Genomic DNA, 108,931 nt, shown 5'->3' on the forward strand with positions numbered 1-108,931 from the left:
CAACGTCTGGAGGCACAGGCACACATCGAAGCTGCGCCATAGTTTGCACGTCACGGAACCGAAGTACCATTCTCCCTGCATCTTGCGGGCGATACTAAACGGCAGAACAAGTAAACCGAGCAATAAATCCGTGACAGCAAGGTTCAGAATGAGAAAATCCGATGATTTGTCTCGTAATGACGAGAACACTACAAACGAAACGATGGCCAAACTATTGAGCGCCACAGTCAGGATCGCTAATGCAACAGTTACTAGTCCTACTCCCGCTTTCGCTTCATCGGTGAACCCCGTCAGTTCGGTTGCGTTACCCTCCATGTTGCAACGGTTGGAAAAATGACTTCCCCAACTTCCGATTAGCAGACTACTCACGCAAATTAAACTGTAGTGAATGGCGCAACCACGTTAAGTTGGGCGATAGCCTTCGAAACATGCCAACCAATGGGGAACCCATCCATCTTCCATACGCTTTCTCGTAATGACTTTTCAATATTCGTTACCATGGCGATATATGTATCAATCTCACTCTTGCATCCTAGCGCTCGTGGCTGAATGTTATGTTTGAGAAACCACGCGTCAGACGTGACTCGCAAGTGTTTTTAAAGTATCCTCGAGCCGAAAATTAACTGTGATTATATTTCTCGAATGCTGAAACCTTTAAGGCTGAATTAGCATATCGTATCTTTTGTCTGCGTGGATAAAAAAGAGATATGCGCACAATAGTAAATTATATTGTAATAATGAAAGGCTTGTTAGAGAATTGGCTGAGAATAAAGGTAAGGGTCGCCACGCTTAATTTATATAAATACGACTCTTTGATTTTAAGCTTTGTAGAATTTGGCAAGGTTCTTTAAACCATCAAACGTGCTACACAGCATATCCTGATCTAGGTCACGTGATTATCTGTATTGATTAGTCTAGTAATCGTACTGAATACAAATACAACCTACCACAGTGACTTCATTTTATTCCACTACCTCGACGCCTATGTGTCCTACTAGCTGGCGCTTAGATATTATTATTCTTTTACAATGGACACGGGCGGAATACAACCACCATCCTACGTGTCACCGCTCGCGGCGGTCATCCCTGACGTGGATAATACCACTAGGGTACTCGTGTGCCACTGCGTGGACGCGTATACGCATTCGCGCCCGTCGGGGAAAATAATCTCAGCATATTATATTTGTTATCAATGCGAGTTAGTTTGGTCATTTAGAATTTCACTGGATTTCACTGGTTGCCATGACGCCCCATGGTCGGTGAACGAACGAGGGAATATTAATTTCTATATTATGTTGCCACCGGAGTTTTCACTCACTATGGGTCTTGGCGTCCTTCATTTCGGCTTTCCTAATTAGACATCCACATTGGACTTGAAAACGATTGCAATTTCACCCCGGATTATTCCGTGCTCGTTACTTAACTACCGCGTTAACAAAGTATGGTCGCCATGGCAATGGTCGTTGCCGCAAACTTTTACTGTAAAGACGTGACAGTTGACAAGATGCCTCGTGTCAGATGTTTTCAAATCACAGAAATCAGCAGCTATGCTAAATTTCCAAATATTTCGAGTCACAATTATAGAAGGTGCCTCGCTATTAATCAAATATTTGAGAAAAACAAACAATTCAATGTGCGTGTGTTTGTTCGACAGCCAGGAAAGTACTGGTGTAGCGCCCCCAGTCGTTGAATATTAAGCATTGGTGGCGCAATTCGCGAGAGTACGCTTAATATGGAATACTAGTAATTTATTGTATCAATCGATCTTTATTATCTTGCCACGATGACCCATTCTAAATAAAGACTGACGCATGCTGGAGTGTGGTACGATAAAACAACTTACAATACACTAAACATCTTCTTTATAGCGCTATATCTAATTAAATACACACCAAACGAAAGGCGAGAATCTCAGCTAAATAACTTCTTGACACACACAGATAAACTACCCGAGTGCAACAAGTCACAGCAATTTAAAAAAAAACAAGTTCACAACTAATCACTAAAAATTGACGTCATCTATATATAAATATGCAGGAAGTTGACGACCTCAATATTTCTATAGAGGGTGTCCCCGCAGTCAAAATTAAAAATTATATAATACATTACTGCGAAATGAATAATAACCAAATTCTTCAGTGTATGTGTTACATTCTCCATGGCCAATCATTCTCTACTATTTCCCTCTCCATATGATCTCATAACTGGTCTCATATAGTTTATCACCAGTCAATCATCTACAGTGACCATCCATATCCGAATCTTCGTTCGTCAGTTGTCTATGTTCCATCATGACACAACCCAGTGACTCGTAAGTTAATTACAATATTTCGGATTGATAGTTAAGGCTCGTGTGTCCTGACGATAAGCATAATAAATAATACTTCACACTCAGTATAGACAGAAGTACATGTGTAACATGAACGTGTATTCAACTGAATTATTGCTAGTTTCCACACGGAACTCAAAGAAAACTACATGTATGTTTACTGTAACGGCAAACACTTTATACAATAAAAAGAAAAGAACCCCAAAAGATTGGGAGGAATAATTATTTCATCCATCACTAACCTGACGTTTAAGTTATTGTTCGTCTTCATCATTTCTAATATCGCCAAATCTCTGGGTTGGTTGGTTGTATCTGATAAACAAAATTTTGAATGATTAGAATAAGAGTCATGCACAACTGCAAGACACTTACATATTTACTTGGATTTTGATGGGGTATGAGCTGTGGTTACTGTAGGATTTGAGTACGAACGAAATGCAACCAGACGCCACCTATTTATTTCACCTATGACTGATACATGATATTCGAATTCAAGTACATTTGAGTTATAGAGGGCGCTATGTCATCATGACACTGCTGAGTATATAAACATTAGTTACCAGTCCCTGCATCTTAAAGCGGGGGAGTCGTCACCTACGCATGCGTCATGTGGCCATAGCGTGTCATTGTTTACAAACAAGCGTCTACCCATGAGCCTTTGCGTTCTTGGCGTGTGTTATCATCGCTTGGGACTCAATTCCCGCGCGTGCGCAGATGACGACCCTCCCGCTTTAACTGACAATAGCTCAACCGAAGTGTAGCACATTTACAAGGCTGATTTATGAACAGTGTGAAGTTACCAAGATTGTTTTGTACTGAGAATAGCATGTAAAATATTTTTTTTTATAAATTGTAGCGGCTTACTAATCTGAACACACAAGTTGCGGACCGTAGGGTATGAAGACTTCACAAAAAAATCACCGATTGTCTGTTAAACAATATCCAGAATATCCACCCGGAATATCAACGATATTACACTGACAAATCGACATTACAGAGGCATTGCAACAAGCAGCACAGCTGACAATTTTTGTTCATGATTATCAAAGAAAGAAATACTAACTATGTAAAAGATAATAATCAAGCTGGCTTCAGAAAAATGGCGCAGAACGACTGTCCACATTCTGATAAATAATACCAAGCATTCATTACTGTGGCTGCAGATTGGCAACTGGGAAATTACCATTAATCACTAAAGCTCCGAGTCAATATTTAAAATAATGGTCCAACCAACTACACATAATACGATGTCAAAGAACTTGAACGTCACTGTCTGACGATGAAAATTTGATTAACATACTAAAACTAAAAGATAGACAAATATTGAAAGAGATAAATATATTCATTTACCAGTGTTTTACTGTGAGGGAAGATACTAGTAGTTTTACAAAAGGATTACCAGTTGCGTCATAAAAAAAAAAAAACACTATTTTTATTATACGTTTTTTATTAATTATCTTTTTTTCTTTCTTTCTTTCTTAAATGTTTTAGTTATTTTTGTAACTTTTTTTTTTCTCTGTCATTATTTTATATACATATTACCTTTATTGTACTGATCAATACCCCCATTGTGAATACGATTTCAATAAAGTTATTACATATTTTTCAGATAATCATTGCATACGTGTTGTCAATTTCGGAAAACACCGCCCTCTCCCAAGCCTTCTCTTCCGTCTCGTCATTTTGTCTGACATGTTCGCCTTTTCCGTGACGAGTGGATATCGTCCACTCGCGATAGAGGGCGATAGTATGATATACTAGTAATGGGGTGATGAACGCGTCCTTCAATGACCTTGTGCATAACTATATACTAATGATCCCATTCTATGTAAATGAGGTCGTGACGTCGTCCGTCATGGTGAGTCCCCTCTTTTGTCAGCATCAGCATTTAGTGCTTTGTAGCGACGAAACGAGAAGTATTCTACAGGCGTCTTTAAAAAAAAGTTACTTTCCTGTGGTAAGATATTATTTTATTATATGTATATGCCAAGTTCAATCGTATGTGTAGATAGTACACTTTTAAGCACGGTTCTGAAGTGCCTAGTGAAAAATACTGGTTCAGTGTTCGTGATTGTTTTCGATACCCTGGTGTGTCATTGCTTCGCCCGCAATAAACATCGGGTGAATTGTATTGTTACTTTTGTATATAAGCGCGCATTTTCTTAAAACTTAGCAATAGCATAAGTATAAATTAATTCACTACGTTTTTTAAGTACAGCGAGTAAAAAGTCTGCGGTTACGTTACATATTAAGTACCAATGACCGGACCAAAACCAACTGATTTATTACTTGTTACGCGCACTGATATTTTAGAGCTGTTATCAGGCATTTACGCTTGATGGTACCTAATAACAAGTTATCCAAATGGGAGACATCGTTGAATACACTCATGGAATATTTCAAAAAGTTCAAGTTGATATTACCAGAAGACTCCCCCCCCCCGTGATTTTAAATGTCTAACCCTTAAACGACCCTGTCTTGATTTACATACAATGAGGTTGTGATCAAGTCTGACCTTTAAGTGGAAAGCAAAAAGAGAGTCTCGGAGTCTACTTGGTAAACATGTTTTCAACTTTCCTTCCACACGTTATCGTAAACATATCCGGACTTCATATTCGTCAACTGGGTGGTTGAAGTGCTCCGTCGTATATATTTTATCACTGATTGCGTCTATTTGTGGAACTGCAGAACATCATTTTTCAAGTGCAAGGGATTATAATCAAGGCCGTCTCTGTATAATTTGCATACATTAAAGCAAGAAACCGTTTGCGGGTTTCTTTAGTCGAAGAGAAAGACGTTGTGTAAATTTCATGCATTGGTGTTCACGTGACTGAGAGTCCCCATTTCACACGCTGGACAGTTCGGTGGCCTCTCATATGTGCGTGCACACCGTTATCAGTGGCACCACTATGTTTATTGCCCTTCGCCCATAAACTATTGTTCGCGTATCGATCAGATACTGCCACCAATAAATCCAGTTTTTTGTTCTACTGATAAGATTTGGGTTTGTCTCACCTCACAGTCTGAATGCGCAGCGGTGCCTCGACACCGACGCGTCAACTTCGGGTGCATCTGTCCGTGTTAAATTCTTGAAAAAAATGGAGGGTGATTAAAACCGGAAATATAATGTGTAAGAAGGTGTTCATACTACAGGGGTATGACAAATTGGCGATTTTTCTTGTTTACATTATTATTATTATTATTTTATTATTTTAACATTGGAGATTCATGAACAGACTCTCAGCGAGACGAAGGCATTTCCATCATCTTTGTAAATATTAATAAATGTCCATGGCAGTTCAATCCAACCAGTCAATCAATGATCACAGTGCGCAATGACGTCATTTAAAAACGTTATTCAATCAGCCAACGGAAACCCCTCGTTTCAGTTTAAATTGTGAAATTTATAAATATTAAGAAAATGAAGGGAATGCCTTTGTTGCGCTGACAGTATATTGAAGAAAACTGCCCTGGTTATATTGTTACTCGACAGTTAAAATATTACGGCGTCTCACTGCTAATACTAGGCGTTGTATTTAAAATGTGGTAGCTTTGGTAAAGCACGTCCTGTATAGCGTATATCTGTGAAGTGAATGATCTCCATAAATATGTATGGTTAATCTAAAGCACAGATAAGAATAAATCTCAAGTTGGTTTTATTTATTGGACAATTGGTTCATTCAGAGGTTGATAATTTGATAATGCGAGAGAGGAAAAAAAACTTTGCAAATTGCTTTTCAGTTTTCTTCAATTAAAATTATATAGATATTTTTTTATACATATTTGTTCAGTCATTTTGCAAATTTCTTTCCGAATTCGAACTCGTAATAAATATATATGTATATATACGTCGTTCCCATGGTGATATTTTTTTTAGCTCCGCTGTCGACTTTGTCGAGGGGAGCTTATCATATTAGTGATTGTCCGTGTCAACTTTTTACTTCTTCAACTTCTTCTTGAAGACTACAATTCTTATTGCTTTGATACTTGGTGTATATGTACCTTGAGTAGACGTCTCTTAGATTTGTTCATTCCGTGATGACATTTTCGACTTATTTTTTTTTAAAAAAAACGCAAGTCTGATTGCTTTGATACTATACATATAGGTACCTCAGATAGACCTCTCTCAGATTTATTCACTTCGTGATGATATTTTCAATTACCTAATTTTAGTGAATATTTGTGCCATTTTTGGTAAAAAGTGACACTTTCCAACTCTTGTTGAAAACAGCAAGTCCGATTGCTTTGACACTACATACTGTATTGTTATTTTTCTAATGAAATGCGCATTGCTAACAGCGGAGTTATCTCAGTCGACAGACTGCTTGTATAATCTATTTATTTGTTTTTTTATTTCAGACCGCCAATGGGTCACCAAGGCATGCTTTTGGCTGCCTTGCTTTCCCTGGCAACATTGGTATGCAGCGCCCCCATTAGTCCGGAGTGTCCGGATGGGGTGCTGTGGAGCGTCAATGAAGAGACGCCAATGTTAGCCAATAGGGGCAAGGTAGTGGTGGTGGCGTTGTTGCAAGCTAGCTGACATTTCTGTCTCTCGCAAGCTGAAGCGTAAGTTTATTATGAATTAATGAATGCAACAAATGTAATATAATCTACACGGCCGTTCTGAAGTGTGTTTGCATGTATGGGCAGTCTGGCGTAACAATATGTGAAATGTACATTGTATATACTAATTTAATTTCATTGTTTGCTGAGAGAGTGAATTACGTTTTGTAAATTGAGTTTACGTATTTGAACATATGAGTATACACTGACTGTTGTCGATAGTGTTGTTTTCCGTTCATCTACCACATCGTTTTGTTCATTCAAGTTATTTTCACTAATAATTAATTTATATTTATAATAATTTATAAATAAAATAATCTATTTGAGCCATGAAGTACTATTGACACAAAACCCCATTCCTGAACTAAAACATGTAAGACACACTGATTTCTATATTTTGATGTTTCAGCTCCCTGTTTAGACCGATCATGTATAAGGGCCGCAGACGTGTAAGCGACACAAGTGAACTCTTTACCTTACATGCAGTTGGTGAATATCCCGTTCACCGCGAGATCTCGCATAATACGTGAAAAGCGTGAAATGAACATCTGCTACAAAAATCGAATGATTTGGTTTGGAACATACATTTCTTACTTTAAAGTTCGATGTCAAGCTTCCGGGCAAAATATGGCGCTCAGATACAATAAGTACAGCACATTATTAAGCGCGAAAATAATAAAAAATAATCGAATCCCTATTGACGTTTTGACGTCACTACGGCGCTATGAATTGTGTTTGTACTGTCTTTACGATCGATTTCACGGATAACGCAGGATTAACTAACATCAAGCAACATTAAAAAAAATGTAAAACAAATCATAAGCCAAACCATAACAACAAGATACTACGTCTTCCCAGTAAGCCGCATTTTTGAGACAAGGTCATTTTAAATCTTCAACAAATATAATTGTTTACGATGACCGCAGATCAAAACAATATCAGTAATTTACACAACCTGACATGGTCGGTTATTTATAGCGCCCTCGCTGACGAGTCAATTGGAACTGTGAATCCATCGGCGAGGGCGCTACAACTATATCAGGCTACAATTTACGAAAAAAGGAAAATAACGGAGTTTTCAGTTACGGGGCTTCTTAACAACACCATTTCCATTTGCTTATAAAACAAGTCTTGATGAGTCTTCTGATTTTATTATTAAGTCAATCACTATTACAACTAAATAAATGTGTTCTCATTGCTTTCTACAGACTTGAAGTTTTGCGAGAAAAATTCCTATCCCAAGGCATGGACGAGATCAGTTTTTTGGTGGTCAATTCCAAGAAACTGCACTCTCAGTTCCTGATTGGGCATCTGCACCAACGTGTTAGTTTTCCCGTGTACCAAGCACGGTATGAGAACGACATTTGGAGCCAGCTAGATGGAGCAAAAGATGACATTATAGTATACGATAGGTAAGGGGTATATACTATTTCATATGGGGAGGGCCATATCAATTAACATGGGGAGGGCCACTCCCGGGGGGGGCTACTTCCACATTAAATTGGTAAGGGTGTGAAGCCCACCTCTCGTAAACCATACTCACTTCTAAACCATTTTTTTTCTATTTATATACCCACTTCTAAACAAAAGTGTTTTTAGCGAAAAAAACACCCAGCTCACAACTTTCGCAACCAGTGAGCGCATCCGGCCGATGCAATTTATTCAGCCTTTTCCGGTATTTGGCCTTGAATATAAGGACCTGTGAAAAATCGAATAAATGCTACACACTTCTAAACCAAACCATTGATAAATGACTACCCACTTCTAAACAAAATAACGTGAAATGACACCCCAGTCGGGCGGCACATACCCGTATTGCACTTCTATGCAAGTAGCCCCCCCGGGGGGCCACTATGAGAATGACAATTTGAGCAAACTGGATAGAACAAAAGATATAGTATATGACAAGTAAAGGGTGTATCATTTCATTTATGGAAGAGGTTTTGACGATGATAGTCATGTAGACCCATAAATACATTGTACTCGCAACTTATTTTCAGATGTGGTAAACTTGTAGATCATATTAGAATGCCATACAGTTTCCTTGAAAATGACAATGTAGAAAGGGCCATTGTCAGTGCATATTATGAAAATCCATGTGGCCGATGTGAGGTCGTTGAACCTCAGGTGAGCGAAGATCTAGTGACGTACGAAGTAAACACCTCATATGAGGGGTCTGGCGATATCATCGATGGTGATCCGGTAAGTTTGAGAAATACCGGTATTCCACACATTTCCTTGACTGCATTTCTCCTTCAGATAGGCGTTTTCCACACCTTGTGAAAATAAATTTCCAGAAGAGAAGATTGTCAAAGATCGATTTTACAATCACTTGTTTTGTCATGTCCAATATGCTCAATCACCATAAAACGGGTTTTCACATTTTTTTTTATTTTCATTGGAAAAGTTTAAGGAAATATATCTATATACATAACTGGGTCTCTCGTGCGAGGGGAATCAAAATTTTCAGAACTTGAATTCTAAAAAAGGGATTGTCGTTATAACCACAATGATTGGTAAACATAATATTGTGCAACTGACCCTCCCTCAACAACTCTCACAACAAAAATGTACCTCTCAGTTTAGAATATTCACTTTATATTGCCTGGCCATGAGGGGCTGTAAACCACCCTCAAAGCAAACATTTGCCAAAGGTTATCAAGAATGATGTCTGTTTCCGGCTGATCTCTGATGAATATTCATATTTATTGCTTTGATATTTGGCAGGACCTCATTCAGATTTGTCAATTTAGATTTTTTTGTTATTGCTATTTTTGATAACATGTATCAACAGACAGCTTGCTTGTTTTTTTAATTTACTTTTGTTTTTCGATTGCACAGCTGGTCTATTTGATTGAACTTGAGCATGAAGTCGAAGATCTTGAAAAACAAGCACTGGAAAGACAGCGAGTAAGAAACCATAGCCAAACGAACAGCAGTGATGAGTCACAGATGGTTGGTCAGGATGAGAAAAATAGTGAGAGCATGGAGAGCAGGGAAGATAAATCAGGCTCTGCGTCATCAGAGGAGAGCAAGAAATATGGCAGCACGGAGAGTAAATCAGGATCTTTCTCATCAGAGGAGAGCAAGCAAGATGGCAGCAGGCAGTCCGGCTCATCAGAGGAGAGCAAGCAAGATGGCAGCAGGCAGTCCGGCTCATCAGAGGAGAGCAAGCAAGATGGCAGCAGGCAGTTCGGCTCATCAGAGGAGAGCAAGCAAGATGGCAGCAGGCAGTCCGGCTCATCAGAAGAGAAGAAAAAAGACGATGACTGGTGGAAGGTAGAGAAATGGTCATCAGAAGATAAACACAGCAAAGAAGAATCACATGACAAGAAAAGTAAGGATAAAGACTCTCTTGAGGCGACAAGAAAAGATTGGTCGAGCGAGAGTGATGAAGATTCTTTTGAAATGAAAAGAAAAGATGACAGGCCAACTGAAACTAATGAAGACAACGGGCAAGATGCTGACTGGTGGAAAGTCAAAGGGTGGTCAGAAGAGATGAGCACAAAGAAAGATCAGTTGAGGGATAAAGATGAAGATTTAAAAGAAAGGCGGCCCAACAATACAAAAGATTCAAAGTCATCATCATCATATGATAAACAGGATGAAGATCTGCTACTTGAGCATGTTGATCACGATGACAAATTTGAATCAGAAAGATGACAGGAGCTTCACAATCACAACGAGGTCACCTGACAACGGCTTCATCAGCTGGGCTTTAAAGACAGCTGATGCGAGTGATGTTGATGTTAGATTGGATGCAGTGAATTAGGAGTAGACTTGTCTGCTCTTAATCCTCTCGCCCACTCATGTTGCCATGGTGATGATCATAATGTCATCAGTCGCATGATCATCATGTGATTATTAGATCCATCTTGTCACATGATTAATTAAATCATGTGACTGGCATGATGTCATCACCAGACTGTCATGTGATCAGCCCAGCTATGACATCATCCACGAATGAAGGTTTTAAGCAAAACCTCAACAGGGGGTCCTTGAAACTGGATAATACCGGATGATACTGGTTGCAGCTGCGGTGATCACCAATGACATACATGAGCATATTACTATTCTCTGCACACGTTAATGACGTACAGAGATGAGCTATTTTTATATAATTTACATTGAACTGTCCAACATCAGTGAATGATGTTTAATTTCATATATTTCACAGAAGCAATATTAATACTGTAAATCCTCATCTGTAGCTTTCTGTATACAAGTCTAGAATTTAAATTAATATTGACGAGCTCACTTTTATAAAATTCCTGTATATCACATATATTATCTGATTTGAAGTGCCATTATCTATTATCTATCTATATAATGCCAACTAATACTTTATTATTTTTCCCAGATTTGAAATAAGATTTGTTATATAATTTAAAAAATATATGATGTTAACCAAATCTGATCTTAAAATATTTGTATTTTATTTCATATATTTGAGTTAGATTATGCTAAAAGGAGTTGGTCTTTGCGGTCATGTGCATTCACAATATTGGTGAATGAATATAAGTGCATACATTGCCGTGAATAGTACAGAACCAACATCAAACACACACGACTGTGACATACGTCCTTTGACAAATTTACAAACTGGGTACAAATCACCTAACTTTATACCGGTATCATACTACTAATGATAATGTTGAAATTATTAAATAATATATCTAGGTTTTAGAAAGTTACTTGAATGCATGAAATATTTGTGGATTATGGACTTGTGGGGTCCTTGTACACAAATATGTAGCTGTAAGGGGCAGACCAGTACAAACAGGGGGTAAATGTGGTTTTTGTACCATCTCCCCACCTAGAGTTTGTACTGGTCTACCCTTTACAGTTCATCTGCAGGTAGTAGTCATTGTTGATTATTTAAAGATTTTGTTATTGTTATTTTACAATACATTTGTTTTTATGAATGATTTTATCTTTATTATATATTTTTTATTATCCGGAGCAAAAATATGTTTTATTTTGTCTGCAATATGACCATGTAGGTGGTACCAGAGGTTGATGAAACAAACAGTTAAAAAAGTATAAAAAAATTTAATTGAGAAGTTTGTAATAGAATTAATTCCAGTGATCTGTAATTTGTTATAAAATAAATTATGCATCTCTTTGTGTTAGCAGTAACTGATTTCTGCTCAACAAAAAAACTTGTTTTTGTAGTTTTCTATATGACGTCTTTCTGAAAATCTGTTTCATGAAATGGACCGGGAAGGCAGAAAACCTGAAAACTACAGAAAAGTTGTATTTGCGAGTTTGTTTTCTTTGCTACCAACACAAAGCTAAGCATAACAGTTTTAAACATGTGGAGACTAAAATAAATAAATAAATAAAAATAAAATTGCGTTTTTTTTATTACAACCAAGAAATCAGACTTCTGCATTACTCAGAAAACTAAATATCCCTCTTATGTGAATATCGTTGTTATAAATGCATTCTAATGAGCTCTTGAAAAATGATTTATTTTAAGGAGATGGTAGGTCAGAACTACATATCAGACTTGATTCAACTTTGTCAACTTGGTAGAACTCTTCGTTCAAGTAATACATCTACACTTACAGTGCCCAGAGCCAGACTCAAGACACATGGCGATCGCTCATTCTCACATGCTTCTCCGCCATTATGGAATCAGTTACCAACAGACATTCGTTCTGCAGCCAGTTTAAACATTTTCAAATCTAAACCCAAAATTTGTATGTTTCAGAGAGCATTTCTGTGAACTGACAGCATCATTGGGCATCATCGTGATGGATATGAGGCGCTATACAAACTCTTAATTATTATTATAGGACTTAATCAGGGCCAGATTAAAATAAAAAACAAAACAAAAACATAAATTGGAGGAATAAAGTATCTAGTAAAAACTAAACAGATCCTATTTTGATTGTTCTCTTGGAAAATAGAATGTCAATCACCTATCCTATAAATACCGTCCTCTAGAGAACCTATCCTATAAATACCGCCCTCTAGAGAACCTATCATATAAATACCGCCCTCTGGAGATGAAATGTTAACATAAACGAGTGAAAGGGACAAATACTTATATATGCAATACCTAGTGATTCTCCTATAGCATTATGCCACAACAGCAGCCATTTTGAATTCAAACACAAGACTTGGTATCCATCTATGAAAACAGCACCGTCTAGAGGTTGATAGATGCAAATATGCCTTCAAAAATAATTTCCATGCAAAAACCTTATTACTCCAATTGTTAATTGTCATTTTTTTCCTCAGTATAGTCCCAAATTAAAATTGGTTTTTATCTTTTGAAACAACATTGAATCTTGTAGTAATTAACATCAAATTTTGCATGCGAAGAGAACGCAGGTGAGAAAGTTTGAGAATGTACGTCTTTGATCTTTGCGTAATTTAGAATGGGAAATTCCAGGAAAAAAAATTAAAAAAAAGATTATTTCAAATGTCTATAAATCGAATACGACAAATATTATTTTACTATACATCATCTGATGACTCAAGGGTTTCATTTGTCCCAAAATTTGACATTTTGTTCAAAAACGCAACTAGCGTTATGGGACATTTCTGAGTATTTGCCATATTTTGGATGTAAAACAGTAAATTGAACAGAAAATACTTAGGCCCTTTATCTGAAATGATTGAACAAAATGAAGTTCATTTTAAAAAAAAATATCAGCACATTGCTACCAGTGAGTATCTAAAACACTGCCCTCTATGTCATTAAACACTCGTATAATTATAACTGTAATTCCAATGAATGCCTTCGACGTTTAATTTTCCATAAAGCTTGAAACAGCACCCTATAAATAAACGTCTGTAATAGTATGATGAAGAAAAGTAAGAATATACAATATAGATGAAATGCAAAATTGAACCAAGAATACATACATATACTGTAAAATAATTTATTTTAGCTGGAATTAATTTTCACTGAAAAGTTTTTTTGGACGTTTTGTATGGAATTTATTTTCACTGATTTTTTACAAGTTGAATGTAAAATATAGGAAAAAAGGTATATTCACTGGATTTTATTTTCGCTGAATCATTCCTTCAGCAAAAATAGCGAAAATAAATTCCAAGTGAAAATAAAGTATTATACAGTATTTGATTTTCTGTTACTATGGTTTTATTCAGTTTTCAATTGACTACCTTCAATAAGTTGACATGTGTTTTTCTTGTATCTTCACTTTCCACAATCCCTAATGCCAATGACAGCTGGATAACATGATTTAGGTTTTAACAGCATCTGTCATTACGCATAATCCTTTGAGATTGGTGACAAACAGTTCTTGTTCAACAAAAATCTGGCAAATGTCACTTGTCTACATCAGTACGTGGCAGGATTTCATAAATCCAGGAAATGTACATTTTGTTTTTCTTGATTTTTGTTTATTCCCCAAATAGTTGAAAATTTTAATGCTTTTTTGAAGTAATAGTATATGAACAATTTCTAACTATGTTAGAGTTGCATTCTGGGATATTCCTTTTAGAGTTATTGGTATTTCTGGACTACTACTGTAAAATACTTTATTTTAGCTGGAATTAATTTTCTCTGAAAAGACTTTTTGGACGTTTTGTATGGAATTAATTTTCACTGATTTTTTTAATGTAAAATATAGGAAAGAAGGTATATTTGCTGGATTTTATTTTCGCTGAATCATTCCTTCAGCAAGAGAAATTCGGATAAATATTTTTTATTTTTTTAATATGACATAATTCTTTAACGTAATACAAATTCCTGTAGAAATTGTTCCAAAAATGTAAAGCCTTACAAAGCCTTACATTTTTTCAGACAGTTTTCTTAATACTTCTGAACTAAAAATAAATTATGACCAATTTTTCTCTCAATTTTATTAATTTTAATATTGGCAGTAGGTCTTATAATTGTCAAAAAACAAATAAATAAATCTAAAATTATCAACTTCAAGTGCAAGCTAACATATATATTAAATAATATTCAGCTGAATGAACCATTGAATACCATATATGTATTTGCATGTCAGTAAATATTGGTGCAATGTGTCTTTTTCATAATTTCTTTGTTAATTTTGGGCCAAATGAAAATAATTTTTCATTGCATACAGGGCTTGACCAAAATCAACAGAAAAAAAATGTGATAAGGGTTTAATTTCTGAATGGTGAAATATACTTCACTGCACATACAGATCAACAGGAAATATTATGTTGAGCACTCCTGCACCTAAAGGAGTTTAGCTTACACTGAACTGTCAGCAACAAAAAATAACACGTGGAACACATACTGCAAAACATTACTTTCGAAGAACAAATATAGAACACTAATTGGGACTTCATCCAAAATAAGTCATTCATAAATCCAGGTAAATTATGGTCTGAAATATACAATACTGTCCGGTATATCCAGCAGGACCAGTTCTTAGTTCAGAATAAATGATGCAATAACGATACAAAAATGCATTACTGTACGATAAATATAATGATTTCTGCACAATGATGGCCGAATAACTGCAAAGACTGATGGGAGATATCCAGCAGAAGGTGCTATCTGGAATCTAAAGATTTATCACGCGTTATCACAGACTCTTCAAACTTGATCATTAAAGTGGTTCCTTTGTGCCAGTGAGCGGTGACTTTAGCAGGCTACAGGAGAAAAACAAATAAACACACCTGATTGGTTGACAAAAGAGATCAAATCTATCTTTTCATAAAGCGTCAATCTCTTTTAAAAATGTTTGTCAAACGATGGCATTCCACACGCCACTGATTGTACACAATAGCATCACAGACGCTTATCAGTTATCACGAAAGCACTCGACTTACAAGTTCACAGTCTCAAAAACTTTGGAGACATGTTGAAGCAAATAGTATATGTTTGTAACAGAGGTAGAATAAAAAAGTTTGAGAAAAAAACAATATTTGTCATTTTCATCCCCCCCCCCCCCACCCAGTATCAAGATCTGTTCAATTCTTAATCTCAAGGTGTGTAACTTTGTAACATTTCCATTGTTGTGCATTGCATCATGGGAAGTTATGAAGACAAAGGTAACATTTGCCTCCATCAAACTTTTAAATTGCTAAATTAAATGTGAAAAAACCAGTGAAAAGACTCAAACATTAAAATAGTCAAATTAAATGGTTTTACAGTATACGAAATGTCAGAATTATGTATTATGGCCATTTATTGTCTTTCCTGCATTTTCACAATTCCTTTCCAACGCAACAAGTAGCACTTTGTATTGTAGAGTACCACTGTGACCACTGCTGATTCAAACAGAGGTGCATGCTGTATGCAAATATATCAAGAACTATCAAAACCTATTAGATACCAATAATAGTGTTATTGCAGCCTGGCCTAACATTGGACACCAATTTTAATGTAATATCCTACCCTTGTGGGAAGTCAAGTCCCAATGCAGACTAATAAGACAACCCACTAGTCATTGTCACGATGGAAGTTTAAATATAAAAAAACACAACCATTATTATTGTTGTAAAGTACTCACAAAATTACAGCCATTCAGGACAGCTTCCACTATACCAGCAGTAAACGCTGCACAGTTTAATCCCCCTGTAACATAAACACACGGCATAATTTAGAACATTTAGCACATGAATCAAAAACATAATGAACATGAATGTTATGAGACATTAATAGCATGGTATACATAACAAGACCAATATGGCATATGTATTAACAACATAATGAACATGAATAACATGATACATGTATCAAGAACATGATGAACATGAATAACATGATACATGTACCAAGAACATAATGAACATGAATAACATGACACATGTATCAAGAACATAACCAAAATGAACAACATGGCACATGTACCAAGAACATAATGAACATGAATAACATAATGCATGTATCAAGAACATAACCAACATGAATAACATGGTACATGCATGAAGAACATAATCAACATGGTACATGTATCATAAACATAACCAATAATTTTGTGTGATAGAACACTAACTGTGGAAGTTGGAAAGTTAATTGATCACTGCTGAATCAGATGTATTGTATTCAAAACACTAAGAATAGAAAAAATATGGCATACTCTTGTAGGTCTGGGACACCAGTAATTAAAATCTAATCCATATAACATATAAGTTATAAAGTTGACCGAAGCAGCAAACGAGCCATCAAAAATTTGAAAATAAAATGTTTATAAACAGCAATGCATAAAATGCAGAAGAAAAGAAATACGGGTACATGTACATTAAGTCATAAAAAACAGGAAGACCACAAAGTAGCAAGATAAACACTCAGCTCTGCATGTCCTTGACAAGTTGTAAACACTCAGTAATTATTTCTACTACCCTGGACAAGGTTTTCAATTCAACCACCATCAGTGTACACACACGTATACTTGATGAGTTTTGATCACAGTTGTTTTTGAGCAATCAGATGACAGTGATTTCCACCATGGCCCAAGACACTGTACACAAGCAATAAAGGCAGACAAATTCAAAAGAAAAACAAAATCAGTCTGCTTTAAAGTTTTATTGAATAATGTTGTTTTCTGAACAATATGCTCCATCCAATCACAGATGATTGATTTCCAGTAGTTCTTGAAATCCAGTATTATATTTCGTTAAGAAATTATTGAAAAATGAATAATCGTATGCAAAAATAAAACAGTTACGTGCTCTGTATTATTATTGCAAGTGGTACCAGTAACTTAATCGACGCATATTGGTATGTCGATATGGACTCTATGCAACATTTGTAACATAAAAATTTGAATGTTGACTACCCAATGACTGCATCACTTAAAATAGTAACAATATACACGACATCATTGCTACCAAGATTAAATAAATTGTATTCAGTGAACATAGTTTACCAATTCATATTTTCTTTATGGAGTATCATCGGTATACCATCTTTTCTCTGGATACGCATGATATTGTAATTTAATGACCAGTCCTTGAAACTCAATGGTAATATAGTAGTAACCATGGCGATTGTATAATTAATGTCAAATATTATTGACAGGATAATTTGACAAGAATTAGCGATTCCACTTAGGACACTTAGATTGTTATCTATTTACTGAGATAGCGGTGTTTACTGTTCATCGATTCATGATCGATACATGTACGGTTACGTCTGAAGTACATGCGACACCAGACTCTGAAGCATCTGACAATTAATAAGAAAGTATTTATTTATAGGGAGACAGGGTAGCTGCACAGCCGTCTTGAGCAATGGTTCTGTCCACTCATTGATAATATTACAGGCTACTAAAATGTCAAAACTGTGAGGTAAAAAGGTCACTAGGGTCATATATTCTATCTTCGTGAATCAATTTTAAACTTTTGACCGAAGTTTGATCGGGCTGTAAGACAGATAGTGCAACAACAGATAACCCTACTAAGGATGCCAGGTAAATAATATGGTGTTGCTATGGTGACAGACATTATTGGTTAGAAGTAAACAAACTAGGGAGGGAATATTTATGACAAAGATGAAAAATAATGCAAGGTTGTAAACCGAGACAGTTTACAGTGAGTAAGCAATCTGTCAGATTGGGGCATGATATGATTGCTTGTTTTTGCCACACTGGAAATAGCAAAGTATTGGCTTCTGTTTTTCTTTCATATATCAGTTTTTACTATGACAACAGCACCTCATTCAAATCCAGACCAGTAGAAGCATTTTAATTGGTTAATGTGACCATATAAAGTTGCTCAAATTCTGTCAAAAAATAAGTCTTCAAGAAACTTTGGGGGGGGGGAACAATCCCAGTCACACATACATGAACCTGAGAGACTCAAAAGGACTATTATTACACAGTTGTAGTCAGAATGTATGTGACATACAGACGATTGTTAACAGGGCCAACCCAATAGTATACATATGGGCATTACCTTAATACGATGTGATAGCGGTTGTCTAGACCTTGGGTCATTGGTACTCGTGTTGAATTACAACAAATCAAACACATGCAGCAATACTCAAACCTGCTATCTGTACACCCAGCCACAGAGGTTGTTTCTTACTTTATTTTCACTGACTGACTGTTGGAAAAACCAGTGTCAAGGTCGGTGATGTGTAAAAGCATTTTTCCCTGGCATTTATAAATATACTACTTATTTTGATATCTTGATTTAAACTATGCAATTTGCCAGTAATACATAGTTTTCAAGAGTTATTTTAAACGTTCACATTTAGCAGAATTAATACATGTATATCCAGAAAAATAGCAAAATTAAAACTAAATAATTATAATACGTTTACAGCATATTCTATATATAAGTCTAACATAGAAACAGTTCCTCCTCATAGCATGGGGGCGCTATTTACACTGGATGGTCAGGGAGGGGAATGCCTCGCATGTTACATTGAAGGTATGGATGACGTTGTTAGATGCCTTTCCACAACATTGTTCACATTCCCATGCATTTTATCTTGTTCGTCATTTTGGACCCAATAATTTCCCCTTAGCTGAAATTCTTGATCAACATTTTTGAAAAAGTATGAAAAAATAATTGACTTGTGTGTTCCAATGGTGAAAGGGAAATCGCTATATATACAGTTACTTTTAAATCCAAGACTGGGGTACATCTACTTGTGAGTGAAATATGCAAGAATTACTATCAAGTGTCATGCTGTAGACAAGTGAACCATTCACTAACAGACACTCATCCTAGTAATTGATGTCTTGCACTTTGACATTTAAACTAAAAATATTAATTCCTACGAACCATTTCTTGTACAATGCACATAAAAAGTGAAAACAAAATACTTGATAGGAAATTAAGTAACACCTGTAATTAACATAGTTAACAATTATGTAAATTAAGTAAATTAATATGTGTGCAAACGTTTATGAACACTTTGGTAGCATCTCTGTGTAATAGAAACCTTGTTCGGTCATTTAATTTGTGGAAACACAAGAGAAAAATAATTTGATAATTTATTTATATTTATTTTTCCATTGTCACACTCGTATCATTAATTGTACATTTGAACTTCTGAAATAAATCAATAATAATAATATGCACAGTTTGCATGAACAAATTTGATCCAACTTATCTCGTAACTAATTAGTATTATAATAATAAAATTAACTAGATCGTGCTTAATTCGACCAATCAAATCATCCTAAACCGAAATGATTAACAAATATGTAAATAAGGACAATTAATATGCATGGTTGGCTCCACAAATTTTATCAAATATTGCCTTGTCCTACAATTCATTTGTGTAGCAAACAACTACAGATTAAAACGACACAGTTTTACGAATACTAGTACTGTGAAAAGGATTAATTATTCACTGGGTTTTAATTTTGCTTATTTGCTGACTGGAAAATGCTCTAAATTAAAACCCAGTGAATATGTAAAATTTAGCATAGAATACATTATCGAAATGATAAAACCGTGAATTTAAAACCCACTGAATATGCCTGAAATGGTAAATCAGTGAAATTTAAACCCAGTGAAAATTAGTAATTTTACAGTATACTGATATGTTAAAAGTGAAAACGTTTCTTTGAAAATTTGAATTATTATTTTGCAGTTTTTTTCACATTATTTTTTACCGGGGTATACATTTTTTAAAATTGTATTCCTAATTTTCCAGATAAATTGACTTGTGTATTATCATCAATCTTTTTTAAATGCCATAATTTTGACAAAAATCAAGTTGCAATATTTTGGTCATTTCATGAATTTAACTAAAATTGACATAATTTTTCCACTCCTTACAGGTCTTGATGAAAAATTTTGCAAAAAAAAAATTGTGAAAAGTATTTAAATACGGCACATAGACATCCATATGTTGTAGATATAGTGAAGTAATTATTGTGCTCCAACGTTGATCTACTAGTCGGCCAGAATTCAAACGATTCTTAAATGAACACACCACACACTATTGATAAGAATGTGCAAATTTATTGCAATAAAATACAATCACCTTCCAACTTTGTTGGATCATTGCATCGAACAAATTTATTATTAATTAATTTTGTTTCAATCATTATCGCGTTTAATTTGAAAACGAACAGTAAGACCCCCTAAAGTATATTGCTGGTCATTCCCTGATTTATGCATGATATACATGTATATTGCATCATTTTTTTTTCACTCATAACACACCATATTTGTTTGTTTTATTCAATTCAATATCTATTTGACGTGACAAGGTGACAAGACAATGTGACACGTATCATGTAGGAATACTGAATAACACATGGTTTAGAACTTTGATCAACTCCCACTTAAAAATGTCATTTACAATTTTTTTTTTTTTTTTACAATTTCATGAATTTCATCACAGATTAACTAGTTTTCCTGTTCATTTTCCACATCATTGAGTATTTTTTTTGTCAGTTTTACATCAATTTCTTATTGCCTATCAGCCTTAATCAAATACATTTGCGAAATGTGACAACAAAAGTTGATGAATTTGGTATTTAAAGGTTAAATATGTTATTACTTTGGTGTTTTTTTAATATAATAATGCGTTTAACAGTGATGGAGAGTGGTACCCGTTCACCAAACACCAGTTTCTGCAACTCACATCATCTGAAAGACAAAATACGCCTTTCTTTCATCTGAAAATGATTAAATTTTAGAGATTTTTATTCTGGTAAAAAAAATTTAAAAATCATGAGTTTGTCCACATTTCATGATTTTGTATTCTGAGCAAAATATTGATAAGAAAAATTGGGTCATTAAACTATATGCCATACAGGAATACAAAGATGGCTGCCAATTTTGCCATAATAATTCTTCATTCTTCTTTTAAAACTTTTAAAAGTTTTAAAAACAGGGTAAAAATAAAATAATAAAATTATCATAAGGCACATATTTTTGTTTCACACAGCAGAATTTACAGAATGTTAAGTTACGCTTGGTATATTAATTCATACATTTAATATATTGCCAAGCCATTTTACCAATTCATCAATCAATTTTGATAACTATCCCATTTTTCCCCACTAGGGTTTGATAAATTACATGCCAAGACCGCCAAGAATGATGGGTGGTAGACACCTGTGAAACTTATTTCTTGAGTACCTCCCCAAGGACCAGCTACAGCCAACATAAATCATAACGATATTATTTACAACAGACATATATAACTAATTTCCCTGCCAAGCAACAAACACTTTTGCAATCATAGTAACTGAAGTTGGGATTTTTCTGGAAGAAGAAACTCATCAAAAAGAAATTAATCGGGAAAGAAATAGTTGCAGAATTCATCAACAGTGTCGCTCACAAAACTTTCAATGCATTCCTTCTGTCAATGTTATTGCATTGGGTGTATCCCATGTGCTTGTTTTTCAGTGCAATGTTTACTCCACAATGTACTGTACACTATTGCCAAAGATTCTTCTTGTTATTGTTGACATTATAAATTCATTCACACAGCTCTGTTTGCGTGCCTGTTCTGATTTAAAAAACATCATCATAACACTGCTACAGTAAATCTCACAGGATCCTTCTTTATACCTGAATACCCCGGGGTGGAAAAAATAAGAGAAGAGAAAGAAAATCGTGCAAAAAATAAAAAAAAACGGCTAGTATAACTTTCTCGACTGTATTCAACTCACTACTCACATTTCAAGATGGAGCAGCGAGGCTGGCAACGCAATCCTAGGCGAAGAATGCAACCATAAATGTTAAATACATGCAAAAAAAAAATAAAAGGTGCTTTTTTTTTTTTGAATGTTTAAGTGCAATATTTTCCTCATAAAGCTTTCTGAACTTTAATCTGACTAACCTTAGATGGTAGGCAGAAAATGAATTTCAATCAATCGCCATATTGGAATGAGCTGGTAGTAAGATTTTCTGACCTCAAGTTGAAAAGCAGGGAATAAAAAGGAAGTTTAAATTCAAGGTCGGCAACAAGTAGATGTGAGGAAATTAAAAGTCCACAAACATTCCAGTTTCTTTTTGAAGAGATTACTGCATGGTACTAAAGTGTGAAAAAGTACATCACACACGTACATGTTAGGGGAGAGAGAAAAAAAAAAAAAAAAAGTTTGTATTGCAGAGTTGGTTCGTATTATCCAGAGGTCATCGGTGTTGTGCCTTAAAGTGTATACCCCCAGAGACCGATACAAATTCACCAGAACTAATGTACTGTTTGTGCTAAGCTTTTGACGACCTGCGTCCTCAGAGAGAGGCAGTAATGCTAGACACAGTCCCACACCAACAATACAGGTAAGTGCATCTCTTAATGGCTCTTCAGTAGTAAACCAAAATCCTTTTAACACAAAATTATCCCAATCTCTTTTCACTGGCAGTTTTCCCACGATAGTATATTATCACTATTTTTTAATCATCACCAACAGCGAGGGGAGGGGATATTTTGGTACGCGTAGATATCTTATCAATTTTATCAGTGACATACTTAGTGATGATGGCAAATTAGAACTCGCTCCACACCTGTAACACTAAACAGTCCCACCGACCTAAGGTCATTCATACCACTGATGATTTGACTTGAAATAAAACAGACTAGTCTAATTTCATTATGTTAAATGTGACGATGCCCTACTGTTACTACAGTACTATTAATAAATGCTGTCAACGAAGCGGTTGATACTCTGATCACGACAGGATGACAGTTATGAGAATATGATATTTATTACGTACATGGCAATCGTAACACCTGCTGTGTTCCACCACAGTCAGTCAAATATATTATTTGTGTCTGAGTAGCCTCAAACCAGGTGATTGTGAGGAACACATTTTTTTTTCAAGGCAATGGCATGAAATTCCTCTCCGCATTACTTTTAGGTTCTATCATTAAATTAGTTATGTGATCAAGAAAATAAATAATAATTTAAAACTGAAAAAAGCTTGTAATACTAACCACATCAATTCTTACATACACTCTGTGAGGTATAAGTGCAACATTGTGGTACAACTTTCTAAAATTTGTCTTGCAAGCTAGAATTAGTCGGTACCTTGAGTAGATATTCCCAATGAACTCAGACAGGTGGCCGAGTTCTTACATGAACAATTCAAGTACGTGTTCAAAAACTTTTATTTGACCACCAAACCAATAATTCTAACTAGTTTATGACAGTAATTACATCAAAAGTAATAATTTTTAATAAAAGGGAGTGCGGTGATAGGAATTTACCACTTTTCACACCGAAATTAAAAAAAATGTCACCTAGTCACAAATAGCAAATATGACCTGCAACACACAAGCATTAATCAAACGCCAACTTTCAAAGTATGTAATATCACAGCGTATTCAATCAATCATTGGCCCTGATAAAAATTTACATTCAAACAAAACTATTTTGGTACTATGGTTACCAGCAGTATTTAGTAATAGCTCTCAATCTCCACCCCATCTGTTTAAACCACTAGTAGCTTAATATACACTAACGTTCGTTATACACAAAAAAACACAGAGCTTAGCAGGTTATTTACGGTGACAATAAAATCATGATGGAATGCAAGATGCTCATATAACAACAATACTAGCAACAACAGTATAAAGGTATCGCTCAATACTAAATCCAAATACGACCAAAATGGCTGTGCACAGGGGGGATACATAATCCAAAACGACTGCCAATGGATAGATGCTGATTGGTAGCAGTACATACCGGTAATCAAAGATGGCCATCAATGTTGGAACATCATAACATGAAGCAAAATTCAAGATGGAGTAAACAGTGCAAAATCTAAGATGGGAGAACAATGATAGATTGCGTAAAATTCACCATAGCTGCCAATGAGAAAACAACATTGATGGATTGTGCAAAATCCAAGTTGGCTGCCATTGGGAGAACATTTATGCTTCTGCAAAATCCAAGATGGCTGCCAATGGGAGAACATTTGTACTTGTGCAAAATACAAGATGGCCACCAATGGAAGAACAGTTATGGCTTGTGCAAAATCCAATATATTTTTTTTACCAAAAATTAGTTGTCAAATATAATAAAAATAGAGAAATGAAGATTAAAAATTAACAAATCTGATAGAGATCCATAAAATGTACCTGCATCAAAGCAATTGAGTTGGTAGAAGCCATTGAAAAACTACGACAACTACAATAGACAACTAACAGCTTTACCTATAATCTTCGATGACAGTGGAGCTAAAAATAGAATATTGAAGATATTGTCACAAAATTTGAGAAATCTGACAGAAGTCAACCCAACATCATATGAAGTATCAATGCACTTGGCCTGGTAATTTTTAAGAAGAAGTCAAAAATAGCATTTTTTACCAAAAATTACAAAAATTATTTGCTAAAAATAGAGAATTAACGATATCGTCACAAAATGAATAAATCTGACAAAGATCTATCCAAGGTGCCTACATACTGTATACAGTATTACAACAATAAGACTGATGGTTTTCAAGAAGATGTTGAGAAAAACATTTTTTATGAAAATTGTCAAAAAGTATTCATTAAAAATGAAAACCTGAAGATGTTGGCATAAAATAAACAAATCTTATAGAGGGCGCACCTACATATCAAGTACCTGTACCAGAGCAATCGGGCTGAAGGTTTTCAAAAAAATGTCATATCAAAAGTGAGTGCGAGACGTATACACGAGTCATGGGCCAATGAGACAGGACAGGTGACGACAAACAATCATTTAAATGAACAGCTCCGCTCTGTTAAAAATGCCATGAAAGAATACGTCTACATTAAATTTACCTTTATCCTTTGGTACTGATATAAATTTATTGACTAACGATTCTTTTTCTATGATGTAATCTGTGATGTAAGCATTAAGGACAGAAAACACATACAAACTTATATAAGAACAAGCATTATAAGCCAACTCCTATCCAACAAGTTTAACGAACTTGATCAAATTTCAGCTATGACTTGGTCCTTTGTTTACAATGCTAACCACTGTACTTAATTGTGAGCACCACAATTCAAGTTCAGTTACATTCAGAAATAACTCATCCACCATGTCTGTGAATATAACTATGGTGTACATGCAATAACATATTCTATAATAGAATAGGTAGTAATAATTTGCGCAGGTAAGGTGACGCAAGTTGATGTCTTTTTGGTCGAATCGTGCATAGAAAACATCTTATTTAATAAGATAAAACCATTATAGGTGTGCATATATTCTACAACAGTCTATAGTGATTATTTCCACAGTGAGGAAGCATGTACGAACAAGCCTATATGTCAACATACGCATTAGATATCAATTACTTCAATAAAATATGGAAATCAAGTCTCTGCAACTGTATACAAACAACAATTGAAATGCCACTGTCATCAAGTAGCACACTTCAAATTTGAGCAAAGAAACATGGGACCCATTTGAAACAACATACAACTATGGTACTTTAATCTCTGAAAAGAATATTAGGGAGTTTAGCAATTTCATTAAGTTATATAGTCTGCGAATATTTACATCAACAAAACTTTGTTTTAACAGTTCACAAATTGGTATCAATTAGGTTTTACTTCTCTTAAGAAAGCTTAGCCAGACTTGTATCAATTGCTCAAACAATGGTCAGTTTGTACATAACTGGGTCAAAATGTTACCCAAGAAGCTCTAGTTTCAAATCAAGACTGGTGACCCCTTTTTCATAAAGGGTCATTGTTCACATTACACATTTGAAGAGACTTCTAGGTCAGCTTACACTTCCATCCCTCCTTGTTTGGTTTCAATAATGAAATAAACAAAAACCAAAAAAAAAAAGGATACAAGTTTTTTCATCGTCATTAGCATGTTCCAACTTGTCAGCTTCTTTACCAAATAATGTCTGCAAAAGAAATAAAAATATTTAACAAAGACACATTCTGTAATTCTTAGAAATATTTGTTTTTTCTTCCCAAAATAAAAAGTCATAAAGAAATAGATATAATTGGATCTAATTTTTATGGCCATAAACTAAAAACCAAACTGATCATATGCAATGGTGATGTACACTGTGCTAATTATACAAATTTTTACACAATGTAGCGTATACACGGTAAAGTGACAAGGTAAATACGATGGAATGACTTCACTATGATGCACATCACATATGACGAGGAACAATGATGTCAACAAGTTGAACAGTCGTTAGCTAGTCAGCACATTAGCTCGCTGGCACATACTTGTCACAAAGTAACCAGTGTGGGAGTGGGAGTTCTCATGCTCCAAATGGTAGACAATAACCACGTACATGAAAACGTACATTGATTAATATTAACTTCGCTGCAAATGATGAGTATTTTGAGTGACATTTGACAATTTATCCACCTTCACAATAGCGTCATGGTTGAAACTTGATATCGGGAACCACGTACGAAGTCAGCGCTCCATCGATTTCATTTACTAGTTATAATTGAATCTCTGTGGTTTGTCATTGTACAACTGATCTGAGTACAGTGGCGATATTGTCACACACCAAACCACTCATGCATGCTACATCCATGCCAGAGGCAAATTTTCAGAATTGAACAGTGTCTATTTTGCTGATGGATGCCACGACAACCAATTCACCAAAGTTGGGTGCCATAAAAATCTGAAAACACAGTCTGTTTTCAGATGTGGTATATTCTCAACTGCGATAGAAGATCAAATCTGATTGGTTCTTAAAGACCGCAGAAAGTTGCGCAATGATTAGTTTAATTGTACTCTTACCTTCCACAGTGTAGTTTTAATAAAAAGCAGCATATTGAGGAGTTTTGTTTCTCTTTTGAAATTCCTTTCTCTGATAAACAGTACATCTAATATCCGAAAACCGACGTGCTGACCCAGTTCAGATAATCTAAAATGAAGTAAGGAATAGGTTTGACATACCATCGATGCGACAATACAGGCTCTCAATATACGCACACTGTGTTCATTGCTAGTTTGACCTCATAAGAAACTGCACTGGAGATTTCTCAACAATATATTTATGCATTGTTAGCAGGCAGGGATAAGTAGAAGCACAGGTAGTAGATTTATGATCAATCTATTATATTACATCACAAAGCCTCCAGTAAGATATTTTACACACAAAGTGTATGCAAAAAATCTAAAGTCAGCCTCCGTAAGAAATAACGCTTGAAATGAAATAGGAGAATGATCTCTTTACAACCAATACTTGGGATTGTCTCTACATCTCTACATGTACATGCAGTTCTGATGATAGTCTAGCAGTAAATACTGCATTGAAATTTCCCTGGCTTTATCTCTCACAAGAAATTAAAAGTGAATTACAATTATCCAGAGCACTGTCACTTACTTAGTCTGTAGCTCTGGCACTGTGTATACACGATTCTGACAATACTGAACCATTTCGGAAAAGAGCAAAGCAAAAGTACTGATATTCACCTGCAGACATAAAAAAAAATTAAAGAAAAACAATTATTCAGCATTCAAAAGTATATGAAGAAAAACAAAACAAAAGTATGTCTCAGCTGTAAGAACGGTTGATGACTATATGCGTTTGCTTGTATGTAGTTTATATATAATATTTCTGGAAAGTTTACATCGGTGTCGTCACACACTGTATGTGAATGTGAGGGTACATGTGTGCGTTGTGGTCCGGTGTCATAACCAACACACCCCTTGGGCATATACTGTCCCGAATTATGACACTCGGGGTGATAACATAAACGGGAAGAGGGGTAACTCGGCTGAAGCTGGCAGACACTCCCAGCAGACAGTGGAAGCTAGCAGACACACTAGCAGCCACAGTCTATCAGGCATAATAATGCTTTGAATCAAAGTTTATCACATCTTTTTGAATCACGTAATCATAGTTTGACATCAATATATTAATGTAAATGGCTAATATTCATTTAAACAGAGAAATTCTAACAAATGTACTCACTCCCCCTGAAAGTGTATTTCTATCTGCATGAAATATTGAGTGTGCACCTTATCTACTTATATGGTATGAAACATACATGTATTGATTACAATTTGTGATAGGTGATATTTAATAATTAGCAGACATTTTTAAAATATAGAAATCATAATTATGGTAGAACTGCTCTTTTTGCTAGCAGACACTAATTAAGTCACAAATTACAGTAAAAATATTGAGTGTGCACCTTAACCAATTATGTGGCATGAAACATACATGTATGGACTACAATTTGTGATAGGTGAAATTTAATAATTAGCAGAGAATTTTAAAATATGGATATCATAATTATGGTAGAACTGCCCTATCTATTTGCTAGCAGACACTAATTAAGTCACTAATTACAGTAAAAATATTGAGTGTGCACCTTAACCACTTATGTGGTATGAAACATACATGTATGGACTACAATTTGTGATAGGTGTCTGCTAGCAAATAGATAGGGCAGTTCTACCACAATTATGATTTCCATATTTTAAAATTGTCTGCTAATTATTAAATTAAAACTGTAATTTGTGATTTAATTAGTGTCTGCTAGCAAAAAGAGCAGTTCTACCATAATTATGATTTCCATATTTTAAAATTGTCTGCTAATTATTAAATGTCACCTATTACAAATTGTAGTCAATACATGTATGTTTCATACCATATAAGTCGATAAGGTGCACACTCAATATTTCCCAAAAAATATTGGGAATAGTGTTTATATACACGCACATAGAGATACACTTTCAGGGGGAGTGAGTACATTTGTTAGAATTTCTCTGTTTAAATGAATATTAGCCATTTACATTAATATATTGATGTCAAACTATGATTACGTGATGCAAAAAGATGTGATAAACTTTGATTCAAAGCATTATTATGCCTCATAGACTGTGGCTGCTAGTATGTCTGCTAGCTTCCACTGTCTGCTGGGAGTGTCTGCTAGCTTCAGCCGAGTAGAGGGGTAGGCGTGTCTCTTTGTACGTACAAGTCATTTTGTTGATAAAAAAAAGGCCACGTAATTGCGTGTTATGACCGTGTTGCGTGTTTTTTCAGTAGTTCGCAAATTACAAGGAATCAATCGAAGGCCAGTGGAATTACAAGTCATGTAAAACAGTACTGGACTGGACTAACTAAACTAGCTTACATCTAACATCTAGGTTGCTGTCGAATAGAGGTCGTTAGCTGCTCATGTTTCAATAAATCAATGTATTTGATTCACTAATTCTCGTACCAACGATAGACTAATAATAGACACGATTACCTCGGCTTTGCCTTTACTCAACTGACGATCCAAAATGCTACTTTTTCCCGAAGATCTGTTTCCTCTGTCCGCCATGTTTTTTTTTTTTTGTGCGCATGCTCCTGCTGGGCTCATACCACTAATTGAATTTCCATAGACGACAATGTTAACATATGACGAGATTGCTATATGAAAATGACGAAGAAAGTTGAAAATATGGCTCAAAAATGGGAAATCAACATGCCAGTAATCAACCATATGAAAAAAAACTAACATGTTGACCAGCTCAAACTCTTGCAAATCTCAGGTAAACAAGACACACCTACTGTATTTGGATTGCACCATGAGAAATCACTGGAAAAACACCAAGATTAGAACAAACCCACAGATACACAGCCGCTAAGTAGTAAACAAAAGACCACAAGTTGGTCTCACCTCTGACCCAGGTGATTACGCCCTCAAACAGCCATTGGTTAATTAGTGGCATAGACCTGGTTCACGCGTCACACGTTCTAGTCGATAGTCCGCCAGATGAAACGTACAGTATACTGCTGAGTGCATGTTTCTATCACACACATAGACGGCCGTCAATATACAGTAAGTTGTAACAGTTGTTTTTACTTACTTTACCTATCGTAGCTTTGTTCAGCGTACACGGGTGGTCGAAGGGGGACGTTCCAATTCTAGTACACTGAAGTTCACTAATTGAAATACACTTTGTGGTTGATCCGAACTCATGTACATTTCATAGCGGGCGATCACCAAGCAAATGTCCAACTGGTAATAGGGTGAATTTACCATATTTTGTGTAACCTATGTGATAATTCAGCGCTCGTATTTACATCGCAATGGCCTTGATACGATTGCTGGTCTAGGGGAATTACTAGTATTAACACATCTCCAACAATACACACAGTGATAATGCGACCAGACGCGATTACTACTTGTTTAGACTTTGATGTTATGTTTTCTCGCATTGAGGGTGGGAAATTTGAACGTTTTTATGTACGCTACAAATAACAGATCACCTGGTCGATCGGACAGAGCTTGTTCGCGAATAAAACATCAAAACGAGGAGTTGTCCGATTTGTTAACAACGCAGTACGCAGTGGTAGACATAGTACACATATTTAGTGTGTAGGCGGTTTGACGATATGGAATTTAATATTTATTTACAATATAATATCGACCTCGTGACGCACATGGCGACAGTGAATGTGATTATAGTAAATCGACATAGTTGAATGGCATGAATGGGACATTTGTATTTCACGTGATGCCCATTTTTTTGTTTTTCGCTCACCACTCTACGTCACGGCATTCCAACCAATCCGGTGAATGAAACGAACATGGACACGTGTTGAACGAATCATTGTGTAGCAATTAGATTATGTCACAAGTGACATAAAATGATGCAATTTAAACTTCTGTACCCATCTATACGTAATATGGGACGTTTGAATAAAAAAAAATGGGTGATACAATGCCATCGAAACTATTTAAAGAATGATTTTTATTAATTAACCATTTCGGACACAGAGAACATTAACCTGAATCATTGGCTCTTGAATTGAACACAGACAGTATACTGAACAGAGTATATATACACTGTTACTTTTAACTACTGAAAATACCTCTTTATTGTAGAAATAAATGTACAGCATGTGTATGTACTCTTAAACCTTCTATCTCATATTATAAAATAAACTATATTAAGCTACAGTCAAATAAGTATAAAAACATTGTTTCAGATTACAGTGAATTTCATAAAAGCATGAATGTTTTTAATGAAATTTTAGAAAGCATCGATCCTAGGAGAACCTATCTTTATTGCGATACAAAAAAAAAAAAAAAAAATTCACTCTTTCATTATCCGTAGAAGCTATTTGGTAACGTCCATTACCTATTTGTGTGTTTCCGAACGTTCTATGTTGCTAAGACGCATACCACTGTACCACGTATTTCTACGGGCTTTGCGCAAGCTGCAGTTGAGAAAACAACTCAAGCTCAACTATGAAGCAATCCTGAGTCCGGGTAATCAAATTGATATATGTTGCACCTGTAGGAGTAATCTTGTTACACTGTTCAGGAAACTCTAAAACAACTATCCCAAAGCACAGTTTTCTGAGAGTTGCCTTTGTTTTCAACATGATGGATGTCCCCGAGAATAGATTAGAAGAATCCCAATGAAAAGCTGTAATTAACTAGTAACAAAAAACACTATTTGGTAAATTAAAAACATTACTTTACAGGAATATGAGAATAATATGCTAAAGATAGATTTTCATAGATCCAGGTCACCCCCACCCCACCTCTACCTCCTGATCTTATTTTGACCAAAGACATACTCTGTTATTTTCTTAAATGCATGCACCACTGAAAAAGCAAATATAGTATTTTCATTAAAGTTGGACCACCAGGAATTGTATCAAAATTATTTGCTTCCTTGCATATTTACTGACGGGTAATGGCTACCATTATTACAGCGTTTAAGATCATCAATATTACTATCAAACTATTCTTTTTGCACATCCTGGGTAATTGTCTGTATTCTGTCTGCAGTCATTAGCTCCGATACAAATGTTTCACTGTCCTGTCTTGTTTAAAGCGGGGGAGTCGTCACCTGCGTATGCATCAGATGGCCATAGCGTGTCATTGTGTACAAACAAGCGTCTACCCATGAGCCTTTGCATTTTAGCGTGTGTTGTTATCGTCGCTTGAGACTCGATTCCCGCGCGTGTGCAGGTGACGACCCTCCCGCTTTAACTATTTAACATTTTACACATTATATTTACCACCAAAATGTTGATTCATCATTTGCGCATTATTATGTACTGTAAAATACTACATTTTAGCTTGAATTCATTTTCGCTGAAAAGGCATTTTTGGTGCTTTGTATGGAATTTATTTTCACTGATTTTTGACAAGTTGAATGTAAAATATAGGAAAAAAGGTATATTTGCTGGATTTTATTTTCACTGAATCATTCCTTCAGCGAAAATAGCGAAAATTAAATCAAATCGAAAATAAAGTATTCTACAGTATTTTTCTATAAATTATACCTTAATTTTGAAACAATTAAACATACAGGACTTGATCATCATTTTTGTGATTATTTTTTTTTTAAAGAAGTGACAAAGATCAACTTTACCATCTAAGGGTCAATAGTCCCAGGGGTTTGTCTCATCATGTAGGTATATTATTTTTGTGCATAGTTACAATCTTCCCATAGAAGATTCCGTGCAGATTCACAATATTGTAATTCACCCACAATGCAGTCTGTTTACCTGAGAACATTTGACAAGTGAAATTAAGGTGACAATTATTTATGAATAACGAGTCTATAATGTCAATAATTGAATAATTGAGAACCAAAAATTCATCATTTCTCATATGTGTAGATGCTCTAATAGTAGCCACATTCCCTCTGTTGCATTGTACCATTTTAATAGAAGCTGCGGCTTTTAATACAGATTTTACAGTAGTCTTGTCGGTTTACAATTAGCATAAAGAAGTGTGAATTTACAAAACTAAATCACTTCCCTTAACAACGGGTCACATGACCAAAAGTGGTATAAGTACACACAAGTATCAGGTTAGTAAAAATAAGAATGGTGGGTTTTTAGCACACAGCAAAAAAAATTACAAACTTGCAAGTTTCACAAATCAAGTACATAGTATATACTCAAGTATGAAGTTGACAGATTCGTACAGTTCATATGCGGTTTATACAAACTATAGTCTATGAGGAGACTCTAAATTTGAAGACAATGGTAGGTAGATCCTGATAATGAGACAATCACTCAATACAGAGAAATTTTTTGACCATCCAAGGATGTGCAATTTATGATGTCAAGTTCGTATTTTGCCTTTTCACAACCAGACTTTCACACCCAAATTTTTCTGCACTTTCTTCTCTTCTTCTTCAGTATTTCTGGAAATGAAGCCTAATTTTGAAGCCAACAGACAAAATTTGACTATTTTTGTCTGAATTTTCTGAAGGAAAGTGCAAGAATATAAATGGGACTATTTTGTGATGAAAAGGAGAAACTTGAGTGGTGAAAAGGTTAGAACAGCCCAACTGCATATGTACATTCTGAGAGTTGGTTAGCAATATTGAAAAAAAAAATCACCTTTGAACAGAATAAAAATCTTCTGATTAGGAGATTTTCTTTCAATATTTAGACTTGATTTGCTGACAGAAAATTGATTGGTAGATTTGTCAGGAATGTTGTCATTGATACTCGTACTATAAAATTTGTATTAAAAGCCGCGGTTTCTATTAAAATGGTACAATGCAACAGAGGGGATGCGGCGTCTATTAGAGCATCTACACATATGAGAAATAATGAATTTTTGGGTCTCAATTATTCAAAAAGAATTGGTGCGGCTTCTATTAGGGATGCGGCTTCTAATACAGATTTTACGGTAACAGGAGTTTCTTGTTAGTTTTGAAATAATCCCTATTTTTAGGAATACTGCTTTGCTGGTTGTTAGCCATACTATTTTATTTTATTATTAATAAAAGTAAAAATTTATATGTATTATAAAAATTCTTGTCTCAACGGCTTCCCAGCAACTGTGTGCATACCTGACAATCTGGAGAACAGAAATTAATCTTGTACATATGTCAGATCTTTAGTTTTACTTTTATTTGAGTCATAAAACTATATATTTGAAGGTTGTTTTTTTTTTTTATAAAAGGCCACACTGATTTAATTTTATGGATGACATCCTCTGGAGTCCCCAAAACTAATGCGAGAGGGCGAAAAAAAAAAAAAACCTGCCAAAAAAAAAAAAAATGCTGCTAAAACCACAGGACTGCAGAGCTGGTATTACGAATTGAACCACAGAACACAGTGTATCAAAAAAACAACAACAAGTCTTTATTTGTAGGAGGCACATGTTGATATACACATCTCGTACTGTATTACTGTCACAGGTATAACCATTTCAGACAAGCTCTAGTACATGTAGTCATGAAGTACCTTCAGTCAGAAACACTGCATTCAAGGTACAGCATGAACACCATTTTCAGTACAAGTCAAGGCGGAATGTACATATCACTACTTTATGACAATAACTAACAAAACATTGCAATGATACAGAAATGTCCTTGCTTGCTCCTCTCTACACACCTCGGGTTAGCTTTAACTGAGTTGTCAGGTGAAATGAAGCCTACATGTTAACCCTGCAAGTATGTCTAGTGTCTCATGTCTAGGGATCTCAACCTCAAGTATCAAAAAAAAAAGAAAAAAAGATCTCTTGCACTCCTCTACACCCCACACATCGATCTCTTCAACAATAGGTCTTTTCTTCCTTCTCAGCTATCACATCCCTAGGCCACCATACACCTCCACTCCTATCCCATTTCTCTCATCGTTGCATCGCGGGATATGTCCTTATAGCTGTGTAAACGTCACATCTCCCTGGCCGACGTCAATTGCGTACCAGTCTACAACAATCCCTCCGTTTCTCCTCTGAACTTTTATGCTCACGTATTTTGGTGGCATGGTCGCCATGCTGGAATTCCCGGCAACACAGTACGCATGTGCAGAAGATCATTTACGACATAAAAACTGACACGTTTTGAGGTAGTCCAAAACGAGTTTTACGAAAAGCCGGCGTTTTGCGACAATATGAGTTGGCAAGTTCCAGACAGAAAAATGATCTGTAGAAACTCGTTGTATGAGATTTTTTTTTTTTTTTTTTGAGAACAGGCGAAAACTAATGCGCGCACGGATGTCATCCATAAAATTAAGTCGGTGTGGCCTAAAGAGTGATTAGAAGAACACCTGTGGATTTTCTGGTTCAGTCTGTGTATGATATAATGTGTTGCCAAGCAATGCCGTAATTTTTACTTTCCACTTCATTTATCAACATTTTTACATATTAAGTGATTTGATTATTTTGCTACACATATAATAATTTTTGTTATAATAAAAAATTGATGATCCTAAAAAAAAAGTCATAACATTGAAAAAAAAAATTTATGTCTCAGCCATTCTCATTAATATACAATTATTATGTTTAATTTTATATTTTGTGTTCTTACTATATCAATTTAATTACTGTTAAAAATATCATTTTTTGGCAGCAGTTTTTTTGAGCTACACTTGTTAGTCATTTTGAAAGATGTCGTAATTATTGAGTTAGTAAGGTACGAGTAATTGTAAAAATAACGAATTTGGAGTGTTGAATGTTGAGTCGTGAGTGAATTGTATTTTCCACTGCTGATACCACCACCAGCATACTAGTGCACTATTAAACCATAATGTCACAATAGGTCACCGAACCATGTTCCACGTGCTTGTTCGCTTTTAGCAACGCTTATTAAAATTGTGGGTTGCCGGAACAATTGTACCGGAAATTATTTTATTTTTATTTATTGTGAACTGTTATTAATGCCCTCAACATTTAGGTCATCCAACATAAGGTGAGAAATATAGAAATAAATTAAATCATTAAATGAAGCATGAACACCATGAATGGAGAGACGAATTTGAAACATTCCCGCTGGAGAGTAAAAGTTGTTTTCCTGTGTTTGATTCCAGCAATCAAGCTAATATGGAATTCTTTGAAGAATGCGAAAAGATGTATTATCTCAACTGACCTATAAAGGGAGCTATTCTATAGAGGGGGAGGGGGGTGTTAAAAAAGTAGGTCGTTTATTATACATGTGAATATTGTTATTGTAAGAACTGTGACAGTTTCTCACCATGTGAATAGTTTTAATAGACAGCTAGTCATTTTATATTTTTGTTTTGAGTGTTTATTAATTCACATGATTGAATCACCTTTGAATGTCTGACTGCTGAAATTGTTGTGTTCTTAGAAAATACTAGCTGACTTTTCTTTTCTAAGATCTATGGTTATATAGAGTGTATGTTGTTGCAATGTATCCAAGTACGCTCTTTTATTTATAAGGTTCCATTCAAAGAATACTTGTTTTGCTGAAAATACTAATTAATTAACAATAACTGCTTATCTGAACATGCATTTGATCAAGCATGGAGGTATACCTCCATGGATCAAGGTACTCTTGATGTTTGACAGCGTTATTTCCCGTTATGTATGTCCGTTGTTAGCTGTGCATGAGAGAGTACTTTATAGTGCAATGAAGTGCGATTTCGGACGCTGCGCGAAAGTTACAACTCCAAAGCGGACATGAAAAGGGTAAAGCTGTTTTTTGTCTGGGTAAAGTTCGATCAATTCCACTTGCACGCTGAGTTGTAATATATCATTCATTTATATATAGATATATGATATTTGCTGACGTCCTGTCATAAATATACTATTATAAATATATATGTAATCATAGAAACCAATTTCTGTCGTCATGTTCGTCGAAGTCGCCAAGACGGCCTTTATACCTGCGTACCTTTCGTCTCTTTCGCTTATGCTGTTACGGTAGCCTGCTCAGTGAGTATTAAGTAGCACTGTGTGTTTTCGTGACTGCTGAACTTGCGCATTCACTTTTAACTTTACTCCCGCATTCGTTGTTAATTTTGTGACTACGTTGATCGTAGGATAAAATAATTTTCTTCACCAGTCACGTGCTTTTAGAAATTGGGAGAGTTTTTCCACGTAATTAGTATTCAGTCTGTAGTAGCATGAGAGACCACACATGAGATCTCTGAGACGTAAAAGTCTCTAATGGCTTTAGTCTGGGTCGACATCCTCACAGAGGAAGATATGTTATTATTCAGTGAGGTATTTTAACATGACATGATGGCTCGCTTGATTGTATTCATTCAAGTCGGGGGGAATTTTCTCGCTCACCCAAGCAAGGAAAACTGTTGTTTTTTTGTGACGTGTCTCTGAACTGTCAAAAGGACATTCACTATATCGTGCGGGTTGCGAAGGTAAGTTGAACTGTGCGATGTGTTGATTTTTAAGTCGCGGTTGAGACGTAGTAATGGGTCTACAGAGGATTGTTGGTAGTATGGAATATTAAGTCGCCATGTACGCAAGACATCTGAAGATAATAAGTTACCGTCGAAAGTAAAGTAAAACGTTCAAGTGTTCACTGGACCAGGGAGCTGTAATGACTGGACTGGGATTACGTAAACATAATAAACTTCTGGCAACGAACGCCCGTGATTCTCCCAGTGTGGGACTCGGGTACTATGCTATCGGCCGCTATCGTCCCGCTTCCCAGAATAAAGGCCTTCCGGGTGTTGTACCTTTCCGTGCTTTTTGTCACATCGTCCATGCTCTTTGGTTATTAAACTCAGATGAATTGAACTGGTTTATGCCGCAATCGTCGTTCCCATGTACGTCATTTCATCACGGGACTTGCTCGTCACACGACATAAAATCTTGTCTGTATTGTCCCGGTTATTGTATTGATGACAATTCTATTTTGTTAGTTTTAGGTTGGTAACAGTGACATTTCAGTGTTTTGTATGCTTGGACAATGTTATCGTCTCCATACTCGCCCGGTATTGCCAATCGTTTGAATACCGAGTGTTCATCGTCCCGAGCGCATCAGAATCATTCATCCGCATTTCCACTGTGTTCTCAAGTGGAAACTACTGAGCGAAGATGCCTTTAAACGTAAAAGTGCAAGAAGTTAACGACCGAGCAATAACTTACAACAATAGCTAGTCCGTAAGTTTCTATTTACTGTTATTTTGATTGAAATGAAAAGTACAAGGAACGAAGAAAACAAAGAATTTTAAGGACCATGATCGTGAGGAATTCATGATACCAAAATGATAATGTATTTACGGTGATGACTTTAACACTGGTTAGTATGCCCGTGTTTAGCAGTCAAATTACCCATCGTGTTATGAAAGCTTCCGTTTCGTTCTATACTTGTACGAACGTAAATCAAGAAAACGTCGATATTCATAGATTTATTCAACATTTAGCTGGTAGTATGTTGGCGTAGCTTCTCAGATTGGCTAAGTAGATTTGCCCTGTAGCCATTTGTGAATAGAGCTATTTATACGCAAGTAAATGGTAACCATGGTAACTTCAATTATGTAATAACATATCTTGTATACTACAACCATGTTACACTTGCTCACCCAGCGCGTAATCTTGGCTTGGTTGGCTCTATTTATCGCATCAACTATATCTTGTAACGTGCTGTAAAGTAGTTCCTTCACCAGTCGGCAGGAGTTCATCCACCCATCCACACAGAGTTCACAGAGGCGCGTATCAATGAACTTGCTGCCAATCAGTGCATAAACTGGACGCCACTGATCCTGGTTTTCCATTCGTCGGTTCAATTATGAATTTATAACACGAAGCTCAACTCATTACGCGACGAGACCGGCCGCCTGAAACGTTACCTCAACCGTCGTTTGGTTCATTTGCGTATTACGCTGAAGAACCGTAAATGACAGGTCGTATTTTGTACACACGGGCTCATACCACGTATACAAAACGTGTACACTTAATTCGAAGGCGCGTGTTTTAATGACGAATCTCACTTTCATCTGAATCTCGATCATTAATTGACTTGCTTCCATGAATACGACAGACACGTTGACAAATAATAGACCTTGACCAACGGCCTTCAATGACCGTGACTATCGGACTTTCTAGGTCGGAGTATAGATGTAGTTCGCGACCTCTGTTCGGCGTCTAAATTCTCGTCATGGTTATTGTAGTCTGCATATCACAATGGGTATTCATTCCATTTATGTCGCATGGCTACTCATGTCTCTACATGACCCAGGTCTGACGGGGTTAATTAAGAAAGTCAAGAACTGAATCCCGGTTTGTATTTCAACCAAAGTACATGTACTGTAATCCCGGTAGGTTAACTCTTTGAACCACGTCCTCATCGTTGGTATCGCATTTATGATTGTACCGTTTTCATTACTGGAACTCTAAATATATAAAGCTCAAAAAATGCTTGAAAAGTTGTTTCCAAGCCATACAAATCATTAAATCTGGCAGAAAATTGCACATATAATTCATGTCAAAAAAGGACCATCCTGTGAGTTTCACAAAATTGTCTGAGTATTGAAGAGGGAAGTATCTGGGCTGGTGGTACATCACTTATCGTTTTTCATGGAACTACCCCTTACCCTCCGGGATGCTGCATATAATAAATTGCTTTCGATGCAGGGCGGTGAGGGCGTTTCGTTTTTAAGAAGTTCTCTTTTTCAACTCTGATTGCTATGAGGAGATCCAGTGCTGTTGCCCGATACCGTTACTCGTTCATATTAACCTGGTCACGCCTATTCGTAGTGTATACGCGCTTTCTCATAACTAGGACTTAAGTTATGTGTGATGCAAGCGCACGTCGAATTGGGCGAGGTGGCGCGTCCAATCGATGTTCGCAAATAAAAACAAAAGAATATGTTGTTTTTATTTTCGAAATCGTTCGTAGATACGCTAACGACTTAAATATGCAGGTCGGTTCGGTTTGTAATCAGATTCTCACAGATTTTATCGAAATGGTCACAGTGCTTTAAGCTTTAAAATTAATTTTATTATGATCGGTTCGGTTTGTAATCAGATCCTCACGAATTTTATCAAAATGGTTAACAGTGCTTTACGTTTTAAAAAATAATTTTATTATGACAATCATAAAACTCAAATGACGTTGTTGTTGTTGTTCTTCTTCTTATTATTATTGTATTCATTTTAAACGACGTTGATTGTGTCATTCTCAATCGATCGCACGATGTTCCTGCTGACTGTAAAAACGTTTATTAGATTTTCAATACGTCGACCATGTTTAGCCATACTTACAAGACGAAGGCATTGTCATCCTGGCCACCTCGGGTCACTTGTTTTCATAGTGATCTCAAATTGGTCACAATTGCCTAACCTTTGCTCGGGCATTACCGTACAATTGACACTACTTGTTTGAAATACGTCACACTCAAATTGATGATCCGATTGTGAATACGCAGTGGACAGCGCTGCTCTCGTGATGATGTTTGTGCACCTCACAAATACATTTGCTTACTTTTTCATTTGACTGAAATGGCACATACCCGCTCATTGTTGTGCGAGTCGAGTGTGTGGAGCGCGTCGCGTTATGTTAGTAAACATTATATTCTCACAAAACTGGTACATCCAAACCCTATCCAGACACATATTTCGTCCTCCGAATAGTCTCACAGACGCATTGTTATAAAAAAAAGGATGGACCCATATACTGAGCTAGGCAAACAAGAGGGTAAATATTCCTCCAAAGTTCTTTATGTTGGTTCATTGAAGGATGGTGACCGGATTTCCTGTGATCAGTTCACACCTGTATGTCTCATATCCCGTATTTTGTTGGCTCCCGTGTGCGAACCACGCAATGATAGTCTTTGCTGTATGTGTGCATATATGTGTATGTATGTGTGTGTGATTTTGTCAGTGTCTGTTCCACTGATATCTCAAGAACCAATCTTCAGATTTTAATTAAATTCGGTATAGAGATTTTCTGGAATAATAAGTTCTGGGTTGAAATTCGGGCTCATTAAAGGCCCAATTCACTTGCCCCGGGCAAGTGTGAATTGAAAGTGTGGCTATTCTAATGCATGGTGTTAATCACTTGCGTAGCCTATGATGCATCCTGTTTCAGCGGTCCAACATCACATGACTTTGATTGACAGTAGTAATTATTCAAGATTAGTCGCGCATCCCTTTCCCCGGTTCATGTTCTTTACTTTTATCCGCCAAAATCTCAGCTCGTACACAATTTATTGTCATAAATATTACACACAGTCACTACTGTGATATTCATAGTCACATGCATCCACTTTGGCACGACATAATCGACCTGTAAGTTCGAGAAAACACGTTTTTACCGGAGCTTGGCTGGAGCTGTTTACTACAGCGTGACAAGCAAGGAAATGACCCCTATTGTTTAGGAGCGTATTTATAGTATACCTGGGCCTTTAACAAACTAATTTGCTTATTAATTTGCTATTTTTAAAGGGGCACTTCCAGTTAAGCCTAATCTCACATCAAATTAACTTTTTGGATTAAAATGACAAGGGATAACAAAAGATAGATTAACTTTGTAAAAAACATAAACAATAGTGTCACATGATTCTTTAGTGCAATCCCTGGGATTGAAAGTTTCCCCTTTGAGCATTTTCACTTATTCAACAGATTTCAATGAAACATGAGTGATACATAGATGATCTGGGATAATGCACAAACCTGGTATTTTTATTGAAAACTATGCATTTTAATCACCTAATTTGCATATTAATTAGCCAATTTTTAGCATGTCTCCATTATCTTAACTACTTATCACATTTCAATGAAACTTGATACATATGTGCTCTGGGAACCCATATACAGTACATGTTTAGTTTAGACACAGTCCCTCGTTTAGAGCAGTATGTGCCTACTGATTACCTAATTTGTATATGTATGGCAATTGATATGTGTTCTACAAATCTCTTGAGTGCCACTCATCAAATTTCAATGAAACTTGGTACAAAGGTGCTTTTGGATAATCCACAGGTCTCATAATTCAGGGTTGAAATCATATGTATATTAATTACCGACCTTGTATAAATGAGTTCACGTGACCTCATTAATATGCATAACTGTAATAATAGTCTAATTCAATGATTTTTCATGCAATAAATATAATTTTTGCTTTATGTGTATTAGGGATGTGCTTCTAATGGAGTAAATACAGTATTTCTTATGTGTGCTTAATGTCTCTAATACCTTCAGCCCACGGGAGTCCTTTCAAAGTTTTTTATTTATTCGTACTATTATCCTAAAACTTCAGACGCATTATTCTGTGCACAAGCAATCCACATGCGTAATCTACTCTGAGGTTATACCCTCATTTATTACCACGCTTGTACTAGAAATACACTGCATAATCGTTGTTTATTTCACGTTGCTATGCTCAAATTTCCAAAAATTCTCTCAACGTCGTTAGGATTATAGAACTGTTATAAAGAATGACGATAAGTCGGGTTTTTGTAATTCTAAAAACATGAGGTTTGCTAGTAATTTCAACGAACTAGTGGTAATAGCGATCATGCGCTATTTACATGAACGAAGCCAAAAAAGTGAAAAAAAACATACAATGTTTATAGTTTCTTTTGCATTTACGTTGACTCACGAAACTGACGACGACCCAGGTTTCAAGCGGGATCACAGCCAATCAGATTGCTAGACTAGCCATGTTATTCCTCAGCTCCTGAGAGCGAGGTTATTTGTAGATATGCTGGCGATCGCCTCTGTGTTTTCGGAGGTACGATGGTGGATTGCATGATGGGAGTGGAAAGTCTTTTGATCAATAAAATAATTTTAGAAAAGTGAAAACTAAAGTGACTGTGAAATAAAGGTGGGTTTTAAATATTAAATATCATGACATTTGGATGAAATAATGAAAGGAAATTGAACTAGTATGAAAGGGCAGTACATGTACCCGGAACGCAAGGTCAGAATCCGGGGTCAAAATACATCCATCAAGGCGGTTGCAAAGTGTCAACAACTATGGATGAGAAAAAAGACTTCGTTTGCAGTTTGCGTGAATGGCCGGGGAGAAAAATTCATGCAAATTCTGTGCTTCAGTAACAGTATTTGCTAATTCTTTTTTTGTGCAATGGAAATTAATACAAGAAATGCTGCCAATAAACAAGTCCGTCTAGTACACAAAACAACCCTGGGACGTTTATCTTGAGAAATTGGGAAGACAAAAAACCCCTGGAACAGTCGTTGTGAAACAATAGACATGCTTCGCCAGGGTATGATTATTTGAAGATGGAAACTGCTGCTTTATGGAAGAGCAAAATTCAATGTCATTGGCGCAGTAATGACGTTTTAGAGAGGTGACTCGCTGGAGAGTGAGTATTCGCCGTGACTCCAGACTTCTCATTTGGGTTCTGTCACCAAACTGTACGTTTTGACGACTCGTATGCACTTCTGGGACTTGTAATAATTTTCTGGAAACTGCATAGCAAATCACATATTTTCCTTATTAATTGTTCATAGTTTTTATTTTCAGTTTTATTGTTCATAATTATTTACAGTAATAACATATTTTTCCGATTGTGTGCATGACAGCTTTGCCCACATACAATAAGACAGGATGATATAATAATAATAATAATAATAATGTTTATTCAACCTTTGTATCGGCAGCATGAAAACAGTAATACATATATTTAAATTACATTCATCATTTCTTTTCTATATTGCCATAAATCAGTTACATATTTCCTAATTAAAGCTGATGAGGTATTTCCCACATTTTCATTTATGTTCCATAGTGTATCACCAAAAAGGAAATTGAACCTATAATTCAACCCCCCTGAAAGAAAACTATTCATTAGTGATGAAGATTCAACATTGTTTCTCAGTGAGGTTTCTAATGCTGAATAAAATTCCTTTCTAATATGATTAGATGACGTACAAAGATAAAGAAAGTGGTAAATGTCTTCTTTGCCCTGATTGCAGACTCCACAAATTCCATTACCCCTGTAATTTTTCCATCCCATTTTGTTACCTTCAAGATCTAAAGAGTTTGACCTAGTTTTAAAGACGAGGGAGATACCATGATGATCATAAGGATCCATTATGTAATTTTCTTTTTTGTACATGTACGGATATGTGTGAGTATGTTTCATGGATTAATAGGTCACTCCTTTGCTTCAATTCCAACTACATCTCTGGAATATCACTTGCTGTTTATCATCCATATTTTGATATCTCACAATGTGTAGATTGCGTATTTGGAAATTCTAACTACTATTTCGCAGAATTTGACCAGCCTTGTTTTTACCAGTCATTTAAGTCTTCCTTCACAGTGAAGGTTAATGCAGATATATTGTAAATTACACAGAGGTAACATTACAATACATTCCCTTCACATTCCCCTGTATTACATAACAATCTTTGAGCTGAGGCAGTTATCCAGGGGGGGGGGGGGGGGGTTGCATGACACGATTGGTTGAAATAATCGTCTCATTTGCATAAATTAATATTCATGAGCAATGAAAAACTTGTCTTTTCAGTAAAATTGTGACAAAAGCATACATGTTAGTTCTAAATTGACTGATTCTATCGTTACGGGCTGAAAAAATAATCGGAAAAATGATGTAAAAGTATTTTTTGAGAGACGTTTTCGATCGGACTCCAGCTAAGTGTTGAAAGTAAGTACAGGTTTTCTCTTTACCATGATCATAGCAAGTTATGAAATTCATGGAGAATGCAAAGGCACGTTTATATTTTACTCTAGTGCTATTGCTCAAAATTGCTCAAAATTTGTTCGGTGACTTTTATCAGCAATTCTGAACAGATGCAAAATCATGTGAATGGACAATATGTAATATCAGAAATAAAAAATATTCACTAATAACCAAGAAATAACATTTAATCCAAGTTTTACAGAATATCATTCAGCTATTTAGAGAAATATATTATTAACACACTGGTCAGGATCATAACAATATGAAAGTTATTATTCCATTTCACAAGCAATCATATAAAAAATTACAATTATTTGTAGTGAACATTTAAGAAATGTACATTCATATAATTATCTTGGTTTTATGGAAAGTGTAGAAAACAAAAGCTCCCTGTGCAATATCTTTGCTGGCCCACCATTTCTTACACTGTGTTCTACAAGCTCAGGAAGAAATAAATTGTCATAAATAACTGCAGAGGTACATTACTTGGGGTTTGCAACTACGGTGACATGATACCAAGATCCCGTCACAATCTCGCTCTCGCATAAGCGTTCCAACTCAGAAAAATGCGAATGCGCATGCCCAAGGTAACTAGGATACTGGGATGTCCAGGTGGATCAAAATAGCTGCCCACGATATGACGGATTACGAGAACTATATTTCCTTTACATTTTCGATGTATTACATTTTTCACTATGATAGTGACAAGAAAAGTTTTATTTTTTCATTACAAACCTTGAACATTGATATATATCATGTCAGAAGGTCGTAGCCTCAGTCTCGCTATCTACGAGAAGAGACTTGAATGGGATCTTGACATGATGTCACCATACAGTACTATGCGAGTTGCAAACCCCAAGTAATGTACCTCTGATAACTGTCATTTTACTGAGCATAACTGCATTCTATCCCAAAGAACTGTATCACGTGCCACATTAACAACAAGAATACCTTTGGTTGTCCATATTACAAAATAACCATAATCAACCTCACAAATATTTAACTGGCCTTGCACCTGATAAAAATAGATATGACTTGAATTTAATTCTGCTTTTCCATCTGATGACTGCTTCACAGGGTAACCAACATTACCTATTGCTTCAGCTGGGTCATTCAATCTGTATTTATATGGACATTTTATTTCAATCACTGCTACTATTCTCCCAGTAGACAGGGAAACAATTTTAGCATCAGGAGTACACCCAAATTTGGGCCATTTAGGATTAACTATGAAACCAGAGTCTTTCACTTCTAGTCCTTCTGCTTGCAACATATTCTTGTATTTTTTTTGAAATGCAGTCAGGGCTTCTTTTTCATGTTGTATTCCCCATTCAGTTTCTTTTGTAACAAATGAATTGCAGGGGAGCATCTGTTTTAGGAACAATTCAAGATTTTCTGCCTTTCTACGTTTAAAAACATACCCAAACTTTGATGCAGTTATTCTTACACTCCGATGATTAAACCATTCTGGAGATTGTGTTTGTCTCACTGTACTTAATTCAATACTAACAGCCTGTGATTCATTTATATTCACATTTTCCTCCAAAAATAAATCATATACACTGACAGGACAAGGCTTACTTTGACTACATGGAACAGAGTGTTCATTTAGGGAAGAATTAATATTGATGGTTGTTTCTAAACTATGGGGATCATATTGAATTATATCAGAAGTCTCAATTTCTACTTCTACACTCGGTGTTATATAGTAGCTGTTCTCTAGTGCTTCATCTGGAAGTGTAGTTACTGTTTTGGGACTACAACCAGGAGCAGTGTTCGAGAACCTGCTAACATCAAAATGTGTTAGCCAATCACAAGATCCATTACAGTTCAAAAGTTTATCTCTCAAATTCAAAATTCTAGAGCATTTCTCCTCATTTTCTTGTACCTTTTTCTTTTTATAAATATCTCTAGGATCTGCACATGATTTATGTTTCTTTCCATATTGTGGCTTATATACAGTAACTTCAGACATTGGTTCTGGCACCACTTTGTTGTTTTTTGTTGCAGTCCACTGACATAATATTTCTGTTGTAGCCGGAGCAGTTGGAAGAATGTTATACCCTCTCTCAAAAAAATCCACTAACGCAAACATCAATGCAGCTAGATGAGTGCAGGCTTGTCCCAATCTAATGTTATAACAGACAAACAAAAGAGTGTAAAAAATCAAATTAAACATAAAACTCATTAAATCAAGTGTTTAAGATTACAGTTTAGTGTTAGATTCTTGATGATTGTGCTTTTGATATGCTAACGCAAGAAAACACAATTACTTTTATTTTCATACAAGTAGGGTATAATGACATGGGAATTGTTCTAAAACGAGAATGACTAAACAAAGATATGGTACATGTATTAGCATTTGTTAAACTGTTAATATTTTATTCAAGTATTTATCGCTACCCTATTTGATCATCTTAAACGAGTGTGATAATTAAGTGGAACGTCAGAATAAAATAGTTGTGTTCACGTTACACGAAGTACGGGCTAAGATTTAAGCTGATTTAGGGATATCTCGCATATTTGCATTTCGGCTAGACTCAATTGCGTCCACGCACAGGGAGGGCCAGTCGTTAGCACGGGCTAAGGGGTGCCATTAGTCGGTGACCTTTGGTAAGCCGCTATTTACGAACGAAAAATGGATGACACGCGCGAGGTTCTATTTCTGCTGCTGGCATGTTTCGTTCCCGGGTTTCGTTCTAATTTTGAAGCGACGTGCACAGGAACACGAGAGGAGACGGACCCAACGTATTTGGATGCACATAAACAGTATACAACGGGCGTAACAGAATACAGAGTTTTATTAATGCATGTCGTAGACAGCGAACCAAATTTATTTTGTCTACGATTGGAGCTGCTGTATGCTCTACTACAGTGACCCGATTAGTGTGGAAGCGAGCGCGGAGTAATGACTGGTGGAATAGATAGATAGATAGATAGATAGATAGATAGAATTTTTTATTTGGAACGTACCAATGAAATCTTGAGTAAAGTCCAAAAATAACAATAACAAAACAAAATATTCAGAACAAAAACTTACAGTATTAAAACATATCAAGAATATAGAAAATAAATTTTGCAAAAATGCTAAGAATGAAAAAATCATTACTTGAAACAATGATAGGAAATAATTCATCCATGCTAAAATCTTCCAGCTTTGGGGCATAGATGTATAAAGCTGCAAGGAATCTAGATCTTTGTTCTTTGATTTGACAATTATTACAATATAAAATGTAATGTTTCTCATCACCTACTTCATTGCATTCATGGAGATTACATAGCCTGTTTTCCTTCAAAATGCCTTTATGTCTACCGGATTCAATGGGAAGAAAATGTGCAGAAGTTCTAAATTTAGTATAAGCTATTCTATGATTTTTATTTTTAATTTTTTCCAAATAATGTTCAAATTCAAAATTTTCTTTAGCACACCTGTAAAAGTCAAGCTTACAATTGTTCAACAAATTGTTTTTCCACTTCATACGGTACAAACATTTGAGCTTCTCTTTAAAAATATCACAAAGATTATTCTGATGTGGGTCTGAATTAGTTAGATCTGTTATGACTAGTAATTTTTGTATAAAGTTAAGCCAAAAGTGTCGTTATACGAACATGGGACAATTTTTACACCCAAAGGTCGCCGCAGAAGGCGCTTAGCCCTGGGCTAAGCGTTCGCGCATACTTCGTTAGCCCGTGCTAAGGTCTAGACCGCGTCTTAAATTCGGATCAGATTTAACCCGTACTTAGCATTCCTTAGCCCGTGCTAAGCGTTCACGCACGTTTTCTTAGCACGGGCTAAGGAATTTGACCTCTTAGCCCGTGCTAAGGAGCTGTGCGTGAACGCAACTAATAATCTGCATTTGTACGACATGAAAAGAATTATCTCTCATCTGTTTATATATGCAGCGAATATTGTACTCACCCTGCCACACATTGACACTTTCCGCCATGTATTTTTCCTTCCTGAACATCGATACATAAATAAATTTGATACTCCTTGTCGGTTGACTGTGAAGGGAAACATTTCCCGCGAACAACACATGTTTGATACCGTTCAAGTATCGCACAGTCAACGCTATGAACATGCCCAAGTTGTACGCACGTAACGATTTGTATGCTTTTAGAGCATTGTTATCAAAAGACTTGTCATTAGAATTCACCAGGTAGTTTTTGACATCATCAATTGATAGCTCGGGTACATTTCTTATGTCCTTTGTTCAATTCTTAATACTTGAAAATTCAAGAAGGAGTCCCGCAGACGGACGAACATTTGTATTTACCGCCATATTACTGCATATGAACTGCAGACGACTCACTTACACCCCATTTCCGGTCAGCCTCGTCACACCCGGGAAAGTCGTCTATTCAGATCGGATGGCGCCCTCTCGTGCCAATCTCCCCCCCCCCCCCCCCCCAATGCAATCGGTAGCAACACTCGATGTAAGCGCTGTCAGGATCGTTTTGGCGCTGAGCTGTCGACTTTTGGACACCGCCTGTTTTGTACTCATTGTCTAGTTTTTCATTGAGTGACACCAAGCATATTTTTTTTTTTATTTTGCAACTGAGAAGCCTGGCGGAGATATGTTTTCGAGGTTGGTTTTTCAGCTTGGTGGATCGTTAACACGAATTGTCCGATCATGTTGTTTACGTTGTATGTACTAGTAGTTAAAACGTACAAGTGGCATGTCGTCGCTGTACTGTACGTTTCATTGCTTGTCTACAGCATTTTTAAGCGAGGAATTCCACTGTCTAACAATAGTTTTTCATTGTTCTTTTTTTTTTCTTCTTCACACGAAAGCACAATCTCTCAAATTGAAACCGTGGAACACTTCGCCGCAATCATGAATCAACTAATAGTAGAGGAGGAACAGTCAGCGTTGGCAAGTCTACTACAATAATCGATGTACACGCCCACACGGAAAGAAGCCTTCTTTATGTCGCCTTGAACTTGATAACTGAGACGGACTCATGCCGAATATATTTTTGTTGTAATTTAAATGATGGGCCTTAGTACATTATGGTGTGTCTTGGTTTTGCAACTTAGTATCTGTATGGTACCGTTTAGCGAGTCAACCGAAAATATGCAAATCGTAGCACAAGGTAAGATTTCGCTGAACAATTCATTTCCAATTAAACTAGCTTCATATTGTTTATTTTTACACAGAATGACTAAATGGAAAAAAAAAAAACATATCAAAAGATTAGTTTTTCTCCAGAAGAATGTTACTTCGTAAAATTTCCTTTTCAACAAACTGTTTTATTTTTTTATTTTTTTTTCGAGTCAACTTACTCATTTGTATAAAATAAACTTTTCAATTTCTATGGATTAGTAGAAATGCTGATTTTATTTTATTTAGTGGCTGCTCTACAATATAAGGTAAAAATATTGTAATTTTCTTTAATTTTACACATTTGATAAATCAGTGTTACCCTTGTAATAAAGAAAATAAACTAAAAATATTTGGAAGAAAATCAAACAATAAAATAAAAAGATAACAAACAGTGAAAATTTGTTGTCTGTTTTAGGGTATTTTATTATTGTTCCCTATGGCAAGTATATATCTTAACATTTTGGGCAGTAACATGGCAAAAAAAAAAAGATATGTGTAGAATTATAAAAAAAAAAATACATAAATTTTAGTGGGCTTTGTATTTTCATTGTGGCCTATATGGAAATTACATATTATTTTAGCATTTTTATTCAAAATAAGTTTACATTCTGTTGACTAATACTGACTCGTAAACAGATTTTTACACAAAAAATTCTAACTTGTATATGCACACATGTGAATAACAAATTCATGAGTTGCATTCTCTACCATTAGAATACTGTGAAGATGTACGATACTAAGATAAAATTGTTTTCTAAACTGTACACCAAATTAGTAACTGTTCGACATTCTTGTCTTGTTTTGTTTTTCTGTTTTTTTTTTGTTTTTTTTTGCTGCGTTTCACCTTGTCTGGTGTACACAACTCCAAATTTATTAGAGAGGGGGAGGGTGAAAAATTAAAACTTGACAGTTGTATTTGACTGAACTGAAAACTGGTCCGTTTTGGTGTGAACTCACAACTTGAGCAGCGGAGTTGTTTACTGTCATCACTGAGTCATCTAGGGAATATTTATTGTTTGATTCTGTTTAGTACTAATTATTTCCGCAATGATGATTTTGATGTCATTTGACTGAAAGCATGTTAAAAAAACAACTGTATACTTCATTTTCTGTGCAGTTGTGCATTGATTTGAATTCATAAAACTTTCATAATTATTAGAGCCCCCCCTCTCCATCATTATTCATTATTATCTGTGTATATGTTTTATAGTGAAATAAATTTTCATTCATTCATTCATTCATTCATTCATTATGCTGGAAGGACTCAAAGTAATAGACTTTGAGCAAATTTTTTTTTCTTTTTTTTTCACTTTTTGCATACCCCTCCCCTTCCCCCTTCCCCATGCTCACACACAACCACACACTCACTAACCCAAAATGTTGACTTGAACAAAAAAATCCCACAAAGTCATCTGAGTCTGACAATAACATCCACTTCTATTTATTGCAGAAAATTTTCTCAACTCGCTGGATGATTATGAGGTAACCGTGCCGATACGAGTGGATCAGCATGGGGAGGAGATCCCTTACGACCTTATAAACAGTCGGAAAAGGATTGCACGAAACATTAAAAGAAAAATGGGCATTCATAAACAATTGTATTATAAAGTTTCTGCGTACAAAAAAGATTTTCACTTTGATCTTCAAATTCAATCAAACTTTGTGTCTGACAATTTTCAAGTAGAGTACTGGAACAATGGCAGTCTTCACCAAAAGCATCGAACTTATGATTCATGTCATTATAGCGGAATCCTTAAAAATCACTCGAATTCACGGGCAGTGATCAGTAATTGTAATGGACTGGTAAGACTCGTTCTTGTTTTCTGTATATGTCTTTTTTTTTTATGTGTTTGTAACATGTTGTTATGCTATGTCATTCCTGCTGTCTGGAGATCACTGCGTAAAAACATACTAGTCATGTTTGCGGTATTGTCATGCTGTGCGTAGGCAATGAGAAAGCGAAACAACGCAGCTTTTCTGTACATTGTACTTTGTGATCAGAATTGGACCGTCAAAATTTAAGCCAATGGATTAAAGTGAACTCTGACCTATACATTCTGAAGGTGAAAGGTCATAGAGTTCTGTATGCTAGCCACTAGGGGGCAGTGTTGGTGGGTATAAAAGCTCCAAACTTTTTCCTGAAGTTTTTTTTTTTTTTTTGACTTCATGGATGAAAACACATTTTTGAAAACCTTTGGGAAAATGTTTTTTTAAAAATTGAGAATGTTCGTAATTTCCTGTTTATTCCCTAAACAGCTGTTATTACTCAGAATATAGGAAATTTACAATACTCCCTTTCTCAACTTGTTTTGATCTGACATGGGCTTTGGATGTGAGTAAAAATCCAGAAAAAATATTGTGTAGTCTTTCACAGTTGCAAAGCCAGTGATATTTTTCATGACAATCTAAAAATTGTCTACTAGTATCAAAATTACAGCAGTTTACTATAATTTATCATAAAAATATGGCTGAGAAGAAAAAAAGGAAAAATTCCTTGATCACTGCCTAATATCAAAAAATTGAAATCAACAAACGAATGTTTAATTTCATAGCATTTGATATTAACATCTAAATCAATCATGGGTACTCAACCAACTAAATTATTAATAGTTGTGAGCAAATTAATCACATTTTTATTTTAAAATTATAATTATTGTTTTTTTTTCTATTATGAAATAACTTCTTGTAGAAAATTTTTGTAACATAAGTTAAAACATTACTTGATAAAATTAAATGTTAATTGTCATAATTGTCATCTTAGTAATTCATGACAACCATAAGTACATTTTTCTCATAACTAAATATAATTTTTCTTTTTTTTGCAATTTTTGTAACCAACCAAATTTTTCAGATATGGGGGAACTTTTTTTCCATAGAAAACCCAAAGGCAAACAACTAAAAAAATCGCTATTTTCTGGAATGTTTAACTTGTGTATTGTGCAAAAAGTACTATGGTTACAATAAATTTTTATCAGGCTTTTATGAACATAAAATAAAATCATATTTCAAAATGGAAGGAAGTCTGATCATTTTCTTTTTTAAAGTATTCAGTAGACATTTAAAAAGATTCTGTTCCGTGTGTCAAATGGCTGAAATCTTGTATGCCTTGGGAAATGTCATTTAACAAAAATGTAGAAAGAAGCTCTTATTAATCAACCCCTGGTATTAAATCTGAATCTAACTGATCACTTTAACATTGATGAATAAAATGTGTATACCATCAATTTGGGTTGAAGAATTTCTCTCAATTAGCAGAGCGTTGAACAAGCACGTAGAAAAGCAGTAAGGTTTTGTTGTTTTAACATTATTTGCACTGTATCCCAAAATATTGAGATTTGATTCAATAGAATTCATATAAACTGAACACATTAAGTAATGCATCTTGTTTCAGTTAATGTTGAGATATATGTAGCATGTTCACAGAGTGCTGTTTGCATTACGTTAATGTCATCACCTTCGGTGTCTAAGTTACTGTATACTGAACTGTAAGCGTGATCCCCAACATGTGATGTAACTTTGCCTTCTCTTTAACATGAATTTTAGTTTGGTCTTGGGCATACTTTATCACAGTTTTTTAATGTGGTTAAGTATCTTGCAATGCGTGATCCATTAACAGGCATGATGTCACAGACATTTAAATCACTTGTATGAATGTAGTAAAGTTGTATGCAATGTACATATAAAAAAAAAGTCTAAATATTTCAGGAATTTTAATTTTTGTGACCAGATTTTTCTTTGTAAAATTTCTAAAGTTCCTAGCTTCATTTAACACTGGAGTATATCTGCAATTTTTTTTATTCTGTTTGTTTCAAATAACAATTATACATCCGTTTGAAGATATTTTAGATATTTATTTAATTTGTGGGAGAATCTGGAATAAGAATGAATTTTGTGCGCATGTTAATTTTACTGGGTAATTTGAATTCTGGTATTATTACTGTAAAGTGTTAATACTTATATGACAATTCCACTCACTGTTCTGTACGTAAATTAATTAATTAATTAATCAATGTTTTCTACACACTATGCATACATCGCATGTGACCCAGATCGAACACAATACACCAAAATGCATGTTATGCTATAACAAATGGATTCGTATAACAATCAACAAGCGGGAGCTGTGCAACTTCTGAACGCAAAACACAGATAATCTCAAGACAGGAAATAACCAATGATAGACATATGCGAAGAATGCAGCACAACTATTTCAAAATTGCCCGGAGAGTCTAAACAAAGCCATATCTTTGAATATTAAAATAACAATTGTGGAATTACTGCCATGTTCTTTATGTCTTCTATGACACCAGTAACCATTGGGAGTATTGGGAAGTTCTGGAATTCCGTGCATTGTTAGCCATGCACCGTTTATTATGAGACAAATAATGCTAATGACCACTTCAACTATTCATCGTTTTTTTTTTTTTTAAATGGTATGAACAAAGTGTAAAATGTATGTCAATGGATAGAATGAGATGGATCCCTTCAATCTGACATGGCACCGATAGAACTGTCCCTTCAATTATAACATGGAATAACCCCCCCCCCCCCATAAAAAAAAACTTTCCTAAATGTGATAAGATTTTCCATTTGTATATCTTTTGTAAATAGATTCCTTGTTCAAAGCTTAATGGCTTTACAATTTGGAACATGAGCAGTGTAGATTATTAACATTAGAAACAAAACTTGTAGTACTGTAAAATGACTAATTTTCACTGGGTTTAAATTTCGCTGATTTACCATTGCAGGCATATTCAGTGATTTTTAAATTCACGATTTTATCATTTAGATAATGTGTTCTATGCTAAATTTTACATGTTCACTGGGTTTTAATTTAGCGCATTTTCCAGTCAGCGAAATAAGCAAAATTAAAACCCAGTGAATAATTAATCCTTTTACAGTAATAAGAATTGAAGCAAAGTGTCGATGCTCTCTCCAGCATAGCGTAACATACAGTAGTATAGTGCGATGCAATATACCTTTTTTTCTATATTTTACATTCAACTCATCAAAACTCAATGAAAATAAATTCCACACAAAACATACAAAAAGTCTTTTCAGTGAAAATTAATTCAAGCTAAAATAAAGTATTTTACAGTACAATAGTATGGAGTGGAGTGGAGTGGAGTGGAGTGGAGTGGAGTGGAGTGGAGTGGAGTGGAGTGTTCATTCTTTGATAACTCTTCATTTTTGTAACATTTTAACAAAGATCTTAGAAATGTCCTGTAAGAATTTTTTTTTATTTAAAATTGAAACGTCTATTGTATAGTGTATCAACACGCTCAGTGTAGAAACACCTATACTGTGAAACGTGTCTAGACTGAACACTGATCCAATCAGGGTTCTAGTAAGAGCTATTGATAAGAGAATTAACAACTGTCAGAGGAAACGTAAGCCTTTGATTGATTTAAAATCCTTGAAACATCCTGAATAAAAACCTATGACATTTTTACATCCCACAAAGATGTGGTACATGTATGATCCCTGGTTTTGAAAAAAAAAACCTTCTTCAATAATTTAATTCAATTTCTTCTCTTTTTTTACACAGCAAGGAATTTTTTCAACATCAACAGAGGAGTACATAATTGAACCGCTACACAACCGGACAGCATATCCAAAAGGTCATCCACATGCCATTTATAAACGGTCTTCCATACGAACAGAACATGAGGATGGAGAATCTGTGCAGCGGTGTGGAGTTGAAGGTAAAATTATTTCCACTGTAATCATAAAGTCAAAGAATAACCCCAAGTCAACTGTTGTTTTTGTTTCACAGAATAATGCAATCAATAAATATTTAATTTGTGTAGTATATAATATAAAGTAATTTACATAATGGGCATGACAAAAAAAATAACAATAACACTGAATAATTAAAGGTATGCATAAATTAGCTTATGCATATCTATTTGGGTTCTGAGTTGGACAAAACATTATTCCCCACACTATGCAATGACCACATCCGTAACGGATACACAAGTGTCTTTTGATTAGATACAGAAATAACAATATCTCCAAAGAACAGCAAATGACTAAATTTCGTGTACATAAGTTGTTTATTTCAAAATTTCGACCACCGGGGTCTGCTTGGGGGAATTATAATCCTGATGGAGATAGATGAAAGATCCGGAGTACTGGGAATCTCCATCCCCTTCCAGATTATTCCCTGATGGAAGCCTTGATTTTGGAAACATCAAAATAAACATCTGTCGTTACACGCAACGCAGCAGTTTTCTTTCTTTTATTCTTCATCCCGAAGGCATTTGAATTTGTCAATTTGTAATTATTATTTTTTTACTAAAAATATATATTTTGAGTGTAGAAAATCATACTATCTACATGAGTTACAGCGGACATTGATGTTCAACGAATTCTTGTCAATAAATTTGGAATTCCTCTTTGCATTCCACCTTGAATTCAACACAGATTATTACAGTTGGTTTATTATAGATTTCTTAGCGTATACTAATTTGTGTTTAATGCATCACATGCTAAAAACATCCACAGATAAATGGAGAAAAAGCAGCATCAAAAGGTGATGTGATATCAGGAAAAAAACGCCCAAATTTGTTGATAGTTTCACTTCCTATAGAGAAAAAAAAATTATTTTGAAGCTTTTTAAATGAAACAATTTTTTCACTAAAGATTAAAAGTGTCCAGATTCCTCAAATTTACTTTCTTAACTTATTATATTAATTATTCGGTATAGAATATTGAGAAAATAATTCCTATTTTCCCCATACTGTGTGTACTTTGAATTTGTTTCATGTTTTTCCATTGCATTACTGTATTTGCTCTATTAGAACCGCATGTAAACTTGAGCATTAAAAGTACGAGTTATTTTGACTATACTTACACAATTTAATTAATGTAATGTAATTTACGCATGCGCTGCTAATAAATATGCCAAATATGGTACTGTTTGTTTCATGTTTAGGCTAGGAAACCGGGATTAAAATACAAAAAGTGTAACTAGCATGCACAGTGTGCAAGGTAGTTTTGAGAATTACATGCACCAAGCCCAAATATTGGTACTGGGTAAATTTCATTTAGAAAATGTATTCACTTGTTGTGATCATCAAACTGGGCAGAGTTTGTTGGTTTTGTTTTTCTTGGACACTATAGTACCGTATTCCATTGTCTTCTTTATGTGTCATCAAATTACAAACCATGGAGGAATTACATCCACTCATCAATGACTTCTGAATTAGTCACTGATACATTGGAATATTCAAAATGGTTTAAAATCACTGAATTCTCAAATACGCCGATTGATAAAAAAAAAATTTGATCAAAACCTGCAGAAAATTATGTTGATTTGGTTCAAAATAAAAAAATTGAAATTTGTAAAATGTTGCTCCTCAATTTGAGCTGAAAAGTTCAAAGGGTTTAGCTGAACAACCATTTTCCTAAATTATTTCAATTTTTAGCTCCGCTGTCGACTTTGTCGAGCGTCAATGTTTTACTTTTTCAACTTCTTCTTGAAAACTACAAGCCTGAATGCTTTGATACTTGGTGTATATGTACCTTGGGTAGACCTCTCTTAGGTTTGTTCATTTCATGTTGATATCTTCAATTCTCTAATTTTAGTGAATATTTTTGTCATTTTTGGTAAAAAGTGATATTTTCAATTTCTTGTTAAAAACCACAAGTCTAATTGATTTGATACTACATATATAGGTACTACATGTGGACCTCTCTCAGATTTGTTCATTTCGTGATGATATCTTCAATTCTCTAATTTTGGTGAATATTTTTGTCATTTTTGGTAAAAAGTGATATTTTCGACTTCTTGTTAAAAACCGCAAGTCCGATTGCTTTGATATTACATATATAGGTACTACATGTGGACCTCTCTCAGATTTGTTCATTTTGTGATGATATTTTCAATTCTCTAATTTTGGTAAATATTTTTGTAATTTTTGGTAAAAAGTGATATTTTCGACTTCTTGTTAAAAACCAATAGTTCAATTGCTTTGATATTACATATATAGATACTACATGTAGACCTTTCTCAGATTTGTTCATTTTGTGATGATATCTTCAATTCTCTAATTTGGGTGAATATTTTTGTAATTTTTGGTAAAAAGTGATATTTTCGACTTCTTGTTAAAAACTGTAAGTTCGATTGCTTTGATACTATTCATATTGTTCATTTTCTAATGTCTTCAGTTCTTTAATTGAAATGTGCATTGCTAACAGCGGAGCTATCTCAGCCGATAGGCTGCTTGTTGATCTTTTCTTCTTAAATTGATTTTTCTCAAATAACATGAAAATTATTATTAATGTATTATTTTGATTGGCTAGTGTCAGGATCACATGATCATACGTGTCATTCTGATTGGCTAATGTCGGGATCACATGACTATATGTGTTATTCTGATTGGCTAGTATCATGATCACATGACCAGTCATGTTATTCTGATTAGCTGTATTCGTACTAATCTAGAAGTGATACAGAGCTGTAGTAACCCTCACCTTATTGTTCACAATTTAGATTGACTGTTGCCATGGATTACACAGTACATATGATGTCATAATACGGTTGGCTACATATTAACTGGATGTTATGCTATCATTATGAGATATGTTTAACTGATCTGTTTACAGTAAAGCCTCCTGCCTGCACATACATTTGTAGCGGTTGATGAAGCGTAAAAAAACAAAACAAAATTGTTGATGATTTAGTCACGAAACAAACTCATTAAAGTGTGTTTGTTGGAGTAAAAAAAAAAAATCTTGATAACTTTGGGTTCAACCACTGCACTTTTGAGCGTATTCTATGTGGTTTAAAGCACCAAGTGACTGCCAGTATTGACGAGTAGCGGTGAAGCGATCTATGACTGCTATCACATTATGCCGGTTTATTAGCATTTCCATTAACCTCACTGCCATTATTGTTGACTTTTTTCACCTTTTCCAACCCAGACCTGTTCTATCGGCTGCTTGCTTTTTAATCAAAATTCTCAAAAGTTCTGTTACCTTAAGTCTTTTGGGTTCAGATCAAACATGAAATTTTAAACATAAAAAAAAAAAATGCAGAAATTAGAAAAATGTTAGTAAATATTTCTTCGGACTTTAACCTGTAATCTACAAAAACTGTCAGAATTTCATGCTGAAAAAAATTTAGAAAAGTTGAAATTAAACAGAATTTTTTTGGGAAGAAATACTAATGAAAAATTATGTTTTTAAACACCATTATGTTTCCCATCAAAACAATGGTGCAAAATTTCATACATTTTTATGTATTTTTCTAAAAGTTTTGTGTTAATTTGGCACATGATTTCTTATTTCCTATTGGTCTGATCACATTTTTGGCAACCAGCATTATTTCATTTGAAAAAAAACAAACATAAAAGCAATGATATAAATGATGTGAGCAATGATTTAAACAATGATTTTAACAATGATTTAAACAATGATTTTAAGTGATTTAAACAACGACTTAAACGATGATTTTAACAATGATTTAAACGATGTAAACAATGTAATAATGAATTTTTTTTATGAAAAGAAAAACAGTTAATTTTAAGTATTTTCTGTAAATAGTTACTAAATAATTATGCATGATTTGGTGCATGGATAAACATTCAGGTTGGTCCCAGTTCTTTCAAATACCCAGTCAAAACTTGTTTGGCGATCTACTAATGGACACTCTCACTTCCTTTGCCATGATGATATCATCTAGTAATGGCCACTCCTACTTCCTCTGCCATATATTGATCCAAAATATGCCCAAAATACTACATGAGACATACATCATTACACGTGTGGTATGTTTTTACAGAGAAAAATGTTGAGCTCAGGGCAAACCAGACTTTGTTATTAAATCTTTTGATAACCAGTGTTATCAGCAGATTCAATAAAAAACAATTACTGTAAAATACTTTTTTTGAGCTAGAATTAGTAGAATTAATTAGTAGCTAGTCTTATTGAGTGTTTTGTATGGAATTTATTTTCACTGATTTTTGGAGAGTTGAATCATTTTCACTGAATCAATCCTCTAGCGAAAATAGCAAAAAATAATTCCAAGCGAAAATAAAGTATTTGACAGTGAATGAAAAAAATCTAAATAAACATCAGTGATCTTACAATCCCACCAAATATAGCTTTCTTTCAGTAAACGAGTAACATGAATGATCTTTTAGATTTGTTAAGTTATACAGTAATGTGAAATAAAGCTGAAAACAACTCAAAACAAACAATAGGGCGTTGACTGCTTTCGATCAAGTGAAAATTGCACAATTTCAGAGATTGTTGAAAAGCGAAGTCATTAAGAAATCCTCAAAAAGTGCAACTGTTTAAGTCAGACTGCCCTACTCTAAAAGAAAGTGGACTACAATGAACTGAAGTATCTGTAAACGAGGTCTACATTAGAGGATTGTCTGGCAGGCTTACTTAGGGGGATTTGCTAACTGACTTTCTTGTAGCGGTATGTACATTGAAATTAGAATGACTTGATCTCGCATTCACCCCTATTTCCTGAATGCCTTTTCTATTCCAAATGGGGCGTGGAACGGCCTGTTGCTTTGATGTTTCTTACATGGTAAAAGCTGAGAGTTGAGTGAGCATTATATTCTCTTCTGACTTACAAGAGTTAAATGGAAACTAAGAAGAACCCTACTTTGTTACCCTATTCATTTCCCACTTTTTCCCCAAGTATATTTGTTTTAATTTAAATATTTTCTTTTTTTTTTTTAATTGACTTATTTTTCTAACTTGATGTTCTAGAAAAATTTCCAAATTAAAGATGTTTTACATTAGATGTGCAAACAATCTATTAAAATATATTAAAGTCTTGAGCATACAAGTATGTTGTAAAATGAGGGACAAACCAAAATCAGTTGCCATGGTGACTGACTGATTTTTTTCAATCTGGATGTCATAAAAGTTCTTGCGTGCAACAAGATTTTGAATCCTCCTTTTAATACACTGTTAACTCAGCTATCCTAGGAAGTACGTAATGTTCAATGTTTGCTTGAAGGCAATGGCAACGGATATTATAACTTCCAACATAACATAACATAAAATTGGAAGGAAAGGGGACAAACAAACAGATCCTAAAGAGAATTGTTCATATTTTAATTGTTTAAGAAGGCTGCATTAGAAAAGTCAATTTCGCACAATATGCCCTAAGATACTAAAAAAATTCATCACAGCCGAACCTACGTAAATGTGCGGTTATGTTCAGCTGTTTGCGAACAACGGTTGACCTGGATATCTTGCGGATACTACAATAGCGGCAGTTGTTAAATGAAACATACTACCGTACTTCATACGTCAAAGGCCACACAAAAAAAAGCGATAATGAGTGAAAGAATTTGGAATAAAAAAATATTCAATTCTTCAACTGATGGCTTTTTTTTATTTCACTTTTAATCATATGCTGTTTTAACAAAATTAGTATCGTTCCCTGGCATAATCTGCTGATAGTCATTCAGAAATTAAATCAAATTTAAGATATTTGTAATTGAGCACCCAAACTTGCAGCAAGTAGCGGATGCCGGCCTAGCAACATAATAGGAGCAAGTGTTGCGTAGAAAAGATGCAGAACTGAAATGTTGCAGACGACTGACTGCTGAGATTGGGTACTGTGCCATCCAAATGACCCACGGCAATCTCTCGCACCTTACTTCAAATGCACATACCTTTCTGCTTCTATTATGATATGATATATTTACCAAGCCTTTTAGTGGCCTTGCCGACGCCACTTGTGTTTGCCTCCCAAAGAATATAGACCGAGGATTATATACACGTTTGAAAAGAAAGCTTTGAGGCGATATTTGTTGTTGTTGCAAAGTAGGATGTTTATGTTTATTTTATTACAATTATTCCAATTATGTGAATTATAAATGGAAAACCAGATACTGTATTTGTTCATTTTAATAAAGCATAACCCCTGTTCCCTCGGGAAAGTGTCCTGTCTTCACGAAAATTCTTCCGTCACCTGGGAAAGTCTTCTGTCATTTAGGAAGGTCTTTTCTTTCACCTGTGAAAGTCTCCTGCCTTTTTACAGTCTCCTGTCTCATGAAAATATCCCCTGTCAACTGGGAAAGTTCTCTGCCAGTTTCATTCCTGGGGCATATGTGAAAGCGCCCCTGCCATATGGGAAAATTTCTCTACTCCCTAGGAAAATTCCCCTGCCATTTGGGAAACTGTGTTGTCACCTGAGAATGCCTCTTTCATTTGGGAAAGCTCTTCGTTGATTGCCATTCGCTCCAGAAATTTGTTCAGATTGATTTTAAATTCGATACACTAAAACAATGGTGTAATGAGCATGACTAACAGCTCACATTAAGGACTCAACTCACGGATAAGCTAATCGGAATTTTAACAGGTTTCTAAAAGAATCTCAGCCAGCAGTGCATGCTTGCAATTTTAATGAGCTTCTGTGTTTAACGATAAAACTTGTATTTTAAATATTATAAACGTCATACCCCCTTCTGAACTCATTAATTTTAAAATGAAAATAAAATATTTTGAAAAAAAATCTGTTCAAACATAATTGAGTAGCGATTAAATGTCATTTTCCCCCCATACTTCTTAGAGAATATTGAAATTTAATGAGCTAACAAAATTTCTTATTGCTTCAAAAAGGTTACTTGTCTGCTAAACTAGGAATTTTAAAATAATAGTTCGCAACAATAATTGTTTTTTTTTTCTTCTTTTTCTTACATTTGTGTGTGAAAGGTAAAAGTTGTATACCTATGAATGTTAAATGAACTTGTGCAAATGTTTTTTTTTTGTTTTTATGAAATTTTTTTATGAATTGCCATAAGCTACTACTAAAAGGAACCCAGTGTCTGCCTCGACCTAAATGATTTCCGTGAGGTCAAGCAAAATGGGAATTCGACTGTAATTTGATTATTTTTTCTGTCAGTTGAGGTTGTTGCCATAGCAATATGAGCTGAATGGGTGCAGTGATTTGTTTAAATTTGTCCCCTTGTTGTAACAAGCCAAGAAATATGTTAACATCGATGATTAAAACAAACTAACAATTCAAATACTTAGTAATTCAGTCCGACAGATGATGCATTTTTCCTCTCTTTAAACCCAATTTTGTTTGGATCTGGAAGTTTTTTCCCAGCCCCTCCTGAGTTTTCAGTGTCACATTGGTATTTCTAATTTTTTTTTTTGTTCTGGTTATAAGAGTGATGTCTCTATCGCAAAGGGCAAGGACTGATACCTTCAATGGGTGATAGGGTAGCATTGGAGGTGGTTGTGGGGGGGGACACTTATTTGATTTGAAAAAAGAATCTTTATTTATATGAAAAAGAAAACATTTGTACGTAAAATCATCCAGAAAAAAATTGGAAAAAAAAAATAAATTGTTAAGTGTTATTCTATCATTCCATAGCTATTACTGTATCCCTTAAAGCGCGGTAGTTGATAAACATTGATTTTCCCACAATCCAATGCGCTCTTCAAATGGAAATCACAAGTATGAGGTTTGACCTTGGTGCGACTTGCACTGATTACCGCCGGTGACTCCTTCGATACCTTCCAATCACATGAAAATTACCTAATTAAAGCTTGGAAACATGTCAGTTTGTACTCGTTGATCTGCGCAATAGTCAAAGTTGCCATCTTTGACGACTACCGCGCTTTAGTATCAGTCTGGTTTAAGCTGAGAGTAAGTGATTGCTCAGTTACTCTTCGCTTTGGCGGAGTGAAACTTGAAATTGAACTACCCGGTATCTCATTTTTTTTTCACCTAAAATAATTTGCACAACATCATACTATTCAGTCTCTTATGTGTTGCTTGGCTTAAAACGGGGACTTTGTCATCTTATTGTAATATTTCAGTAAAAGTAATTTGACATGCACATAAATAAACAGTATGGAACTTTTTAAATTTGCTCAATTTCCCGAATTGCATTGCATGATGGGAAACAACTATTTTAATCATAAATTTGAAATAATCTAGGTCGGTCTGGTGACCCACAATTATTTTACACCTATTGTCGAAATTTACATTGATGAATTGATATATGGTTTGTTATCTGGATGGTGGTCATATTCTATCTATTCTATTCGGGAGATAAAGCGGGTTAATTAATCAACGTTAAAGATAAAATGTTGAACTATTAACACCATTATCTTGTAAAAATATCTTTTCGTAGACCAAAGATTTATGGTAATGTTAAACCAAAAAAAAGATTAGTTGTTTCAATCATTTAATAGACATGAAATTAATACTTCCTTTTCAGACGGTGTGACGAATAAACCACAATTTTTCAATCGGATAATGAATTAATATGCATTTTGAAAATGATGCTCAAATCTGAGTGCAGTCTTTGCTCCAGTAGTGAATTCATTTACATAAATGACAGAGTTGTATCTATGGTTGACATGAGATTTATTTTTAATGATTATATATACTTATAGAACAAATACAGTATTTTAGTTCAACGAGTAACATTCCAAATTCAACTGTATCAATTAACAATTCTATTTAATATTCTGATTCTACGTTGCAATTGTTTAAGACAATGCTGGTATGTATTGTATCTTAACCGGATATCCAATGTTGAAATGCTAGTACAATATTATGAATGCCTTGTGTTAATGAGGCTCACAACTGGATACAGATCGTCATGCCGACCACATGCTGTCAGAGAGGCGCATGACTCTGAAGCAACAAACATGCATTTCTAAAAACCTGTTCTCACCAACTCAATTTATATTAAAATGAATCCGGGATTACTTGTCTGTTTATGAGGAAAGAGAAAATAAACAGTCTGGCCAACTTGCTGACATGGATTTCCGTTCCTGATTTGAGTTTGTTTGCATTCACACTAAATGTATTCCCACTTTATATGTATTCACAGGAACTAGTACTGACAGGTCACGATAAGGTTGATACTAGTTAAGTAAGTTTAATAATTGACTTACCAATACCAATTAATACTAACTTGTTAAGATTAGGAAAATGTTTACCCCTCATTGCTAGTATAGCAGTCATACCGTACATGATAATACTTCCTGGGTAGTTAGGGATTGGTAAAAATTGATGAATTTGATGAATTGATGATTTGTGAACGAAATTAAAAATTCTTTGATGAAAAAATTGCATTAGCATATGATCTGCGGTAATCAGTATTAACCTTGTGTCAACACTTTGCTGGTTAATTAATATCCCTTAATATATTTAAACAATGAACCATTGCAATAGGGACATACTTTGAAATGTTAAAACAAAATTGCTCTAAACTTTGCATGACCATTCAGGCCACCGGTGCATTCAAATGTGTGGCATGTACAGTACCTATACACTACGTGCACCTAAAAACCCCATCCCTCAGGACCTAAGCACCTGTGTTCAGTTCAAACATGGTTGTAAGGTCGATGGAATATCAGCTTTATCCTTATCGGTTGCTTATACTTATCGAAACACATAATAATAATTAGAACACGTAGATAATAGATAAAATGTACATGTCTGAGAATTTACTTGCAAAAAATATACACGCATACATATATTTTGGAAAACAAATTGACCAGAATTTTTTTTCTTCAAAAAATAATATTATAATAATACTTGAGGTTGCTGTTTTGTATGAAATGGATTTCTGTTTTGTTCTCAAGCTTAAATAGAATTTAAAAAGTGAAAATATGTCAATTTCAATATTGTATGAGTTTCATCAATCCAAACACATTGAAGACAAATTTCAACTGAAGGTATCTTCCAGTTGAGCTTTTTACACTGCAAATTGGCAATAATTTTTGTACGAAAAAAATGTTGTCAAAATTGCTTCCTAATTTGATTTTTGAAATCAATTTTCAAATATGTTTTTGTTTTTAGATCATTTTCATTTAGTTCCATTTCCACCAAATCCATTTTTCGTTTTCAATTTTCTGCTCGTTGACCTTGACCTATGACCCCAGTCACATTGTTGGTCTTGCCGACAGTCGTCAGAAGAAATTTGTAACAAAGCTACACTTAATTAGTTTACTCGAGAATGTTAATATTAATAATATTTAAATAAAAAAAAAAATTGCAAATCAACTGACGGAAACTTAGATTGGTGATGAAGTATACAATATCGTATTTACCTGAACGTTGTCCAATCAGCCTCATCACTGTTCCCTCCTATCAGAGTGACATTGGCCTCGCGCATACATAGAAGGGTGGTATCCCACAGCGAATCACAACCTCTCGTTTTACATTGAATCTTCACTTATAAGTATTTACAAATATTACTGTTGACAACCATGGATAATCAGAAATGAGTGTAAAAACCAAACTTTGAAGTTGAACTTTTATCAAGCTTTTGAGTTTAAAAATTATTTATGAAAGTTTTATAAACAGAGCTTACTCCATGTGCCTCATGTGTTCATTTGCTTGTTAATTATTTTCTCCACAATTTATAAGGTTACTGGTTTACCCCACACTGCTCGTTCACATCATCAGACAGGAAATCGTACTACAAACCCCTCGTCAAAGATCCAGAACGAATGGAAATTACTAAACATGTTCAATTAATGCAACATCACATAATTACTTATTGGAGATCCCCCTGTGTATCCACAGGATGAAATTGAAGGCCCAATTCAGTCGCCCAGGGTGATTATTTATTGGAGGTATGGCTTGAAATTAAAGGCCCAATTCAGTCGCCCAGGGAGATTGTTTATTGGAGCCCATATTGCATGAATGGACCTATGCTATACCAGGTTACTAGTAACTGTGACTATATAGACAATCCATAACAACAAAATATTGGGGCTATTATGAAATATGTTACTAAGATGCAAATAATGAGTCAGTTTTTTTTATTATGTTTATTTCAACAATAGATGATGCAGATGTGTCGTATCATATCCATTTGCCATCCTCATATTGTTTAAGTACGATGTCACGGTAATGACAAGTATATACACACGTTTTTTTTGGGTTGCTGTGTTCACGCTTGCTACGGTAAACAATAAAAAAAAATACTAATCACTCCATGATTAAGATTGGTATCACACAATGTTTTGCCAATATAGAGATCTAGTGTTATTTTTCTGTTATATTGGTAATATTTCAGCAAACAGCATTTTGTGGGACAAAAGTACCAATATATATATATATATATATATATATAGTTCACGGAGTTCTGACCTTTTGACCTGCACGATAAATTGTCAAGCCCCTGTATTCATATGTGCCGCTGTAGTACTGTCCATACAACCACTAGTGGTTATCCTGAAGTTTTTCTGTCACAAATGCATCTTTAGAAATATTAATATTACAATGAAATTCTAACAGCCCGCACATTGCACAGAAAATGAATGAATACTAATTCAGCTTTACCTGATGTGTAAAAATACAATTAGCTGTTCAATGGCTACATGAATGGAGTAAAAACGTAAATGAATTTTAAATGAAAATTGACTTTAATAAAAATGTGTTTTAAAACAAAAATGAATTCGAAAATTATTTTAAACCGAGATCAAAATCAAAATGCCTTTTTTTTTTAAAGTCCTAAAGTGAGCCACCTTGGTTTACATAGGTTATAGGTTATATCGGTATGCAATAAAAATTCATTGAATCCAAAACAAAACAAGCAATAAAACAAAACTGTGTGTAAAATATCCTAGTTGTTTTTCGGCTGAGTGAACCTATTCTCGAACCCTCCGGGGATGTTTGCACTGACTGTTTGACTCCAGTTTCTGATCAATAGACATCATATCATATGCTTGTATATTGACTTTACTTGATGGCAGATACAATGTATGATTGCAGGAAGTTGCTTGTAAATCACATGGTTTTATTTCCTGTCACTTCTCAAGTCATTGGTCCCCTCTAGCTCAATTGGCTACTTCATGGGTGCAAGTATTTTGGGGGTCAATGCCCTATTGAGAATTCAACCATGTATTTTTTGCAAGAAGCAAAGAGTAGCTTCTAACACATCTGTGTAACAATGTAATTAATTTCATCGCAAAATCTGCGTAAGCATTGAATATATCTATGTACCAAAAACACACATCTGTGTAACACTTTGAACACTTCTATATAACACTTTGAACACATCTGTGTAGCACTTTGAACACATCTGTGTAGCACTTTGAATACATCTGTGTAGCACTTTGAATTCATCTGTGTAGCACTTTGAATTCATCTGTGTAACACTTTGAATCATTTGTGTAACACTTTAAATCCATCTGTGTAACACTTTTAATCCATCTGTGTAACACTTTTAATCCATCTGTGTAACACTTTGAATTCATCTGTGTAACACTTTGAATCATCTGTGTAACACTTTTAATCCATCTGTGTAACACTTTGAATCCATCTGTGTAACACTTTGAATCCATCTGTGTAATACTTTAAATCCATCTGTGTAATACTTTGAATCCATATGTGTAAAACTTTGAACACATCTGTGTAAAACTTTGAATACATCTGTGTAACACTTTGAATACATCTGTGTAACACTTTGAATACATCTGTGTAACACTTTGAATACATCTGTGTAACACTTTGAATACATCTGTGTAACACTTTGAATACATCTGTGTAGCACTTTGAATACATCTGTGTAACACTTTGAATCCATCTGTGTAAAACTTTGAATACATCTGTGTAACACTTTGAATACATCTGTGTAACACTTTGAATACATCTGTGTAGCACTTTGAATATATCTGTGTAGCACTTTGAATACATCTGTGTAACACTTTGAACACATCTGTGTAACACTTTGAATCCATCTGTGTAACACTTTGAATCCATCTGTGTAACACTTTGAACACATCTGTGTAGCACTTTGAACACATCTGTGTAACACTTTGAATCCATCTGTGTAACACTTTGAATCCATCTGTGTAACACTTTGAATCCATCTGTGTAACACTTTGAACACATCTGTGTAACACTTTGAACACATCTGTGTAACACTTTGAACACATCTGTGTAACACTTTGAATCCATCTGTGTAACACTTTGAATCCATCTGTGTAACACTTTGAACACATCTGTGTAACACTTTGAACACATCTGTGTAACACTTTGAACACATCTGTGTAACACTTTGAATCCATCTGTGTAACACTTTGAATCCATCTGTGTAACACTTTGAATCCATCTGTGTAACACTTTGAATCCATCTGTGTAACACTTTGAACACATCTGTGTAACACTTTGAACACATCTGTGTAACACTTTGAACACATGGCTAACTAATCTATAACACTTTGTACAAGTTACTGTTTTCCAACACTGGTCATACCTACTGACATGCTCTTGTCTATAGTGGCTGACATTTACGTGTGTGTTATCATTTCTAGCATTTTAGCGCATATCTTAATATATTTACTTTCTGAGTTGTACAGCCTGCAGGATTGCTATTATCACTATCAACTCCTTCTGTTTATATCACCACGGTTGACCTTTCATGACCTTTTGGGAGCAGTCTGTCCAAATATGGATGTTTTTTCCAACCGTTTTAATTAATTGAACTTTATGAGCGTCCAGTGTCTACATTGAGCTTTACTGGCACCGTCCACATTGTATGCTGCTTGACCATATAGAGATTCATACATATAGAGATTCATACATATATGAAATATATTTAAATATATGATGGGTGGTAAGCTTGCTCATTGACCCAATGGATGCCACAATTTTTTTTCTTGCAAAATGTTTTACAAATTATTATTTTAATAGTTTTCTATAATTAATTTTGGAGGTTATGGGCTCTATTTCCCTCTCTATTGGCGACACGTCTTGACCATTATTTTTTTCAAGTTGTTAAGCTTTTGAATGTTAAAGTAAATTAATATTACCTTTCACAAAATGAAATAAAACTGCACTAGAAAAGTAAATTATGTCCAATTAAGTTAAAAAAAAATCAATCATGAATTCTTCAAAATTCATGAAAATGCGCAAAATTTTTGTAGAAAAAAGATGGGTATGTGTGTGCTATCTTAAAGACTAAACTTTAATACTGAATTGCCAAAGAAGAAAAAGTACTATTTTTTTTTTTACATACTAGTGATCTACTATGGTCTCAGTTGAATAGAGATGCCAGATAATTTACGGTGTAAGCCTTGAAGCTGTCTTTCTATTGTTGCCACTTGATATACAACGTTTTACGCAATTGTTATCCTCCGGTATCAATAAAAGGAACTGAGATCAGATAACTGTTTCTGTGGGGTGATGATTCCATTAGATAGACAGATAATGGTCCTCATTTATTTCTTTCATGCTGGACATTTTGTTTGTCTGGGTTTTACTCAATAATACAGCTGGTCAGCCTGATGGTAAAGGGATCGATAGATAAGGGTTCCCAAGAGTTCAAGGCCCCCTAGCATCCGGTGATAAGCCATCATGTCTGTCCACTGACCCCCTACTTCAGCATAAGTGATCTGTGATAGGTAGATAGGGATTAATTGATGTATTTATGTTGGTGCAAATTTTCTCTGTTAGTTGATTTAAGGATGTTCACAAATGACGATTGAAATTCCATGAAACTTGCTGTGACTTACGTGGAGAAGACCCCCTGCAAGTAATTCAAGGGTGGTGGTCGGAGTGCCATGCTTATCGGACATTTGAGTCCTATATTATCAAAGATGGGGACTGTTAATGTTTTGACTATCAACATGTACATAAAGATATTACCATGGTTTAACTAAACTACTGCCGTGGTTGGAAAATGTCGAAAAAGTTCAAAATCAAGGCAGTTAAATAGTGCACATCGTGACCAGATAAAAATTTGCAATTAGCTTTTGGGTGAATCACTTTTTATCATCCCAAATCGTGCATATGTGAGGTGTGACAATCGCCGCCATTTAGCTGTGACTCACTCATCTTAACAACTCTTATGAATAATTCACTATTAATAAATTTCCCAATTTTCGTCGTCTTGCCCAAAATTTGTGATTATACATATCATAAAATCTTTCATAGCGACACCAAGACTAGATTATAACCGATCAGTGTTCACAAGATGACAATTTGTCTGATATACTAATCTATGTTCACGCTCAGCGACAAATTTATCTGCAAGTTTGGTCAAATATAACCTAACATCGAAATTCAACAAATCTAAATCATATCGGTTATACGAACACAATGCTGCACATTAAAGAATATTAATTATCAGTAAATATATTGATTCTTTTTAACTTTTTAATCTACGAGTGACGATATACACGTACACGTTCAGCATTCTCACTGATAGCGTCAAATGAAATGCAATTAACATTCTTATCGTCACACCTGCTCCCAAATTTGGCAGTGCTGATCAGCAAAGTTATCCATGCGGTCATAGCCAAATAGATACGCTCTTACAATTCTGCTGATAATGGAGAACTGATTTGAATCACCCCTGTCGTGTCGGCTTGTTTGTTACGGGTCCCATGTCATGTCTACAACACGAGTAGAATTTGAATGCACAGCACCTACGTTGATTCAATCTCCTCAAACGTAGACGCCTACGTTGATTCAATCTCCTCAAACGTAGACGCCTACGTTGATTCAATCTCCTCAAACGTAGACAAAATAATTTGGAAAAAAGGGGGGGAGATAATTTGTTATGTTTTATTGCATGCAATCTATATACGTATCTGTCTCGTTACTATTTGCACACACATACTGATATCAGTGAAATGTGGTAAATGTTTGGATTTCCTGTCCTGTTGGTCGTTGAATTGTTATAAATTATATCAATCTGTCGCAGCATTTAGCTTAATTCTGCTTTTAAGTTTAACCCTTTACCCTACAATTCCAACTGAATGGGGCCAGGATATTTGTTTGTTTTATTCGTAAGCTCTGCTTCCATCAAGGATGCCTCAATGGATTTATTTCCTTTGTCCATCCTCGTCTTCCATCCCACATCCTGTGGTAAAAATGTTACATTTCTTCATTTTTTTTTTTTTTTAATAATATTTTGTGTATACACCTACCAGATTTGCTGTACTATTAATGCAGACATACATTACAGAAGTATATACATTTTTTTTTATTAATATTCTATTGGAAATGCATTTCTAATAGAGCAAATACTGTATTATATAGGTTGCATGGAAGCCATTTTGAGCATACTATGATGCACTGTTTATGTTACATCAGGAAAATGGAGAATAGAGACATCAATGATAGCAATATACCTCATTGATTGCCAAGCTTGATGGGAAAGTTGTGAAGTCTCAGTTTTTTTTAAAAAAAATTTAAAAGATTTTAATGAATCAAATTTAGTTATAATTCATAGGCGCTTGTTAAATATGTATTAAATATGGTATAAATTCATTCAAAGGTTGCTAAGCAATCATTATTGATTACTAGTATTGGATTGTGAAAAGACCTGTCACCTTGTGGCAGCATATAAAATTACTTTTGTTTTTTACTAAAAAAACTTTGATATGTTTCTTTAGAAATTTAACGGCAGCTAATTTTATCTTGTGCTTAAAAAAGGTAAATTTGCTAAAATTGCCCAGGGCACAAGTTATGTATAAATGTATGCATTAAATTCATGATTTTTCATGAAAAGTTAATGTAACTGAAATAATTGCAATATTCCTAGAAACCATGCCAGAAATGTTTTTTTTTTTTTTTTTTTTTTTTTGAGTAGCATTGTGTACATCTATCATTAGATCTGAAAAGACTTTGAATATCTAAGTAATTTTTTCCATCCCGTTTTTGATGGGTCTTAAACTAAAACAATACAGTCCTATGTTTGTGGACTTTTCTAACTGACTATATTTTTTATCTTTCATTCAGATGGCACCAGTAAGTGGTGGTTGGATGACACAAGTTATTTATTACAGGAAACAAAACAACAAACAAATCATACACACAGAAGACGTAAGCGGTCCACGAGTGAAGAGAACTTTGTTGAAACCTTAGTAGTCGTTGATAATAAGATGTATCTTCATCATACACGCAACAATATCGAGCCATACATCTTAACCATTATGAATATTGTAAGTTAACTCATATATCCCATAAAACACTCAATTTTATGTATTGTTACAAGTGTCGCGCCATGATTGGTCGATAGTTTTAATTCATGCAAGCATTGTCAGAATCTCAAATACTGCACATCACGTTTCCAGTCCACATATTTGGTGTCATTCAACCGGAAATGTTTTCAAAAGTGCCAGGAAATCATATCGTGCTTAAATGTTATTATTGTCAAAATTGGTAATATTTTGTTGATTCAGCATACAGCTAATGTAATTTTTGATTTTAAATGTGCATCTATCAGAGATGTGTTTCTAATAGAACAAATATGGTACATCTTTAACATTGTTTTCTCAGGAACTCTGTTTATCTGTTTTTGAATAATATTTGGGAAATTTTCCCAAAATACATAAACACAATGTTGTTTACTGTTACCATGGTAACTACTAGTATGCCTGTAGCTCTATGCTTGTACATAATAACTCACTAAACACTCATGTTAATCATCACCGTGTACATGTATGTTGCCAAATAAGTAGACGTTTACATTTACTCAGCGTTCCCTTTTTTAAGGCCATGAAATGTTTATAATAGTAACAAGTTTTGATGAGGTCTTGAAAGGTCAGTTTTGCTCAATTATTTTACTGTGATTTTAATTATTTTTATGTGTATAAGGTGATGTTAAACATCCAATCACAGGCAGACTGGTATCGGGTTATGTTAAACATCCAATTATGAATATCTATTTAGCGCTCATATGTGACGATAAAGTAAGACTCAATTAAATTGATGCCCTTTTTGTCTCAGACAACATCATTTTTTTCTTCTGAAATATAAATATTAAAAAAATAAACATTATGTATTTAAGTTGGAGGGTATTCTCTGGCAAATAAACCATTCATGGGGATACTTTGGCAGAATCTTGAAATATTGTTTTCTTGCAAATAATTTAGTACCTGGGAATAACAGCTTGGCCATCAAGTGTAATTGACTTAGGATTATAATTCTATGTCACTTTACACCTTATATTGCAAAGAAACACATCTGGCATATGTTAGACATCACACTTTGTCAAAAGTCTGCTAAACAATGTAGCAACAAGTATCTACGAAGGAGTAAAATATACAAGGGGGGGGGGGCATGTCAAATATCTGCCATGTGTAGGGGAATCGCTACAATGCTTCACCCAGGCATCAATATTTTTTCCAGTACACTTCAGTTGCTTAAATTGGGATACTGAAATGGCCATCAAATCCAAAAGGCCCTCTTGAAATTTATTTACATTGCAGTTTGGTCCTAAGTAATTGTTTTGGCTGTTTTTTCCAGTTCATTGAAAGTGCAGCATATATCAAGCACTTTATCTGTGTATTCTGCTTCGTTGCCGTCAGAATTGGATTGCCGTTGTATGTACGCATATATACATTTATTTAATTCAATCTGATTCAGTTTTAGAATTTTAATTGTTTCAGGTGCATTTTGCATGCTCCAGTAGATGTCCAGTCATATTAACGCTTCTCGGCTCTCCTATAAATTTCTGTCTGTTTTGGCAGAAAATTCCACATGGAATTTATAGAGAAATACCGAATATTCAGTTGATATAACTTCTAACTTAAGGAATTAATATAAATTTTATTTAAAATTTACAGCTTATTCTGTCATAGTCACAATATTTTTCTGATACATATAAGAAATTTGAATAATATCATCCCTAATAAATATGTTTTGAAGTCCTGGATGAACGAGGAATCATTAAATTGTAATATTGAACATAGTCGCAACTGGTTTTTTGAAGAGATTGTATGTACGTCATGTTTTTCCTTCAAATTTATTTTATTAGTTCTATATTTTTTGTAGTTTTTTTAGTACTTATTATGTATAATTTAAATTTGTGATAACCAACACTTTTAAAAAAGTTGTTATCAAATTAATAATAAATATGATAAAATAAAATACAAATTTAAAATACAATGAAAAAATAAATTAATAAAGGCTCAATTTATTAGATTAAAATCAAACTTGATAAAAGTGCGTATTTTATTGGGTGCATGTTTTTTGAGATCTTACTGTTGGGCATTTTTTATTCTATTTTCAACTTGTTTCTCTGAAGTTACCGGTAGTATGTCAAGCGTTTACTTTTTAATCTCAGATAAAATTATTGATGGGGACGATGTTATTTACAGTGACTTGTTTATTATTGTTGTTGACGATGACAAATTTTTAAAAGGCAACCATTTTCTCATTATAATAACTCATAAGTGACGAAAGTGACATAATTTTCTGTAACCAAGCCAGAAAGTAAATCACCATGGCGACTGGTGAAGCCTAGACTTGTCTTAGTATTTAATCATTGTGTTTTATAGTGATGGTGAGACAGGATCGTATTTACAGTACACTGGTGAAACTGACAAGCCCAAGTTTGCATGTCATGGAGTAAACGTACAAAAAACAAATTTGTATTGACAAGTGAAGGCTAAGTCTTAGACCATTGACATGGCCATGCTTCCTGTATCTGGAAAGTCGGTCACGACCGCTCTGTTCCAGTCAAATTATGTTTACACTAACTAAACATTTGCAGTATGAAGTGTAGCCCGCCCATGCACGGCTCCCGGGAACCATCAAATTGTGCGTTGTCTGGTTTTACTATTAAACAAAGTAGTTTGAAATAACTCAAGACTGTTAGCACTCCAGTACCTACCCAAAAAATTGAGCTTTTACAAGTTTATTTATATTCTGATTATCAAATAAAATTCTTTTCTCAACCTCAAGTGTATAGAGCATAAACAATGAGAAACTAAAACTAGTCTACGTGTTTTCACTTTAAACAAATGAAGTTGAGCTTTGGCTTTTGACAGTTTTCAGAGAGTTTAACTGACTAATTTATTTCAATAAGAATATTAATTACAAATTTTCAGATTAGTGTTTTCAAAACATGAAATTTACCACAAAAACATCTTAGCATGTTGACTGATCTTGTTACCAAACAAGTTATTCCCCACTATCCAATCAATAGGGCGGTATCGTGACATGTGATGCACTATTGACCAATCGTTGATTGAGATACATTTTGTACGTTACCATGTGATTCACAATAACCAATCAGTAATTGAGGTAACTTTGCACGTCATTTACTATTAACCAATCAGTGATACCTGTATGTACAAATGTCCCTCGCCATGTAGTGCGAGAATTGAAGTGTATGACTACGACACTGTGTATAAAGTTCACTGGGACACCATTCGATATGTGAAAGTTTTTGCCTATGAGGAAACTATAAACGTCTAACATGAATTTATATTACGAATCCACCTAATATAAGTCATTGACTAACGCAATTTATGAGAGTGAGTTACTCTCTGCCAGTCTATCTATCAGTCTGTTTGATTTAATTTGTCCTTAAACTATTACGAGTTTAGTTAAACAAATGTTGTACTTTCCCTAATAAAATATTGTGTTGGGGTGCGTGTGTGTTCAAATGTTTCGCATACTTCAGCCTGTAGGGGGTGTTTGACCATGCAACTGTTGATCATTAATGCGCTAAGAATAAACAATTGGAAAAATTAAATTGCAAATTGAATAACTGTTTGTTGAATTATTTGTTAAGTGTACTGTTGAACCTCAAATACACTTTTTACTATCAGTCTTACTTCATTCTCCGTCCTTTTTTTTTTTTTTCCCATTACTACCACTCGCTGTACTCTTTTACTCAGATGCTCTTTCTTTTTTTTTGCCATTTCTCTGTCTAATCTGACTGCTATTTTGACTGTCTTTTCAGTCCCAAAATACATTTTCCAATACAAACTATATTACTTTCTATGTTAACTTGAGTTATTTTTATCTTCTTGTGTTCGTTTACATTGCATTCACATCATCTCCATTTCTGTACGTGTATCTGCACTCTTCGACTCTTTCGGTTTGTCACCTTTCTTTCCATAAATCCAAATTACTACACTTTTCTTCTAAAATAGGGTAAAAGAAAATTATGTCCATTTGGTGTGAATTCAACAAAAAATATGTAGAAAAATACATAAAAATCTGCAAAATGCTGGCGAGAATAATAAAAAACTTGTTTTCAGTAATTATGAAGCTTCGTTATTTGTAATGTTTAATAATTTTTTTGTTTTTCTTGGAGGTCAGGTTGCCAACCTGTATCACGATGGCAGTATAGGAAATTCAATCAATATTGTCGTATCCAGAATGATCATCATTATTGTGGATCAAGTGAGTATTACTCCGTAACTGTAATTTCACACACCAGGGTACTTGCAAAACTTTGGCAGTGAAGATTTTAATTTGGGATCCTTCAAGGCTGTCTACATGAGGCATTTCATTAGGCAACAACACACTGAGCAATGCATGAGGGAAGGTGACAATAACTTGGAAACTATGGCAACTATGGCAATAGTACTTGAAAAAACAACACAACATTGCCCAACAGCACCATTATATCATCTTTGCATTGCTTTCTACATTTTATCATTCTTCATCTTATGTTAAATTTTCTTGACTTTTTCGAGAATTTGTCCCCTTGAATTTGTTTAAACTGGAGTCAATGCGAAGCCACTTACAAGATTGTTTTTGATTGGCCATCCAACCCTAACACCTAACAATCTGGCCAATCAGACGCAGCAGGTTTTCTTTCAACATAACCAATTCTGCCTTATATATATACTTTGACTTGACTGTCAAACTGCAAAAAAATAAAACAGTTAACAGTTCACATATAGATCTGTTGAAGTATCAAAATTTGGTCTACGGTCCACAACCAATATCTTATTACCTGGTAGATCTGATCATCCTTTGTAACTGATATTTGTCTTACAGGTTAATCTTGAAATTAATCACCATGCCGACAAATCGTTGGATAGTTTTTGTAAATGGCAGAAAAGCATCAATCCAGCACTGGATTCAAAAGCGGTATTAGAAGACGGGATAGCGCACCATGATAATGCTATACTGATTACAAGGTACACATATGGCAGCTGTCTGTCCATCCATCAGTCTGTCTGTGAAATCTTCTTCTCTAAAACTTCACAAATGAATTACATAGTTTAATCCCCATTCATTTGAATTACAGAGAGGTGTTTCTTATTGTTATCTTATCATATATTTTTCTAGGTTTGATATTTGCAAGTACCAAAACAAGCCATGCGGTACATTAGGTAAGTTTGAAACTTCTTGTTGAGTGAAAAGTTTTATCAAATCATTGTCGAAAATCTACAGAGAGTGCAAACGCGAGATACAGGTAACTTGCAGCTTTTCTGCAAAAGTTCTTATCTACCGGTATGTTCCAATGACCCTATCAAATTCCTGTTTGATGTGACTGCAAGTAAGATTCACTAATTAGACAGTTCCTTGCTCTATTGCAATGCTCAAAGGAACTTTCTCCTCTGTACAAATTTTCTTTGCGCTTGCTGTAATAAAAATAGGGGGTATTTGAATTTAATGACTTTGCGACAGACACTATTCACATATGATTTGCATATTTGCAGTTTGCATATGATTAGCATAAATCTACATTTTTTTTTTTTACAGAATTATGCACAATTTGCAAATCATGGGGCACGTCTATTGCCAAATTTTTGTACTGGTATATTAAAGTAGAAATATATGTTACCTATTGGTATCTATTATTGTTCTTGTAGGGTTAGCTCCTGTAGGTGGCATGTGCCAGAGTGAAAAAAGTTGCAGTATTAGCGAAGATATGGGTATTGCAACAGCATTTACGATCGCTCATGAAATGGGACATAAGTAAGTTTTTGAAATAGCAAATGCTGTATGTTGGATAAATCTATGAATAATTAATGGTATCTGGATTTAGCTACAATGTCCGAAATCTTGTTATATAATAATAGCTTTTTTTGCTAAATTACCTACATCCTGATTAGTGATCACAGTGTAGCTAAATTAGTAGCAATACAGTGTAGCTAGATTAGTCACAATACAGTGTAGCTAAATTAGTCACAATACAGTGTAGCTAAATTAGCAACAATACAGTGTAGCTAAATTATCAGTAGCTACAATACAGTGTAGCTAAATTGACTACAATATAGTGTAGCTAAATTGACTACAATACAGTGTAGCTAAATTGACTACAATACAGTGTAGCTAAATTGACTACAATACAGTGTAGCTAAATTGACTACAATACAGTGTAGCTAAATTGACTACAATACAGTAGCTAAATTGGCTACAATGCAGTGTTGCTAAATTATCTACAATACAGTGTAGCTAAATTGGCTACAATGCAGTGTTGCTAAATTATCTACAATACAGTGTAGCTAAATTAGTCACAATAGTGTAGCTAAATTGGCTACAATACAGTGTAGCTAAATTATCTACAATACAGTGTAGCTAAATTGGCTACAATACAGTGTAGCTAAATTATCTACAATACAGTGTAGCTAAATTGGCTACAATGCAGTGTTGCTAAATTGGCTACAATGCAGTGTTGCTAAATTATCTACAATACAGTGTAGCTAAATTGGCTACAATGTAGTGTTGCTAAATTATCTACAATACAGTGTAGCTAAATTAGTCACAATACAGTGTAGCTAAATTGGCTACAATACAGTGTAGCTAAATTAGTCACAATACAGTGTAGCTAAATTGGCTACAATACAGTGTTGCTAAATTATCTACAATACAGTGTAGCTAAATTGGCTACAATACAGTGTAGCTAAATTAGTCACAATACAGTGTAGCTAAATTGGCTACAATACAGTGTTGCTAAATTATCTACAATACAGTGTAGCTAAATTGGCTACAATACAGTGTTGCTAAATTGGCTACAATACAGTGTTGCTAAATTAGTGACAATACAGTGTAGCTAAATTGGCTACAATACAGTGTTGCTAAATTATCTACAATACAGTATAGCTAAATTGGCTACAATACAGTGTTGCTAAATTATCTACAATACAGTGTAGCTAAATTGGCTACAATACAGTGTTGCTAAATTATCTACAATACAGTGTAGCTAAATTAGTCACAATACAGTGTAGCTAAATTATCTACAATACAGTGTAGCTAAATAAGGATATTGTGCAGTTATGTCATCTAAGTCATGTTAGGATCTGTCTTTCAGTAATTTCAGTTATGCTGAACTGCGGCGTTGTTTGACCACCCATCATGTCAACATTTTCAAAATATCTGTGAATGGTCTCTAATTCATACAAGTCCAGTAAAGTGGAAGAACACTTTTTTTCAGCACTGAGCTCTAATATATACAAATCCACAATCTGGCGGAAAAAGATAAACTCTTTTTCCTCTGTCTGATGTGGCAGCTAGAGACGTGTATTTATAGACAGGGGGTCAATTTATTTCTAGTTTGTTTTCATTTTGATCCTTCTTGTCTAAACATTAGAGACTTTTTAACAAATTGTTTATTTCCAGATTCACAAAACAAACTAATTACTTGGATGAGTGAAAACAGGGATAAATTTAGATCATAGGGTACTTTTAAACGCACCCTGGGGAGGGAGAGAGATGGTTGAACTATATGAATTCTGGAGGAGGGGTACCCAGGGCATCTATGCAAACACTTGTAGTATTTTAGGATTGAACTATTAATTTGCTAGGGGAGGAAGCTAATTTAATTGAATGGTTTTGGGAGGGGCACCCAGGGCATCTATAAACAAAGTGGACTGAACCATTTATCAGGGAGATTTATGTGTTTCCAACCTCGGTATTAAAATGGCATAAGCCTTTGTTGTACCATTTAGGTTTGTTAAGTTTTGTCATTTTCTGGGCGGAACACATAATTATTCACTGTGATTTGAACAGTGGAATCTACAAAATTGCTACTGTTCATTACCCTAGCTATGTGGAACCATTTTATTTTTATAATTTAAATATAAAAAATACAAAGAAGAAATTAATTATAGCTTAATACACCAACGCGGAATGTTAATTTCTCAATATATCAATTGTAAAAATCATTTTGAAATACCAATTTGCCATATATTGACTATGAAGAATTTATTATTACAGTTTTGGAATGGAACATGACGGTTCTGGCAACGATTGCGGAAAACCTGGCCACGAAAAAGCGAAGATAATGGCGGCCCAGTTGTCGCGCAATACAGACCCTTTCACCTGGTCATCTTGCAGTAAGAAATACATCACAAGGTTTTTAGAGTAAGTTAAAAGTGCTCTTTAAAATAAAACAAGAATAATGATATTGTGTTATGGAATCACCCCTCAGGTCAGGTGATGAGTGATGAAATATGAACAGAGTCATCAGTGTGTAAAATCAAAATTCATCAATTATTGTGTATTTGACAATATTGATATTCATGGTTCAAGCTATAAATGAATTCCGAGAGTGATGTGAGTGATATTGGTTAAAAATTCCTGATTGCACTGAATGTACTGAATGTACTGAATATCTTTTTGACCTCAGACCCTCATGCTTTTTGGCTTAGGAATATTTTGAATAAAAATTATGAGCAAATTTTGCAAAAATATATTTGAAATTGACTCTGAATGATTTCTGTGACAACTGACTGGTTTATTTTGCAGTTCAGGTAGTGGTCATTGCTTGACTAACCCACCATCCGTGAGGGACATAACACTACCCACTGCGATGTCGTTCCAAGTGCCCAGTGCTGATGAGCAATGTAAATTACAGCACGATGAAAAATCCAGACAGTGCAAATTTGGGGTGAGTTTTGTCTCTATTCACTAATAAAGGGCATTCATTTTGCAAGTCGGAAAATATTGTAACTATGAAATTATCAAAATATTTAGGGTAATTATCCAAAATTATCAATTCCCTGGTTATTAAAAATTAATGGGAGATATATTGGGCGGTTGTGCATGTCTAACAATAGCAATTTTCTGGGGTCTAAACTTGTAATCAAATAAGATTTGATAAATAAAAACAATTCTTTGATGTCTTGTATTAAAAATATTTTCTCCTCCATGCTTGTATGCTAATAGTTAGTCGCAGTTGTAAAAACAGATATGCCGCCATTTTACACGTCACAAGAAAAAGTTTTGAGAATTAGCAGTGTTTTGAATATCTGTTGTGAAATTAACAACAAGGGTACAAAACAATTTAGCACAATGTTATCATTCAAATAAATGGTATTAATACACAGCATAATTTTTTGTTTTTTAGTCAGTCTGCAAAGAATTGTGGTGTATCAGTAAAACCAATCGATGTGTTACAAACAGTATCCCAGCGGCGGAAGGCACAGAATGCACAATTGGTACCGATGAAAGAAGAGTAAGTTTGCCAAGGGTACTTAGATCCTGGGGTAGTTTTACCTTTTCACCACCAGTTCCCTCCCACAAATTCACAAAATAGTCCTGTTTTAGTTTGCAGTTTCCTTCAGAAGTTTGGGACAGAGATAGCCAAATTTTTTGAGTAAAAACTCAAATTTTGTCTGTCTCCAAAATTAGGATTCATACTGTTAAATATAAGAAAAAGTGCAGAATTATTTGGGCAAGAAAATCTGGTGGTGAAAAAAAAACAAATGCCTTGGCTTAATTATTTGCTAAGGGCTGCTTATGTAATCAAACAAAAATTACGTTGTACTAAAGTACAAAAAGTACGTTCAAGGTCTTCACTTTTTCATAGCATAACAACGATTTGCTCCCTCGCTTATTGTAATACCCTCAAATTGACAATGGTTGAGCCCCTATTTTACCAACTACTCTAAACAGTCTTTTTTGCTTCGCGTAATTATTTGCCTTAAATTACATTTTGGTGGTTGTCACTGTCGTATTCTGAGTTTTGGTGATAACGTTTTGGTTCAAATTCATGTGGCTATCGCCGAAAAAACTGAAAAAATCTTTCATCTAACATACAACTAACATACAGGAAGTCAAATTAGCATAACAATGCTTATATCTTTTGTGTGTTCATTGGGTTTTTAGTTCCCGTTCGGACGGTAGTTCGAAACGGGAAGTAGCGTTTTTGGTTGTGTGTGTGTGCGTGCGTGCGTGTGCAGTCATATTTCAGACATGCTTTGATGGATTCTCTTCATAAAGGTATACATATGCACATGAATTTGTTTTGTCATTAAATCATTTTTGACCGTTTGGCAGCTATTTTAGACCCCAAAATGTGCAGATTCTGATTAAGATTACATGCATCTAATACAAAGTTGTTTTTATGTTGTTAAATTAATGTCCTTAAAGTTCTATTATTATGTTGGTTTGTCAGAATGTTACCTTTATTTGTTTTTTGTTTGATATCTTGATTTGAAAATGATTGCAATAAAGATTATCAATATTTTTACTACATACCTGGACCCTGCCTTTCCCCTACATTGTACATTTGTATTATCGTTCAGGCAATGTGTTCCAGTGTTGCATCTTGGGAGAAGATTCGCTTAGGTGAGGTAAATGGTAACACACCCCGTGTTCGGGTCCATGTTTATGGATGCCTGTTGTCACTTCGCGATAATTAAAACTGAATAGTCTGAAGATCACTCAAATTATTTGGTAAGTACAGTGGAGTAATTTGTTTTTTTTTACTGAGTGTGGGTTTTTACCTTATTTAATTAATGCTTCCTGCAATGATATGTTTGCCTGCTCATTTGTCATTCAAGCTCCTTCAAGCCAGTTATCTATTTCAATTTGTGTTGGCTAAAAAAATATTTTCTTGCGTTTAACTGAAATATAAGTAGCTATGTTGATCGGGGCTAACTAATGGACAATGCATCTTCGCACTGCCCTACGCATGCAGTCACGGTTGTTTTGTATTCGATCGTCACAATAGCGACCATGCATTGGAAAATGACTGTTTTTGGACGTATTCAAGATAATCGTTCTGGTTTGATTATTACAATAAAAAAATCATTGATCCAACAGTATCACGTGATTACGATTTTGAGTGCCATTACGAGAGAAAACTGAATAACTTCATTCAAAATGCCCTGTCTGAGGTGGTACGTCCGCCATTTTGAGAGATTAGCCAGAATTTTACGTCATCGGTAGTGTAGAATATCATTTGTAAACGAAATATTGCTTCTTGACAACATGGAATAGTCATTTAAACCGTAAAATAGTAGTTTATGTTGATTGATCCCAGTCTAAAAGTTAATTTTTGCTATCCACCTCCAAAATGACTGAGTCGGGCGATCGTCGGTCCGTGTTATTGTCTACACCTCCCCCGGATACAGTCCGTGTATGCAGGACTAAAATATAAGATGATATATTTGTAAGCAACGATATATGAAATTTCGGGAATTGTATCGTTGCGAATCTACGAAGGTAATTTGTTTGATGCCCGTAGCTGGTGGTCTATGTATTAGTGCAATTGTATTTGATCACTGGCGCTCTCGTTTGTATCTTTTTTACCACTTATTGTTTACAAAAATAATAATTTTGTGTAACTCTGTGTTTATCTAGCTGCAATTTTTAAATGACGTGAACTAGCTACGTTAATATCGTGACGATCTTTGATAATTTGCGATCAAACACGGCGGGCCGCCATCTTTCAATTTGGGGAATGGAAAATATGAGTAACAATAACTGGGACAAAACTGAAACAGAAAAAGTGCATCTAAAATTCATTAAACAACTACTTGGGCTTAATAAATACACAGCGAATAGTGCATGTCGGGGTGAAATTGGAGCATTTCCATTGTTAACTGAAGTGAAAATCAATATGATTAAGTTCTGGTCCCGTGTCACAGACAAGTCACAAAATAATTATACAAAGATAGCGTTAAGCGATCAGACTTTGTCAAAAGCACAATGGGAAACATCAGTCAAAAATATCTTGAAAGATGTAGACCTCTCTAAAACATCACAGCTATCACATCAAAATATTAAGGAAATTAGCAGCACTATTACATAACATACTGGAGAGAGAATATGACAAATGAAAAAACAAAACTGAGAACATACATTAAAATTAATTACAATCTGGAAAATTACATTAATGTTTTGGATAATAATCAAAGAATATCAATGGCTAGATTCAGGACAAGTAGTCACAATCTAGCCATTGAAAAAGGCAGACATACCAATCCAAAAACCCCATTAGAAAATAGAATTAGTAAACAATGCCCATTACAGGAATTTGAAGACGAATTGCACTTTCTTGTATTTTGCCCACGATATCAAACAGATAGAAATGATTTTATTTCCAATATTTTATTCCCCAAAGAAATCATTACCAACCTGCAAAAATTCACATATTTAATGAAAAGTAATGACAGAAATATAATAAAACTTTTAGGGGAATTTTTACATAAATCATTTATTTTAAGAAATGAGCTTTCTTTGGATATAATACCTTGACTCTTTTTTTCTATTTTTTTTTTTTTTTTACGTTACCATACATTGATATTATTTCAATCACTTATATATTTATTGCTGTAAACCAATAGAACATTTGTAATTCTAAGGATGCAATAAAGTTATTATTATTACCGGGTATTATTATTATTATTATATACAGTAGGCCACCTTGTCACAGCGCCATCTACGTCCAAGGTCACTTATTTGAATCCATTTGTTTAAATGTGCATTTGAGAGAACTGAATTATTGTTGCAAGGTTTTGGTGGATTAATGTGAACTGTATATTGTTTGTAAACAAAATTTGTATTTTTTTCACAGGATCTGGATTTGAAAGACAATTTGGATGGATTATATCATGCAACAATACCACATAGTGCTGCAATATACACAAATCTATTACAGTAGATTTGCTGACTTTAATTACAAATCTTCATTTATGACACATTTATTTTATTATAAAAAATATAAATATAGAACTATGTATTTAAACTTTGAATTTCATTGTACACCAAATGAAGTTTGTAATAAAAACACTAACAACTTTTTTTCTGTGTGAATTTATGCAACTTTATTTGTACAGTAAGAGAATGATTCTGTTGCTAAGTGATGATATAGAAGGCAGTGCTGGTCCGTCCGTCCTACTTCAAACTGTGAAATAACGGGTCAAGATAAATTAATGATTGCAGGTTATGCTCATTAAGGTTCACTGAAATATATTCAGGTATCACCTCTGGAGTCTTGTAACCTTGGTATATTCAATGATTATGGATACTGCTAATATGTCAGTACTGCTAGCAGTATGTCTATTGATAACATACTAGATATGAGACATATTTTATTTAAAACTTAACAAGTCATTCCAGTATGTATTTACAGGTTGCTTGCTGATTTAAATAGCTGCATTTCATTCGAACAAAATCATTCTGGGTGCCTTTCTGAAGTTGACTTTGACCTTGTCACTGCGTTTCAGACATTAGACACTGCATTGAAAAATGTTTTGAAAGTACCGGTACCCATACTTGATCAGTGTACTGTAAACCATTTTCTTTTGTTTATTCCTATTTGTCATACTCAGAATGTACACTGTTTTTGTATTTCACCACGTAAATATATTTCTTGAATATTGTCAAGACCAAGTTTGGTACATGAGGATTTATTTGTACAGTTTGAACGGGAACTGTGTTATTTTCAATGACTTGTTGTTTTTATATTCAGTTTATAGTTTTTTGTTGGTGTTTCATTTTATTTTATTATATATTTCCTTTAAACTATTAGCCATTGTAATTTGATTAATTTTTATTTGTAATTTTCTTTTGTAACCTTTAACCTCCTCTAGTAGGTTGTTATGAGTTAATAAATACTTTGTTTAAGCTTTCGACCTTTATCACCACATTGAACACAACTACAACATATCTCATTGCATAAACACGGCATTGCATAAACATGGTTTTTATACTCGCTTATGAAAATTCAAATATGATTGGAGTCGTAGTCACCGTAGCTATTGCTGTGGTAATAATAACACCATCTTACTAACGCAATGGTGATGAAAAGTAAGAAAGCAAAGACGCAAATGACAGACAAGGCAAAGAAAAATCTGCGACTCGGTTACGCGGGGTCATATATTTTCTAATTCAGATTTGATTGTAGTCTGTTGTGATTTATGATGAAAAATTACACGACTTTCATGTTCACCCCTTGTTTACGCAATTTGTGATATTTTCAACTTCTTGTTGAAAACCGCAAGTCTGATTGTTTTGAAACTATACATATTGTTCATTTTCTAATCATATCTTCTGTTCTATAATTGAAATGTGCATTGCTAACAGCGGAGCTATCTCAGTCGAGAGGCTGCTTGTTTAATTACATCAGTGGTTTCAATCCATTCACACAGCTTCATGTTTTTTTTCTCTTAATATTCTTAATAAAAAGAAATTGATCGCCTAGAAACAGTTTGATGAACACAGTGATAAGTGATGAACATAGTCATAACAACCTATACTCGCTAAATTATTCATTAATTAATTAATTAGTGATTGCCAATTAAAATTACCCATTAACACTGGTTGCTGAACAGATCACCAGTATAAGGGTACATATCAGAAATCGGGATGTGGCATTGCAGGTCTTGTTTTCACAAAATTCATACCAAAACTGTAGTCAATAGAAAGTTGTTTGTATTTGTCCCAAAATGAAATGTATGAAATGAAAGTGACATGTCCTTCAAACTCAGAAAGGCCTTCATTTCTCCCATTTATATCATAGAATCGCTTTATCGCTAGACGGTGCAATTTATAAGAAAGGTTTATTATATTTTGTAATCCGATTTTATATAATCATATTTTCTCTGAATTATAATATTGACCTTTGCAAATTTGCATTTGATGGTTTATGAGCATAATTATTTTTAAATTTAGAAAGATCGTTATAACTAACTGTACCTCTGTTTATGTACACTCCATAGTGGTGCTACCAAGGAAGTTGTGAACCGTATGGTTATAAACCCCAAGCTGTAGATGGAGAATGGAGCCAATGGTCGTCATGGGGACAGTGTTCAAGAACATGTGGAGGAGGTGTTTCATCACTAGAAAGACACTGCAATAACCCAAAGTATGACGTCACTCATTTTTTTTTAATTAAATTTTTTTTTACTTTTAAGTATCTGTTGGATGTATAGTTCAAAAGTGTGTCACTGACATATCTAGTCTGATTTTGTTGAAAGCGATGGCAGTGGTCTACTGATGCATGGTGATTTGTTTTACATTTTATTAATTTTGACCAACAGGCAACCATTTTTGTCTTCAAAAACAACAAAAATCAGCGTTGTAACATTTCATCAACCGTTTCTCCAGCATGCATTAGCCATTTCATTTGAACTTGGTATTTTACATCATACATGGTTGTTTACTGACTGTTGTTTTGTTTCACAATTTAATTCAAAATGGCTGACTGTCGGCCATTTTGTTTTGTTTTCAAGTTTTCTTTTCGTTTCTCTGACACAGGTTATTTTGTGATCTGCAGTATAGGGGGAGGGGGTCCAAAGCTTGTTTCAAGATGTAACGAGTATCCATTCTGCAAAGTTATTTCCACCTTGCAATACAACTGTGTAGTGTGGCATTTTCTGTATGGGAATTAAAAAAAAAAAAGAGTGCATATACTGGTGAGCAACCATACCTGTGTAAAGAATGTTTTGATCGAGTGTTTCACTCAGAAATGCTTCCTGAAAACACACCGGAGGCTGCATACTGCTAAGCAACCATGCCAGTGTAAAGAATGTAACAAGTGTTTTTTTGGCCATGAAAGGCCAGCTGAAAACGACCACGACGGCTCATACTGGTAAACAACCATACCAGTGTAAAGAATGTAACAAGTGTTTTTGACAACCTGAAAACACATATGAGAGTGCATAGTAGGGAGAAACCATACCAATACAAAGAATGTGACAACCTGAAAGCACATATGATGCTAAAAATTATCATTTTTACACATTTTATAATTTTTGGTTGTTCTGGAAAGGGTGTTTTGCAAATCTGGAAACGATCAAACTTTTACTGCTGTAAAAATTCATGTATATTGAGAATTGAAAATCTGTTGAAAATCAAAACAAATTTCCCACTTTTACATATTTTTGTACAATTTATTTGTTTATTTTGGCCCAAATGAACATATTTTTTACTGGCTACATTTGTTGATCAAAAATATTTATGCGGATTTATAATGGTGAAATGTGACAAAGGTTTATTTCGTGACAAGTTGAATTTGGCATTCAAAGAGTTAACAGTGATCACAAGGACACATTCCCATGAAAGTCTGTGTAATATCAGTGAAATTTGACTTTTTTTCTTGCAAAAATTATTCTCAATGAATTTAAGAGATTTATGGTCATCGCTTTTTTTGGTTTACTGCAAATGATGATGAATTTTTAGCATTTCACATAATAACACTGTCAAAATCTTTCTTTCAGACCTTCCCATGGTGGTAAATATTGTCTTGGTGACAGAAAACGCTACAAATCGTGTAATATTGATGTAAGTTTAGTATCTATCACAATATACATTTGCTTTGAAAGTGATCGTAGCTAACCCCAAACAATACAGATTGAAACTTTAAAGAGCGGTAAGAATTGTTGGTATTTTAATGAGCAAAAAGCTACATCAAATCTACTAGAATAACGAAAAGCTAATAGTGGACACTTTGAATTAAAAATTGTTTTAAAAACATTCAACTATTAATCATATTTGATAGTTCTTTTTCAAAAGCTTCATTCGTTACGATACTAGAATTGTTAGTCCATCTGTATTGATAAATCTGATATTAAAAACAAAGTAGTTTTTATCGATCTAACAATAATATCGTGTACTATTTTTGTAGCCATGTTCAGAAAGTTCGCGTGATTATCGTGAGCTGCAATGTGCCGAGTTTGACAACCTACCGTTCCATGACAAGTACTATACATGGCGACCCTATACAGGAACTAAAGTCAAAGAGTGTGCGTTAAACTGCCTAGCTGTAGGTTACAATTTTTACACCGAGAGAGCTCCTCAAGTCGTTGATGGTACACTCTGCAATAAAGACTCTCTGGATATTTGCATAAATGGACAATGTCATGTAAGTTTATTTTCAGTTACCATGGTATTGTTATTGTTCAGTTTTGTGAGACCCTGTTTCCGTCTTCTTGGAGTTATTATAAATTAGGTACTGATTGTTCAACTTAGTTGTCTTCCTGTATCACCTTTGCATTTTCGACTTTTTTTAAAATCATCAGTTGTATAGCTACATGTACTTACCAGACACTCTCTTAGGGTAGCTTTCTCAGATTTGTATATTTGAGATGAAATTCATTTTGGTAAAAAAAAATTACATTTGGCTTTCTCTTTTGAAAGCAACTTGCCTTCATGCTTTGATATTTTGTGTACATGGGTGCACGTCTATCAGATTTGTTAATTTTGTGATGAATTTTAGTAAATGTTTTTTTTTTGTGTGCTATTTTTGACTTCTCCTTGAATACAGCTGGTCCAAAATATTTCATTTTTAAAACAGCATACGTTTTATAGCTATCCTATAGGCTGGTTGTCCAGAGATTTTATGCAAAAGATGCTGTGACAGTGCAATGTACACTCACAACAACGCTTATTATATATTGCCTGAAAGCTTCACATTAAAAGAATTTCGAAATGAATCAATATTTCAAAAGTTGTATTTGTTTATTAAATTGTGTGATTTTTATTAACAGCATGTTGGATGTGACAGAATTCTTGGCTCTGAGGTCGTTGAAGATCGATGTCGTGTTTGTGGTGGCGATGGTAGTACGTGTGAAACTATTTTGGGTACATTTACTGATGACCTACCTCGAGGATCTTACCAACAGGTTATTACAATCCCGAAAGGTGTCGTTCATATTGAAATCGCAGAAGTTGCAGTTTCTAGAAACTATCTTGGTATTAATTTTATGTTTTTATTATTATTTATAATAAATAAGTGTAATCAATGAATTTATCTTGATGCTTTGTTTGCTGGCATTCCGCTGGCCATGGCTCCTTTGCGGCTTTTAACTGTAGCCCAAGTAGTGCGCCCTCTAAGTCGATGTGATGCAGAAAGATTTGTTGCAATAAAACTAATAATTATATCATATGCTAATAATTCACTGATGCAACAAAAATTACATACATGGATATAGTGATCTTGAAAACATCTATAATTACTGAATTATAGAAAATTTGGTAAGATGAAATTCCCTTATTTATAAACAAAAAACTGAAATACTTTATTTAAGCTGGAATTAATTTTCGCTTAAAAACGCTTTTTGGGTGTTTAGTATGGAATTTATTTTCACTGATTTTTGATGAGTTGAATGTGAGACATAGAAAAAAAAGTATATTCGCTGGATTTTATTTTCACTAAAGCATCCCTTCAGCGAAAATAAATTCCAAGCGAAAATAAAATATTCTACAGTAAGTGTGTACCTCAAGTCACCTAATATAGTAGCCACATAGAATTTTATTTTGTTCTTGGCAATCTCAGCTCTAACTTGACTTTGGGAAATTCCATTTTGACTTAGAGGGTACAGCCCATGACACAGACTATTAACCCATGTCCTGACAGCCACATCTACTTACACTGACTTGACCACTGCCTTGTCCTATGTTACTAGAAATTGACTACTTATAATTACAACAATATTATACTTAACAAACAATGTAATTTGTATACAATGAATGTAATTTACATGCATTTGTATATTTGTATATTACTGTGGGTCCCATATTTAAAACATGGCATGATGACCACACTTCAATTTGGGCAAAGCAACAAATTAATAAGTTAAAAAAAACTGATCGTTATTTAGATAACCAGAAAGCTGGCTGAATTTGTTGAAAAGCAAGGACAGCTCGTTGAAGTAATAGTTTATTTTTTTCTTTGTATTTTCTGTGAACTATAGCACTGAAAAAATCAATAAATGATGATTATTATATAAACGGTCAATGGACCATTGATTGGCCACGGTCATATGATGTAGCTGGCACTGTATTTTCTTATGAAAGACCAAATGAAGAAGCAGAAAAACTATCAGCCCTGGGACCAACTAATGAAGACCTCATAGTAATGGTAAGTACTTGTTAAACTAACTCAGAATTTAAAGCGCGTTGGTCGTCGCATAGCGTGTGTTTGAATTTCATGTAAATAAACAATGTATTTTGCACGTGTTGTGTACGTCGCTATATGAGTCCCATATTAAACAGGACGCGGCGCGACGACTGTCTCCCTTTAAAGAAAGTGAAATTTACCTATTAAAGTTTTAAAAAATGTTTAAATCTGTAAAGCATGTTTTTATTTATATTATTTTTTTTTACACCAGTTATTGTTACAAGAAAGTAATCTTGGAGTAAGCTACAAATATAATATACCAGTCACAAGAAGTGGTAGTGGTGATGATGAAATTCGCTTCTCATGGAAACAGCATCCATGGTCGAGTTGTTCAACAACATGTGCTGGAGGTGAGATAAACTCAATAAAAAAACAAATCACACAATGCATTGCAATATTAAGTGATAAATTGTAGTTTCTGTAGTTGATATTATCACATGGCATTTATGCTGCTTTCTGATTGGTCAATATATGTGTTGCCCAATAATGTCGTAACTGGCAGCCATATTTTTTTCAAGGTTTATTACCAATTTCTCTGACACTTTAACCAGATTGGGTTGGTACAAAGGCTGTATTCTAATTTGTTTTAGGTTTCAATTCAATCCAATCTTTTCCCCTTAGCCAACTAAAACACTGAAACTATTACTCATAATCTTCAATTTTAGGCACCTCAACTCGCCAGCTCACATGCGTTCGAAGTGATGATGGTTCCGACGTGCCGTCTTCTCACTGTGATCAAAATACAAGACCAAGAGTAAGCCTGGAACGGGAATGCAACACAGAGCCATGTCCACCAGAGTAAGATATTTTGTATATTCTTTACTATCTTTTCCACACGTATCACAACGTACCCCTTTGTGAGTATTATTGGTTGCTACTAAGAATAGTATGAGATAAATAAAACCTGGTGTTTTTTTTCTCAGTCAATAATTTGCATTAGGATTTTTAGAAATATAAATTTATCTTGCATTTTTCCAATTATCTCACAATGCATGCGTCTTTTCTTCGGGAGATCCTCATCACGTACCTTCGTCTTATAAATTATTCGATGTAGGTATGTATCAGTTGTCTATTTCAAGTAGTAGTACATAATACCTAAGTGATGAAAAACTATTTTAGAATTATAAATTATCATCAAGGAAAGCTCAATACTAATAGTTTGATCTCAAGATTTAAGATAATGGTTTTCTGTAAAATACTTTATTTTCGCTCTGAATTAATTTTCACTATTTTTCGCTGAAGGAATGATTCAGTGAAAATAAAATGCAGCAAATATACCTTTTTTTTCGTATATTTCACATTCAGCTTTTCAAAAATCAGTGAAAAAAATTCAATACGAAACACACGAAAAGTCTTTTCAGCGAAAATTAATTCCAGCTAAAATTGCAGTATGGGTAATCAATACTTACTAACATAGCAATGAGTCTGTGAGTACAGTAGTGTAAAGTGCCATGACCTCTGTGACACACTTTTCAATTTAACAATGTAGGTGGTTCATAACAGAATGGTCCCCATGTAGTAGAACATGTGGTGGCGGCTTCAAAACACGAACTGTGGCCTGCATCAGTAGAAGTGGACGGAATGAACAGGAAACGTTGTCTGATGAAGAGTGTTTTACTCATAAACCGGAATTTAAACGGAATTGTGGTGAAAAAGAATGCCCACCCATGTGGGTGCCGGATGCATGGGGAGAGGTGAGGTCTTATTTTCTCGCATATGCTCATTATATGTTTATTTTGTCTCAGTATATTTACATTGGTTACAAGATCTATAACAAAAAATAGTGAAAACACTGGTGATTATAGTACTTATAGTCTGAGGAGCAGGATTTTTTGAAATATCAGTTGTGTTGGCATTTTGCGTCAAAAGTTAGCATGCAAGTATGTGAGGATAAGAGCTACGAGATCATAGTCAACTTCAATAGCTTGTGTTGTGTTCAAATTTGAAAATTGTCCAAAAAAAAGAAAAGTTCATTTGAAGTATAAAATTGGTTGCTATTTCAAACTTCCTGTTGGGTGGGACTCACAACACATGCATATAAAGTAACATAAACCACTTCAGTTTTGCGAGAGTCTACTTTACCCAAGTCAGTGAAAATTTCTTTCGACACAAAATTGTTTCTTCTCAAATGCCATAAAATTATGAAAATTAAGTGATTATTTATCAACACACTGTCCCATTAATATGAAAAAAAAAAAGTTAAAAAGCTTCTCCTTATTGTGTTGCAGTGTGTACCGAGCTGTGGACCAGGTGAAAAAACTCGCAATGTTGAATGTATGAGCAGCGATATGCAACAAATATTTCATCCCCAGGCATGTAGCTCTATTCCAAGACTACCCACTAAAACACCTTGTAACAGTGGCAGATGTCCACCACCGAAGTGGGAAACCGGCGAATGGGGCAAGGTAAGATTTATTTTTTCTACAGTACATTATTGTACCGTTGTGCCAGGCGACAGTTACGGACATTCAATGTCACTGTTGTCTCTCCTGACTTTTTTTTGATGTGCAAATTGCAAGTGCTAGTGCTGACACATTGTGCATTTTTGCCACAGAAGTCGTATTCATGTTTCTCTATCAAATGGCAATTTAATGTGCTATCCTGGTGTAAACCAGGCTCGGTCGAACACAAGCACCTGCAGACCTTAACCAAGGTTCCCCCAAAGTCGCAGTGAAAGTTAATGAATGAATCTCGACCTTCCCATTGTACCGTTTCTACTCAGGTTTATTACTGAGGTGTCTCCCAAGTTCAAGTTTTAAATATTTTATCTTTTCCTTGTTGCAGTGTTCTGCTGAGTGTGGTAAAGGCCAACAAGTTCGAAGTGTTGAATGTCGTGCATACACTGGTCTACCATCTAGTGAATGCCATGCAAACTTAATGCCACCTCAGATACAAGAGTGTGAAGCGCCGTGTGAACCAGTCGATAAAACCAATGACGGTGAGTTTAGAATTCCTATACTAACTGCAATTTCTGTTTCTCTGTGTCAGTATAAAAACAGTTTGTTTTAATTAATGCTATGGGCCCCAAATTCATCATAGCCACTCAGGGACAAAATCAAAATTTTAACGTAGGATAAAAACCTTACTTCCTCAATTTTTTTGTTTTTTTTCTTGTTCTACAAAAATATAAACACACAAGGAAGCATTTGGTATGATACCAAATAAACTTCTTTTTAAAAGCTGAAGCTGTGATGTTGAATTCTCTAATTTTAGTGGATATCGGTGTCTCATTTTTGGTAAAAACTAATATTTTTAACTTCTTCATTAGCAGACCATAGTTATTTTGATAGCCATGTCCCCATGTAATGAACGTAATGAGAAATATAATAACACCTTCCTAATACATTTTTTTAATCTACAGAATGCGAAGACGCCAACAAAGTTGCCTACTGCCCTCTAGTGTTGAAGTTTGAATTCTGCATCCGCCCATATTTCCGCCAGATGTGTTGTAAGACTTGTACATTGGCTGGTCAGTAAGGGACGACGTCAATAGATCGATGTCGAATAAAAAACTTATTTCCTTTAGTTTGGGGGTGGGGGGTTTTGACCTCAAAACGTTTCCATCCCAGGGGGGGTTGGAAAAAAACTAAAGGAATTAAGTTTTTTATCCGACATCGGTCTTTTGACGTCGTCCCTAACTACAACAAAATCAAATGCATTTAACTGTGCCAGCAATAACTTAACGTTACATCTGGACACCAGTCTGGGCATAAGTTCTCCAAAATTCAACCAATTCACTTGATTTTCTGTGAGATTTTTGTTACAACCAGAAATAAACACATTCTTATTAATGAACAGCAACACATTTTGTTTTCTGAATAACTACAGGGCACTGTAGACGCAAAGTTCAACATTTGCGTCATAATTCTAGATGTGACAATACAGGACTCAACAATACCGTGCTTCATAGGATGTGAACTCCAGTTCAGTGCTTGCCATGTTCAGTAACCAAGTCCGAATACAGCGTTGTCCCCTTTGTTCTTGACATTAAACTCGTTTTTACCTTGCCCGTACCATCAAAGATGGAAGGGAAAGGTATATTAAGGGAAAGATTTTGTCCGGCGTTGTCATCGTTAATAATTGTTATTGTGTGCATAATAATTTTACTAATTCTATTCCAAACTTCATCAAACTTGGTCACCTTATTCATCAGTATAATGTCTTCCCTGAGTTTGAACAACAGATGTCCTGTATGAAAATATCATGCAAAAATTGAGAAAATCTGATAAAATATTTTGACTGTTTCTACTTGACTGATCACTGGTGATACACATCAAAGGTCACTGATCTCAGTGGAAATATGCATTGTTGTATGTGTTCAATGAAGCAAATGATTTATCTTGTAATAATATCCTTGGTAATGTATCCCAGAATCCCATACTGGGTTTCAAAACCAACTCATGGAGAGAGGCTCTGTGCATGTCTGGCTGAGAAGCGGACGTGTCTGATGGCAGCTCCGTAAATATTACAAAACTTCGGTAGTGTGGAGAAGAAGATTGATTTAAATCATAACTAAAGCAGTGCGAAATACTATTATATTCAATACGGTGAACCAATAAATGGGAAAGAAGCGCGGTCGGCAAAATAGGACACCAGTGTCTACAAGCAGTGAGTGCAGTCCAAACGAGAAACGTGGCAAGATGGCGGATACCAGTGTGGACAAAGACAATACAAAGGCAAGTTCGATGACACTAGAGTCGCTTTTCACGAAGCTTTCGGAAAAAATCGATGTGGTCTCTTCTGAATTAAAGCAAGAAATAAATGATATATCTAAAAGTATTACAAGCATTGATGAAATAGTCACGGGTCAAGGCGACAGAATAGAAAGATTAGAGACCGAGGCAGTTAATCTTAGAGAAGAGAATGATACGTTGAAAATGGAAATAAATTACTTGGAACAATATTCCAGAAAGTATTGTTTGGAATTCCACGATGTTTATTTAGAAGATAGCAGTAATCTTTATATTATGAAAAAGATAACAAGTATTTGTGAATCAATTGGCGTAGAAGTTTTAGAACGCGATATTGACACCTGTCATCCGATTTCACGCAAAAGCCAAGGGATTCCAGTTGTTATTGTGAAATTTAAATCGTGTTACCTAGCCAGCTGTGTGTATGCAAAGAGAACCCACCTGAGGCGAAAATCAACGGAAGATTTGGGGATTAGTTCTCAATCAAAGTTCATCTATATTAATGAAAGCTTAACTAAGTATAACGCCAGTATCTTTCGCAATGCCAGAGAATTTGTTAAATCAAGAAAATGGTACACCGCTTGGACAAATCTCGGAACAACCTACGTAAAGAAGACGCGAGACAGCCGTGCTCAAAAATTCTCGATGTTGAACACTGCAGAATAATAGTTTTCTCCAGTTTAGCTACTGAAGTTAAATGTTCTGTCTTTATACATATTTTTTGGTTGTGAAAACTATGGCGCAGATTTGTTGTATTTTATTAGTGTACGTGTTTATTTTTGTTCATTTATTAACACCGAATATTTTTCAGAGTATCCATTGTTTATGTTATGTCATTACTTTTGAATACTTAATTAGGGTCCAAAGAAAAGGACGTGCTATTGTCAAAATAATAGTAGTTAAGATCATTCAGTATTACAATACGGTATATCAGGTAATTCCCAAACTGGAAATATATTATGGCTAGTTATAAAATATGTAGCATGAATGTACGAGGTCTCATGGATACTAAAAAAAGAAAAGATGTATTTAATTGGTTATGTGACAAGAACTGTGATATTTATTGTTTGCAAGAAACCCATAGCTCAGAGGGAGTAGTAAACAGATGGCAATGTGAGTGGTCGGGAATGTCTTTCTTTACTGCATACTCCAGTAACAGTGTAGGCGTGGCAGTTTTATTCAGGCAAAATTTTGAATATACTGTGAATAAAACAATAACAGATCCACGTAGTCGTTACATCATTATTGATTTGACCATTCAAGAAAAGCGTATATGCCTAGTAAATCTGTATGCACCCAATGATGACACACCTGACTTTTTTGACAATGTGACCTCGTACTTAGATGACTTTGCTATACCAACATGTATATTTTGTGGTGATTGGAATGTGGTAAGAGATTACAAAAAAGACTCGATGGGTTATTCAATGAAAAACAACCCATTAGCAAAAGAAAAAGTTGATAAAAACAGTCTAAATATTTTTGTACACTGGAAAAAAGACAGTATGTAAATAAAACGATTGGAAAACTGGTTAAAGAAGATGGTTCTGAAATTTTAGATCAAGGACAAATTTTGAAAGAAATGAAACAATTTTACAAAAACTTGTATAAATCTGCCAATCAAACGGTCGGGGATATTTCTGATCAAAATTGTTCATTTCTAAAAACAAATATACCAAAATTATCAACGGAGGAAAGAAATTCGTTAGAGGGAAAGCTTACAATACAAGAATGTGCCAATGCTTTGAAAAATATGGTCAATGGAAAAACACCTGGTTCAGACGGTTTCCCCAGTGAATTTTACAAATTCTTTTGGAGAGATATTTCACCTTACCTTTTAATGAGTCTAAATGAATCTTATGAAAAGGGAGAATTAAGTACAACACAGAAACAGGCCATTATAACTTGTCTGCCTAAACCAAACAAGAACAGATTCTTTTTGAAAAACTGGCGTCCGATATCTTTACTGAACACGGATTATAAGATTGGCTCAGCGTGTTTGGCAAATAGAATGAAATTAATATTACCATCAATTATTAATGAGAATCAAAAGGGATTTATGACGGGCAGAAGCATCAGTGATATAACCAGACTAATTTATGATGTGCTGTTTCTTGCAAACCAACAAAACATTCCCGGCATGTTACTTCTCTTAGACTTTGAAAAAGCTTTTGATAGTCTAGAATGGGATTTTATTCAAAAGGCAATGATCAGTTTTAATTTCGGGCCAACTTTCCGTAAATGGGTATCAACTATATATGCTAATGTTACCAGCTGTGTAATTAATAATGAACATTTTACTGACTTTTTTCAAGTTCATAGGGGAGTCAGACAAGGTGACCCATTGTCACCATACCTATTTATTCTTGCCATTGAAACTTTAGCAATCTACCTTAGAAATAACGAAAAAGTAAAAGGGATTACCCTGTTAAAAAAATGAATATTTGCTTGGGCAATATGCAGATGATGCCTTTTTATTTTTAGATGGAACTGAATGGTCCCTGAGGGAAGTGCTCAATACCTTAGATAAGTTCTCTATCTGTTCAGGACTTCGCCCTAATTATGAAAAAACTAGTGCTATTTGGATAGGGAGTAAACGACATTGCCTCGATAAGTTTTTAACAGACAGAGGTTTAAATTGGACGAACAATCCATTTCAAGTACTGGGGGTCACATTTGATGTGAATCTAAATCTACTGTGTGACCTTAATTATATTCCCGCTATCAATGATATTAAAAGGTTGTTTAAGTCATGGGGAAAGAGGCACTTGACACTCATAGGAAAAGTTACAGTGGTAAAAACATTAGCAATTTCAAAACTGGTTCATTTGTTGACAGTTCTTCCAAACATGCCGGCTAATATCATCAAAGACCTGGAAAAAATAATTTACAATTTTATTTGGAACTCTAATTATGATAAAATTAATAGAAAAAGAATGTGCTTAGAATACAAAGAGTGTGGCTTGAAATTGACCCATTTATTATCATTTATGAAATCTATGAAATCATCCTGGATTTATAAACTACTCAGTGATGAATTTTATACATGGAAACAACTATTTAATAGTCAACTAAAATTTAAACATCACTTGCTCAAGCGTATGGGGGAAGAACAAATACGTTATATTAGACTTACAGTATTGAGTGATAATCCATTTTGGAAAGATGTATTTACTGTATGGGAAGAAATTTGTATTACCAAAACAGAAGCAGATTATATTGTAAATCAACCACTTTGGTATAACCCAGCAATATTGGTAGGAAATAACACTGTAATGTATAAGAATTGGCATCACAAAGGAATTGATGTAATTGGGGATTTATTGGATGAAAGTAAAAATATTATGTCATTGAATGTATTTGGCCAAAAATGGAATATTACACCAAAGTTTCTTCAATATCAATCTTTAATTGCTGCAATCCCGAAAAATTGGAAAACAAAACTAAAAAAAAAATATACAGACAACATGCAAGACGAATGTCTGTTATATTCCCAATGGCAATAAGAAAATATCTAAAACTATTTATAGTTACTACATTCGTCAATTAGGACTAAAAACAAAACCACTTACTGCTGTAAAAAAGTGGAGCGAGTTCTTTTCTTTGCAAAATGAAGAATTTCAAGATATTTTCATTCTGCCATATAAAACTACGAACGATGTATCAATGAGAAATGTTCAATTTCGATTATTACATAGAATTACACCAACTAACAGATACTTGCATTCAAGAAATTTGGTAGAGGATGAAAGATGTTCTTTTTGTGGTCTGTTTGTAGAAAGATGTCATTTGTTTTTTGAATGCCCCATGTGCTTGAGCTTTGGACACAGGTAGAAAATTATTTAGAGGTAAACGGCAATATTTACATAAAATTTTCTCAGATATAATTTTGGGCATACCTTTAAATTCAAACAGAAATCATCTCTGCCTTTTAAATTTTCTGATACTTTTTACGAAATTGTATATTATGCGGTGTAAATGGAAACAGGTGCAGGCATGGAAAAATACTTTGATTTTAACCTTTAATATTGAGTATTCCAAGTCCATACAGAAAGATTCTCTACATGGATTCAAAAGTACCGTACATGGGACCCACTGTTTGATTCAATGGAGTTACTCTAAATTGTTTTGTTTTTTTCATTTTAATTTTTACGTTGTTATGTTATTTTGTATTTGTACTGTTTTAATATCATATAATAAAAAAAAAAAAAAAAAAAAAAAACTCATGGAGAGATTGCACAGTCTGATACACATTTTTAAACCTACCAATAAAATCTTTACAGAAAACAAGATGTCAGAAAATCAATATAAGCACTCCTATGAACTGGGTGCCAAACTTTGATCAAGATCTGAAGCTAATAGAAAATATGTTTAGTTCAAAGTTATCAAATCAAAAACAATACATAAAAAGCAAAACATTTCATCCACATTTTAAAAAGAAAATTGTTCTATTCTGTATTTGACAAACAGTTCATTCGACAAATGAAAACTCGCAGGAATATGTTTCAGCTATTAGAACAGAATGATAGTTTTCATAATACTAGTTTAAAAACGCACTTCGAAGATTGCAGTGTTTGAAGATGTAGATTCTCAGGAGGCAACAGTACTGTTGACTTCTCCCTCCACTGGACACCAACTAACTATTTAAGTTGATTTACATACAAAGCAGAGCTTGCAACATGATAGCTATTCATAAAGGGTGTTTTTTTTACTTATCATATAATACAGTAGTCACACAATGAGGCAGTTCGTATTTGTCTCTGTAAATCATTAATTTTTGACAGACACCTGTACAAAATACTTGGACTAAAGCCAGCTAAGATTTTCTGTTATCTTGCATGTTTTATGAATCTATTCACGTCTAAATGCAGAACTTTTTTTTTTGCGATGAGGCATTTATTTTTATACTAAAATATCTGAATTACTTTGAATAAAACTGGAAATTATGTCCCTTAAAATAATTAAACAAATAAGGCACCAATGTTTTTGTAAGATATTTACATCTTTTAAGGACATTCGGTAGACTGATTCCCCACTGTTGGTTCAACCCCAAAACTTGTTTGTATTCAAAATTAATTATGACAATGCATATTTATATTGAAACAAACTGTGATAAAGGGAATTATATTATATAACAAAGGGCAAGGTCACCAGAGTTCAACTATGTTACTGGTGCTGGATTACCAGTAGAAATAATTGTATGTATATCAGATAACATGGCACATAAATTTCTCCATATATATTACCATTGTTTTATATTCTGAACAGTGTTTCCTTTTCTGTACGCATAAAATGAATTCAATGTATTTTAAAGTTGATACAAAAATCCTGATCTACTTGCCACCACTATTACCTTTTTAGCTCCGCTGTCGACTTTGTCGAGCGGAGCTTATCATATGAGTGATTGTCTGTCGTCGTCCGTGTCAATGTTTTACTTTTTCGACTTCTTCTTGAAAACTACAATCCTGAATGCTTTGATACTTGGTGTATATGTACCTTGGGTAGACCTCTCTCAGATTTGTTCATTTCATGATGATATCTTCAATTCTCTAATTTTGGTGAGTATTTTTGTCATTTTTGGTAAAAAGTGATATTTTCGACTTCTTGTTAAAAACCGCAAGTCCAATTGCTTTGATATTATTACATATATAGGTACTACATGTGGACCTCTCTCAGATTTGTTCATTTTGTAATGATATCTTAATTATCTACAGTAATTTTGGTGAATATTTTTGTCATTTTTGGTAAAAAGTAATATTTTCTTCTTGTTAAAAACCACAAGTCCAATTGCTTTGATATTACATATATAGGTACTACATGTAGACCTCTCTCAGATTTGTTCATTTTGTAATGATATCTTAATTATCTACAGTAATTTTGGTGAATATTTTTGGTAAAAAGTGATATTTTCGACTTCTTGTTAAAAACCACAAGTCCAATTGCTTTGATATTACATATATAGGTACTACATGTGGACCACTCTCAGATTTGTTCATTTTGTAATGATATCTTTAATTCTCTAATTTTGGTGAATATTTTTGTCATTTTTGGTAAAAAGTGATATTTTTTTCTTGTTAAAAACCACAATCATTTATGGTGAAAAATTATATTTTTGAATTGTTGTTGAAAACAGCAAGTCCCATTTCATTGATACTATGCATATTGTTCATTTTCTAATGATATCTTCTGTTCTATAATTGAAATGTGAATTGCAAACAGCGGAGCTATCTCAGCCGAGAGGCTGCTTGTTCTAATTTTCGCTGATTGTTGCATTGATGTTCTCATTGTGAAATTAATTATAAAACAATGACAATTTTATAACTGACTATAAAAACACAAAAAAAAGTAGTAGCCTTTGGACAAGTTCAATAAAGTCAGTCATCTCTGTAAATTTGTATAATATAATAATATAATATTGTTGATTTGTTCAAATATGTCATCATATTTGATTGTCTTTTTATTAGCTCTGCTGTTGACTTTGTCGAGCAGCTTATCATATGAGTGATTGTCTGGTGTCAGTGTCAACTTTTTACGTTTTCAACTTCTTGAAAACTACAAATCTGAATGCTTTGATACTTGTATATGCATCTCGCGTAGACCTCACTTAGATTTGTTCATTTCACGGTGATATCTCTAATTGGTGAATATTTCTGTCATTTTTGGTAGAAAATGATATTTTCAACTTCTTGTCGAATTTTATGTGAACCAATCTCAGATTTGTTCATTTTGTGATTTTTTTCAATTATTTAATTGAAATGTGAATTGCTAACAGCGGAGCTATCTCAGCTGGGAGGCTGCTTGTTATAATATATTGTAAACTGAGAACAGACTTCTCAAGGTAGAGTGAACCAAGTATTGAACGCCGTACTGGAGAGGAGCACTTGTAGCTTAAGGCATTTATTGCTTATTTTATATCTGAAATAGATTTAATTTTTGCATTGAATTTCAGGATATCTTTTCTTGTATTTAATTTCAGAAAACCAAATTATTAGATCCACCACATATTCACATTTTGGAACAGAGAACATTTCACACGAGTCCTTAAAGAAGAAATATATTTTTCATACTGTTATGCTCATGAATTATGATTTATCGAAAAAACTAAAAATGTTGCATTTGAATGACACAACAGTATTCCACAAATGAAATTTAAAACCACTAATACGAATCTGCAGTGATTGTTAGTACCTCTGCGCATATGTATTAGAGAATTTCATTGTTTCATCAAATGAATTCTCTGATGTAATAACAGTTTTCAGTTGATGCTATTAAGGTAGCAGAATAGTTTTTTGGGCACTTTTCACATTTTTTTTTGAAAATCACACGAATAGCTCCCTAAGGCATGCTACATACATTGGTGTATTTATTTTATTGAAAAAAAAAAAATGTCTTGTACAAGTAAACTGATTTTATTCTTGTGTGCAAACAAATGGCCAAGTTTTTGTTTATCCAGTGTACACACAACTAGTGCATCTCATTAATATGCATGGTTTACAAACATAACTGAACTAAGGGTAAATAGTTTTAAGTTGGGCCACTTTCTTTATTTGCTATTTACAAACAACTGATAAGATATCTGTTTGTAGTTTACACACAGCTGGTAAGATGTGTGCACTGCTGCCTTTCTAGACAGGAAGTACAGCAAAGACAAAACAATCGCTTTTGAAACAACAAATTTTGAATAAACAAAAAAGTACATGAATGTACCACTTCAATGTAATTACCGGTATATGTTAAGGTAGCGAGAAGGTTTTGTGACGTTTTTAAATAAAACATTCTCTGTCTGTTGTCTCGTTCAGAACAGTAATTTAGGTTATATATATCAAAAGACTAAGTATAGAAGTGCAAGTTCGCACAAACTGGACAGACATTGTTTACATAATTATCACGTGACATCAAAAATGGCGAACCTTGTAAAAATGACTAAGTACGCGATTGCGAGAGCACACTGCGGAATTTCCTGGTGAAATTTAAGTTATGCATTGTCCGTAATCAAGTCCATTGAAATGCGTCTCCGATAATCAAAAGACCTATTATTCCGATTTCTATGCTGGTTTGTTTTTTTGTCCCCAAATTATTTCATACTTGGCACCTTTAACAGACTATTATTCTGTGACAAAGCATTTTCTTTAAAAACCCAGACGTATTTCGCACCATCATTATCTTTTGAACGATAACTGCGAGTTTGAATGTCCTAGTCCGAACGCACTTGATTTGGCGGCGGTCCCAATGAGTCATTCTCGATCAAAACTTCAACTCGAGAAAAACGCGAAAAACAGTTTTGGTTAATAAAACACTGTAGATTTGCTGCATTATTATAAATATACACTAAAAATGGCCAAACATATTAACCACTGATATCATAGAACTCATAAAGAGTGTCAGATAATGAATAATTTCAAGCTCGAGCGTGAAAAATGAAGAAAACTGCTGGCATTTGAGTCCGTACTCCAGGAACGTTCGGGTTTTCCATTGTTATGCAAACGAGCAACGAGGGATAATCCTCTGACAAACATTACTGTCCCACTGTACACGCTGACAGTTTACAAACAAGCTAATCCTTCAAGTGTCTCAGATAAGACATCTAATAAAACGGTTTTCATGGTGTAACAAAATGGCCGATGTTTGACAAAAAATTGCTGTGTCAGAGTGCGACACTGAGTGGCAGATTTTTCTTTGCCTCGTCTGTCAACGCTTTCTTTCTTTTCTTCGCCATTGCGTTAGAAAAAAAATGTATTAGTAAAATAGAATATTGACTTGGAAAATAAAACGATTTAAAAGAAAGTTGTGCAAAGTTACAGTACTCCTTTCGCACAACCTCCCGCCCGCTTCCGCTTTCCAATCACCTTTTTTTCTCTCGCTTTTGCGACCGCTTGTTGAATTCAACCGGACAATTTCCGCTCTATTTTCGACCGCGCAAACCCCGAAATATCACCGCCCACCTGCTCGCTCGCGCGCATTTAAAAATCGGACTAACAGAATAATTTCCGAGGTTCACATTGTCTTATAATTGTCTTTCTGGTTTTTATAGATGTTGAACAGCTGACAAAAGTTCAAATACTTTTTGTTTTAACTATATATAATTATATGCAAGCAACCTGACCCTTTGACCTCGATTTGGCTTGGACTGAATATTTTATTTTAAACAATATTCTGACGTGAAATACAAAATGTATTTCAACACAAGTACAACATGGTTGTCTGGGGTTTCTTTCCTGATTGTTGAGTCTTCGCAATGTGTTTTGTATAATTATTGTTGTTTTCCCCCGATGCTGAAGGACCGTAAAGCTAAATGGCAGTTACATGCATGGGCTGAGTGAAAGAAAATATTTCTAAGCCTAAAATAAAACCTAATATTACACCTCTTTGTGTATTTGTTAATTTTACATATGTTTGTCATGACAGTATGTTTGTAAATATCTAGAAAAATCTCGTCTTTCGTTGATAATTTCGATTGTTTGTTTGGAATGTCGATCCCCATTGGTTTCTCCATACTGAGTTTAGGAAGGGCGTCGATCAACACCGTGACAATCAGCCGAGAGAAGACAAACATTGACCGTAATTCATGGAGATCATGTCCGTAATTTGTGGGCTGAAACCCCAAATAATTAATCAAGTATTATTATTTTAATATATATTTTATTTTACATCGCAAAACTAAACCATGCCCAAAACAGAACTAGAGTTGTTCGCGGTGAAACAACCGCATTGAAGACGATGCAACTTCAACTAGCCATTTCTTACCTTGAAATAAAAAAAATAAAAATTCGAAGAGCATCGGGGAAAATATTAATAATCATCCTTATCAATCGCTTGCTTTATTTTATTCGAATCCATGAAATTCACGATTTTTTTTACATTTGTTGGCAACTTCCGCGCTAAAAAAGATTGAAAATGTGGGTGTGGTTATTTTGCAAAGTCCTGTTGATAATACAGACAAATATGGTTCTGTGACCCAGTTCGTGCTCCGATCCGGTGACTCTCAGCCAATCAATGATGTTGTAACAAAGCATATTTGACACTAATTGAAGGGTCGTCGTACAATCCAATCACCGGTGTCGATTCACATAGTTGTTTGTGCTGTGACAGGCTTCAAAATTATTCGCTGAAAATCATATATTTTAACAAACTGATGGAATTTGACCTTAGTTCAAAAAGAAAATACTAGGCTAAGATACATTAGAGCTCACGCGAATCAGTTTTCTCTGCAAGTTGTGAAATAAAGTAAACCAGAGTAGCGTCGATGATTTTCAGCCCTGAAGGATTTTGAATTGTTCATCGACTGGCCACCAAATAGTTAGGGCTATAACTAAATTTGACACGTTTTTCTTTTAAGCCCAATAAATTATTCATACATGTCAAGCTCTGTTCGATTTTTTCAGGGCATGTGGCCGTTTTTAGTCGAAAATATTTTTGTGGGAACACTTTTGCGGTACGTATACGGTATAGACCGAGCTTATTCAATGATCGTGACTTAATTTTAAAAATTGAATGTCAAATTTTACCAGACGTGGACCGATGTGGATTCGATATCGTTATTTTTGGAATTAATCACTTAACATTTCCTCGTTTCTCTGCTCTGTCAAAAGGAGTTACCTAGGCTTTTTTCACGTAACTGCCCCATTAAAATAAAAATATTACATCTAGAACAAGCACCCAAAACACGTAACAAGAGGTCCCAGTTCAGTTGTTTTCACGATACAAGTGTAATACAGCTATTAGATTTGAAGTGTCGTTCAGAATGTAATAATAGTTAATACTAGTTGTATGTTCACACTTTACTATCAAAACCACCATTTCGACCACCCATGTGCCAGTTTTCAGTGTTTGGGCGAGCGGTCAATGTTTTCAATGAGCGAGCGAGCGAGCGAAAAAAAACGCGATTAAAATGCGGTCGGTTTCCGGTCGGACAAGACCGCGTGGTCGGAAATTAAGCGATAAGCGGTCGATGTAAAAGCGGAAGGTTGGGCGAAATGAGTACTGTATGACCATGTTTCTCCGACGAAGTCTCGACTGACAATAATGCTGACAATGGACGTTAGATAAACACGCATTGTTTGCAACTGGAAGCTTATCACCCGTTATATCAGAATCGTCAACAACAGAGTATACAGATAAGATTTTATCATTTAATTCCTTCCAAAGATAAACACTATGCAAATATCCACGAAACGGCAGTTGTAGTCTTTTCTGCTAGTGTTTTAAAACACTAATTTGAGCAACGTTATTTCGCAATTTCGATCTTTTGTAAACCTGGGGTGATGTATCAAGGTCTAAAGTAACCGTTTTATCAATTTTTGAAAAATCAAGAAAAAAGTGAAAATTTCCCTTCTCGCTACCTTAACAGAATAAAAACTTACAATAAATTTCTGTAATATTTTTTCTTGGCTTTGCCATTGAAAGGTGTCTGAAAACGGGGTTAATGCAGTTACATTGGGAGGGGGCTCCCTTTTACAAAATATGGTTGCAAACAATAAAATACGGTCATCTGTGGTGGCTATGCATTGCATGAAAATTCTGATAACAAGCCACAAACTACATGTAAAGGTTGATCAATGATAAGAATATGCTGGGACCTGGTTTATATAATCCATTTTTCAGAGGAGTTTTCACCAAGTAGGCATACTTGCATGCTTAGGTTTTTCTAAATTCGTAAATTATGTTACATGTAATAAATCTGTCTGATAAATACTTGGTTGTTATATGTAATGTACTCATGCGAACAAAATGCACGGGAACGAGATAGTAGCCCCCCCCCCCCCCCCAGACCGACGTCTTGAAATCGGATATGGGCCAGTGTTTCACGCAAGGCAAGGGTTGACTTTTTCGTACGACTTGGTAAAAAATAAAAGTATCATCTAAAATCTAGGTAGTTTTTATAGATGATAACAGTGAGTCCGGTTACAATTAAATTTTGAAGAGATTCATCTACAAGTATAAGACCGGAGGTTACTGCGACGGTAAAAATGCTACATGCCGGCATACATCACTGGGTCACATTTTACAATTATTCTATTCACACTAATTAAAAAACAGGACAGCTTCCTTCATTAATGTGCAAAATATGCAAAGAAGGAGAGGGGTTGTCAGTAATTCTTTAGTTTAGTTGTCATTCACTAATTATGAACGAGATAGTAAGCACGCGAAAATTTCCAAGAAAAAGAAAGCGAGGAAGAAAGAAGAAAAGCGTCAAAAGAATGATCACTCCTGTCAAAAAGATGTTGAAAGAGACGATGCTGGGTTCGTACAGAACGGATTTCCCCGTCGAAACCAGTGTCAGCCATGAAGTGGACGGAGAAA

General features: G+C 34.6%; 4 protein-coding genes and 1 pseudogene across 9 annotated transcripts in view; 2 read left to right on the top strand and 3 right to left on the bottom strand.

Annotated features, from left to right (window-relative positions):
- Positions 1–315, bottom strand: part of LOC102803305 (5-hydroxytryptamine receptor 6-like) — a 1,020-nt gene extending 705 nt beyond the window's left edge. Inside the window, exon 1 of the mRNA XM_006818490.1 lies at positions 1–315. This exon is cut by the window's left edge and continues 705 nt beyond it. Coding sequence (XP_006818553.1) covers positions 1–315 — 315 coding nt within the window.
- Positions 316–4,178: 3,863 nt separating this feature from the next.
- On the top strand, positions 4,179–13,181 carry SeP (selenoprotein P). Its single transcript, NM_001184802.1, has 5 exons — positions 4,179–4,286; positions 6,689–6,895; positions 8,101–8,304; positions 8,893–9,094; positions 9,734–13,181. The coding sequence occupies exons 2-5, from the start codon at positions 6,696–6,698 to the stop codon at positions 10,553–10,555; spliced, it is 1,428 nt and encodes a 475-aa protein (NP_001171731.1). The 5' UTR covers positions 4,179–4,286; positions 6,689–6,695; the 3' UTR covers positions 10,556–13,181.
- Positions 13,182–14,719: 1,538 nt separating this feature from the next.
- Positions 14,720–30,445, bottom strand: LOC102802827 (trafficking protein particle complex subunit 5-like). 2 transcript variants are annotated; one of them, XM_085503335.1, is made up of 8 exons: positions 30,242–30,445; positions 29,937–30,100; positions 28,061–28,149; positions 27,472–27,598; positions 26,548–26,605; positions 25,527–25,586; positions 16,366–16,430; positions 14,720–15,502 (listed from the first exon to the last, which is right to left on the bottom strand). In XM_085503335.1, the coding sequence occupies exons 1-8, from the start codon at positions 30,258–30,260 to the stop codon at positions 15,404–15,406; spliced, it is 681 nt and encodes a 226-aa protein (XP_085359461.1). In that variant the 5' UTR covers positions 30,261–30,445; the 3' UTR covers positions 14,720–15,403. The 2 variants fall into 2 exon arrangements, with proteins under 2 accessions (XP_085359461.1, XP_085359462.1); XM_085503336.1 differs by having other exon boundaries at positions 30,238–30,440.
- Positions 30,362–95,741, top strand: LOC100375627 (A disintegrin and metalloproteinase with thrombospondin motifs 6). Of its 5 annotated transcripts, XM_085503330.1 has the most exons (25): positions 30,362–30,512; positions 33,845–33,981; positions 36,470–36,574; positions 49,836–50,137; positions 51,599–51,951; positions 55,697–55,853; positions 72,854–73,056; positions 77,171–77,254; positions 77,858–78,000; positions 78,152–78,195; positions 78,679–78,784; positions 81,026–81,172; positions 81,557–81,698; positions 82,158–82,265; positions 87,760–87,905; positions 89,260–89,323; positions 89,667–89,903; positions 90,529–90,733; positions 91,735–91,901; positions 92,152–92,290; positions 92,606–92,738; positions 93,430–93,634; positions 94,169–94,345; positions 94,725–94,878; positions 95,302–95,741. In XM_085503330.1, exons 4-25 carry the CDS (start codon positions 50,035–50,037, stop codon positions 95,415–95,417), a joined length of 3,333 nt encoding a protein of 1,110 aa, XP_085359456.1. In that variant the 5' UTR covers positions 30,362–30,512; positions 33,845–33,981; positions 36,470–36,574; positions 49,836–50,034; the 3' UTR covers positions 95,418–95,741. The 5 variants fall into 5 exon arrangements, with proteins under 5 accessions (XP_085359456.1, XP_085359458.1, XP_085359459.1 ...); XM_085503332.1 differs by lacking the exon at positions 36,470–36,574; XM_085503333.1 differs by lacking the exon at positions 33,845–33,981.
- LOC144355234 (uncharacterized) lies at positions 45,921–49,323 on the bottom strand (annotated as a pseudogene).
- Positions 95,742–108,931: the final 13,190 nt, after the last annotated feature.

The sequence above is a fragment of the Saccoglossus kowalevskii genome, chromosome 9, assembly GCF_978046115.1.
Source record: "Saccoglossus kowalevskii chromosome 9, keSacKowa6.1, whole genome shotgun sequence".
NCBI classification, from domain to species: Eukaryota; Metazoa; Hemichordata; class Enteropneusta; family Harrimaniidae; genus Saccoglossus; species Saccoglossus kowalevskii.

Excerpts from the sequence above, each read along its gene's own strand:
- LOC102802827 (XM_085503335.1), bottom strand. Across the intron at positions 27,599-28,060 it reads GTGCCAGAGCTACAGACTAA|ATTATCTGAACTGGGTCAGC; the intron begins GTAAGTGACAGT and ends ACTTCATTTTAG. Across the intron at positions 15,503-16,365 it reads TCCTGAATGGCTGTAATTTT|CCTGCTAAAGTCACCGCTCA; the intron begins GTGAGTACTTTA and ends TTTCTCCTGTAG.
- LOC100375627 (XM_085503330.1), top strand. The coding sequence starts at position 50,035 with ATGATGGGCCTTAGTACATTATGGTGTGTCTTGGTTTTGCAACTTAGT. Across the intron at positions 73,057-77,170 it reads TCTTAACCATTATGAATATT|GTTGCCAACCTGTATCACGA; the intron begins GTAAGTTAACTC and ends CTTGGAGGTCAG. Across the intron at positions 93,635-94,168 it reads TGCCGGATGCATGGGGAGAG|TGTGTACCGAGCTGTGGACC; the intron begins GTGAGGTCTTAT and ends ATTGTGTTGCAG.